The 144179-nt window shown below is 41.5% G+C and overlaps 6 protein-coding genes and 1 long non-coding RNA gene across 15 annotated transcripts in view; 6 read left to right on the top strand and 1 right to left on the bottom strand.

Moving 5' to 3' along the window:
* LOC118221908 (meteorin-like protein) overlaps nucleotides 1-6134 on the top strand; it is an 11963-nt gene extending 5829 nt beyond the window's left edge. Inside the window, 3 exon segments of the mRNA XM_035407337.1 lie at nucleotides 4415-4474; nucleotides 5117-5238; nucleotides 5240-6134. Coding sequence (XP_035263228.1) covers nucleotides 4415-4474; nucleotides 5117-5238; nucleotides 5240-5431 — 374 coding nt within the window. The 3' untranslated portion in view covers nucleotides 5432-6134.
* A 23685-nt stretch (nucleotides 6135-29819) lies between these two features.
* Nucleotides 29820-68734, top strand: LOC118220380. The gene is made up of 8 exons (XM_035404246.1): nucleotides 29820-30452; nucleotides 30742-30809; nucleotides 31134-31268; nucleotides 31546-31621; nucleotides 32355-32481; nucleotides 67525-67616; nucleotides 68050-68203; nucleotides 68552-68734. The coding sequence occupies exons 2-8, from the start codon at nucleotides 30749-30751 to the stop codon at nucleotides 68732-68734; spliced, it is 828 nt and encodes a 275-aa protein (XP_035260137.1). The 5' UTR covers nucleotides 29820-30452; nucleotides 30742-30748.
* Nucleotides 32753-34783, top strand: LOC118221515. The gene is made up of 3 exons (XM_035406642.1): nucleotides 32753-33215; nucleotides 33656-33809; nucleotides 34143-34783. The coding sequence occupies exons 1-3, from the start codon at nucleotides 33082-33084 to the stop codon at nucleotides 34650-34652; spliced, it is 798 nt and encodes a 265-aa protein (XP_035262533.1). The 5' UTR covers nucleotides 32753-33081; the 3' UTR covers nucleotides 34653-34783.
* Nucleotides 45375-47646, top strand: LOC118221516. The gene is made up of 4 exons (XR_004764124.1): nucleotides 45375-45503; nucleotides 46139-46230; nucleotides 46636-46789; nucleotides 47131-47646. It is a non-coding gene; the product is annotated as an uncharacterized LOC118221516 (long non-coding RNA).
* Nucleotides 68735-77511: 8777 nt separating the features above from the next.
* Nucleotides 77512-83103, bottom strand: LOC118219825 (translation initiation factor IF-2-like). Of its 2 annotated transcripts, none has more exons than XM_035403275.1 (2): nucleotides 82807-83103; nucleotides 77512-79151 (listed from the first exon to the last, which is right to left on the bottom strand). In XM_035403275.1, the coding sequence occupies exon 2, from the start codon at nucleotides 79081-79083 to the stop codon at nucleotides 78496-78498; it is 588 nt and encodes a 195-aa protein (XP_035259166.1). In that variant the 5' UTR covers nucleotides 79084-79151; nucleotides 82807-83103; the 3' UTR covers nucleotides 77512-78495. The 2 variants fall into 2 exon arrangements, with proteins under 2 accessions (XP_035259166.1, XP_035259168.1); XM_035403277.1 differs by having other exon boundaries at nucleotides 77512-79006.
* A 6005-nt stretch (nucleotides 83104-89108) lies between these two features.
* On the top strand, nucleotides 89109-100705 carry LOC118221948. Of its 8 annotated transcripts, none has more exons than XM_035407411.1 (9): nucleotides 89109-89294; nucleotides 89540-89568; nucleotides 90047-90152; nucleotides 91342-91482; nucleotides 93249-93330; nucleotides 94597-94853; nucleotides 96224-96526; nucleotides 98158-98303; nucleotides 98736-100705. In XM_035407411.1, exons 3-9 carry the CDS (start codon nucleotides 90092-90094, stop codon nucleotides 99453-99455), a joined length of 1710 nt encoding a protein of 569 aa, XP_035263302.1. In that variant the 5' UTR covers nucleotides 89109-89294; nucleotides 89540-89568; nucleotides 90047-90091; the 3' UTR covers nucleotides 99456-100705. The 8 variants fall into 8 exon arrangements, with proteins under 8 accessions (XP_035263302.1, XP_035263301.1, XP_035263300.1 ...); XM_035407410.1 differs by having other exon boundaries at nucleotides 89455-89568; XM_035407409.1 differs by lacking the exon at nucleotides 89540-89568.
* A 6554-nt stretch (nucleotides 100706-107259) lies between these two features.
* LOC118220379 (deleted in malignant brain tumors 1 protein-like) lies at nucleotides 107260-141742 on the top strand. Its single transcript, XM_035404245.1, has 19 exons — nucleotides 107260-107604; nucleotides 108561-108740; nucleotides 110917-111231; nucleotides 112188-112367; nucleotides 114544-114858; nucleotides 115814-115993; nucleotides 118170-118484; nucleotides 119441-119620; nucleotides 121797-122111; nucleotides 123068-123247; nucleotides 125424-125738; nucleotides 126695-126874; nucleotides 131840-132019; nucleotides 134196-134397; nucleotides 134444-134511; nucleotides 135468-135647; nucleotides 137824-138138; nucleotides 139094-139273; nucleotides 141450-141742. The coding sequence occupies exons 1-19, from the start codon at nucleotides 107277-107279 to the stop codon at nucleotides 141740-141742; spliced, it is 4401 nt and encodes a 1466-aa protein (XP_035260136.1). The 5' UTR covers nucleotides 107260-107276.
* The last annotated feature ends 2437 nt before the right edge of the window (nucleotides 141743-144179 follow it).

The raw sequence follows: 144179 nt of genomic DNA, 5'->3' as shown, positions 1-144179 counted from the left end.
TGCTCCTACCCACTACCACTGCTGTGAAAACGCATAGAAAGTATGGCGAGATATAGTGTGGCTCTGTGAATGTGGACATTATACGTGTTCAGGCTGTGACTGAATCCTGTTGGTGATATCGTCTGTTTGGTTTGAGTTTGCTTTCCGGAATATTCCCGAATATTCCGCATCTGAAAGTCAACAATTGTTCACGGATTTGTGACAAATAAACCCGTTGTCCTTGTTTAATGTGTCAAACTTTTGAAAGGATTTGGCAGGCAGGGACGGATGTGTCATTGGTCACTTTTTTGTTGTTGCTGTGGAACGGCTTGTGATAGCAAGCTTGTGATGGCTTCAGGACGACACTGAACGGCCATCGATTGGTCGATGAACAGGCCCATTGTTGGTTTTTTGGGCTGAATTAAGCCACCGGAGAAGTCATGAAAGTGCACAGAAGAAGCATTGGGCCCAACTCCTGCTCGTCCACTGAACGCATGCAACTCCGGTTATAACCCAATGGATTGTCTTCACTCAGGAAGGTAGCTGGACTCGGTTACTGTAGTATTAGAAGAGATAAAGTGAAATCAAAGTGGGTTTGTATGAATCAACGTGCATACTCTGATAATCCAGCGGTCAGTAAGATCCAGGTGCCTGACTAACAGGGGGGCTTCGCGGTGTGAGTGTGACATGGGGAAGCTTGCGTCACGTCAGTTTCCTTCCCTGGGCTGAAGGGGTGGACGGGCTCTCTTCCAGAGAGGGCACAAAGAGCGATGTCGGATCTTCTGCTGGAATCGGCGTCTGATCTGGTTGCCCTATGTGGGAAACTGGGTCTTCTTGTTCCAGTGCTGTTCTGGTTACAGTATACCCATCATCCCCACTGAATGTGCTGTATCTGTCTTTTGAACCTTGTCTTTCTTTCTCTCTCTCTCTTTCTCCTCATCTCTCATTCTGTCTAGGTCTCTCTCTTTCTATCTTTCTCAATTTATGTCTCTCTCTCATTCTGTTTCTATTTCTCTTTCTGTTTCACTTTCTGTCTCTCTCTTACTCTCACTGTCTCTCTTTCTCTATTTGTCTTTTCTCTATCTCTCATTCTCTTTTTCTATCTCTCTCTCTCTCTCTCTCTCTCATCCCTCTCTGTGTTTCTCTCCATGTTTTTTCTGTAGCTGTTCTGGTTCTGGCAGTTTTTCTGTGGACTGGGAGAGGGTGCATTCCTGCGGTTCTGAGCCGATGTATTAATCTGGATGCAGCCCTGTGCTCCTGACTCAAGCAGGCCCATTTTAGCGTTGACAGACAGACGGTGGTTTCCTGTGGTCCTAATCCGAGCGGGTCTGAGGCATGGCTGTTTCATGGTGCATAAACAGACCGTTACATGCCTGTGGTTCTGGTCCGATGTTTAATGTGGAAGGTGAGACAAAATGGTTCTGCGGTTCCGATCCACATGAGCCTGCTTTAATGTGGACAGAGATACAGTGCTTTTCTGTGGCTCTGATCCAGTGCTTTAATGTGGATGGTGAGACATTACAGTCCTGCTGGTCTGGCCCCACAGGCCTGTTTTAATGGGGATAGAGAGACAGGGAATTCCTGCGGCCGTGCACCGAGCGGGCCTGTTTGTACCCGGACGGAAAGACAGTGCCTTTCCGCGGTTCTGAGCCGAGCGGGCCTGTTTATGCCCGGACGGAAAGACAGTGCATTTCCGCGGTTCTGAGTCGAGCGTGGCTGTTTAGATGTGGCGGGGAGGGCTGCGTTTGATGTATGATGGCGGGCCGGTGGATCTGGCGGTATTTACCCCTCCGTCAGGCAGAGCTGCCCCCAGCTTTCAGCAGCGTCCAGGGTATCAGCTCTCTGGAGATGGGCCCAGGAGTTTCCCCGCTGCAGGCAGGCCCGTGGCTGCCTGACCTCCGACCCATCAACTCTGACCCCACAGCGGAGGCGGGGCACGGCTGCACCAGCTGACCTCTGGTACTCGCTCCTGCTCCTCCCCCACCTGACAGGGAGTTAAAAATAATGTGCCCTCCCCCTCAACTTCAGGGGAGCCAGGCTCCAGACTGTCCAGATAAAGGGCTATTTTTTGACTGGCGCTTTCTGCGGTGTTGCATGCTAGTTAGCACACTGGAGTCTCTTCTCCTACCCGCAGCAAAGTGAGCGTTCCAGGTGAACATAACTGGGGCAACAGCAGGTTGTGTGTTCAGATCCCAGGCCAGGCAATCCCATGGTGGACCAAGCTGACTTCCATTGCCTCAGTAAACATACAGTTATAAAAATCGATGCACCTCAAAAAAAAAAAAAAAACTTAATCCCCTGATTAAAATATCGCTAAACTTTTTTCCTTTTAACATATCTGGTAACCCTCCCCCTGTCTTAGCCACACGTGGGTAACTGCGGTGGCGTTTCCTTAATTCTGTGCTCTAGCTGCTACTCTTACCACCACCCCCCTGCCTCCTCCCTCCCTCTCCTCCATGACCTCCTAAGCAAGGTTAATTGGCAGAGGAATGGTGTTGGGTGTTTCTGATGCATCAGTGAGTGACAGGGCCTCAGGTAAGGACAGAGTCCCTCAGCTGATTGGCCGGCGCCACAGGCAGGGGCCACAGTTCAGCGGAATGTGGCAGATCCAGGAAATTCCGCCACGCGCTGCCTTTCCCCGGACCCCCACCTCAGGGGTAGAGAGCGGCAGCTCCGAACCTCAGCCAGAGAGTGATTTACTGCTGCGACTGCCCCGCCCCCCTCCAAAAAAAACCCATTAAGAACCTGGGCTGAGTGTGGACCAGCAAGGCTGTAGCTGCTCTCTGTGCCATACCATGTGTTAACATTCAGGCGTTTGGCAGACGCCCTTATCCTCAGTAACCGTAAATACACCCTGGTTTAGGCAGTCCGCGGTGACACAGCTGATAGTAGCAGCGTGTTCATAACTCTAAAACATAGTTGAGTGCCATCGTTGGTGTGAGTGGGAGGTTGAGTGTGTTATTGATATAGTGCTTTAACTTGTTAAAGTGTAAGGTCACAGATACAGTATGTGATTAGAATGTGATTAGAGAGTTCCAGAACACTGACTTTGAAAAGCCATTCCAAAAAGCCTCCTCTTCAAAGGGTTAAGTAGCAAATGGGTTTGAGGAAATGGTGTTCAGTTCTGTGCACTCAATTCAGTTCATCTTCATTGGCATGACAGAACAGCATTTGTATTGCCAGAACGTAAGACAATATGTAATACATAATAATATGCAATTTTGTTTATAAGGCAACTGAAGGGCCTATTTACCTATGTAGGTGCACATCTATAGTACATGTGCATGCACTGTCTCTCTTCTTCTCTCTATCCCTGTCTTCTCTTGCTCTACCTCTTGTTCTCTATTTTCAGAGACCCTACACACCTCTCTCTCTCGCTCTCTCTTTCTCTCTCTCACTGCCTATCTGAGTCTCTCTGTACAGTTCTGTGATCTTTGGACTTTAATTTATGCCTGGTGAGTTTGACAGAAATTCTCTTGGCAGTTTAGCAAAAGTTTGTTTGAAAGTGACCCAGTTATGCAGCGGGTACAGGGGGCGGGCTCAAGGGGACAGGGCTCCGGCGCGGGGGGGGGGGGGGTAGCCTGAGTCACTTCACTGCACGCCTGAGCCCCACCCCCCTTCCTCCCTAATTGAGAGGCCAGGTCGTAGGCTGACGCTTCGCTGGTTTTAAAGGAAGCCCCTGGCCTTAGGGCTGCCCTGATGGGGTGCTGGGTCGCTGATTTTAAGGAGAACCTCGCTTCTGATGGGCGGTACTCTGAAAGGAAGCAGGGGGGGATGTGAGTGGATTTTAAAGACCACTGCCTCCCCCCCCCCCCCCCCCCCCCCCGCTCCTCGTTTGTGTGAAACTGCAGACTGTGACGGCTGACTCCTGTTCCACCCTGTAAATAAATAAGAGACCCAGGGTAGGAGAACAAATTCATTTCAGCATAAGAACAAGAAGCACTGCGTCCTCTGCACACCTGCATTTACTGAGTGTGTGTGTGTGTACGTGCCTGTGTGTCTGTGTGTGTGTGCGTGCGTGTGTGTGTGTGCGTGCGTGCGTGCGTGCGTGTGTGTGTGTGTGTGTGTGCGCGTGTGTGTGTGTGTGTGTCTGTGTGTGTGTGTGTGTGTGTGTGCGCGCGTGTGTGTGTCTGTGTGTGTGTGTGCACGTGTGTGTGTGCGTGTGCGTGTGTCTGTGTGTGTGTCAGTTTGAGGGTGAGTGTGTGTGCGTGCATGTGTGCACGTATATGTGTGTGTGTGTGTCAGTATGAGGGTGAGTGTGAGGAGTGCACCTGTGCATGTGCATATGTGAGCATATGTATGCGTGTGTACATGCTGGGGGAAGATTTGTGATCTTTGTAACAGTTACACGGAGGAACATTATGCATGAAACACATCTTTAATCTCTGTCTCTCTCTCTCTCTCCCTCCCTCCCTCCCTCCGTCCCTCTCCACAGCTCCCTGTCAGCCTTGCAATGATGCAGAGGTACTTCTCGCTGTGTGCACCAGTGATTTTGGTAAGGACCTCACCCCCAACCCCAACTGTTTCCTGTCCCATAATCAGACCTGCACTCACAGTCCCAAGTCCCAAGTTCAATAACCATTAGACAACACTACAGCCCATGCAGTGTTTTTCTTGTTCAAAGGCGATGAAGTTCTTGATAATCTCAGTCTTATGAAATAAGGTCGTCTTACTCTTACTGAACCAGAAGCTCAGCGTGAGGCCAAGCTTGTCTTGTGTCTTAATTGATTGATTAATTGTGTGATTGGTTGACTGAAGTATTTGTTTTGCTTCACGGTTGACGGGAACAATGCAACATAATGAGCACGAAGCAGCCCTGTAGCACTTAGCGTGCTATGTAATAAAACAACATGTACATAATCATAGTGATTCAGGGTTGTCGGTTCAGTGAATCTGCACCTGCTCTCCTGATTGGCTGTATCCGCAGTGCTCTGCTAATACAGCCAATAAAGAATCACAAAACAAGGTAGTTGGAGAAGATGTCTGATGTGGATTAGTTTTTACACTAGTTGATGCAACTTGGGGGGGCGGGGGGCGGGGTTAAATCTGTCTTAAATTAGGCTTTTCAATCAGAGCATTGGAATTCTGGGAGATGTGACTAACTCTCTCTGTCTCTCTCTCTCTCTCTCCCTCCCAGCTGGGCGTGGCAGTATCCAGGGGGTGGAGGAGGAGGCGGGGCAGTCGGCGGTTGCCGTAAGGTTGAGCCAGCTGTACAGGCAGAAGAGCAAGGTGTTCAGCTCGGCGGGGGGGGCGGGCCAGGCGATGGGTGGGGCGAGTGAAGACGCCCCTCCAGTGCGGCGTGAGGCCCGGGGAGGGCGAGTTCCTCTTTACCGGGACGGTACATTTCGGGGAGGCATGGCTGGGGTGCGCCCCGCGGTACAAGGACTTCCTGAAGCTGTACCAGGAGGCCGTGGCGCAGGGAACCAATCCCTGTCACATAGACACAGAATGAACCGCTAACCGGGCGGCTAACGCTGGAAACGCCAGGTCCCCGCCGTCCGCCTGCCCAAATCGGGCAGGGGACGGAGAAGGGGCCAGAGCTGTCGGGATGTGCTCCCTTGTCCCATGGACAAAACCCTCCCTCCAAAAACCTTGCTGTCTTAACGCTCTGTTTGACAGAGGCCGAAGCTCTTAAATGTTGCCTAGCAACGCAATCAGCTGGACTGTTTTTTTTTGTGTTTGAATTTCTCTCTCTCTCTCTCTCTGAAGCCAACATCCATTCCAATCTGGAATGTCTTAAGACTACCCTTTTTTTTGGAAGAGGAATGCTGTCTTTGCCACCGATAACTACGTTGACATTGACAACCGTAGCGGTAGCACTCACCCAACCTCCCCCCCCCCCCCCCCCCCCCCCCCCCCACTGTAGCAGCCGCTGGTGTGCGTGTGGAAGAACATTGTAAATGAGAAGTTGCCACTGCTTTGTAAAAAGCTTGATGTACAGTGTGATGTTGTTTCTTATGACAGAAATGGACAGTATGCAGCTAATACTGCTGTTTTGTTTTCATGTTTTATTTTGTTGTTATTGGTGTTGTTGTTTTTTTGTTTGTTTTTTTTTTTTTTAAAGTGCAATTGCAGTCTGTGATTTTTCTTCAGGAGAAGAATTGTGAAGAGATAAAAGTTGTGTTTTTCCAGAGAATAAAGACATCTTCCTGGAATATTTCCTGTTCTGTGTGTGTGTGTGTGTGTGTGTTGTTTGGTTTGAGGAATATGAATGTGTATTAAACTGCCATTCATAAGCAGTCATTCCAGAACCTTGAAAGTGAGGGACTGAGAGCGCGTGTGTACTGTTGCAAGCATGCATGTGAGTATGTGAGTGGGTCCATTTGTTTCTGTCCAAAAGATCTGCCCCCCCCCCCCCCCATCAGGGAAGGAGTGAAGATAAGGAACTGTGGGGACAAGTTGTAAGTGCAATGATGACCCCCCCCCATGGTTTACAGTCACAGGCTTATGACGACTCATTGATCAAAATCACGAACATTCTCTGCTACATGAATAGACAGGTCTGATGGGCTTGATGTACTTAAAATGGCCACCAAGGTCATGCACACATGACTGACTAATGTTGGCGGGATTGTGCCTGCGATGGTGCAAACAAATTGTTCATGGCGGTTCCTTCCGTTTTGGCCATTACAGACTGCTGACTAAAGGGGGACGGGTCCAGTGCCTGATGTGGTCTGAATGTGTTTTTTTGTTTTTCCTTTCATTGCGGGGGGGGGGGGGTTAAAGTTAATTTCCACTGCCCTGGTTGCAGTGATAACTGTGGGTAGACATGCACGGGCACACTCAAAGTGCTTTTTGTTAATGTCAGGGAGTGTGTGCGTGCGTTTGTGTGTGTGTGGTTGGAGGAGGGGGACTGCTTGCGGGTTGGATTAAGGAGAGGGGTGCTGAATGGTGCACCATACTGTACTGTCCAATGTAAATGGACTGCATTTATATAGCGCTTTTATCCAAAGCGCTTTACAATTGATGCCTCTCATTCGCCAGAGCAGTTAGGGCTTAGGGGTTAGGTGTCTTGCTCAAGGACACTTCGACACGCCCAGGGCAGGGTTTGAACCGGCAACCCTCCGGTCTTACCTCCTGAGCTATGTCGCCCCAATGTGAGTACCAATCGCCACCCCCGCTCCCCAAAAAAATTCCAGCACCACCCCTCCTTGCTTCTTGGACCACAGTGGGCCTGCTTTGCTGAATACACAGTGTTCAGTATGTTTTCATGTTGTGCTTAATTTTTTAAAATAAAAAGGTAAAATTCAAGATTTGTTTTCCCCTGTAAAGTTACACGATTGTTTCACGATTAAGAGTACATGGCCTGTTCCCTCCCTGACCAACTGGGGTGCAGTGGGGTGAAGTTGGGGTGCTGGCATCCCGGGGAAGGGGGGAGGGAGAGGAGATCATTCAGAGTCCTGCAAACTTTGCTGAATGACCGTATTCCCAATCCGGAGTCCTGCCCCACAAACTCACTGGGAAATGCAAACAGAGTTGCCGTGGTGACGGAAGACCCCGGCTGCGGTCCCTCTCTTTGACTGGGGTGGTGGCTGCTGGGTTTGGGGGGCCACTGGGATTGGGGGACCGCTGGGTTTTGGGGGCCACTGGGTTTGGGGGGGGGGGGCGTGCTGGGTTTGGGGGGGCTGCTGGGTTTTGGGGGGCCACTGGCTCTGCGTTCACTTCTCTGTCTATCCAAAGTCACCCCTCTGGTGAGAAACACTTGTAACACTTGTTTGGTAGCCACTGCTGACCACTTCCTGGTCCCTTATTTACCCAGGTGTTTCCATTCCTGTGTTCACTACCTATGTAAGGCAGAATGTGTTAAATTGCAGATGATAAAAGTCGGTCGTTGATTTGTTTTATTGCATAAAATTCAAAGCTCCCATTGAAACAGCATGTTAGTGTAGATAAATGATGGGGTTTGTAGGTTTGAATCCAAGGTGGAGGCACTGCCGTCGGACCCTTGCGCAAATTACTGAACCTGAATTGCTTTGGTAAATATCCGGCTGTATAAATGGATTGTATTTGCAAAGAAAATACGCTGTGCAAGTTGCTTTGGATAGGCGTGTCTGCTAAATGCCTAGAGTTTAATGAAATGGGCTCTTTTGCAGTGCAGTCTAGACCATGGTATCTTCTGCTAGATGGCAGTGTAGAAGAGTGCTTTTTGATCGAAGCTGAGGAATGTTGAGCTCAACAATGTTCAACTGTGTGGCACTTCCGTAACACCTAGGATTTTACTTTGTAACACCACTTACATAAGTGGCGCATACGTATTGTGTATTTATAGTGGTTTTATTCGATACATTAATGCTTCGGCATGCTTAGCGCACTTGTAGCTAGCTCAAGCTAGCTCTTGTGCAGGACACATTCCAGCAGAACCGTATTGGTTTAGTGCCACTTTAGCTTGTGACGCACGCTAATGTTGGTTTAGCGTATCTTTTACACTCGAGGAGGCGTGCAGCATGAGAAAAACCACCGCGTTTGCATCTGAATTCAATGGAGTGCTAATCCTTTAGCCTACTTCTCACACCCCTATGAAATGTCGGCGTTTTGAAGTCCTTCAAGGGGTTTATTAGTGTATGGAATCGCTCTACAGCCTGAAGATAACAGCCACTCTCAATGAACGTCCTCTTTCGCGCCTGCACACCATGTGCTATCTTTGCAGTGTATAGGGTAGAGCTGTGGACTCTGGACCTGAGGTATTATGGTTTTTTACTGTGAGACCCAGGCTAAGACTGGGCCTTCAGACACCACCACCAGTCAATGTGATGTGTTTAAGGTCATATGTGAATTAAAACTATAGGAGTGATAGGTCCAGAAATCTCAGTATGGCATGGAATCATTGGACAGAAAGTTTGACGCTTAATCATGATTATAAAAAGTCTTGTCTCCTAAATCTGGATCGGCCAGACTATGAGTCCTCAAGGAGTTCCACTCAAACAAACTGAAATTAATGATGGCGGAGAGAGATGACATCATTATAGTTGGAAGTCTCTCTATTTTACATCTTTGAAGGATTGTTTTTGTGGTTGCAGTAGTGGCTGTATAGCCGAACCTCAGTGGCAGCTCTGTTTCCCATCAGTACTATGCCCTGGTCCTCAGATCCTGTGTGAAGGAAAAGTAAAGATTGGTCTGTTGCTTGTAATGCAGCCCACTTGAGGAATAACTCAGAGCCAAAATGGCAGCATCTCACCACTGGGTCTGCAGAGCTATCATACATTAGGATAATGCATTACTAAGCTCAAATGAGAAAAGATAACTGAGATTTGGTGTGTGCGTGTGTGTGTCTGTGTCTGTGTGTGAGGAAGAGAGAGAGAGTGTGTGTATGTGTGTGCATGTGTGTGTGTGCATGTGTGTGTTGCATGCTTCCCTATTTCCCTACAGCCGGCATTGTTATCATGGTGGAAACAAGCGGAGTTCTGTTCTGATAAAAGATCATTTGAGGAGGGCTGTCCTAATTCAGGGTCCTTTGGTGAGGGCTGTCCTAATTCAGGGTCATTTGGTGATATCTGTCCTCATTCAGGGTCATTTGGTGAGAGCTGACCTAGTTCACTGGGCCTCTGTGCCTTCTTGGTGATGTCACATTTTTGAATTCCTAAATGTTACACTGATGTTCTCTGTTTCTGTATGTTGCCCTGGATACGAGCTTCTGCTAAGTGATTATACTGTAATTTAAGGTAATTCCTGGTGGTTTGGTAGCGGCCTTGTCCTCGGGGTGGGGGGGGTGTTTCAGGAGAGGGTCAGGGACGTGTCGGAGAGGAGGAGGTGTGACAGTCATCCTCCCCAGCCCAGTGGAGCAGCGGACCGGCTCACTGAAAGAGGAGGAATGTGTTGATTTTATGCACCAGTCACCACAGCCCGAGTCCTGATTAATGCAGATAAGTGGGGCTCTGTGCTGACCGCGCCTGCTGATTAGGGGACAAGACCTCTGACCTCCTCACTGTCCCACATCGCCCATGACTGCATTCACCTTCATCATCATCATTATCATCATCAGCATCATTCCTATCATCATTATCATCATCATCATTATCATTATTATCATCATCATCATCATCATTATCATTATAATCATCACCATCATTCCTATCATCATTATCATCATCATCATTATCATTATAATCATCATCATCATCATCATTATCATTATAATCATCATCATCATCATTGTCATCATCTTTGTCATTACCATTATCATCATCATCACCATCATCATTGCCATGAACACCAACCTCCTGCAGTAGTGGTCAATGCTAGCCCTGGCTGCATCTAGACTCAATCCCATTCAGTCAGAATAACTACTGTGATCAGATCTGGGTCATATTCAAGAGCACAGAAACCTTGTGTGGGCATTTTAAAAGAGAAACAGGGCTGAAATAAATGCCCAAGTGGAGGTATGGTGATTGAAAGTGTGACTGTGAGAGGTTTGCTATTGCTTTTCTACTGTGCCCAATCACATACTTCAGCTCATTGCAATATATTATCCCACCACCAGCCAAGCAGAGCCAGTGTTCCCGCCCACAAAGACATGGCCATAACCTTGCAAAGCATAGCAAACTGTTCAGACGGAACTTCCTGTTCAATAAACGGAATGCTGGAAATGTAACGGAGCATTCTGCCTATTGAATAAGCCCCTGTTTTCACAGCTGGCTTGTCCCAGTGCATTCTGGGTACAGCAGCTTGGTTGCCCGTGTCAAAGCGAGTGGGGGTCACTGGCTGCACCTGGAAACCTGCCTATCCCCAGCGGTCCCCCGATCCAGCTCGACTGCTGACCATGCAGAACGAGGTGAGGAAGTGCTGGGGTTCTGGTCGTAGGGTGACTGGCTCCCTGCAGCTCTGCTCTCTGTTTAGTCTTTTAAGGTGCAAGATAAGAAATATATGATTAGAATGTTCTTTACTGAACATTCTAAAACACTGACGTTCCAAACAAACAGCCTCTCCAAGGGGTTAACAGACTTTCGCTGGACAGGGAGGGAGACATCATGTGTTTGATGGGGCAATAATGGGCAAAGAGAAGGAAGGACTGGAGTCCTTCCCATCAACGGGTCTGCTAAGAGCGCAAACGGAGCTCCAGTGAGTTTGCAGGGGCTCTTTTGGTAGTGAATTTGCTTGATTGTTTTCTTGGCTTTGCCCCCCCCCCCCCCCCCCCCCCCCCACCCTTCACTGATTTTGAGAGCAAAATTACTCTTTCATGTCATTGCACAGCAGGAGTGTTTTCAAATTTTCCCAGCAGCTTAACAGTTCATGTATTTTGCATAGCTCTAACCCAGGCTGCTGTTGTGTGAGTAGAGCTGTTTAAAACTGTTTAAACTGTCCCTTACACAGTGTTTTGCGTAAGGGGCTGTTATTTGCTGTAGAGTAGTGCTAAGGAGAGTATTAGGTTGAGAGTGGTGAGGAGGACTCTGTATGTCTCTGTACATCTCATTAAAATGCATGTTACGATTGACTACTTATTTTTTGTTTTTTCCAGTCAGAAGAAGTTGTCAAATCACAGGAAAAAACATCCCAGGATTGACTCCCACAAGATTACTGATGACATCTCCTATAGTTATCATTTAGCCATGAAAATCCAACAGGGGGATAGACACCAAATAAAATTTTTCAGAATCCCCCAAATGAAAGTACTGAAATGGCAGATAAGTTTAACCATTGCTAACATTCCCGATAAAACTATCATGAATAACCAACCCAAAGCTCTTTTTGACTTTACCATTCCTGCAGCCTTCCCTCTGAGCTTCAGGGGGCTTCCAGGAAAACTGAATAAATGTACATGCTGGGAATGTTTTCCCAAAGTTCCCGGGGTTGTTCTGTTTGCTGGGCATGTTGTTATGAGTGGCCCAGAGGGAAGGGGAGAGGGGGGCAGCGGGTTTAGGGCTGAAAATGTGCGGAGAGGTTGAAGTGAAGTCCTAGTGAAAACGTCGAGGCAGGCCAAGCCCGCTTCAGAGAAATAAGCCTGCTTCAGAGAGACCAGCCTGCTTCAGACAGATGAGCCTGCTTCAGAGAGCAAAGGCTGCTTCAGAGAAATGAGCCTGCTTCAGACAGACCAGCCTGCTTCAGAGAGAGGAGCCTACTTCAGACAGACCAGCCTGCTTCAGAGAAATGAGCCTGCTTCAGACAGACAGCCTGCTTCAGAGAAATGAGTCTGCTTCAGAGAGACCAGCCTGCTTCAGAGAGATCAGCCTGCTTCAGAGAGACGAGCCTGCTTCAGAGAGACCAGCCTGCTTCAGAGAAATGAGCCTGCTTCAGAGAGACCAGCCTGCTTCAGAGAAATGAGCCTGCTTCAGAGAGCCAAGTCTGCTTCAGAGAAATGAGCCTGCTTCAGAGAGACCAGCCTGCTTCAGACAGACCAGCCTGCTTCAGAGAGAGGAGCCTGCTGCAGACAGACCAGCCTACTTCAGACAGACCAGCCTGCTTCAGAGAGAGGAGACTGCTTCAGACAGACGAGCCTGACTTTCCCCTTCAGAGAAAGCTCCTAAATCCCTGTGGGCTGCAGGGCTCCCTGGCAAAAGGACAGCAGCCCCAGAATTGAATGCCTGGAAATTTATGGGAGGGCAGCAGCTGACATATCACCCACCACCCCAGGAGTTCAGGAGCCTGTGGGGGGTGAAAGGTGGGGGTGGGGTGGAGAGAAAGTGGCCTGTATGTCAAGTGAGAGAGTGTGTGCGTGTAAATGGTAAATGGTAAATTGGTGTGTGTGTGTGTGATGCAGTGAGGGTGAATCTTCTCTCATTAGAAGGAGAATGATTAAAGATGATGAAGATTAATGACATCTGATCAAAAACGATGGCTTTCTTGTTATACTTCGGGTGGCGATTTATGGCGGGAACAAAAAACCAGCGCACACAGGGGGGCGTGCCCAGCACCTGGGCTGGGAGCCTCGGGTCTGCATGGGTAGCAGTGATGCAGATTATTTGAGCCGAGAAATGTTATAATGTAGGAACTTCAGCCATAAAGGAGGAGGAGTCAGTTTCTCTGGCCGTGCTTCACACCAGGGCCCCATATTAGACAGCACAATGAAATGAGCCTGAAAGCATATTTTTCCCCCGTAAGTGATGACGAATCTGTGACGTCACTCCTCAGAAGTCTTCACAGGACTTCACTCAGCAGAATAAGTCTCCTGTGCTTAATTAAGACAGCAGTACGCTGCATGTGTCCTGTCTTGTGCTTGGAGTCCGGAGGACCGGATCTCACCTGTTTGTTGTGTGTTTGTTTGTTCACCTGTTTGGGATAGGGGGAAAGGGGAGGGGGCAGACGCCAGAAACAGCTGATTTAGGGGAGAGAGAAGAGTTACGTGGCATTACCTGTAGGAAAAGTATAAAAGTGTAGTGGGTTGATGTAATGCTGTAAAAGTCTCTCCCAAATCTTTTCAATTTGTCTTGAAGCTTGAAGCCATATTTTAACACTAGTCCCAAATCTGCTACCTCCCCCCCCTCCCCACCCCTCACCCATGAGCTCGCTCCACTCCATTTGAGATGGACGCGGTGCCGTTTAGCCTCGCGATGAATACGGACGTCTCCTTCACCGTCACCCCGAATTCATTTCCCCTTCGCTCGCCTTTTGTTCTTTTCTTTTTGTGTCTTTTTCCCCTTTCTGTTGGCCGGAGTTAGACGTCGGCGGCCTGGCGCGGCCGCGCTCGCTCCGCTGGCTCTGAGAGGGCGCGAGTCCGTCGGCTCGGCAAACACAGAGGCGGAGGGGTGAAGCGGGACTCAGGGAGAACGGGGGATGGAGGGGGAAAGGGGGGCCCGGCGGCTCTGGCGGCTCCCCACAAAGGGCCCCGTGAGCCGGAGAGTGAGCGCGGCGACGGGGAGTTACCGCCGCCCCCACAAAAAGCCCTCTGTTTGGCACCAACAAGAGGAAGATGTCAGACAAACACTGTGCCAATGGCACTTTCATTTACTCTACACCAACACCCCCTCTCCCCCTCCCGCTCACTCTCCTTCTCCTCGAGCCCCTTCACATTCCCCCACTGCCCCCCTCCCCCCATCCCCCCGTCCCAAAAACAAAAAAAAAGAAACTGCCATGGCATTTAACCAGCTCTATGGCAACCGCTTGACATTGTTGCCAGGGAAACCAGTTTCTCATGATGTAATGGCTGCATTGTCGGGAGTGAAGAGAAGAGGAAATGAGTTTTGTATTTTGGCAATTTTTTTCTTTTTTTTGACCCTGACTGGGTGGCTGAAGTCCGGAGCCTCTGTGTACCTAGATATTACATAACCGCCCTGAGCCCAACATGAAATATACACAAAACTACTCAAGACATTACCTAAAAACAATTATACCATTTCTGTGCAACAACAGAATTGGATGAGTACAAAAACTCTCTCTCTCCTTCTCTCTCTATCTCTCAAATTTTAAGTTAAACTTGAGTTTGAATGCGACTTCATTGCCACGACATCACAGCGTTCACTGTGTCCTTGTAACACGTAGTACACATAGCTGGCAACAATAATAGAACTATGCCCAAACGTAATAAAATGAATATTAGTGCATTAACAAAACTAAAAATGAAAAAGAAAGAATATAAACAGAGAATAAATGAAGAACAGGCTTTCTTCAGTGCAAAAGAAAAATCTTAAGTGGCAAATCAACTCCAACAGAGTCCTAATGTATGGAACAGGGAGCACATGAGCTCTGCTGGATGTGAGCTGAATTTAGACCGTTTCTGGCCCGCTTCGCACCCCTCTCAGTGGGCATTAATCTGTGAGGCAGATAGAGGAGCGTTACAGCTGGCCAGGGACTGCGGAGCGGAGGCAGCGTGGATAAACACCGAGACTGAGGGCCCCTGTGTCTGTGCACGGCCTGTTTGCCGTGAGGCCATCGATCTGCTCGAATGCCTGGCGTGTCTCTGAGAAATCTGAGCCCCAAGGGGGCTCTGTGAGACAGCCTCCACCTCCCTAACTCTTCCTCTCTCTATTTTCAGATTTTACTCCTTATACACCTTCTCTCTCTTTCTCTTTCTCTCTTACTCTCACTCACTCTCTTACTTACTCTCTCACACTCTCTCTCTTACTCGCTCACTCACTCACTCACAGTCTCCCCCCTTGGCCCCTCTCTCAGTTTCTTTCTCTCTTTCTCTCTCTCTTTCTGTGTGTGTGAGTGTGTCTGTGCGTGTATGTGTGTGTGTGTGTCTGTGCGCGTGTGTGTGCATGTGTGCCTGTGATTGTGTGCGTGTACGTGCATGTGAGTATGTGTGGGTCAGTGTGTGTGTGTGTGTGTGTGTGTGCGTGTCTGTGCGCGTGTGTGTGCGTGTGTGCCTGTGATTGTGTGCGTGTACGTGCATGTGAGTATGTGTGGGTCAGTGTGTGTGTGTGTGTGTGTGTGCGTGTGGGTCAGTGTGTGTGTGAGTATGCGTGTGTGTGTGTGCGTGTGGGTCAGTGTGTGTGTGAGTATGTGTGTGTGTGTGTGTGTGTGCGTGTGGGTCAGTGTGTGTCTGTGTGTTTATGTGTGTGGAGTGGCTTCTGTCACTCTGACCCCTTAGCTCTTTGGCAGATACCATTTTCCCTGGCAGCTGCCTATGGTATGCCAGGCATTAACTGTGGGTCCTGTGTGTGCATTATCTGAGTCCTGTGTGTGCATTATCTCTGAGTCCTGTGTGTGCATCATCTCTGGGTCCTGTGTGTGCATTATCTCTGAGTCCTGTGTGTGCATTATCTCTGAGTCCTGTGTGTGCATTATCTCTGGGTCCTGTGTGTGCATTTTCTCTGAGTCCTGTGTGTGCATGATCTGAGTCCTGTGTGTGCATTATCTGAGTCCTGTGTGTGCATTATCTCTGAGTCCTGTGTGTGCATTATCTCTGAGTCCTGTGTGTGCATTATCTCTGAGTCCTGTGTGTGCATTATCTCTGAGTCCTGTGAGTGCATTATCTCTGAGTCCTGTGTGTGCATCATCTCTGGGTCCTGTGTGTGCATTTTCTCTGGGTCCTGTGTGTGCATGATCTGAGTCCTGTTTGTGCATCATCTCTGGATCCTGTGTGTGCATCATCTCTGGGTCCTGTGTGTGCATTTTCTCTGGGTCCTGTGTGTGCATTATCTCTGGGTCCTGTGTGTGCATTATCTCTGAGTCCTGTGTGTGCATTATTTCTGGATCCTGTGTGTGCATCATTTCTGGGTCCTGTGTGTGCATCATCTCTAGGTCCTGTGTGTGCATTATCTCTGGGTCCTGTGTGTGCATTATCTGGGTCCTGTGTGTGCATTATCTCTGGGTCCTGGAACCTGGATCTTCAGGACGGGGAGAACAGTAATGAGAATGGGACAGGGCTCGCTGGTGTTTGCCTCCAGCTCACAGGCCCTAAAGCAAATAGTCTGGGACCCTCCCTGGGAAAGTGCCTTTACCCAAGCTACTCATCGCCATGGCAGCCCCCGCACCTCCAAACGCGTCCACACGTCTGCACTGCTCAAGAACTTCGAACCCCTTCGAACCCCTGATCGTTTTCTTTCTAAGTTACTCTAGGTATGAGTGTCTGATAAATCCACTAAAGTAAGGATGTCTGTATGTGAGTCTGATACAGAGTGTGTTTGTTCTGCCCATAAGTATGGAAGTCTTTTTCTTACCCTGGATGTGGAATTGTGTACTTTCTCCTTGTGAGTGTTGAGTGTGTGTCTACATCTTTGCGAGCGTGTGTTCTTCCTTTGTGCGGGGTGTGTGTGTATGTGAGTGAGTGTGTGTGTATGTGTGTGCACGTGTTTGTGTGAGCGTGCGTGTATGTGTGTGCATATGTGTGCATGTGTGTGTGTGGTGTGTTTGTGTGTGTGTGTGTGTGTGTGTATGTGTGTGTGTGGTGTGTTTGTGTGTGTGTGTGTGTGTGGTGTGTTTGTGTGTGAGTGTGTGTGTGTGCATGTGTATGTGCATGCAAGCTTGCATGTGTGTGTGTGTTCCCCTATGTTAGAGGGGACCGGCGTGTCATTTCCCCCTCAGTCCAGCCTGTTTCACATGAGAGGCAGAGTCAGGCTGGCAGGGCCGCTGTTTGTTTAGGCTAATGAGAGCTGGTGGCTTCACAGTGCTGGGGAGACCCCCATGGCAACCGGCCTGAACTGTGAGCCTCTCAGCACACCGGGGGGGTGGCAGGGGAGGGGGCCGGATCAATGGGTCACCTCGTCTCTCGCGCTTCTGAACTGGGACAAAAATCTGCAGACAAAAGAAAAAAACTGGATGCGGAAGCTTTCTTACCCCTCTCCTCATACCCCCCCCCTCCCAAATAAGAGGGGGCACTGCAGTCATTGTGGAGAGGTCACAGCCATGGGGAAGTGCTGGTCTGGGATGCCATGATGGATCATTTGAGGGGCAGGTAGAAAGCATTTTAAAGGGCCCTCGGTTCATGCACCGGGGCGGGGCGGGGCGGTTAGGGCACAGGGGTTGGTTGGGACTTTGGTGGGGGTGAAGGTTTTTCGGATGTGAGCTGTTTGCTTTAGTGACACAAGCTGAGAGTGATGGATGGTGGTTGCCGAGGCGACCGGGAGAAGAAGCATCCACATCCCTGTTTTTCTCCCTTCTCTTCTTTTTCTTCTGGTTTTTCTTTCACTGTTGTTATCAGTTTTGCGGAAGTGGATGGTGAATAGGAGTATGACCTGGGGGTGCAAAGGTCATGGGTTCAGTTAGTCCCATCAGTCGAGGGGACACAAAAAATCTGTTTTGCGCACACCCACCTTTAAACCACACAAGCGCAACAGACGCTAATTCACACATCACAGCACAGATCTAAAAAATGCCTGCCAACGTGAAAGCAATCATTGAATCGTTGAAGACTAATTCTTGAATAGCAAAAGCTAGCCAGCTGGCGTTCTGGAAGTTTCTTAAGCATTTGCTGGAGAGAGCAGTACAGAGGGTGAAACAGCCTCTACCACGCTTGGAAGATGTGACATCTTCCGTTTCACAAATCCAGAAACTTCTATACGTTACCTGGTTCACAGGAAAACACTTGAAAGCACATGTGGTGCAATCGCTCAGCCATAGCCTCACCCTCATCATGTGAAACACCTCACATACTGTAAATTCACACATCACCTGGACAGCGTTTTTACCACCGAATAATCAGTCCCCTCTTCAGTTTCACCAATTTCTGAAGACCAGATTTTCGTTTGTTCATTTTATTCCCAGTTTAGCTGTGTTTGCAGACTTGTCTCTTAAGATGGTTGATCATTTGTCTAAGCTGGTCTTGTAGGATGGATCATTCAAATTCATAGTCCTGTCTAATTGTTTTACATCGGTAATGCCATAGGGGTTATGGGACATTGGTAATGTGTGTGTGAGTGTGTATGCGTGCATGTATGCGTGCTTGTGTGCGTGTGAGTGTGTGCGTGTGTATGAGTGTGTGTATTCAGGGCTCAGATTTCTTCGGACTCCTCTCCAGCTGACCGCTCAGCTGTCCCGTATGCTTGCTGCCGTGGTGAAAATGAACTCACTTTCCTTGCAGTGAACTCCTGTGTGAACTCTCTCTTCAATTTTCCACTCACCCGCACACATGCACACACACAGAACCATGCACACACACACACACACACAGGGAACTCCTGTGTGAACTCTCTCTTCAATTTTCCACTCACCCGTGCACATGCACACACACAGAACCATGCACACACACACACACACACACAGGGAACTCCTGTGTGAACTCTCTCTTCAGCTTTCCACTCACAGGCCTGAACGAGCTAAGCACAGAATCAGAAAATAGAGAGCGCATTAAAGCCAACACAGGGATGCTTCCAGATCTGTTCCAGTCTAGGTGTGTTTGTGTGCGTGTGTGTGCGCGCACGCACGCGAGCGTGCACATTGATTTTCACTGTGTGAGTGTATGTCTATGCCGGGTTTTAGTTCACTAATACACCGTTTGTTAAATAAATAATAGAACATTGTTTACATTTGTGCAAACAATAATCGTTGACAGAAAAAAAAACTTGTGAATATACACATCAAATTAGTCAAAAACCATCATGTGTGTATGTGTGTAGGGAGGCTGAATGTGTGTGTATGTGCGTTGTGTGACTTCTGTGTGTGTGTGTGTGTGTTTGCGCGCGTGTGTGTTGCGTGAGTTTTAGGTGTGCGCATGTACGTTTGTGTGTGCGTGTGTGTTGCGTGAGTTTGGGGTGTGTGATGACAGGCAGGGAGGGGGGGTACGCCACTGGTGACCCCTGTAACTGGACTCTGCTCCTGAATTAGAGGAGAGACGCAGTTGTTTCTAGTGTTAGGTTTCTGCTGGGTGACCAGTTTACATGTCCGCATGGTGCAGGACGTGTGTGTCTGGGCCTTCTCAGTCTTCTCTCCAAGACAAACTCTTCTGGTAACCTCTCCTAAGTGCACACACACATACACACACTCAAACACACACATGCGCACACACACGCGCGCGCACACGCAAACACGAGCACACACACATACACACACACACACACACAGCTACACACATGCACACATATACACACACGCATCCACACACACTCGCATACAGTTACATACACACATGCACATGCACACGCATACACACATACACACATTCACACACACAGTTACATACACACATGCACACACACACACACACACAGTTATACACACACACGCACACAAACACATACACACATAAAACACACTCTGTCAATTTTTGCGCTAGCAAAGAATCTTACAGGTTAATAATGATCGGGTGGCCTCTGCTACCAGATTTAAGTCAGATTTCAGCATGCCTTATTGTTTTGTAGTCAGTAGCTCACAATTAAATAATTAACTTTAATTTGTATCAAACAAGTAGACCCACCACACAGCTATCTAACCTCCGTCAAACATTCGTTGCATTAAAATATCAAAATGAAACACTGAGGTTTCTGAGGACCATTACTCTGCGTTTTGCTGAGTGTGCTGTTTAACGCCATCCCTGCGTGACGGGGCTCGGGAGTCAGCGAGCTTGTTACTCGCGGATCCGGTTTCACCCACGGCGGCCCCTGGCCGACACCCAGGGGTCACGAGGGCGTCAGCACCTCCACGCCTCACAGCTCTGGGGGGGAGGGAGACCAATCAACTGGACAAACAACGCAAAACACAAACAAACGCCGGAGAGTCCAGCAAGACGGATTGCAATCCCGTTTGTGCTGCTCGCTGCGTAAATAAAGAAGGCAATTGATTAGCCGTAGCCGCTGAGTAAAATCTAAGATTAATGAAGAGGTGCACAGGTCATTGAAATGAACCTAGGCCATTGTTCTGACCGGCTGGTTTATTTGCCATTCTCTACCTCACCCGACAAATCAGGGATCTCTATGGGTGCTGTTCGAACGTGACAGAAGACTCTGAGATGATGACAACAAATTAAATACACTAAATACAACAAATTCCCCATTGAAATATCGCTACAAATTTAAGGAATTACTAATGTATTACAGCCTACAGAATATAAAATCATTCATACAATCCGTGTGTGCATATGTGCATGTGTGTGTATGCCTATGCAGTGAACTTTTGTTGCTGTGAAACACTATCTAGGCTTTCAAGTGAAAACCCCAGCTACATTTGATTGAAAATTACCAAGCTGAATAGGACGTAGCCAGGCTACATCTGGGTAAAACTTTACTGGGGTTAACCTAGTCCGTTTACAACTAAACGTCTCTCAATCCAGATTCTGGCCTTTGCTCATTGTTTGTGTGTGTGTGTGTGTGTGTGTGTGTACGTGCGTGTGTGTGTGTATGTGTGTGTGTGCATGTGTGTGTATGTGTGTGTGTGTGTGTGCGTGTGCGTGTATGTATGCGTGTGTGTGTGTGTATTTGTGTGTCTGAGTGAGTGTATGTGTGTGTCTGTGTGTGTAGGTGTGCATGTGTGTGTGTATGTGTGCGTGTATGTATGTATGCGTGTGTGTGTGTGCATGTATGCGTGTGTGTGTATGTGTGAGTGTATGTATGTATGCGTGTGTGTGTGTGCATGTATGCGTGTGTGTGTATGTGTGAGTGTATGTATTCGTGTGTGTGTAGGTGTGTGTGTATGTATGCGTGTGTGTGTGTGTATGTGCGTGTCTGTGTGTGTATGTGTGTGTGTATGTATGCGTGTGTGTGTGTGTGTGTGTGCGTATGTGTGTGTATGTATGTGTGTGAGTGTGTGTGTGTATGTGTGCGTGTGCGTGTGCGTGTATGTATGCGTGTGTGTGTGCGTGTGCATGTATGCGCGTGTGTGAATGTATGTGTGTGTGTATGTGTGTGTGCGCGCACGTGCCAGCTTCTGTAACAATTTTATCTGTGTTTAGGGGAGGAAAGGCCAGGGGAACCTGGGAGCAGAATGAAGGAAGATAAAGCACAGCTCTGAAGGCCATTTCTGCCAGCCAAACACACAAAGCAGAAACAAAAGAACAAGAACATCTCTATCTCCAAGGACAAATTCTTAGCCTGACTTCATTAAAACCCACATTGGGGCATAAACACACTGCCTCCACAAGCAGCTTGTCCCCAGCAGCTATTCCCCTTCAACTAATTCCAACAATGTTGCTGGAACAGGTGTTTCTCTAAGGTCCATCGACCTCATAATTTGTTCACACATTTGCATGTGCTTCTTATCAGAAATTCAGAAAGTAATTACAACAACAGGTGGGTTTGCTTTCAGAGCATTATTATTGCAGATTGGTAACAAACAGTATTTAGACTTATAATCGTTTTAACTGAATGTAGAACCACACTATTGCATAATTCTGCCACAGGCATTGGAATTAATTTTGAAAATCAATCAATATGACCGAACTGTGTAGATGTTAGATGTTGGAAGGGGGGGGGGGGAAGTTTTTACTTTCCTCTAATGCCCATCCCCCTCCCCCCTCCCCCACACCCTTCACCCATCTCCCCCATCAGCCCTTGGACTCTGTCCACGTACATTTGCCCTCAAATTGACCTGTTGTTGAAGAACCCTTGTCCTAAGAATGGCTTTCGTTTTGCTTTTGTATTCAAAGAGATTGCAGGCTTTAGGGTGGAGACAAACCCCAAGGCAGCAACGTCTCTCAGGGCAAACACGGAGGGAAGGAAGACGAAAGACAGCACATTTAAGTGACAATTGAACATTTTATTGAACCACGATTTAACCAGGTAGGGCTGAGGGAACTCAATTCTCTTTTGTGGGAACGAACTGGGGAATCACTGTGGATAAAGAGAACATGGGCTTGTGCACCTGATGATATAGTTAGCCAGGTAGCCAGATGTACAGAGCCAAGCTTAAGTTATATTTAAGTATATAGACAATAATATTTAAATATTATTATTTAGAGGACACTCATATCCAGAACAGTATAAAACATAATGCATTACTATGTTTGATGAACTTTGGTAAAAATACAATAAAAATAAAACGGTAAAACAAATTTTAAAAAAAGGAAAAAAAGAATACTGTACCATCAGGGTACCCTTCACTGTAATCCATGTGTAGCAACCTGGTGACATCATCAGACACCCATCATCACATACCTGGTGACATCATCAGATACCCATCATCAGATGCCTGGTGACATCATCAGATACCTATCATGTATCCAGTCTGAACCCTGTACCATGGATGACCAAGGAGCACTGCAACTAGCAGGGATGTCTCCACTGACCAGCTCAGGAAAGCCGGTAATTATAAAAATTAAATGCATTTCTTTAAAAAAAAATTTTTTTAATTAAATTTTTAATTTAATTAAACGTGTGAAATCTGGAAACTCAGACTTTGCCCATCTTATTGGTCCTGAGACCAGTACCCAGTGTCTCTTACCAGGGCTGGCCAGCACTGGAGCCGGAGAGCTGTGAGGTCTGCTGGTTCTCTTTTCACCTTAAAATCAGCACCCAGTTTAGACCCAGGATACTAGGTGAGGTGAATCAGCTGTGTCCACTGCAAAAACCAGAAAAAAATCTGGTCAAAAGTATTCTGGTCATAAGTGTACACTTAAAACTTTATTTCTATTGTTAAATAAAACAAAAATATTGCCAATGAGGTGAGACATTTCAAGATTTCCCAAAGGGGTAAGAAAATTTTACATTTAACAAGCCAACAGTAACTAAAAGCAAGCTAAAAATGTTAAGCCTCATTACAAGCTCTTGTTAAGACTGACTATTTTGCAGTGTCATAAATGGCTTACAATAGTTAATTGGGTAACAATGGAAAACAGCAGCCTGTTTATTGAAAGGAGTACCAAAACAATTTTATGAAATGCTTAATACTGACCGGAACAATACTCATTAGGAACAATCAAATTGTATCAAATTGGACAATATAAATGTTAAATGAATATAAAATGTCTAGGCCAGGTTTAAGTAAAAAATGTAATCTTAAACTTCTGTCCTGGACAGCTGCAAAGTCTGCTAGTTATATAGTATGTGTGCTTCAGCACTTCATTTCTTAAAATCTGCGTAATTTCAGGCTTTAATTGGCTGAAGATAAATGTGGCCCTAAGTTGAAGACATAGAAACAAAACAATAACACACACACAATATTCACACCCAGCTAATTTTAAACTTTTTCACATGAAATAATTACTGTGGCACGGTAATTTAGCACTGATTGAAAGATGTGAAAGAAGGAATGTTCGACCAACCAAGTATACAGTAATATGATTGGACTATTCCTCTTATGATGCATATAATCGGCATAACCACACTATGACCCTAACCAAAATCTAACCAAGGATCATTGTTTTGAATATGGTGCACACGTAAACATGATGATTGATTAGTTAAAGAGTGCTGATTGAAAGTAAACCAACCAAAGCCTGCAGACACTGCAGCCCCCTACAACTTGAGATTGAGGTCCCTGGTCTATACGGTGGATATTTGTGTGTGAAACGTGCTGGAGACGACATGAATACTCGTGAGTCATTAATTCAGCATTGCGGACATGGGCATTTTCTTGACTCACAGCCAGCATGAACATGAATCCCATCAAGGGTTGGTAAGGGGGAGAAAACATGCATTGACTGCATTGTGGGAAGGGTATTCTGTCACAGTTCAGTATTCAATGATTGAATCATTCTGTGGGGTAGGCTTAGGGTTGCCAGGTGTCCGGGTTTCAAATTGTTTTCAAAAATGTACAGGTCCTGTTTGTGATCCCGACTGGACAATGTCCAGTGTGAGTAATTGATGGAAGAAATTTAGCAGTAGTTCGTAATTAACTTGTGTGTCCAAGACTCCCCAGTCAGATAAAATGGCCCCCTGGTCTGACATTGGTTCAGTAGGGACCTGTGCCCCCCCACCCCCCTTCCCTCCCCCCCGGGTCTCAACCTCACGTGCCATCACGCCTCCACCAGTGTTATACATTGACACATTCAAAATATGGCAACCCTAGATAGCCTCTTAAGCTAGTCAACAAGGAATACCAGACCACCCCAAGACACATAACATATATGTGTCTTATATCTTAACATATAACATAACTTTAGCTGTTCTATTACATTAGCTTAATAATTGAGAACTTCACAGCAACAGACAAATTCATCCTTTATTGCATTAAGCTACTTCTTTTCTTTATTTGAAATTAAAATTGAAATTGAAATTTTAATGTCCCACAAATCCTGTTTATTGATCAGCCATTAAGGACTAAATAAGGGGACATGGGCAATTACCTCTGCTTACAACCGTATGGGAATGGAATTCAGTGCAATATATTGTACATATGTGGATATTGACGTAATGTAATGAGAGATATACTTGTAGCAATGTATTTTGATGTCTGAATGTGTGTGCTCCATATGCATTCGGCCTGTTCTCCTTGCCCCTGTCCAACCAACACCCCCCTCCCCCCCACCCCCTTAGGTCTTAGGAACACTTCCCGGCCCAGCTGGCCAGTGGTGAAATTTTAGGGGGGATTTGACGGGATTAAAGAGAGGTGGAGTGGGTAGCTCAGGCATCTGGACGGGGAAATGTGATACAGGCTTGGTCTTAAGCAGCAAGGCCGGACCAGGGAGCCAGAGCTTCCACAGGGCCCTGCGTCAGGTTCGGATTAAGAGAGCGGGACGGGTCCCGGATCCAGACCTCGCCAAGGCGACAGAAATTAATTTTACTGTGCATGTATACGTTATTTATCCATGTGAGTCACGCTGAAATAGACACCTGCAACGCCGTACCCATCAAACAGGAAGAGTTTGAATCATTTTACAGATCTCTCAATGCAATTAATTATTTTCATTACGTTACATTAATTTCCCAGACACTTATCCTGAGCGTCTTAAAATCAGAGGACAGAAGTGCATCCACTTCTGCCAACGCAGAACCATAATACAAATAGTAGATTAGTACAGAGCTGATGTCTACATGAACCAGGGGCGTCAAATCTTATCCCAAAAGGGCCAGTGAGGGAGCAGGTTATTCTTTTTAATTCTTTTAAATTCGTTTTTATTTTGGACATCCAATGCTAGCTGCGGAGTAGAGGCGAAGGCTTGAATGATAAACGATATATGGCTCTGCTGTTTCCGCCATATATCAACAATGCTTCAATCCGATGTGGATCTTAATCAGAGCAAACCAAAAAAAACTTTTTTTTCTGGAGAAGCCATCATGCTTTTTAAATGAACTCCACCCAAAAATCGCCAAGATGCAAGTTGACACAATAACAAAATTGCATAACGATCCTTTCGTTATTATAGTTTTTTGTGTAGTGTCTTTAAGACATCATAAATAGCTTACATTACATTGTAGGCATTTGGCAGAGATTCTTATTCAGAACAACTTACACAACATATGCATTTTTACATAGTATCCATTTTATACAGCTATATATACACAGAAGCTAGGTTAAGTATGTTGCTACAAGGCTACCAAGGCTGCAATCTTTAGGGTACAAGACCTAACCATTATACTACACCATCAGTGTTTTCAGTGTAAGGATTTGATTGGACACTCTTGGGCAAAGCTGTGTGAGAGAGGGAGGGGTGGAGTTGAGCACCCCCCAGACTACTTTGCTATGGCAGGAATGTCCAAATGAATTGGGGATGGGGATGGGGATGGGGATGGGGGTGGGTGGGAGAAGGCTGGGTGGGGTTGCAGCATTTGCACTGTCAAATGTCAAATGCGCTGACAGCAAGATTCCCTCTCACCCTGCAACCGCGGCGGTGTAATCTCAAAAATGTGCCGTAGAGCCCCCAATCCCGCAACCCCCCAGCCCTCCTCCACGCCCTTCACCTAAAGAAAACTGGCGTGCTTCTCAGGCCCAAAGAAGGCTGGACGAAACAGGGGAAAGGGGCGCACATTCAGAATACTCTGAATACTTCAGCCACTTCGAAATGGCTGGCAATGTAGCGTAACGGCTACGGAACAGGGATCGCGGCTCCAAGGTTCTAAGTTCCATTCCCAGGGAGAGCACCGCTGTGGAACTATTAAGCAGAGCCATTTAACTTGAGTTAATCCAGTAAATGCACAGCTGTATAAATTTATGATGTTTAGTGGGGGTTTAGGCCAGGACGAACTCTGTGATGCGTGTTGCGACAAATCCTTTGTAAAATGTGCTATATATATATCAAACTTGATTGGTTGATATCCATGGATCGATATTCATAAGTGTAATGATTACTGATTGTATGCAGGGCTCTTGGGTTCTCCTTTCCACTGTTTTTTTGCTTAACAAGAGACAGAATCAGTTATTCCAATTTAAGAGTGACCTCATGACTCAAAAACCCGGTAAGAATAATGTGCAATCCACCTCTGTCTTGTGAGGTTCACAAAATAAGTGACAATATAAGAGGTTTAATTTAACAGCAATGTGCCATTTACACGAGGAAACCAGTTACCCGGAGCATTGAGAAGCACACCGATAGCGCAGCTGGGAGGAAGTACTTCAGTAAAGGTGAAGGAGAAAAGAGAGAGCGAAAGGAATGAGAGAGAGAAAGGGAGGAAGAGAGATTTCCTGCTCAAATGTGAATATTCTCAGACCTGCAGCAGGGTTCAAAGCACTTCAGTCAGCCTGGACACAGGACCGCCACTCTCCCGTTAGAGATTTCTGTTAAAATGTGACGGGACCTTCACAAGCCACCAACACCCCCCCCACCCCACCCCACCCCCACCCCCACGTACACAAGCTCACATTTTACACAAGCAAGATTTTATATTGTTGGAATTGTAATTGTTTTTTTCTATGGAATATTAACAAAATCTGAATGTGCACTTTAAGGTTGATGTGTTGGTTCTTTTTTTTTTTGACCATACATCTGTGTACATGTGTACAAATACAGAACTTTTTTGCTCCTGCATATTTTCAATGCTAACAAAGGTAATAATACACCAATTTCTTTAGTTATTTAGACTAGAACTAAATTTAAATTAATCTTACACTTAAGCATTCATCTCCTTCAGCTTCAAAACATCCTTTTTCTTCTTCAGAATTTTTAAGGTGGAGTACCTACCAAATGTGGGCCACTGCTGCCCCCTGGTGTATGAGAACATACTGTAAGCAGTAGGCTGCATTAAAACTGAAGGCAACAGGTGACCAGACAAAAGGCAGAACCACTCGACAACAATCAATCAAGTTAATTTTTCTATAGAGCCTCAAGGTACCCAAATTTTTTATTTAAAGCCACGACAGTTCACATTCTTGAACATGCATTCAATTTACATAGCTTTTACATTTTACTGGTCTAATTTAGATTAAATACCTTCTTCAAGGGTACAATGGCAGTGCCCCCACCTTGGAATCAAACCTGCAACCTCGGAATCAAACCTGCAACAACACCACTCGTTAGATAGGATAGGTGGGGTCTGGGGTACCCATGATTTCTGTGCTTCTTGCCTCCTGTCATTCCAGTCTTGATGACTGGATTCTTGGAGTCCTTGTTTAGTGTTAACTTGGCTTGTTCTACATTTTAAATGAGACAATACAGCAAAGAGTGTTTAAACCTGAGCAGCTCAAAAGACAAACAATCTCGTGTTTTTCCAAGAGTCACACACGGAAAAGGTAATGGCACAAAAAGGCACTTCATTTGCAGGCTGCAGAACTTTTATATACACTCTTCACACACAGAACTTTGGGCACACTCGACAAATTACAGTCGCACGAGTAATACTGATACAGAATTCTGAAAAGAGTATCAAAAACATAATTAGTTTTTTCAGTCATTTCCATAATTAGTTCACTAGAGGTTGCTCAGCCTTGAACATTCAAAATTCAAACATCAAAACTGATGATTAAAAAGGCTCATAGTTCAAATATATTATTGTGCATTGTTAAATTGTTCAAACACAATGCACAAACTCAAATTTTGTGTGTGTGTGTGTGTGTGTGTGTGTGTGTGTGTCCTTTTGGGAAAAAATAGAAGCTCAAATTGGTGTTGAGTTTCACAATGGCATATTTTCTCATATCAAATTATTTCCCTTCCACAATCCAACATCTACAATACTGCTGATAAAATAATTCTCATATACTTCAAAATTAATTTTGAAGTTATTTAATAAAAACTTTGTTGATATTCACTAGACCATATGTTATACTGAGCTGAGGTGACTGTGAGTATTCCATAAACTTTTGGCCTAAATATTGCAGTTGACAGTCATTTTCTGTGAGAAAACTATTTGGTTTGATACAATTCAACATTAGCTGGCGGCATAATACACTGCAACCAATGCCTAAAATAAGTTCTTCTTTCTTTTTCTTATTAGCTGAAAAGAATAATCTTTAATTTTTGTTTTCATACAGTAACTAGGACAAAAGAAATATACTAATACTGTACATTGTACAGTACTAAAACTGCTTATATATTCCCTATGAATAAAAATGTCACCAACACATCACAACACATTGAACATGTTTTTTAATTCCTTGAAATGAGTAAGAGTAATCACAATGCTTCGCCTATATCTTTACTTTCAACAAAATATGACAAGAAGTGTACCATATCTGAAAAGAAATTAATATTGCGTGGGTCTAACTGGGTCCCTGCTTTCACAAACATCCATAAAAATCTTTCGAATATATTCTCGAAATATGTCGACTTTAATAAGGAAGTAGGCTATGTCAATTTCATTCTGGAAAACCTTAGACTTTATTCTTGAATAGCCAAATTTAAGTTTGTTTGTTTTGTTTTTTTTTAACTTTATTATCTTCGACTTTAATCTCGCTTCTTATTATGATTCTTTTACCCAGGCTATTATTCTGTAACCACTACAGAGCAAAATATAAACTCACCCTGATGAAAAAAAAAAAAGTCTCCTTAATTTTTATGGGCAGGAAACTTTTAATGCATTACGAATATTAGTAAGCTATTTACATAGGCTATTCAATGTAAGACTTACCGAAATCTGCTAAACGTGACTACGCCGTTTCCATCTGTAGAAACTACAAGGAGCAAAAAGCGATTTCCGTTTTGCAAACTCGACTTCGCAGATTTAATATCCTTTAAATAGCAGGTACAAGTAGCCTAATGTGAACCATCGAAGTACGCAGAGCAAGCGAGTCGTTCCGCGATAGCCTATTTGCAGTAAGTGAAACTGCCTGATTACAGATTGCGTTTGAGGTATTGTTTTTTACAATTGGCAGGAAAAGGCGGTGTTGTCACCGCCGCTCGAAAAAAAAGTTTATCTGCAAGCGACTGCGCGGGATATTTAAAGCAAAAAACGTGCAGGAGAAACTAATGTCGAATATTTATTTTTATAAGTAATTTTGAAACTAATGTATCATGAACACACAATCGATTATCAAAAAGATTAATGAATATAACTGTAACGATAAAGAGCTTTATTTATGGACAACGCCAGTTTTCCGGGTAGCTGCGTAGCCTACATGACACGCATGCGTCTTTTTTGGCGGGATTATTTTTCGCGGGAAATAATTGCGATACGGAACAGTGTATCTGATCATGCAGCACTGCATTGCTGCACAGATAACAAGGACGTCCTGCATGTAATTTTCTCCCGCCGGTGCCATAATAATTCATTCCGCGAGGTATGTACAACGAAATAGCTATGTGCAATTCTACTTCTTCATATGAAGTAGCCTATGCGTTTACTTACACTGTAAAAAGTGTCAATTTTACGCTAAAACATACCTGTAACTGGGTTGCCAGAACTTCATCACAATGACGTATCGATATGTTAAGCATACGGTTGCAGTCTGTTGCCTGGAGGTTGCCTAACAAATGTTGACTGTATGGTTCATTGTAAATAACACAATTCCGGTTTACATTTGAGCTGTTTAGAATTAGATTCCTTCGGTAGCCTACTTAACAGTTTTTTTTTCACTGATATTTTCTACGGCGTAGGCCATGTGCTGTAAACCTAGACTGTGTTTATCGTAGATATTTATCTCTTTTATGTACAATGTTTTAGGACTTGTATGAAATATATCAAAAATATTAATGAATATAACTAACGATAAAGAGCTTTATTTATGGACAACGCCAGTTTTCCGGGTAGCTGCGTAGCCTACATGACACGCATGCGTCTTTTTTGGCGGGATTATGTTTCGCGGGAAATAATTTGTGATACGGAACAGTGTATCTGATCGTGCAGCACTGCATTGCTGCACAGAATAACAAGGACGTCCTGCATGTAATTTTCTCCCGCCGGTGCCATAATAATTCATTCCGCGACGTATGTACAACGAAATAGCTATGTGCAATTCTACTTCTTCATATGAAGTAGCCTATGCGTTTAATTTTATATTTTATGCGTATGTTTTAGGACTTGTATGAAATATCAAATCAGTGCAGTTAATGATTTTAATATGTTATATTGGATCTGATAATTTGAAGCGCACATAGTTGGGGATTCGTTTTTTCGAATGCAATATTTGGTAAATGGACTGCATATTTGAATGCTTGAATGTGTTGGGCTGCCCACTACGGTCAGAGTGCATTATTCCTGTTTTCTTTCGTGTCAGAAACGCAATGAGCAAGTGTGACTCAGCTTCCAGCCCAGCAGCTGGGACTGATGGAGTTAGAAGTCCTGGTGAGTTGACTGATTCCTGGTAGTTAACTGTTCTTTGCATGTAAAAGTGCAATCATCTGCGAAATACCTCATTGTAATGTATTTCCTTTCGGATTGGTATTGCATGCATTGTGATTTACTGAACTTTACTGAACTTAGCCAGTTAGCCAGGTCTGGCACTGTCGCTTACCAAAGTCATTTGCGTTTCTATGTACTTGCTCATTGCAAGTTGCTCTGGACAAGAGCATCTGGTACAATTACGACTGATTTCGTGCACACTTTGTGTAAAAATGGGTAGTTGTTTTAGTTTTTAAAAAATGGTGCCTTTTTAAACTGATTTTGCAGAGAAACCTCCTGGTCTCGGTGACCATCTTCCTTGCAACATAGAGAATAAAAACGGAATCACCATTTCACCTACTTACAATCGCTGCTGTTTTGGAGGTTATGTTTCCAACACCATGAACACCACGTTCAACACTGGTAATGGTCTTTTTCTTAATTAATTAATTTATTTATTTATATATATATATATATATATATATATACACACAGTATAATGTGTAGCACGTGTCGTTCTGTTACTTTCTTTAATATTGCGTTGAAAGGTTGCATGATGACATCAGCTTATGAATAGTTCTCTATTTATATATTGGCAATCATTATTTTACAATAATGAAATCATTTCATCCTGGTTTACTAATGGTGTGCTACACTGCCATACACAGCCTTGGCTTAATGACCCAAAATGTGTTTTTAGGTGGACCAGAGCCAGCTTCTCCCTCTACAGGTGTAGGGTTAGGGATGAACAGAGGACAGGCTGCAAAACATTCGTGGTAAGATGTTTTTTTAAATTGGAGTGAAGGCTCAGTGGGGTCTAGGAGGCTAACTGTGGGTTCACAGAGCTCATTTCAATTGTTTATTTGACTTCCGAGGTGTCAAATAACAAATAACCATCCAATTTCTAGCCAATGAAAATACCCAGCTTAATCTCCAAACTTCTTAGAGTAATAAAATAATACTTACTTAAATTTAATTTTATTTTCTCTTAGTTTTTAAAAAAAGAGAACAGTTAATCACCAAAACAATTTTATTTAGGGGGAATTCTCTCCTATGTGACCCCCAGCAGATATCCAATTGTAGCCGATATCAAATCAGAAATGAATATGGTACAGGCTAATTCAGCTAGCTGTGTAATTTTTGTTTGTTTAAAATAGCTTGTTGCCTGATGTTATTTTACTAGCTAGCTAGCAGTACATCCAAGATAGGAATTGATGGGTAATGAACCAACTGAGCTAAAGAATTAATATTAACAAATACATATATTCAAGTCACATTTATTCTATAAAAGGTTGTTGATGTAAGCTGCTGATTTAAGCATGAAAACTACTCTTTCAGAGTGTTACACAGGATTACCGGGGAATATTTGCTGGGCAGGTGGTTGTGTCTTCAGCTGTTCTCAAAGGGAGTGATGTCATCAGTACGGCGTCATGTGCACACTATAGATCATTGCAATCAGCACTGTTGGGTCTTTCTTCAATGTTTCAAAACCATCCGTGGTGACCCTAGCGCGCACACTGGTGTTGGAGATGCTGATGACGGTGACAGCAGCACGAGAAAGCGAAGAAGAGTGGACCCTGATACCCTAGGAGCTAAAGATGTGGCCTCCACAGAACCAGGCCAGGACAGCAGACAGGTGAGGGAATTCACTGCTATTAACATTACAGGCACTTGGCACACACTGATCCAGAGCGATGGACAGTATTAGCCATGCTAAATGTTGCGGTACTGAGATGGCATGCAGTTCCATTCATTATCTGTACGTGTAATGTTAACCTGACAAACAGCAATTTGTATTGTAACAGAAGAAGGTATGACAAGACATCTTACACAGCTATGCCCATAACATTACTTATAACACTATCCAAAAGGAAATCCAGATGTCCTGGAGGACTGCAATATCTGCAGGTTTTGCCGGTTTCTTTCCCACGTATAATCAACCGTTATATAGCTTGATATCATTTTGGTAGGTTTTAACACAATTAAAAAATAAACTGTCATGCTCAGCAAAACAGGTTTTCCAGTGTGGCAGTGGAATGCAATCCCCATCCAGCCTTCCCAACATCTCACAGCCTTCATAGTCGGACATTTTGTAATGGGAAACATGGCTGTGGAGATACAAGTTAAAATGTGGGGCCGTTGTACACACACATGAATTGCTTGATTGACAGACAGCCGATGTACTGATGATTGATTTTGATGTTGTTAAGGTAATGGAAAGTAGCTGAGGGAATGGATGTATTTCAGTGTTTTTAAATTAAAGTTTATGTGCGGACAGGTGGAGCCAGAGGACGGTAACGTGAATCAGAAGTCTCTGAGATTCGGCAGTTTTGAACAGCATGGATCATCTCTGAGTGAACAAAATGAGAAGTAAAGACAGTACACATAATTGGTTATGTTCCTTCTGTACTAATCAAATTTGCGTTTCAAATCAAACTATGACTGGGGCAAAATTCACGATTTCTGCATTTGTTCCATGTGTTTTTTTTATTTTTTTAAAGTGACATTGTCCTGGATTACAGCTGGGCCATTCAATGAGTCGAGTCCCCCTTTCCAAGTCAGTATAAGCACTGGGACAAATGACAATCAGCTGCTTCAAAATTTCACAGGATTACCATATTGCCATATTTATGAATTGAATAATTGCCAAGACAAATGCAGATATTGTGAATTTACCCTCGTAGTCATTGTTTGATTTGAAATACAAATTTGATTTGTGGAAAAATAAGGAAAACAGGAAAAACAACTGTCTCAGTAGTTTTGCAGTAAACTTATATGGTTTAATGTTTTTTAAATTTTATTTTAATTAGGACTCCAGACAATCCAATTCCACCTCCATGTCCATGCATAGAGAAAAGGGCACTGCCCTCCAGCACAATTTCACATTTTAAGCCTGCAAAGGCCTTGAAGTTTGACATCCCAAAAGAAAATCTACAAATCAGCGATGAAATGGAAGATCCGATAGTGAGTAAAACCTTTGGAATTATTTGTAATGATTTAGTACTTTTGTAGCATGTTTGTTTTAAAAACATTTTTAACAGATTGTTGAGTGTTACTGCCAAGTGCATTTTGGCACACAAGTTTAACTGGCACAGTGTAGAATACACAGAATATGGGGTCATTCAGTGCCTCTCTGAAATGAATAGTAAATCCTGATTAACTTTTACAGCTATATCCGACCAGGTTGGGCTCATTTGGGATGGAGTGACAACGATACAATACCCGTTTAAAAAAACTGATAGGTGAGAGACGAGGGAGCTGATAATGTGGCTTATAACATTGTTTTTGTATTGTCAGGTGGGTGTGGCCATGAGAATAGTGGAAGACCGACACAGAGTCCGTGGAACGACAGAGAGAGGAAAGAATGGCGATGTGGTCAGCCCTGGGACCGCAGGGAGTGTGTCAGGGCAGATTCGCGATTGCCGCGGCTTGGTGCCTGAGGTGGACGATGGAGTGGAAAGGGTTGTGGGTGAGGTGATTGCGGCAGATGTAAAAATGGTCTATGTCTGCCCTGCGAAGCATGAGATTGACCGTGTAAACGAAGATCCAGTGAAAGTGAAATGCAATGAATGTGACATCCACTACAAAAAAACAAAAATGACCGTCCTCCTCGAGGGAACCATTATGATTGAACGTGACCATGGAAAGAAGTTCAAACTAAATGACAGAATTCTTAGGTCATTCATAGATTGTGACTCTGTGGGAATAAATTTTATTACTGATCAACTACTTTATTCAAAAACTGTCAGCTTGACAATTAAGAATAACGAGGTACTGCGTGCTGTGAGGGTGGGTGATATGGCCTAAAATTCATATCACAATATGAAGTCCATCCATCCATCCATCATCTACACCCGCTTATCCTGGGCAGGGTCGCGCGGGAGCTGGAGCCTATCCCAGCATGCATTGGGCAAGAGGCAGGAATACACCCTGGACAGGCAGCCAATCTATTGCAGGGCACACACACGCTTATACCTATGGGCAATTTAGCCTACCTGCATGTCTCTGGACTGGGAGGAAACCGGAGTACCTGGAGGAAACCCACACGGACACGGGGAGAGCGTGCAAACTCCACACAGAAAGGCACAGGCCGAGGTTCGAACCCACGACCCTCTTGCTGTGTGGAAACAGTGCTACCCACTGCACCGCCGTGCCATATATCATGATGTAAACTTTAAAAAAATGAAAATTTGAATCATAACTTGGGTTATATAAAACCCTATTGGTGTGGTGGACACCGGACACAATTAACTGGAACAGCTCATTCTTATTTCACAGGGTTCCAGCTGTATTGCAGTAGTTACACCTCAGGTTTTAACCCCAGCTAAGCACGCTGCAGTTGACCCAGTAGTTTTTTGTTTATTTTTTTGGGGCTGTGCTTCTTTGATAAGCACTAAGGGAGCTGAACACATACCAGCCCGGATTGGGGTTGCCAGATTTACAATTTGAAGTGAAATTGTGAACAAAGTCTGATCGGGGAAGCAACGTTGGAACTGGGGGGGGGGGGGGGGGGGGGGGAGTCATTGACACAACGGTTCACAAGAAAGTAACGGGAAATTTCCTCCAGCAATGACTCCACAAACCAGACCTGTAAACATTATTTGAAAATTTGACATTCTAGTTGAAAAAATTGATTTCTGGCAACCCTGCCCCTGATACAATCAGGAAAGTGAGGTCTGTCTGCGATCTTTCTCTTTCCTTTAACTTTTTTCCTTTTTGTTTGTTCCTAGTTTTTTTTTTTTTTTTTTTTTGCCTGGAAAGATCTTTAATTGGTTTTTATGGTGTGTCCGTTACTTCTCCGTTGCTGGTCTACGACTTGGTACAACACTCTTCTAATTCTAATTCTATAGAACTGTATGAACTGTACAGATGTTTAACGTGATCGGACATTAATATATTTCGATGTAAATAAATATTTTTTTACAACAGTGCCTTGGTTTCTGTGTGGCTGATTTTATGTCGAAAGGCTATATGCTATATCTTAATGCTAAAGCTGTTCTTTGGGGATCTTCTTTTAAAGTTGAAAACTATTTTCTATTTTTCCCTGACCATAGCTCTGCAGTTCTAAAGAATTTTATTGGAAGTTAACCAGCTGCCTTGTATTCCCTCAGCAGGCAATACGCACCGAAGTAAAGGTATTTATGCAGGAAAAGGTGCAAATGATAGTGGAGCACATGTAATGGAAAAGGTGCACACCTTCACTGCACAAGAAGCCCCATTATTGCACATTACCCATAACCATTGCATTAGGTTCTTTGCACTTCACACTCCATTACCGTGGGATACCCAATGATGGCAGTTTTCCCAAATGTTGTCAGTGTTCTTAACTAATGTGCTGACTGAGCAGTTCACCTGAGTGTGGAATGAGGCATCATCAGAACATGTTAATATTTTTATATTCATATTTTTTGTGCCACAGAAAATGGTTGTGAAAAATAATCCATGTTTGCATTGTATCAAAAAACACGTCAATGATAATTGCTGCACATGTGGGACTGGTTACATTTTATAGTGCAGATCAGCCAGTCCTACTAAGCGACCACAAGCGCTGTCAAGTGAACGGTTAGACAAGCAATGGGGGAAAAATAACTCATCTTATGGCAACTGCAGGTGTCTGTCGGTATGGTGCTGGAAGCTAGCGTCAGGCAGTTTTATGGGCACAAAAATGTCATTTTCAGGGATGTGAATGCTGGGGGCCGGTGCCGCAGTAGAGCTTTAAGAGCTTTCTAGCAGCGCTACTGGAATAAAGGTGCTTTTGACGTTTGGTAATCCGCGGTAGGTGACCTATCCCAGCAGGTTTTCCACACATGCACTAGCTAAGCTCATCCGTGCTGTGTTAAAATTAGTCCTTAAACACACCACTACTTCGACACAACCCTTATGTCTAAAACAAATGTGAATGCAAATCTACAGAATAACTGTTTAGATGACCTCCCTACATGCAGGATCACCTCTTCAATGAAGGAGTCCTAGTCCTGGGTGGCAGTGTAGTATAATGGGTAAGGGGTTGGTCTTGTAGTCCAACCGGTTTGCAGGTTCAATTCCCTGTGAGGGCGCTGCCGTTGTACCCTTGAGCAAGGTATTTAAACCTTGCATTGCTTCAGTATATATCCAGCTGTATGAATGGATACAATGTAAGTCACTGGATAAGAGCGTCTGCTAAATGCCTGTAATGTAGTTCGACAAATTCTGCTTGTAAGCAAAGGTATCGGCCTTTCAAAAAAATGTTAATAAAATAAAGGAAAGAACACTTGAAATGGGAACCAAAATTAAATATTCTTTTAAAATATATCTGGCACCCAAATAGGGCCTACACTGATCCAATTCCCACCCTATTTTGGAATGTTCCTTCTGCAACCGCGTTCAACCTTAATGTCATGGTTGTCACCTTAATGTAAAAAATAGACAGTTCAAAGAGCCGTACTGTTAAAAATGTGTGATAAGATGCACTGACAAAAAAGCGATGAAAAAAATGGTAAATAAGTAAATGAAACAAGCTATGATATGAAATTACTTTTAATATTATTTCTGTAATTTTTGTGTGGTGGTGACTTTGCTGCCCCCTGCTGGTGATCCTGTGCTTCTCTCTCCCAGTGATTTGGAGTCCTGCTCCAGTGATCAGCTGCTGATGGACTGACTGACTGCCTCCACCTGTCTGTGACCCAGCATACTGTGCTGCAGAAACAGCTGGAAGGAGCTGCAGGAAAAATGGGATAACAAAACAAAATGGAGACACTTCCATTTAATTCAACAGAAAGTGGGAATGAGAAGGTCAATTGGAAGAAACAAAGATAAATAGTGCACAATAAGCAGATTAATGCTCTGACAAGTAATACTGAATATAACAATTACTTACAATTACTGAACAAATATGCAACTGGAGAATGTGAACATGTGTCAGAGGAGAGAAAGAGTGCAACATGCAATCTTTAAATGTTCAGTTTATTTTAGATAAAGAGATAGAGAAAGATTTTTGAAGAATAACAAAGGTGAGGAATGAAGGAAATAAGCTTTATTACAGTTTTTAGTCTGTGCTGTGGAATTTGGAAATGTCGTTTTTGATGAACCTTTTTTATTTGAAAGAAAAAAAATTAAGATAAGATTTAGATGCAGATCCAGTCCTGGACAGTAGGTGGCAGCAAAGCTCCGTGAAATGGTTTCTATCCGCCCATAAAAAAACTTTTAACGAACCTACCAAGACAAAAACTTGGCATTAACTCCTGTTTCCTTCTGTTTTCTCTCCTCTCTTCTTTTCAACTGTTCCTGAGTTTTCCTGTATGTCAACAATACATTGACCAAATCTGTGTGATTCCCAGCCTGGCCACTTGGACACATGGAGCCAGAGATCCTGGGGAGTCAATTTCTCACTAGACTTGAATAATAAGCTGCCTTCTCCCTTTGCGCGTAAAAATCATAATCTTTCTAAGCTGCTGTGGATAAGAACATCTGCTAAATGCTAAATGTAATGCAGTCTCTTCAGGAATGTTGTAGCGCGGTTAATATTTTATGAACATCAGCTGTATGAATCTGTCATTTCAAATATGGTTCTATGTTGGGATAAGCGAGCACACTGAACTTGCCTGGTCTGTTACCAACGTCTGGCACTGGTGCCTGCACAATTTGTGCGGATACAATTATGTTATTTCTTATTATAAGTTGCTCTGGACCAGAGATTCTGAGAAATTGACTGTAATTTGATGCACACTTAGTGCAAAAAAGGATCATTAAAAAAATTTAAAAAAATCTGAGCCGCAAAAGTGAGTCAATTAAAAATGATTTTGCAGGGAAGCCTTCTGGACCTTATCTTAAAGAATGTGAAATCAATCACGTTTTCACCTATTCTGAATCGATGCACTATTAGACGTGATTTTACTGCCACCATGAACCTCACTATCAACGCTGATAAAGGTATCGTGCAACGTTTGTCATTTTGCCGCTTTCTTTAATGTTGTGTTGAAGGGTTAAATTACATGTGATTGAGTATTGCTTTATTTATACATAATCAAGGACAATAGTAAACACTAGTGAAATCACTTCATCCTGGTTTACTTGTAGGTTAATCTGATTAACACAACAAAAACAGCAACAAAGCAGTCTATGCAAATAAAACAAGCGATAGTTGAGTAGGTACAGGTGCAATAACTAAGTTAACTAAGATAAACAGCTTACCTAACCACAACCCTAAGATTACGAAGTCAGTTAGAGAGTACAGGTGGGTAGGGAGGGATGGGGAGAGGTGCGGCCTGAAGAGGAGAGTCTTCAGTCGTCGTTTGAAGGTGGTCAGGGTCTTGGCTGTTCTGACTTCCACGGGAAGGTCATTCCACCATCGTGGAGCGGGAAGTGCAAGTGGGACAATGGAGAGGTGCCAGGCGTCCTGAGGTAGCGGAATGGAGGGGTCTGGCAGGCTTGTAGGGTTTGAAGACCAGACGAGCTGCAGCATTCTGAATGAGTTGCAGGGGTCTGATGGCAGATGCCGGTAGGCCAGCCAGAAGAGAGTTGCAGTAGTCCAGGCGGGATAGCACCATTGCTTGGACCAGGAGCTGGGTTGAGTGGGTGGTGAGAAAGGGGCGGATTCTCCGGATGTTGTACAGGAAGAATCTGCATGCCCCGGGTTATCACTGCGATGTTCTTGGAGAGGGACAGCCTGTTGTCCATCACCACTCTGAGATTCTTGGCACAGGGTGATGATGTCTAACTTAAGTTGGATAGATCTAACTTAATATCTCTAACATTAACAAATGATCCTATTTAAGTCTTATTTAAGAGTCAAATAGACTTTTACACAATATCCAGTTCAAACATTAATTTGGCCAAATAGGAGAGTTCACACAGAGAAAAAAAAACAGTTTCTGTATGAAGGCTCTCTGAACGCTAGAGAGCCTTCTCTTTTATAAGCTTACGCTTCGTAGGCGTGTCTCGCATAAAGTATAATCTTCTCCCCCTCCCTTACATCCTTAGGTTCAGCTAAACAAATCTTTTAAGGGAGAGGTTTCTATCACACTTTCCATGTAGGGCAGGGAACTGGGGCTTCACCTGTTCTCAAAGGGAGTGATGTCACCTGTACAGTGTCACGTGTGAGTTATAGGTCAGTGAGTCAGTAATCAGTGTTTCAAACGCATTCTTAACGGTGACCCTAGGGCACACACTGGTGCTGGCGATGCTGCTGGTGGTGAGGGCAACAGGAGAAAGCACAGAAGAGTGGAGTCTGATACGGTATGTCTCTTTAACTCGTTCTTCTTCTTCTCATTCTTCTTCTCGTTCTTATTTTTCCTGCCGCCTATCCCACTAACAACATGTCTCCCCATTGGACATTTTACCGGCACCCGCCAAATCTTCACCTACAGGACCCAATGAAAAACTTGCATACACACGCAAAATACCCATACCTTTTTACTCTGAAACATTTTCAGTACAAACATTTAGTCCACCTGTGGTTACAGTCTTGGGGACACAGGGTCCGAGGTTCAAGCCCAGCTGGGAATGTGTTTCTTTAACCTGCTTTTACCCTCACTAATAATTGTCTACTACTTCTCAATTATTGCTGTTGCACCATATCTACCCGCCGTTCACCGAACGTATACACTGAATTATGACGTACCGTCTGCACGTTCAGTTATTAACCGGCTGCAATATTGCAAAGCCATACGGGAGCTCTTCTGTGCTTACTGGCCTGTGTTCTTTAAAACCACGGACAGGTTTGCTAATGATATTTCACGCATTGCATAGCTATGTCATGGTGCTGCACTAACAAAGTCACAGACTGGTAAACCTCCGGTTGAAGGATTGAATCCCGCCTCGCCCTCAGGCAGATAATTTCCTCTTTTACACTAACGTTTTCTTACGCTTATATTTGCTTTACCAAAACTCACTCACGGCCACCCATATGCATTTCATGACGGAAAATGTATTCCTTTTATTCAAAAGTTACACCAGTTCACAGCTGTGCAATTTCTACTAACTACATTTCTTCACTTGGCTACTGTACAAAACCTTCTTATCAGCAAACGCCACGTTTCTACATTCATGTTACCTCGCCCTGTTCTCTATCTAGCCACATACAAACAATTACTACGTATGTACGTTCTGAAACCCCCCATTAAAACATTACATTTAAAAATATGATTCACTCATAATTATAACTACTAGTACTGAACATGAAAAAACACACCAGTGCAATAGATTTCACCCGTTACTTAACCGTCCACTTTGACAACTGGCCCTTTATAGCGACTGTTATATATACCGTTCGATAACGAATATAAGCTCGCTCATGGTCACTCCATTTACTCCGCACTATAGTCCGTGATCATGTCAACCTTCACCTACATACCCATTCTGCTAAAAACATATTGTTTCAACTACACAATTTCATAATTTCATCCTAATTAGTCTCACACTGTTGTTATTTTCTCATATGCAAAGCCTGCTGGGACATACGCGTCTGCTCCTATTCTCCATTATCATGTTTTCCGGTTCTAGTTTAGCAAAACAGCAAAGAGGATTCCTACCTGCAAATAAGCCTATCAAAATGCCTTATAAACCTTACAAACACTAAAGTGCATCTCAATGAAACAACAGACAACGGAGCAGGACAGAAGGCTACACAAGTTGCGACCTAGGGAGTTATAATTCTACGGGCTTGCTGATTCTTTTGTCAGTCAAGGCTCGTTGGATGGACGTCAAATCCGTGAGTACATACACTAGCCATATTTCATATGCGTTTCTGATACGTTTTACACATAGCCATAATCCACAACCGTTTCTTACAGGGTCACTTCGCATTTCTCACTCTCATAATAAAACGCTTTGCAAAAAGAAATATCTCATTTAAAAAAAACACGTTTTCAACGTACAAAAATGCCAAGTTACTCAAAAGTATTGATATCAAACACATTTAAATTCAGGTACAAAACTGCTGGTGAATAACTAGAGGAAGCACATTCCTCCAGAAAACATATGTTCATACTTGCTTGTCAAATTATTTTTACTAAATGTACAAGTTCTTCTATATTTGCTACTTATAATAAATACTGCATGTAAAATATATATTGTACATACATATATAGAGAACTTCTTTATCCCCATGGGGACATTTCCCTCGCAGCATGTTACATTCACATTTACGAACACACACTTATACCAAGAAACATACTATCATTCACGCAACAGAAAGGCTGGGCAGCGAAATACATAGGCTACATATCAATACAAATTGGACATATACACGCCTATTCAATAAATCTTGACTGTGAGAGAACCATCCACACATATGTTTGGCCTATCCATGTACTGCATGCTTATACACACAGGGACAAGTTACTTGAAAGAATTGAAGAAATATTGGGTAGCACTGCGTTGAAATACATCTTATGTCATTTCGGTGAGGCAAGATAGCCTATATTGTTTGTAGTACCGTAACTTGGCGTCATTTTGATATCAATACTTTTGAGTAACTTGGCATTTTTGTACGTTGAAAACGTGTTTTTTATTAGATTTATTTATACCGGTCAAAACAAGGTGAGTCGATGGTACCTTAGTGGCAACAATGCAACCCATAAACAGACTCAAGAGTTCAAAATACGAAGTCAGAGGTTTTAATAATTCAAAAATACAGCCAGCCTAAAAAAACACAGGGAGTTCAGCAAGTTTGCACTGATAAAATTTCATTAAAACAGTTTCTCTACTGTCATAAGTAGGTGGTCTCGTAACCTAAACGTTGCAGGATTGATTCCCGGATGGGACATTGCCGTTGTACCCTTAAATAAGGTACATCGCCTGCATTGCTCCAGAATATATACAACTGTATTAATGTATTCAATGTAAATGCTATGCTGTGTGAGTCGCTCTGTCGGCTAAATGCCCGTCATGTAAATGTAATAAATTCCACTTAAACGGTTCTCATTGTTTCAGTGTGTTTTTAATTTACTAAACATTCTCGTATAAGAATCGTAGAATCGTTATACGGACGGGGGGTTTTCGCATTCTCAAAATGATCTTATGCGAAACTTGTGACAATCCGAAATCTTGAAAATTCTCGAATAAGGCTTTCACATAATCAAAATGATGCCAAAAAACTCCAGTCATTACGCTGGAGCGCTATCCACATGCTCAATGCCAGGCGGACATGCTGGCGCATTAATCGGAAAGTATATCAACGTAATTCTAGCTAAAAGGCGGTGCCCCTAGTGGCGCAGCCCGTAGAGCGCTATCCATATGCTTAATTCCAACCGCGATGTTGAAGGTTCGAATCCACAGAAGGTCGCAGGTTTGCCTCGGCGGATACATCGGTACATGTGAGAAGCTGTGACAAAAAAAAAAAAAACCTTTCGGTTAATCAATTCCTCAATTCAGTGCGGGACGAGGGGGGAAAGAAGAAGAAAAAAAAAAGTGGAGTCTGACCTTGGTACCGGAGGAGCTGACGACGACGACGACAAGAGCTCTGACACTACGAGAGCAGAACACTGACAAGAACTCTGACGCTATGACTGCAAAGCGCTCTGACACTGCGAGAGCAGAACACTGACAAGAACTCTGACGCTATGACTGCAAAGCTCGCAGTGTCAGAGCGCTTTGCAGTCATAGCGTCAGAGTTCTTGTCAGTGTTCTGCGCTCTGACACTGCGAGAGCAGAACACTGACAAGAACTCTGACGCTATGACTGCAAAGCGCTCTGACACTGCGAGAGCAGAACACTGACGCTCTGACTACAAGAGCTCTGACAAGAACTCTGACGCTATGACTGCAAGCGCTCTGACACTGCGAGAGCAGAACACTGACAAGAGCTGTGACGCTGACGAGAGCAGAACACTGACAAGAACTCTGACGCTCTGACTACAAGAGCTCCATAATACTAATCCAATTTGCGAAAAATTAAATTTATACGTAGTGGAGCCAACTGAGGATATGGCTTTTCTGACTGCATACCCTGTAGAAATTAGTTCGTTGAACTAGTAGTAAGTAGTAAGAACTAGTAGAAATAGTAAACACTAAATCTTCTCCAAAATTGTCTACCCCCATTCTACCTCACCCATCTACATTTTTAGAGATGTAATATCTTTAAATAATGTGTTCATGGCCGCCAGTGATTAAAATAAACAAGCCCAAAACCGGCCAGACCCACGGTGCAACTTGAATTCTGACTGATATAGCCAGGGCAATATTTACACTGGAGACTTGATACCGCCGCATAGCTTCCAAGTCCCAGGTCAGTTGTGAATGGTTGAAATGGATTTTGAAAAGAGACACTTCATGCTACAAGCATGATAACGGGAATGACTGTGCTGTGAAGTTTAGGTAGCAAACAAGGCTGAATCATTTTGACGGAATATTCATAGAAACTATACGGTCAGATCGCGTAACGTTTCAGATAATATGTAACGTTAAAAGATTTAATTCAGTGTTCTACTGGGAGTTTCGCTGTGTGTTTCGCAAACAAACACACAAAAACCCACCTCGTATACAGACATTGTACTGTATCATGTACTGGAAACACGTTTTATATCGTCTATACTATGTAACCGAGGTGTACATTTTTGTATACCTGTCAAAACAAGGTGAGTCGATGGTACCTCAGTGGCAACGATGCAACCCAGAAACAGAAAATACGAAGTCAGAGGTTTTAATAATTCAAAAATACAGCCAGCCTAAAAAACACAGGGAGTTCAGCAAGTTTGCACTGATAAAATTTTATTAAAACAGTTTCTCTACTGTCGTAAGGAGGTGGTCTCCTAACCTGAACGTTGCAGGATTGATTCCCGGATGGGACATTGCCGTTGTACCCTTAAATAAGGTACATCGCCTGCATTGCTCCAGAATATATACAACTATATTAATGTTTTCAATGTAAATGCTATGCTGTGTGAGTCGCTCTGTCTGCTAAATGCCCGTCATGTAAATGTAATAAATTCCACTTAAACGGTTCTCATTGTTTCAGTGTGTTTTTAATTTACTAAACATTCTCGTATAAGAATAGTAGAATCGTTATACGGACATGGGGTTTTTGCATTCTCAAAATGATCTTTTACGAAACTTGTGACGATACGGTTCGGCTCCGCCCCGCCTCCGCGAAGCATTTCAGGGCGTATATATAATAAAGTGTTATCATCTACCGCCACTGATACAAAGGAAGGAACAAAACAATGAAGGCTCAATCAATTGCCGGCCCAGCCAACAGACTCTGTTGAGTCTTATAGTGATGGGAAAAGGAATCACTGTATCACCTGTTTTCTATCAGTGCACTTTCGCAATAGATTCTACCATTAACATCACTGTTAATGGCAGAATGTGGAGCCTCTCTGAAGAGCCTGCTCGTTTAATCATAGTATCACCTGTTTTCAATCAGTGCACTTTTGCAACAGATTCTACCATTAACATCACTGTTAATGGTAGAATGTGGAGCCTCTCTGAAGAGCCTCCTCATTTAATCATAGTATCACCTGTTTTCAATCAGTGCACTTTTGCAACAGGTTCTACCATTAACATCACTGTTAATGGTACTGTATAGGAATACTCACATGTACTCATCGGTGCTGGAGAAGCTGATGGTGCTGAGGGCAACACGAGAAAGCACAGAAGAGTGGAGTCTGATACGGAAGAAGATGAGCAGCAGCACAACAATCACAATGTGGCCTCCACAGAACCAGAACAGGACAGCAGACAGGTGAGAGAATTCACTGCTATTAACATTACAGGCACTTGGCACACACTGATCCAGAGTGATGGACAGTAGTGGAGATCATCAGTATTAGCCATGCTAAATGTTGGGGTACCAAGAAGGCACGCAGTTCCATTAATTATCTGTACGTGTAATGTTAACCTGACAAACAGCAATTTGTATTGTAACAGAAGAAGGTATGACAAGACATCTTACACAGCTATGCCCATAACATTACTTATAACACTATCCAAAAGGAAATCCAGATGTCCTGGACGTATAATCTCCCACGTATAATCAACCGTTATATAGCCTGATATCATTTTGGTAGGTTTTGACACAATTAAAAAATAAATTGTGTCATGCTCAGCAAAACAGGTTTTCCAGTGTGGCAGTGGAATGCAATCCCCATCCAGCCTTCCCAACATCTCACAGCCTTCATAGTCGGACATTTTGTAATGGGAAACATGGCTGTGGAGATACAAGTTAAAACGTGGGACCGTTGTACACACACATGAATTGCTTGATTGACAGACAGCCGATGTACTGATGATTGATTTTGATGTTGTTAAGGTAATGGAAAGTAGCTGAGGGAATGGATGTATTTCAGTGTTTATAAATTAAAGTTTATGTACGGAGAGGTGGAGCCAGAGGACGGTAACGTGAATCAGAAGTCTGTGAGATTCGGCAGTTTTGAACAGCATGGATCATCTCTGAGTGAACAAAATGAGAAGTAAGGACAGTACACATAATAATTGGTTATGTTCCTTCTGTACTAATCAAATTTGCGTTTCAAATCAAACTATGACTGGGGCAAAATTCACGATTTCTCCATTTGTTCCATGTGTTTTTTTTTTTTTTAAAGTGACATTCTCCTGGATTACAGCTGGGCCATTCAATGAGTCGAGTCCCCCTGTCCAAGTCAGTATAAGTACTGGGACAAATGACAATCAGCTGCTTCAAAATTTCACAGGATTACCATATTGCCATATTTATAAATTGAATAATTACCAAGACAAATGCAGAAATTGTGAATTTAGCCTCGTGGAAAAATAAGGAAAACAGGAAAAACAACTGTCTCAGTAGTTTTGCAGTAAACTTATATGGTTTAATGTTTTTTAAATTTTATTTTAATTAGGACTCCAGACAATCCTATTCCGCCTCCATGTCCATGCATAGAGAAAAGGGCACTGCCCTCCAGCACAATTTCACATTTTAAGCCTGCAAAGGCCTTGAAGTTTGACATCCCAAAAGAAAATCTACAAATCAGCGATGAAATGGAAGATCCGATAGTGAGTTAAACCTTTGGAATTATTTGTAATGATTTAGTACTTTTGTAGCATGTTTGTTTTAAAAACATTTTTAACAGATTGTTGAGTGTTACTGCCAAGTGCATTTTGGCACAAGTTTAACTGGCACAGCGTAGAATACACTTAACATGGGGTCATTCAGTGCCACAATGATGAATAGTAAATCCTGATGAACTTTTACAGCGATATCCGAGCAGGTTGGGCAGCTGCTTTAGCTCATTTGGGATGGAGTGACAACGATACAATACCCGTTTAAAAAAACTGATAGGTGAGAGATGAGGGAGCTGATAATGTGGCTTATAACATTGTTTTTGTATTGCCAGGTGGGTGTGGCCATGAGAATAGTGGAAGACCGACACAGAGTCCGTGGAACGACAGAGAGGAAAGAATGGCGATGTGGTCAGCCCTGGGACCGCAGGGAGTGGGTCAGGGCAGATTCGCGATTGCCGCGGCTTGGTGCCTGAGGTGGATGATCGAGTGGAAAGGGTTGTGGGTGAGGTGATTGCGGCAGATGTAAAAATGGTCTATGTCTGCCCTGCGAAGCATGAGATTGACCGTGTAAACGAAGATCCAGTGAAAGTGAAATGCAATGAATATGACATCCACTACAAAAAAACAAAAATGACCGTCCTCCTCGAGGGAACCATTATGATTGAACGTGACCATGGAAAGAGGTTCAAACTAAATGACAGAATTCTTAGGTCATTCATAGAATGTGACCCTGTAGGAATAAATTCTATTACCGATCAACTACTTAATTCAAAATCTGTCAGCTTGACAATTAAGAATAACGAGGTACTGCATTCTGTGAGGGTGGGTGATATGGCCTAAAATTCATATCTTCAATATGAAGTCCATCCATCCATCCATTATCTACACCCGCTTATCCTGGGCAGGGTTACACGGGAGCTGGAGCCTATCCCAGCGTGCATTGGGCAAGAGGCAGGAATACACCCTGGACAGGCAGCCAATCTATTGCAGGGCACACACACGCTTATACCTATGGGAAATTTAGCCTACCTGCATGTCTGTGGACTGTGGGAGCAAACCGGAGTACCTGGAGGAAACCCACGCGGACACGGGGAGAGCGTGCAAACTCCACACAGAAAGGCACAGGCTGAGGTTCAAACCCACGACCCTCTTGCTGTGTGGAAACAGTGCTACCCACTGCACCGCCGTGCCATATATCATGATGTAAACTTTAAAAAAATGAAAATTTGAATCATAACTTTGGTTATATAAAACTAGAAAAGTTAAGACATGGCTCGATACACAAAATTTTTTTATTGTGCAATTTTTTCATTCCTGCACCAAAGCTAACATACAAAGGTTTTTTTTCTGAAATAAAATGTATAAAGTGATTGGTATAAAATATATTTTCTCAGAAGGTAAAACATTTCAGACGGGTCATTTTTCAATTTATTTTTCGGTTCTGATTTTTCTGTCTAAACCCTATTGGTGTGGTGGACACTGGACACAATTAACTGGAACAGCTCATTCTTATTTCACAGGGTTCCAGCTGTATTGCAGTAGTTACACCTCAGGTTTTAACCCCAGCTAAGCACGCTGCAGTTGACCCAGTAGTTTTTTGTTTATTTCTTTGGGGCTTCTGGCTGGCTGTTCTTCTTTGATAAGCACTAAGGGAGCTGAACACATACCAGCCCGGATTGGGGTTGCCAGATTTACAATTAGAAGTGAAATTGCGAACAAAGTGGGATCGGGGAAGCGACGTTGGAACTGGGGGGGAGTCATTGACACAACAGTTAACACAAGAAAGTAACGGAAAATTTCCTCCAGCAATGACGCCACAAACCGGACCTGTAAAAATTATTTGAAAATTTGACATTCTAGTTGAAAAAACAGATTTCTGGCAACCCTACCCCTGATACAATCAGGAAAGTGAGGTCTGTCTGCCATCTTTCTCTTTCCTTTAACTTTTTTCCTTTTTGTTTGTTCCTAGTTTTTTTTTTTTTGCCTGGAAAGATCTTTAATTGGTTTTTATGGTGTGTCCGTTACTTCTCCGTTGCTGGTCTACGAGTTGGTACAACACTCTTCTAATTCTGATTCTATAGAACTGTATGAACTGTACTGATGTTTAACGTGATCGGACATGAATATATTTTGATGTAAATAAATATTTTTTTACAACAGTGCCGTGGTTTCTGTGTGGCTGATTTTATGTCGAAAGGCTATATGTTATATCTTAATGCTATAACTGTTCTTTGGGGATCTTCTTTTAAAGTTGAAAACTATTTTCTATTTTGACAGTAGCTCTGCAGTTCTAAAGAATTTTATTGGAAGTTAACCAGCTGCCTTATATTCCCTCAGCAGGCAATACGCACCGAAGTAAAGGTATTTATGCAGGAAAAGGTGCAAATGATAGTGGAGCACATGTAATGGAAAAGGTGCACACCTTCACTGCACAAGAAGCCCCATTATTGCACATTACCCATAACCATTGCATGAGGTTCTTTGCACTTCACACTCCATTACTGTAGGATACCCAATGATGGCAGTTTTCCCAAATGTTGTCAGTGTTCTTAACTAATGTGCTGACTGAGCAGTTCACCTGAGTGTGGATGAGGCATTATCAGAACATGTTAATATTTTTATATTCATATTTTTTGTGCCACAGAAAATGGTTGTGAAAAATAATCCATGTTTGCATTGTATCAAAAAACACGTCAATGATAATTGCTGCACATGTGGGACTGGTTACATTTTATAGTGCAGATCAGCCAGTCCTACTAAGCGACCACAAGCGCTGTCAAGTGAACGGTTAGACAAGCAATGGGGGAAAAATAACTCATCTTATGGCAACTGCAGGTGTCTGTCGGTATGATGCTGGAAGCTAGCGTCAGGCAGTTTTATGGGCACAAAAATGTCATTTTCAGGGATGTGAATGCTGGGGGCCGGTGCCCCAGTAGAGCTTTAAGAGCTTTCTAGCAGCGCTGCTGGAATAAAGGTGCTTTTGACATTTGGTAATCCGCGGTAAGTGACCTATCCCAGCAGGTTTTCCACACATGCACTAGCTAAGCTCATCCGTGCTGTGTTAAAATTAGTCCTTAAACACACCACTACTTTGACACAACCCTTATGTCTAAAACAAATGTGAATGCAAATCTACAGAATAACTGTTTAGATGACCTCCCTACATGCAGGATCACCTCTTCAATGAAGGAGTCCTAGTCCTGGGTGGCAGTGTAGTATAATAGGGAAGCGGTTGGTCTTGTAATCTAACAGTCGCAGGTTCAATTCCCCGTTAGGACACTGCCGTTGTACCCTTGAGCAAGGTAGTTAAACCTTGCACTGCTTCAGTATATATCCAGCTGTATAAATGGATACAATGTAAGTCACTCTGGATAAGAGCGTCTGCTAAATGCCTGTAATGTAGTTCGACGAATTCTGCTTGTAAGCAAAGAACTCGGCTTTTCAAAAAAATGTTAATAAAATAAAGGAAAGAACGCTTGAAATGGGAACCAAAATTAAATATTCTTTTAAAATATATCTGGCACCCAAAAAGGGCCTACACTGATCCAATTCTCACCCAATTTTGGAATGTTCCTTCTGCAACCGCGTTCAACCTTAATGCACGATAGAATAGAGAGGGGAGGGAACAGGGGCGGGGATGGGATGGCGTGGGCAATGTGAAGTAGGCTATGCGTTTACCTGTCTGTTGTAGCCTGTTTAACGCATGTGTTTATCTCTTTAGTGCGCAATGTTTTAGGACTTGTATGAAACATCTAAACGAATGATTTTAATATGTTCCATGGGTCTCATATGTAAACACACACTATGGGATTTGCGTCTTAGAAGTGGCACAATATTTGAATGCAAAGGTCATCCTGCAATCGGGCTTCCCACTGCTGTCCGAGAAATCCCACGGTGCACATTTCTTGAGTATGCAGCTGCATTAAATATGTCAGAGGGTGAGATTAAGACTGTTTCTACACCTAGTTCGTATGCTAAAGTCCGAACCAGAGTCCGAACCAATTCCTTATACGAAGCTTGTGACTGTACGAAATCCTTATACGAAACTTCTGACTGCCCGAAATCCTTATATGAAAATTGCGACTATCAGAAAGCCTTATACGAAGTATGTCACTCCGAGTGCTGTGAAATGAGTCCCTTGCTTGGAATGTATCAAGGGTTCTGGTAGTCACAGGTTTCGTATAAGGACTTTGCATAGTCAAAATTCTCATAAAAGGCAGAGAATAGTCAGAATTCTCGTATATGTCCGCGCCAAGTCAAAATGCTCGTGTAAATCTTTCGTATAGGGCCCCGCCGAGTTAAAATTCTCGGATAAGACCAGCCAAAACTCTCGTATATGGCTGCGCCTCGTCAAAACTCTCGTAGGCTACAGTGGGCTCCAGAATGATTGGCATCCTTAATAAAAATGAAGAAAAAAGGCTGCATAAAATAAATGACAGATAATAATCTATATGTTATGTTCAAACATATGGGAAAACTATATACCTTTATTTAAATACATTTACTCTCATGCTTCAATGTTATTTTTATTAAGTTATCTAATTTTTTCTGAAAACCATAGGTGCCATATTTATTGGCACCCCTAACAATTATTGTAAGTAAAATCAAACAAAATGAAATTGGCAATACAATTGTACTTAGTTTAGTTAATCTCAGTCTAAAGGAACTGTAGTGTCATTCCATCACTTCCAGTTTCACTAGAGAATAAAAATGAGGTAACAAGCATACAAAATCCCTTTGTCATCCATCAGCATGGGAAAAGCCAAATAACTGTCAATTCAGGAGAGACCGACGGTAATTTACCGTCACTTAAGACACTTTTAAGTCTGGTAATGGGTACAAAAAGACATAAACGGCTAAACATACCACTTTGCACTGTAAGGGCAATAATAAAAAGTTGTAAAACATGTGGTATGGTTGCAAACTTGTCACGAATAGGAAGCAAGTGCATGGTGTCCCCACAGACGGTGAGGAAGATGGTGAGATGGGCCATTAATAACCCAAGGATCACTGTTTAAAAATTTCAGAGATTGGTTTATTTCTTGCGGTCAACAAGTCTAAAAAGAGACATAAAATGGCACCTCCATACCAACTAACTCTTTGGAAGGGTGGCACGAAGACAGCCCTTCCTGAGCACAATAAACAAAACCAAGAATCTGGAGCTTGCCAAACCCCATTGGAATTATGACTGGAAGAGAGTGCCATTGTCATACCTTCTGAAAGGTATACCTTTAAAAAGGGTGGTCTGAGGAATTCGTAAGGTGTCCCTTAGCGATGCGCTCCGCTCATCCTGTCACAGTTTTAGCCTTGTTAAGCCAACATTTTGCTTTTCAAATCGACAGTTGTACTACAGTGCACATCTAGTAGCACTGCATGCGAAAATGACATAGTTTAATATTAACTTTACAAAAATTAATTATCCAATCAACGTTTCTGTGCATAGCACGTCATGAGAATGTTGTCGTTTTACCTGTCTATTCCCATCATTGTGGTAATTAAGTAGGCTATAGGGCCTATCCATAATACTAATCCAATTTCTGAAGAAAAAAATTAAAATTAATTTATATGTAGTGGAGCTAACTGAGGATATGACCTTTCTGAAAGCATACCCTGTAGAAATTACTTTGTGTGTGAGTCAATGATCATACTGACTTGGGACAAACCGCCGGTTTATTAAGAATGTAAAACCCGTGTGAGCAAAGCCGACGTTGAGTGAGTATACTTCCTTGACCGAACTAAAGCACGTTGATCTGCCTAACCATAAACACACATACAGGTACGGTGGCTCATAATAAACAAACAGGACAAATGATCTACATCCCTTCCATGTAAAACAAAATAGCACTGGGTAAATATCTACATTACAGAACATTTCTTTCTTACCATGTTGTTTTACGATTTTCAGTAAACAACCCAATAATGATATTCTTGGTTAAACTTAAGACTATCCAACAGCAAATCAAGGTGGATGAACACATCACTTTTACAGGTAGGCCTATTCATAAGGCATACCTGGTATAGAATTAATCATGATCAATTTACACAGACGCGCTTTTGCCTTTCATCTACGATCATTTTTGCACTGCAGAGAAAAGTCCGCGGGAATCGGTGGATATGCTGCTACAGTTGCCTATATATTGTGTGACAAAAGCAAATTAACATTAGACCTTTGTTTCTAAAAGAACAAAATGATTCACCCATATGTTGCCTATATCCATTTTCCTTGGCTTCCAAGAAGTCGTCCCAGACTATGGCTTATATGTCCCGATTTGTTCCGTGGCGGAGTACTCTTCTATAATACGATTAGCCAACAAGAGTAAAATACCGAAATAAACTTACATTAAAAAAAAAAAAAAATCCTTAAATTTTAAGGATAAAAAAAATTACATAGGCACTTTGCTTTTGATGCTATTAATGGGGACATATTGCAGATATTAGTACTAATATATTTTATGTAACACTCACTCTAAGTAGCAAAAGGTGGCTAAGCCTGTTCTCTCTATAGAAACGATAAAGAACGAGGCTTCTGCTGCGAAAATTGCGACCCGAAATTCTGGTGAGATTCAGAAGCTGAACCGCAGACGGACAGTCAATCGTGGTTCGTCTGTTCCAAAACTTTGCACACAGAAAATCTTTGGAACTTAGTCGACACCGCGACTTAAATCCATTGGCTTGAGACTGTAGGAGAGGTGCACCCACAACGCCGGGTTGGAACAGTGAGAAGACCGAACTTTCGACTTAATTCCTGGAATATCCGAACAGTAGCCTACAGAGGTGAGGCATGCGACCGACCAAACCCGAAATCTTAACATTTAGAGATGCCGAGCAATCGACGCATTTTGTACACCTGCGAGAAGAGAAACCTCCTGGTCACAGAGTGCGCTGGAGCGCTATCCACATGCTCAATGTCAGCCGCGACGTCTACGGTTAGAATCCACATGCTCAATGCCAGCCGGGTGTGATGAGGCGGACATGCTGGCGCAGCCGCTCCGCTGTACGGGTTCGCAGGAAGGTGTGCAGCGCCAGCTCCTCCTGCTCCGCTGCGCCGAACTGCGGATAGCCCCGGCGTGCGTGGAGCCACACGTCTGCCGCTACCGTTCCCCCAGCTTTCTTCCTCATAGCAGCAGCGGTTCGCCCAGCTTGCGTCAGTGGAGCGTCGTTGCCAGTAGCGCCGTTCAAGCGCCGCCGTTAATGACTGGATTCTCAAAATTATCTTATACGAAACTTGTGACAATCCGAAATTTTCAAAATTCTCGAATAAGGCTTTCACATAATCAAAATGATGTCATTTAAAGGTAGTACCCTTAAATAAGGTACTTCGCCTGCATAGCTCCAGAATATATACAACTGTATTAATGTATTCAATGTAAATGCTATGCTGTGTGAGTCGCTCTGTCTGCTAAATGCCTGTTATGTAAACTTAATAAATTCCACTCAAACGGTTCTCATTGTTTCAGTGTGTTTTTAATTTACTAAACATTCTCGTATAAGAATAGTAGAATCTTTATACGGACGGGGGGCCTGACGGTCGGAGGTCCGACGGTCGGTTTTCGCAATTATCTTATACGAAACTTGTGACAATCCGAGATCTTCAAAATTCTCTCAAAAGGCTTTCACATAAACAAAACGATAATCGGTAAATATATCACCGTCATTCTAGCTTCTTCGAAGGCGAGGCCCTGGTGGCGCAGCCCGTAGAGCGCTACCCACATGCTCAATGCCTGTCAACACGAGGTCTGCGGTTCGAATCCGACCATCGAACGGTTCTTTCGCTCATATCTCAGTTCTTCCTGTCTCTTTACATTGCCCTATCCAATGCAGCTGAAAGGAAAAAATATATATATTTAGAAAGAAATTCTCGGTTAAGGGGGTGCGGTAGGGGTGGGGTGAGGCAAAAAGGGGGTAGACAATTATGGATGAGATGTTCAGGGGGTGCGGTAGAATGGGGGGTGCGGTAGGGCTGAGGGGGTAGACAATTATGGAGGGGTGAAGGGGTAGACAATTATGGAGGGGGGGTGCGGTAGGGGTGAGGGGGTATTAATGCAAATAATGCATTAATGTACTCAATGTAAATATTATGCCCGGTTGGGGCTCCCCGAAAAATAATGTATTAATGTACTCAATGTAAATGCTCTGCCGGGGACGGGTGGCCGTCCCCGGCATAGCATTTACATTGAGTACATTAATACAGTTGTGTATATTCAATGTAAATGATATTACATTACATTACATTAATGTATTCAATGTAAATACTATGCCCGGTTGGGGTTCCCCGAAAAATAATGCATTAATGTACTCAATGTAAATACTATGCCCGGTTGGGGCTCCCCGAAAAATAATGTATTAATGTACTCAATGTAAATGCTCTGCCGGGGACGGGTGGCCGTCCCCGGCATAGCATTTACATTGAGTACATTAATACAGTTGTGTATATTCAATGTAAATGATATTACATTACATTACATTAATGTATTCAATGTAAATACTATGCCCGGTTGGGGTTCCCCGAAAAATAATGCATTAATGTACTCAATGTAAATACTATGCCCGGTTGGGGCTCCCAGAAAAATAATGTATTAATGTACTCAATGTAAATGCTCTGCCGGGGTCGGGTGGCCGTCCCCGGCATAGCATTTACATTGAGTACATTAATAAAGTTGTGTATATTCAATGTAAATGATATTACATTACATTACATTAATGTATTCAACGTAAATACTATGCCCGGTTGGGGCTCCCCGAAAAATAATGTATTAATGTACTCAATGTAAATGCTCTGCCGGGGACGGGTGGCCGTCCCCGGCATAGCATTTACATTGAGTACATTAATACAGTTGTGTATATTCAATGTAAATGATATTACATTACATTACATTACATTAATGTATTCAATGTAAATACTATGCCCGGTTGGGGTTCCCCGAAAAATAATGCATTAATGTACTCAATGTAAATACTATGCCCGGTTGGGGCTCCCCGAAAAATAATGTATTAATGTACTCAATGTAAATGCTCTGCGGGGACGGGTGGCCGTCCCCGGCATACCATTTACATTGAGTACATTAATACAGTTGTGTATATTCAATGTAAATGATATTACATTACATTACATTAATGTATTCAATGTAAATACTATGCCCGGTTAGGGTTCCCCGAAAAATAATGCATTAATGTACTCAATGTAAATACTATGCCCGGTTGGGGCTCCCCGAAAAATAATGTATTAATGTACTCAATGTAAATGCTCTGCCGGGGACGGGTGGCCGTCCCCGGCATAGCATTTAAATTGAGTACATTAATACCGTTGTGTATATTCAATGTAAATGATATTACATTACATTACATTAATGTATTCAATGTAAATACTATGCCCGGTTGGGGCTCCCCGAAAAATAATGTATTAATGTACTCAATGTAAATGCTCTGCCGGGACGGGTGGCCGTCCCCGGCATAGCATTTACATTGAGTACATTAATACAGTTGTGTATATTCAATGTAAATGATATTACATTACATTACATTAATGTATTCAATGTAAATACTATGCCCGGTTGGGGTTCCCCGAAAAATAATGCATTAATGTACTCAATGTAAATACTATGCCCGGTTGGGGCTCCCCGAAAAATAATGTATTAATGTACTCAATGTAAATGCTCTGCCGGGGACGGGTGGCCGTCCCCGGCATAGCATTTACATTGAGTACATTAATACAGTTGTGTATATTCAATGTAAATGATATTACATTACATTACATTAATGTATTCAATGTAAATACTATGCCCGGTTGGGGCTCCCCGAAAAATAATGTATTAATGTACTCAATGTAAATGCTCTGCCGGGGACGGGTGGCCGTCCCCGGCATAGCATTTACATTGAGTACATTAATACAGTTGTGTATATTCAATGTAAATGATATTGCATTACATTACATTAATGTATTCAATGTAAATACTATGCCCGGTTGGGGTTCCCCGAAAAATAATGCATTAATGTACTCAATGTAAATACTATGCCCGGTTGGGGCTCCCCGAAAAATAATGTATTAATGTACTCAATGTAAATGCTCTGCCGGGGACGGGTGGCCGTCCCCGGCATAGCATTTACATTGAGTACATTAATACAGTTGTGTATATTCAATGTAAATGATATTACATTACATTACATTAATGTATTCAATGTAAATACTATGCCCGGTTGGGGCTCCCCGAAAAATAATGTATTAATGTACTCAATGTAAATGCTCTGCCGGGGACGGGTGGCCGTCCCCGGCATAGCATTTACATTGAGTACATTAATACAGTTGTATATATTCAATGTAAATGATATTACATTACATTACATTAATGTATTCAATGTAAATACTATGCCCGGTTGGGGTTCCCCGAAAAATAATGCATTAATGTACTCAATGTAAATACTATGCCCGGTTGGGGCTCCCCGAAAAATAATGTATTAATGTACTCAATGTAAATGCTCTGCCGGGGACGGGTGGCCGTCCCCGGCATAGCATTTACATTGAGTACATTAATACAGTTGTGTATATTCAATGTAAATGATATTACATTACATTACATTAATGTATTCAATGTAAATACTATGCCCGGTTGGGGTTCCCCGAAAAATAATGCATTAATGTACTCAATGTAAATACTATGCCCGGTTTGGGCTCCCCGACCGGGCATAGCATTTACATTAAATAGATTAATACAGTTGTATATTTTCCGGTCCTTACCGTCCCGTCCTGGGCCGGGGAAGGGGAGCAGGACGTGCGGGGATCCCCGTCTGGGGCCGGGCCTGGCTGGGCCGGGCCGGGGATCCCCGACTGGAATATATACATCTGTATTAATGTATTCAATGTAAATGCTATGCCGGGGACGGGTGGCCGTCCCCGGCATAGCATTTACATTGAGTACATTAATACAGTTGTGTATATTCAATGTAAATGATATTACATTACATTACATTAATGTATTCAACGTAAATACTATGCCCGGTTGGGGCTCCCCGAAAAATAATGTATTAATGTACTCAATGTAAATGCTCTGCCGGGGACGGGTGGCCGTCCCGGCATAGCATTTACATTGAGTACATTAATGCAGTTGTGTATATTCAATGTAAATGATATTACATTACATTACATTACATTAATGTATTCAATGTAAATACTATGCCCGGTTGGGGTTCCCCGAAAAATAATGCATTAATGTACTCAATGTAAATACTATGCCCGGTTGGGGCTCCCCGAAAAATAATGTATTAATGTACTCAATGTAAATGCTCTGCCGGGGACGGGTGGCCGTCCCCGGCATACCATTTACATTGAGTACATTAATACAGTTGTGTATATTCAATGTAAATGATATTACATTACATTACATTAATGTATTCAATGTAAATACTATGCCCGGTTAGGGTTCCCCGAAAAATAATGTATTAATGTACTCAATGTAAATGCTCTGCCGGGGACGGGTGGCCGTCCCCGGCATAGCATTTAAATTGAGTACATTAATACCGTTGTGTATATTCAATGTAAATGATATTACATTACATTACATTAATGTATTCAATGTAAATACTATGCCCGGTTGGGGTTCCCCGAAAAATAATGCATTAATGTACTCAATGTAAATACTATGCCCGGTTGGGGCTCCCCGAAAAATAATGTATTAATGTACTCAATGTAAATGCTCTGCCGGGGACGGGTGGCCGTCCCCGGCATAGCATTTACATTGAGTACATTAATACAGTTGTGTATATTCAATGTAAATGATATTACATTACATTACATTAATGTATTCAATGTAAATACTATGCCCGGTTGGGGCTCCCCGAAAAATAATGTATTAATGTACTCAATGTAAATGCTCTGCCGGGGACGGGTGGCCGTCCCCGGCATAGCATTTACATTGAGTACATTAATACAGTTGTGTATATTCAATGTAAATGATATTGCATTACATTACATTAATGTATTCAATGTAAATACTATGCCCGGTTGGGGTTCCCCGAAAAATAATGCATTAATGTACTCAATGTAAATACTATGCCCGGTTGGGGCTCCCCGAAAAATAATGTATTAATGTACTCAATGTAAATGCTCTGCCGGGGACGGGTGGCCGTCCCCGGCATAGCATTTACATTGAGTACATTAATACAGTTGTGTATATTCAATGTAAATGATATTACATTACATTACATTAATGTATTCAATGTAAATACTATGCCCGGTTGGGGCTCCCCGAAAAATAATGTATTAATGTACTCAATGTAAATGATCTGCCGGGGACGGGTGGCCGTCCCCGGCATAGCATTTACATTGAGTACATTAATACAGTTGTGTATATTCAATGTAAATGATATTACATTACATTACATTACATTAATGTATTCAATGTAAATACTATGCCCGGTTGGGGTTCCCCGAAAAATAATGCATTAATGTGCTCAATGTAAATACTATGCCCGGTTGGGGCTCCCCGAAAAATAATGTATTAATGTACTCAATGTAAATGCTCTGCCGTTGACGGGTGGCCGTCCCCGGCATACCATTTACATTGAGTACATTAATACAGTTGTGTATATTCAATGTAAATGATATTACATTACATTACATTAATGTATTCAATGTAAATACTATGCCCGGTTAGGGTTCCCCGAAAAATAATGCATTAATGTACTCAATGTAAATACTATGCCCGGTTGGGGCTCCCCGAAAAATAATGTATTAATGTACTCAATGTAAATGCTCTGCCGGGGACGGGTGGCCGTCCCCGGCATAGCATTTAAATTGAGTACATTAATACCGTTGTGTATATTCAATGTAAATGATATTACATTACATTACATTAATGTATTCAATGTAAATACTATGCCCGGTTGGGGCTCCCCGAAAAATGATGTATTAATGTACTCAATGTAAATGCTCTGCCGGGGACGGGTGGCCGTCCCCGGCATAGCATTTACATTGAGTACATTAATACAGTTCTGTATATTCAATGTAAATGATATTACATTACATTACATTAATGTATTCAATGTAAATACTATGCCCGGTTGGGGTTCCCCGAAAAATAATGCATTAATGTACTCAATGTAAATACTATGCCCGGTTGGGGCTCCCCGAAAAATAATGTATTAATGTACTCAATGTAAATGCTCTGCCGGGGACGGGTGGCCGTCCCCGGCATAGCATTTACATTGAGTACATTAATACAGTTGTGTATATTCAATGTAAATGATATTGCATTACATTACATTAATGTATTCAATGTAAATACTATGCCCGGTTGGGGCTCCCCGAAAAATAATGTATTAATGTACTCAATGTAAATGCTCTGCCGGGGACGGGTGGCCGTCCCCGGCATAGCATTTACATTGAGTACATTAATACAGTTGTGTATATTCAATGTAAATGATATTGCATTACATTACATTAATGTATTCAATGTAAATACTATGCCCGGTTGGGGTTCCCCGAAAAATAATGCATTAATGTACTCAATGTAAATACTATGCCCGGTTGGGGCTCCCCGAAAAATAATGTATTAATGTACTCAATGTAAATGCTCTGGCCGGGGACGGGTGGCCGTCCCCGGCATAGCATTTACATTGAGTACATTAATACAGTTGTGTATATTCAATGTAAATGATATTACATTACATTACATTAATGTATTCAATGTAAATACTATGCCGGTTGGGGCTCCCCGAAAAATAATGTATTAATGTACTCAATGTAAATGCTCTGCCGGGGACGGGTGGCCGTCCCCGGCATAGCATTTACATTGAGTACATTAATACAGTTGTGTATATTCAATGTAAATGATATAACATTACATTACATTAATGTATTCAATGTAAATACTATGCCCGTTTGGGGTTCCCCGAAAAATAATGCATTAATGTACTCAATGTAAATACTATGCCCGGTTGGGGCTCCCCGAAAAATAATGTATTAATGTACTCAATGTAAATGCTCTGCCGGGGACGGGTGGCCGTCCCCGGCATAGCATTTACATTGAGTACATTAATACAGTTGTGTATATTCAATGTAATTGATATTACATTACATTACATCTATGTATTCAATGTAAATACTATGCCCGGTTGGGGTTCCCCGAAAAATAATGCATTAATGTACTCAATGTAAATACTATGCCCGGTTGGGGCTCCCCGAAAAATAATGTATTAATGTACTCAATGTAAATGCTCTGCCGGGGACGGGTGGCCGTCCCCGGCATAGCATTTACATTGAGTACATTAATACAGTTGTGTATATTCAATGTAAATGATATTACATTACATTACATTAATGTATTCAATGTAAATACTATGCCCGGTTGGGGCTCCCCGAAAAATAATGTATTAATGTACTCAATGTAAATGCTCTGCCGGGGACGGGTGGCCGTCCCCGGCATAGCATTTACATTGAGTACATTAATACAGTTGTGTATATTCAATGTAAATGATATTACATTACATTACATTAATGTATTCAATGTAAATACTATGCCCGGTTGGGGCTCCCCGAAAAATAATGTATTAATGTACTCAATGTAAATGCTCTGCCGGGGACGGGTGGCCGTCCCCGGCATAGCATTTACATTGAGTACATTAATACAGTTGTGTATATTCAATGTAAATGATATTACATTACATTACATTAATGTATTCAATGTAAATACTATCCCCGGTTGGGGTTCCCCGAAAAATAATGCATTAATGTACTCAATGTAAATACTATGCCCGGTTGGGGCTCCCCGAAAAATAATGTATTAATGTACTCAATGTAAATGCTCTGCCGGGGACGGGTGGCCGTCCCCGGCATAGCATTTACATTGAGTACATTAATACAGTTGTGTATATTCAATGTAAATGATATAACATTACATTACATTAATGTATTCAATGTAAATACTATGCCCGGTTGGGGTTCCCCGAAAAATAATGCATTAATGTACTCAATGTAAATACTATGCCCGGTTGGGGCTCCCCGAAAAATAATGTATTAATGTACTCAATGTAAATGCTCTGCCGGGGACGGGTGGCCGTCCCCGGCATAGCATTTACATTGAGTACATTAATACAGTTGTGTATATTCAATGTAAATGATATTACATTACATTACATTAATGTATTCAATGTAAATACTATGCCCGGTTGGGGTTCCCCGAAAAATAATGCATTAATGTACTCAATGTAAATACTATGCCCGGTTGGGGCTCCCCGAAAAATAATGTATTAATGTACTCAATGTAAATGCTCTGCCGGGGACGGGTGGCCGTCCCCGGCAGAGCATTTACATTGAGTACATTAATACAGTTGTGTATATTCAATGTAAATGATATTACATTACATTACATTAATGTATTCAATGTAAATACTATGCCCGGTTGGGGCTCCCCGAAAAATAATGTATTAATGTACTCAATGTAAATGCTCTGCCGGGGACGGGTGGCCGTCCCCGGCATAGCATTTACATTGAGTACATTAATACAGTTGTGTATATTCAATGTAAATGATATTACATTACATTACATTAATGTATTCAATGTAAATACTATGCCCGGTTGGGGTTCCCCGAAAAATAATGCATTAATGTACTCAATGTAAATACTATGCCCGGTTGGGGCTCCCCGAAAAATAATGTATTAATGTACTCAATGTAAATGCTCTGCCGGGGACGGGTGGCCGTCCCCGGCATAGCATTTACATTGAGTACATTAATACAGTTGTGTATATTCAATGTAAATGATATTACATTACATTACATCTATGTATTCAATGTAAATACTATGCCCGGTTGGGGTTCCCCGAAAAATAATGCATTAATGTACTCAATGTAAATACTATGCCCGGTTGGGGCTCCCCGAAAAATAATGTATTAATGTACTCAATGTAAATGCTCTGCCGGGGACGGGTGGCCGTCCCCGGCATAGCATTTACATTGAGTACATTAATACAGTTGTGTATATTCAATGTAAATGATATTACATTACATTACATTAATGTATTCAATGTAAATACTATGCCCGGTTGGGGCTCCCCGAAAAATAATGTATTAATGTACTCAATGTAAATGCTCTGCCGGGGACGGGTGGCCGTCCCCGGCATAGCATTTACATTGAGTACATTAATACAGTTGTGTATATTCAATGTAAATGATATTACATTACATTACATTAATGTATTCAATGTAAATACTATGCCCGGTTGGGGCTCCCCGAAAAATAATGTATTAATGTACTCAATGTAAATGCTCTGCCGGGGACGGGTGGCCGTCCCCGGCATAGCATTTACATTGAGTACATTAATACAGTTGTGTATATTCAATGTAAATGATATTACATTACATTACATTAATGTATTCAATGTAAATACTATGCCCGGTTGGGGTTCCCCGAAAAATAATGCATTAATGTACTCAATGTAAATACTATGCCCGGTTGGGGCTCCCCGAAAAATAATGTATTAATGTACTCAATGTAAATGCTCTGCCGGGGACGGGTGGCCGTCCCCGGCATAGCATTTACATTGAGTACATTAATACAGTTGTGTATATTCAATGTAAATGATATAACATTACATTACATTAATGTATTCAATGTAAATACTATGCCCGGTTGGGGTTCCCCGAAAAATAATGCATTAATGTACTCAATGTAAATACTATGCCCGGTTGGGGCTCCCCGAAAAATAATGTATTAATGTACTCAATGTAAATGCTCTGCCGGGGACGGGTGGCCGTCCCCGGCATAGCATTTACATTGAGTACATTAATACAGTTGTGTATATTCAATGTAAATGATATTACATTACATTACATTAATGTATTCAATGTAAATACTATGCCCGGTTGGGGTTCCCCGAAAAATAATGCATTAATGTACTCAATGTAAATACTATGCCCGGTTTTGGCTCCCCGACCGGGCATAGCATTTACATTAAATACATTAATACAGTTGTATATTTTCCGGTCCTTACCGTCCCGTCCTGGGCCGGGGAAGGGGAGCGGGACGTGCGGGGATCCCCGTCTGGGGCCGGGCCTGGCCGGGCCGGGCCGGGGATCCCCGACTGGAATATATACATCTGTATTAATGTATTCAATGTAAATGCTATGCCCGTCGGGGAGCCTCGACCGGGATATATGTATTTAATGTATTCAATATATTAATGTATTCAATGTAAATGCTATGCCGGGGGCGGCCACCCGTCCCCGGCAGAGCATTTACATTGAGTACATTAATACAGTTGTGTATATTCAATGTAAATGATATTACATTACATTACATTAATGTATTCAATGTAAATACTATGCCCGGTTGGGGCTCCCCGAAAAATAATGTATTAATGTACTCAATGTAAATGCTCTGCCGGGGACGGGTGGCCGTCCCCGGCATAGCATTTACATTGAGTACATTAATACAGTTGTGTATATTCAATGTAAATGATATTACATTACATTACATTAATGTATTCAATGTAAATTCTATGCCCGGTTGGGGCTCCCCGAAAAATAATGTATTAATGTACTCAATGTAAATGCTCTGCCGGGGACGGGTGGCCGTCCCCGGCATAGCATTTACATTGAGTACATTAATACAGTTGTGTATATTCAATGTCAATGATATTACATTACATTACATTAATGTATTCAATGTAAATTCTATGCCTGGTTGGGGCTCCCCGAAAAATAATGTATTAATGTACTCAATGTAAATGCTCTGCCGGGGACGGGTGGCCGTCCCCGGCAAAGCATTTACATTGAGTACATTAATACAGTTGTGTATATTCAATGTAAATGATATTACATTACATTACATTAATGTATTCAATGTATATACTATGCCCGGTTGGGGCTCCCCGAAAAATAATGTATTTATGTACTCAATGTAAATGCTCTGCCCGGTTGGGGCTCCCCGAAAAATAATGTATTAATTTACTCAATGTAAATGCTCTCCCGGGGACGGCCACCCGTCCCCGGCAGAGCATTTACATTGAGTACATTAATACAGTTGTGTATATTCAATGTAAATGATATTACATTACATTACATTAATGTATTCAATGTAAATACTATGCCCGGTTGGGCTTCCCCGAAAAATGATGCATTAATGCACTCAATGTAAATACTATGCCCGGTTGGGGCTCCCCTACCGGGCATAGCATTTACATTAAATACATTAATACAGTTGTATTTTTTCCGGTCCTTACCGTCCCGTCCCGGGCCGGGGATGGGGAGCGGGACGTGCGGGGATCCCCGTCTGGGCCCGGGTCTGGCCGGGCCGGGCCGGGCCGGGGATCCCCGACTGGAATATATACATCTGTATTAATGTATTCAATGTAAATGCTATGCCCGTCGGGGAGCCTCGACCGGTATATATGTATTTAATGTATTCAATATATTAATGTATTCAATGTAAATGCTATGCCGGGGACGGCCACCCGTCCCCGGCAGAGCATTTACATTGAGTACATTAATACAGTTGTGTATATTCAATGTAAATGATATTACATTACATTACATTTATGTATTCAATGTATATACTATGCCCGGTTGGGGCTCCCCGAAAAATAATGTATTAATGTATTCAATGTAAATGCTATGCCCGGGACGGTAATGCCTGAGAAATGCCTAAATGTAAATGGAATATGTTGTGGTTGTGCTGTCACATATGTTGTGCTGTGTGTTTCGCAAACAAACACACAAAAATCCGCCTCGTATACAGACATTGTACTGTAAATGTACTGGAAACACGTTTTATATTATACTATGTATAGTATATACTATGTAACCGAGGTGTAAATTTATTTATACCGGTCAAAACAAGGTGAGTCGATGGTACCTCAGTGGCAACAATGCAACCCAGAAACAGACTCAAGAGTTCAAAATACGAAGTCAGAGGTTTTAATAATTCAAAAATACAGCCAGCTTAAAAAAACACAGGGATTTCAGCAAGTTTGCACTGATATAATTTCATTAAAACAGTTTCTACTCTCATAACGAGGTGGTCTCGTAACCTAAACGTGGCAGGATTGATTCCCGGATGGGACATTGCCGTTGTACCCTTAAATGAGGTACATCGCCTGCATTGCTCCAGAATATATACAACTGTATTAATGTATTCAATGTAAATGCTATGCTGTTTGAGTCGCTCTGTATGCTAAATGCCCGTCGTGTAAATGTAATAAATTCCACTTAACGGTTCTCATTGTTTCAGTGTGTTTTTAATTTACTAAACATTCTCGTATAAGAATAGTAGAACGTAATTCTAGCTAAATGGCCGTAGAGCGCTATCCATATGCTCAATTCGCGATGTTGAAGGTTCGAAGGTTGAAGGTATTTGGGCATATACATCGGGCAGGTACAGGTTCGATGTCTAGTGCGTTATAGTGCGGGCTAGTCTAGCGCATCATCGACTCTCTGAAATGCTTCGCGGGGCATGGCGGGGCGGAGAGCATCATCTAGACTAGTAAACTAGACCAGTGCGTCATCGGGCAGGTACTGCGGCAGTTTACTAGTCTAGATGATACGCTCTGCTCCGCCCCGCCTCCGCGAAGCATTTCAGAGCGTATATATGAAGTGTGATCATGCATGAGCACCCATCTACCGCCACTGATACAAAGGAAGGAACAAAACAATGAAGGGTGAATCAATTGCCGGCCCAGCCAACAGACTCTCTGAAGACTCTCTGAAGAGTCTCATAGTGACGGGAAAAGGAATCACTGTATCACCTGTTTTCAATCAGTGCACTTTTGCAACAGATTCTACCATTAACATCACTGTTAATGGTAGAATGTGGAGCCTCTCTGAAGAGCCTCCTCGTTTAATCATAGTATCACCTGTTTTCAATCAGTGCACTTTTGCAACAGATTCTACCATTAACATCACTGTTAATGGTATTGTATAGGAATACTCACATGTACTCATCGGTGCTGGAGAAGCTGATGGTGCTGAGGGCAACACGAGAAAGCACAGAAGAGTGGAGTCTGATACGGAAGAAGATGAGCAGCAGCACAACAATCACAATGTGGCCTCCACAGAACCAGGCCAGGACAGCAGACAGGTGAGGGAATTCACTGCTATTAACATTACAGGCACTTGGCACACACTGATCCAGAGCGATGGACAGTAGTGGAGATCATCAGTATTAGCCATGCTAAATGTTGCGGTACTGAGATGGCACGCATTTCCATTCATTATCTGTACGTGTAATGTTAACCTGACAAACAGCATTTTGTATTGTAACAGAAGAAGGTATGACAAGACATCTTACACAGCTATGCCTATAACATTACTTATAACATTATCCAAAAGGAAATCCAGATGTCCTGGAGGACGGCAATATCTGCAGGTTTTGCCGGTTTCTTTCCCATGTATAATCAACCGTTATATAGCTTGATATCATTTTGGTAGGTTTTAACACAATTAAAAAATAAACTGTGTCATGCTCAGCAAAACAGGTTTTCCAGTGTGGCAGTGGAATGCAATCCCCATCCAGCCTTCCCAACATCTCACAGCCTTCATAGTCGGACATTTTGTAATGGGAAACATGGCTGTGGAGATACAAGTTAAAATGTGGGACCGTTGTACACACACATGAATTGCTTGATTGACAGACAGCCGATGTACTGATGATTGATTTTGATGTTGTTAAGGTAATGGAAAGTAGCTGAGGGAATGGATGTATTTCGGTGTTTTTAAATTAAAGTTTATGTGCGGACAGGTGGCACCAGAGGACGGTAACATGAATCAGAAGTCCGTGAGATTCGGCAGTTTTGAACAGCATGGATCATCTCTGAGTGAACAAAATGAGAAGTAAGGACAGTACACATACTTGGTTATGTTCCTTCTGTACTAATCAAATTTGCGTTTCAAATCAAACTATGACTGGGGCAAAATTCACGATTTCTGAATTTGTTCCGTGTGTTTTCTTTATTTTTTAAAGTGACATTGTCCTGGATTACAGCTGGGCCATTCAATGAGTCGAGTCCCCATTTTCAAGTCAGTATAAGTACTGGGACAAATGACAATCAGCTGCTTCAAAATTTCACAGGATTACCATATATTTATAAATTGAATAATTACCAAGACAAATGCAGAAATTGTGAATTTACCCTCGTAGTCATTGTTTGATTTGAAATACAAATTTGATTCGTGGAAAAATAAGGAAAACAGGAAAAACAACTGTCTCAGTAGTTTTGCAGTAAACTTATGTGGTTTAATGTTTTTTAAATTTTATTTTAATTAGGACTCCAGACAATCCTATTCCGCCTCAATGTCCATGCATAGAGAAAAGGGCACTGCCCTCCAGCACAATTTCACATTTTAAGCCTGCAAAGGCCTTGAAGTTTGACATCCCAAAAGAAAATCTACGAATCAGCGATGAAATGGAAGATCCGATAGTGAGTAAAACCTTTGGAATTATTTGTAATGATTCAGTACTTTTGTAGCATGTTTGTTTGAAAAACATTTTTAACAGATTGTTGAGTGTTACTGCCAAGTGCATTTTGGCACACAAGTTTAACTGGCACAGCGTAGAATACACTTAATGTGGAGTCATTCAGTGCCACTCGGAAATGATGAATAGTAAATCCTGATGAACTTTTACAGCGATATCCGAGCAGGTTGGGCAGCTGCTTTAGCTCATTTGGGATGGAGTGACAACGATACAATACCCGTTTAAAATAACTGATAGGTGAGAGACGAGGGAGCTGATAATGTGGCGTATAACATTGTTTTTGTATTGTCAGGTGGGTGTGGCCATGAGAATAGTGGAAGACCGACACAGAGTCCGTGGAACGACAGAGAGAGGAAAGAATGGCGATGTGGTCAGCCCTGGGACTGCAGGGAGTGTGTCAGGGCAGATTCGCGATTGCCGCGGCTTGGTGCCTGAGGTGGATGATGGAGTGGAAAGGGTTGTGGGTGAGGTGTGAGGTAATTGTGGCAGATGTAAAAATGGTTTGTGTCTGCCCTGAGAAGCATGAGATTCACCGTGTAAACGAAGATCCAGTGAAAGTGAAATGCAATGAATGTGACATCCACTACAAAAAAACAAAAATGACCGTCCTCCTGGAGGGAACCATTATGATTGAACGTGACCATGGAAAGAGGTTCAAACTAAATGACGGAATTCTTAGGTCATTCATAGATTGTGACTCTGTAGGAATAAATTCTATTACCGATCAACTACTTTATTCAAAAACTGTCAGCTTGACAGTTAAGAATAACGAGGTACTGCATGCTGTGAGGGTGGGTGATATGGCCTAAAATTCATATCACAATATGAAGTCCATCCATCCATCCATTATCTACACCCGCTTATCCTGGGCAGGGTCACGCGGGAGCTGGAGCCTATCCCAGCGTGCATTGGGCGAAAGGCAGGAATACACCCTGGACAGGCAGCCAATCTATTGCTGGGCACACACACCATTCACTCACACGCTTATACCTATGGGAAATTTAGAGTCTCCAATTAGCCTACCTGCATGTCTCTGGACTGTGGGAGGAAACCGGAGTACCTGGAGGAAACCCACGCGGACACGGGGAGAGCGTGCAAACTCCACACAGAAAGGCACAGGCCGAACATTTCAGAACAAGGTAAAGCATTTCAGACGGGTCATTTTTCAATTTATTTTTCGGTTCAGATTTTTCTGTCTAAACCCTATTGGTGTGGTGGACACCGGACACAATTAACTGGAACAGCTCATTCTTATTTCACAGGGTTCCAGCTGTATTGCAGTAGTTACACCTCAGGTTTTAACCCCAGCTAAGCACGCTGCAGTTGACCCAGTAGTTTTTTGTTTATTTCTTTGGGGCTTCTGGCTGGCTGTTCTTCTTTGATAAGCACTAAGGGAGCTGAACACATACCAGCCCGGATTGGGGTTGCCAGATTTACAATTAGAAGTGAAATTGCGAACAAAGTGGGATCGGGGAAGCGACGTTGGAACTGGGGGGGGGGGAGTCATTGACACAACAGTTAACACAAGAAAGTAACGGAAAATTTCCTCCAGCAATGACGCCACAAACCGGACCTGTAAAAATTATTTGAAAATTTGACATTCTAGTTGGAAAAAAAAGATTTCTGGCAACCCTACCCCTGATACAATCAGGAAAGTGAGGTCTGTCTGCCATCTTTCTCTTTCCTTTAACTTTTTTCCTTTTTGTTTGTTCCTAGTTTTTTTTTTTTTTTTTTTTTTTTTTTTTTTTTTTTTGCCTGGAAAGATCTTTAATTGGTTTTTATGGTGTGTCCGTTACTTCTCCGTTGCTGGTCTACGAGTTGGTACAACACTCTTCTAATTCTGATTCTATAGAACTGTATGAACTGTACTGATGTTTAACGTGATCGGACATTAATATATTTTGATGTAAATAAATATTTTTGATTCTGATTCTATAGAACTGTATGAACTGTACAGATGTTTAACGTGATCGGACATTAATATATTTCGATGTAAATAAATATTTTTTTACAACAGTGCCTTGGTTTCTGTGTGGCTGATTTTATGTCGAAGGGCTATATGCTATATCTTAATGCTAAAGCTGTTCTTTGGGGATCTTCTTTTAAAGTTGAAAACTATTTTCTATTTTTCCCTGACCATAGCTCTGCAGTTCTAAAGAATTTTATTAGAAGTTAACCAACTGCCTTATATTCCCTCAGCAGGCAATACGCACCGAAGTAAAGGTATTTATGCAGGAAAAGGTGCAAATGATAGTGGAGCACATGTAATGGAAAAGGTGCACACCTTCACTGCACAAGAAGCTCCATTATTGCACATTACCCATAACCATTGCATTAGGTTCTTTGCACTTCACACTCCATTACTGTGGGATACCCAATGATTGCAGTTTTCCCAAATGTTGTCAGTGTTCTTAACTAATGTGCTGACTGAGCAGTTCACCTGAGTGTGGAATGAGGCATCATCAGAACATGTTAATATTTTTATATTCATATTTTTTTGCCACAGAAAATGGTTGTGAAAAATAATCCATGTTTGCATTGTATCAAAAAACATGTCAATGATAATTGCTGCACATGTGGGACTGGTTACATTTTATAGTGCAGATCAGCCAGTCCTACTAAGCGACCACAAGCGCTGTCAAGTGAACGGTTAGACAAGCAATGGGGGAAAAATAACTCATCTTATGGCAACTGCAGGTGTCTGTCGGTATGGTGCTGGAAGCTAGTGTCAGGCAGTTTTATGGGCACAAAAATGTCATTTTCAGGGATGTGAATGCTGGGGGCCGGTGCCCCAGTAGAGCTTTAAGAGCTTTCTAGCAGCGCTGCTGGAATAAAGGTGCTTTTGACGTTTGGTAATCCGCGGTAAGTGACCTATCCCAGCAGGTTTTCCACACATGCACTAGCTAAGCTCATCCGTGCTGTGTTAAAATTAGTCCTTAAACACAGTACTTTGACACAACCCTTATGTCTAAAACAAATGTGAATGCAAATCTACAGAATAACTGTTTAGATGACCTCCCTACATGCAGGATCACCTCTTCAATGAAGGAGTCCTAGTCCTGGGTGGCAGTGTAGTATAATGGGTAAGGGGTTGGTCTTGTAGTCCAACCGGTTTGCAGGTTCAATTCCCCGTTAGGACACTGCCGTTATACCCTTGAGCAAGGTAGTTAAACCTTGCATTGCTTCAGTATATATCCAGCTGTATAAATGGATACAATGTAAGTCACTTTGGATAAGAGCGTCTGCTAAATGCCTGTAATGTAGTTGGACGAATTCTGCTTGTAAGCAAAGGCCTCAGCCTTTCAAAAAAATGTTAATAAAATAAAGGAAAGAACGCTTGAAATGGGAACCAAAATTAAATATTCTTTTTAAATATATCTGGCACCCAAAAAGGGCCTACACTGATCCAATTCCCATCCTATTTTGGAATGTTCCTTCTGCAACCGCGTTCAACCTTAATGTCACGGTTGTCACCTTAATGTAAAAAATAGACAGTTCAAAGAGCCATACTGTTCAAAATGTGTGATAAGATGCACTGACAAAAAAGCGATGAAAAAAATGGTAAATAAGTAAATTAAACAAGCTATGATATGAAATTACTTTTAATATTATTTCTGTAATATTTTGTGGTGGTGACTTTGCTGCCCCCTGCTGGTAATCCTGTGCTTCTCTCGCCCAGTGATTTGGAGTCCTGCTCCAGTGATCAGCTGCTGATGGACTGACTGACTGCCTCCACCTGTCTGTGACCCAACATACTGTGCTGCAGAAACAGCTGGAAGGAGCTGCAGGAAAAATGGGATAACAAAACAAAATGGAGACACTTAATTTCAATTCAACAGAACGCGGGAATGAGAAGGTCAATTGGAAGAAACAAAAATAAATAGTGCACAATAAGCAGATTAACACTCTGACAGGTCATACTGAATATAACAATTACTTACAATTACTGAACAAATATAAAACTGGAGACTGAACATGTGTCAGGAGAGAAAGAGTGCAATATGCAATCTTTAAATGTTCGGTTTATTTTAGATAAAGAGAAAGGATTTATAAAGAATAACAAAGGTGTGGAATGAAGGAAATAAGCTTTATTACAGTTTTTAATCTGTGCTGTGGAATTTGGTAATGTCATTTTTGATAAACTTTTTTTTGCTCATTTGAAAGAAAGAAAATTAAGATAAGATTTAAATGCAGATTCACTCCCGGACAGTAGGTGGGAGCAAAGCTCCGTGAAATGGTTTCTATCCGCCCAGAAAAAACAATTTTAACGAACCTACCAAGAAAAAAACTGGTCCTGCGTGGAGACTTTTTACATACAGAGTAGGCTGTAAACGAATTAATACTGATATTCATATTTCTTCAGGGTTCCTGATTGCCTGCTTTAGCCAACATCCATAAAAATATTTCCCCTTAAACGATAAATATTTTTACTGTCAAAATGTTTAAAGTGACGTTATTCTCGTTATTTCATTAGAGTCATTAGGGAACGAATAAAAACTGTCAACAGGCGATCACTGGTCGCGAAACCTCGTCGCGCACACAGAAACGCAACTGTCGGAAATTAATTCTCTGATCGGAGAAAGGTGGAGTCATAACCGAAGCACGATAGAATAGAGAGGGGAGGGAACCGGGGCGGGGATGGGATGGCATGGGTAATGTGAAGTAGGCTATGCGTTTACCTGTCTGTTGTAGCCTGTTTAACGCATGCGTTTATCTCTTTAGTGCGCAATGTTTTAGGACTTGTATGAAACATCAAAACGAATGATTTAAATATGTTCCATGGGTCTCATATGTACACACACACTAGGGGATTTGCGTCTTTGAAGTGGCACAATATTTGAATGCAAAGGTCATCCTGCAATCGGGCTTCCCACTGCTGCCCGAGAAATCCCACGGTGCACATTTCTTGAGTATGCAGCTGCATTAAATATGTCAGAGGGTGAGATTAAGACTGTTTCTACACCTAGTTCGTATGCTAAAGTCCGAACCAGAGTCCGAACCAATTCCTTATACGAAGCTTGCGACTGTACGAAATCCTTATACTAAACGTCCGACTGCCCGAAATCCTTATATGAAAATTGCGACTATCAGAAAGCCTTATACGAAGTATGTCACTCCGAGTGCTGTGAAATGAGTCCCTTGCTTGGAATGTATCAAGGGTTCTGGTAGTCACAGGTTTCGTATAAGGACTTCGCATAGTCAAAATTCTCATATAAGGCAGAGAATAGTCAGAATTCTCGTATATGTCCGCGCCAAGTCAAAATGCTCGTGTAAGGCTGAGTATAGCCAAGATTTCCGTATAGGGCCCCGCCGAGTTAAAATTCTCGGATAAGACCAGTCAAAACTCTCGTATATGGCCGCGCCTCGTCAAAACTCTCGTAGGCTACAGTGGGCTCCAGAATTATTGGCATCCTTAATAAAAATTAAGAAAAAAGGCTGCATAAAATAAATGACAGATAATAATCTATGTTATGTTCAAACATATGGGAAAACTATATACCTTTATTTAAATACATTTACTCTCATGCTTCAATGTTATTTTGATTAAGTTCAAACAAATAAGATCAAACAAAATGAAATTGGCAATACAATTGTACTTAGTTTAGTTCATCTCAGTCTAAAGGAATTATATAGTGTCGTTCCATCACTTCCAGTTTCACTAGAGAATAAAAATGAGGTAACAAGCATACAAAATCCCTTTGTCATCCATCAGCATGGGAAAAACCAAATTACTGTCAATTCAGGAGAGACCGATGGTAATTTACCGTCACTAAAGACACTTTTAATCTGGTAATGGGTACAAAAAGACATAAACGGTTAAACATACTACTTTGCACTGTAAGGGCAATAATAAAAAGGTGTAAAACATATGGTATGGTTGCAAACTTGTCAGGAATAGGAAGCAAGTGCATGGTGTCCCCACGGACGGTGAGGAAGATGGTGAGATAGGCCATTAATAACCCAAGGATCACTGTTTAAGAATTGCAGAGATTGGTTTGTTTCTTTCGGTCAACAAGTCTAAAAAGAGACATAAAATGGCACCTCCATACCAACTAACTCTTTGGAAGGGTGGCACGAAGACAGCCCTTCCTGAGCACAATAAACAAAACCAAGAATCTGGAGCTTGCCAAACCCCATTGGAATTATGACTGGAAGAGAGTGCCATTGTCATACCTTCTGAAAGGTATACCTTTAAAGAGGGTGGTCTGAGGAATTCGTAAGGTGTCCCTTAGCGATGCGCTCCGCTCATCCTGTCAGTTTTAGCCTTGTTAAGCCAACATTTTGCTTTTCAAATCGACAGTTGCACTACAGTGCACATCTAGTAGCACTGCATGCGAAAATGACATAGTTTAATATTAACTTTACAAAAATTAATTATCCAATCAACGTTTCTGTGCATAGCACGTCATGAGAATGTTGTCGTTTTACCTGTCTATTCCCATCATTGTGGTAATTAAGTAGGCTATAGGGCCTATCCATAATACTAATCCAATTTCTGAAGAAAAAAATAAAAATTAATTTATACGTAGTGGAGCTAACTGAGGATATGACCTTTCTGAAAGCATACCCTGTAGAAATTACTTTGTTTGTGTGTGAGTCAATGACCATACTGACTTGGGACAAACCTCCGGTTTATTAAGAATGTAAAACCCGTGTGAGCAAAGTCGACGTTGAGTGAGTATACTTCCTTGACCGAACTAAAGCACGTTGATCTGCCTAACCATAAACACACATACAGGTACGGTGGCTCATAATAAACAAACAGGACAAATGATCTACATCCCTTCCATGTAAAACAAAATAGCACTGGGTAAATATCTACATTACAGAACATTTCTTTCTTACCATGTTGTTTTACGATTTTCAGTAAACAACCCAATAATGATATTCTTGGTTAAACTTAAGACTATCCAACAGCAAATCAAGGTGGATGAACACATCACTTTTACAGGTAGGCCTATTCATAAGGCATACCTGGTATAGAATTAATCATGATCAATTTACACAGACGCGCTTTTGCCTTTCATCTACGATCATTTTTGCACTGCAGAGAAAAGTCCGCGGGAATCGGTGGATATGCTGCTACAGTTGCCTATATATTGTGTGACAAAAGCAAATTAACATTAGACCTTTGTTTCTAAAAGAACAAAATGATTCACCCATATGTTGCCTATATCCATTTTCCTTGGCTTCCAAGAAGTCGTCCCAGACTATGGCTTATATGTCCCGATTTGTTCCGTGGCGGAGTACTCTTCTATAATACGATTAGCCAACAAGAGTAAAATACCGAAATAAACTTACATTAAAAAAAAAAAAAAATCCTTAAATTTTAAGGATAAAAAAAATTACATAGGCACTTTGCTTTTGATGCTATTAATGGGGACATATTGCAGATATTAGTACTAATATATTTTATGTAACACTCACTCTAAGTAGCAAAAGGTGGCTAAGCCTGTTCTCTCTATAGAAACGATAAAGAACGAGGCTTCTGCTGCGAAAATTGCGACCCGAAATTCTGGTGAGATTCAGAAGCTGAACCGCAGACGGACAGTCAATCGTGGTTCGTCTGTTCCAAAACTTTGCACACAGAAAATCTTTGGAACTTAGTCGACACCGCGACTTAAATCCATTGGCTTGAGACTGTAGGAGAGGTGCACCCACAACGCCGGGTTGGAACAGTGAGAAGACCGAACTTTCGACTTAATTCCTGGAATATCCGAACAGTAGCCTACAGAGGTGAGGCATGCGACCGACCAAACCCGAAATCTTAACATTTAGAGATGCCGAGCAATCGACGCATTTTGTACACCTGCGAGAAGAGAAACCTCCTGGTCACAGAGTGCGCTGGAGCGCTATCCACATGCTCAATGTCAGCCGCGACGTCTGCGGTTAGAATCCACATGCTCAATGCCAGCCGGGTGTGATGAGGCGGACATGCTGGCGCAGCCGCTCCGCTGTACGGGTTCGCAGGAAGGTGTGCAGCGCCAGCTCCTCCTGCTCCGCTGCGCCGAACTGCGGATAGCCCCGGCGTGCGTGGAGCCACACGTCTGCCGCTACCGTTCCCCCAGCTTTCTTCCTCATCGCAGCGGCGGTTCGCCCAGCTTGCGTCAGTGGAGCGTCGTTGCCAGTAGCGCCGTTCAAGCGCCGCCGTTAATGACTGGATTCTCAAAATTATCTTATACGAAACTTGTGACAATCCGAAATTTTCAAAATTCTCGAATAAGGCTTTCACATAATCAAAATGATGTCATTTAAAGGTAGTACCCTTAAGTAAGGTACTTCGCCTGCATTGCTCCAGAATATATACAACTGTATTAATGTATTCAATGTAAATGCTATGCTGTGTGAATCGCTCTGTCTGCTAAATGCCTGTTATGTAAACTTAATAAATTCCACTCAAACGGTTCTCATTGTTTCAGTGTGTTTTTAATTTACTAAACATTCTCGTATAAGAATAGTAGAATCTTTATACGGACGGGGGGCCTGACGGTCGGAGGTCCGACGGTCGGTTTTCGCAATTATCTTACACGAAACTTGTGACAATCCGAGATCTTCAAAATTCTCTCAAAAGGCTTTCACATAAACAAAACGATAATCGGTAAATATATCACCGTCATTCTAGCTTCTTCGAAGGCGAGGCCCTGGTGGCGCAGCCCGTTGAGCGCTACCCACATGCTCAATGCCTGTCAACACGAGGTCTGCGGTTCGAATCCGACCATCGAACTGTTCCTTCGCTCATATCTTAGTTATTTCTGTCTATTTACATTGCCCTATCCAATGCAGCTGAAAAGGAAAAAATATATATATTTAGAAAGAAATTCTCGGTTCAGGGGGTGCGGTAGGGGTGGGGTGAGGCAGAAAGGGGGTAGACAACTATGGATGAGATGTTCAAGGGGTGTGGTAGAATGGGGGGTGCGGTAGGGGTGAGGGGGTAGACAATTATGGAGGGGGGGTGCGGTAGGGGTGAGGGGGTAGACAATTATGGAGGAGATGTTCAAGGGGTGTGGTAGAATGGGGGGTGCGGTAGGGGTGAGGGGGTAGACAATTATGGAGGGGGGGTGCGGTAGGGGTGAGGGGGTAGACAATTATGGAGGAGATGTTCAGGGGGTGCGGTAGAATGGGGGGTTTGGGGAGTTTGGGGGGTTCGGGGGTAGGGTAGGGTAGGGTAGGGCAGGGGTGAGGCAGAATGGGGGTAGACAGTTTTGGAGATGTAGTGTTTACAGACGATGAGTTCAACTTTTATAATATTAACGATAGGGGATTTCGTGTTTACAGACCTGTGGGGTTGGGGATAGCAATTGTAATGGTCCCTGCTGACAATGAGTTCAAATATTATACTATTAACGATTAATTTCTGCAAATCTCTGCAAACAAAACAATGAAAATGTGTGACTCAATTACCAGCCCAGCCAACAGAATCTCTGAAGTCAGATATCCTGAGGAGCCTCCAGAACTTTGCGGTCGTATTTTAAACATAGAGACGCACGGAGGAATCACTGTTTCACCCGCTTTCATTCAGTGCAGTTTTCCAAGCGATTCTAACACCACACTTGTCACTGTAAATGTCCTTACAAGTCCACAAGTAGGAATGAACATCGATGGACAGATTGCATGCAAATGCTCACGTGTACACATCAATGCTGGAGAAGCTGATGGTGGAGACAGCAACATGAGAAAGCAACAAAAAGCGGAGTCTGACCATTGTCTTTTAAAAATGGTGACGCACAAAGGAATCACTGTATCACCCGTTTTCATTCAGTGCACTTTTCCAAGCGATTCTAATACCACACTTGTCACTGTAAATGTCCTTACAAGTCCACAAGTAGGAATGAACATCGATGGACAGATTGCATGCAAATGCTCATGTGTACACATCAATGCTGGAGAAGCTGATGGTGGTGACAGCAACATAAGAAAGCAACAAAAAGCAGAGTCTGACCATTGTCTTTTAAACATAGTGACGCACAAAGGAATCACTGTATCACCCGTTTTCAATCAGTGCACTTTTGCAACAGATTCTACCACCATACATGTCACTGTAAATGTTCCTACAAGTCCACAAGTAGGAAAGAACATCGATGGACAGATTGCATGCAAATGCTCACGTGTACACATCGGTACTGGAGAAGCTGATGGTGGAGACAGCAGCATGAGAAAGCAACAAAAAGTGGAGTCTGACCATTGTCTTTTAAACATAGTGACGCAAAAAGGAATCACTGTATCACCCGTTTTCAATCAGTGCACTTTTGCAACAGATTCTACCACCATACATGTCACTGTAAATGTTCCTACAAGTCCACAAGCAGCAAAAAGTGGAGTCTGGTACCACAGCTTGCCAACCGTGAAGTAGACTCCACAGAACCAGACCAGGTGATGCCAGAGAAAGAGAGCATGGATAGGAAGACTGCAAGATTTGCCAGTTTGCAGCAGCAAGGATTGCTGCCGCGTAGCTGGGCTGTAGCTGCTTGGCGGCGGGCTCTTTGGGCCGTCGTCCTGTGCCTGCCGGGCTGGAGAGGCAGATGGTGGGCCCTGACACGTCGACACTGGCACCCGAGTCAGAAGGTCCAGGCCAAGGGTTCCCGCCGGCTGGGGGGCTCGAGGTTTGGGCGCCGGGGCTGGACAGTCGCGTGCCTGGTGGCCCGGTTCGTCGCGGCGGTAGCAGCGGCCCTCCCGTCCCTTTGGTCGCCGCTCGCGAGGAGATGGCCGAGCCAAACGGACCTCCTCCTCCTCCTCGCAGTCGGCCGCCCTGACCGAAGGACGAAAAGCTTCCTGTGGAGTGGGCTGCTCCACCAGGATGTTCTCTGTTCGCTCCGCCTCCAGCATAAACTGGTCCTCATGTGTATTTTGCTAATTGTTTTCCACTGTTCAGTGCCGTGGGGTACCTTGGAGTTCTATAGAAAAATAAACGTGATTGATTGTTGTTGAGGTGTCCTGACTTTTGGTTGGTAACCTTTACTGGCTATAGCTTTAATGTAGCCTAATGATTGCAATATATTCTCTTACAACAAGGAGCAGCCTAGCCATAAACACACAAACAGGTATGGTTGCTCATAATGAACATACGTAGCCAAATGATCTACATCCTCTTCTTTTAGCTCAAACCTCCTATGTAAAACAAAAAAGCACTGGGTAAATATCAACATTACAGAACATTTATTTCTTATGTTGTTTTATGATTATCAGTAAACAACCCAAATTAAATTAAGATTGATATAAATGTTTCTTTAAGGTTACAGAGTTCCTGTATTTGCCGACATACCTAAAAAAGACTTTAGGCGTCTTTTTTAAAGATTTATTCTCGTTACTTTTGAGTAAGAAATATTTCGGCTTAACTGAGAATTTTTTTTACTACTGTCTAAATGTCTAGAGTGACTTTATTCTCGTTTTTTCAGGAGACATTTTTTTTTTCCGTGGCGCAGTACTCTTCTATAATACGACTAGCCAACAAGAGCCAAATACCGAAATAAACTTACCATGGTTTAAAAAATCCTTAATTTTTAAGGATTAAAAAAAAATTTAATTGGCAATTTGCTCCTAATGCTATTAAGTGGGACATATTGCAGATATTAGTACTAATATATTTTATGTAACACTCACTCTAAGTAGCAAAACGTGGCTGAGCCTGTTCTCCCTATAGAAACGATAAAAAAACGAGGCATTTGCTGCGAAAATTGCGACCCGAAATTCTGGTGAGATTCAGAAGCTGAACCGCAGACGGACAGTCAACCGTGGTTCGTCTGTTCCAAAACTTTGCACACAGAACATCTTTGGAACTTAGTCGACACCGCGACTTAAATCCATTAGCTTGAGACTGGAGGAGAGGTGTACCCCCAACGCCGGGTTGGAACAGTGAGATGAGCGAACTTTCGACTTCATTCCTGGAATATCCGAACAGTACAGAGGCGAGGCATGAGACCGACCAAAACCGAAATTTTAACATCGGTGTAAAAACGGTCGGTGTTCGCATTCTCAAAATGATCTTATACAAACTTGCGACAATCCGAAATCTTCAAAATTCTCGAATAAGGCTTTCACATAATCAAAATGATGTCAAATAAACTCCAGTTATTACGCTGGAGCGCTATCCACATGCTCAATGTTGGGTGGTGGCGCATTAATCGTAAAGTATATCATCGTAATTCTAGCGACCAAAATAGCGCGGCCCCTAGTGGCGCAGCCCGTAGAGCGCTATCCTCAAAGATTTTGCTCAATTCCAGCCAATCGACGGTTCGAATCCACAGGAGGGCAGAAATGGCTGTGACGTTGGGCAGGACCGGGCGACATCTGCGTCGGCCCGGGCGCACCGCGACATCTGCAGGACGCGACGTCCACGCATGTCGGGCACATCAGGGCAGGACCGGACCGGGCGGGACATCTGCGGCTCGTCGAGCAGGAACGGGCGCGCCGTGACATCTGTGGCAGGACGCCACATCAGGGGACGTCGGGCAGGACCGGGCGACATCTGCGGTACGTCGGATCGGGCGCACCGCGACATCTGCAGGACGCGACATCCACAGGAGGGCAGAAATGGCTGTGACGTTGGGCAGGACCGGGCGACATCTGCGGTACGTCGGCCCGGGCGCACCGCGACATCTGCAGGACGCGACGTCCACGCGATGTCGGGCACATCAGGGCAGGACCGGACCGGACCGGACCGGACCGGGCGGGACGCGACGTCGGGCAGGATCGGGCGCGCCGCGACGTCGGGCAGGACCGGGCGCGACATCTGCGGCACGTCGAGCAGGAACGGGCGCGCCGTGACATCTGTCACCTGCCACATCAGGCGACGTCGGGCAGGACCGGGCGACATCTGCGGTACGTCGGACCGGGCGCACCGCGACATCTGCAGGACGCGACATCCACGCGATGTCGGGCACATCAGGGCAGGACCGGGCGCGACATCTGCGGTACGTCGAGCAGGACCGGCCGCGCCGCGACGTCGGGCAGGACGCGACGTCGCGGCAGGACCGGGCGCGACATCTGCGGCACGTCGAGCAGGAACGGGCGCGCCGTGACATCTGTGGCAGGACGCCACATCAGGCGACGTCGGGCAGGACCGGGCGACATCTGCGGTACGTCGGACCGGGCGCACCGCGACATCTGCAGGACGCGACATCCACGCGATGTCGGGCACATCAGGGCAGGACCGGGTGCGACATCTGCGGTACGTCGAGCAGGACCGGGCAGGACGCGACGTCGGGCAGGACCGGGCGCGACATCTGCGGCACGTCGAGCAGGAACGGGCGCGCCGCGACATCTGCGGCAGGACGCCACATCAGGCGACATCGGGCAGGACCGGGCGACATCTGCGGTACGTCGAACCGGGCGCACCGCGACATCTGCAGGACGCGACGTCCACGCGATGTCGGGCACATCAGGGCAGGACCGGGCGCGACATCTGCGGTATGTCGAGCAGGACCGGCCGCGCCGCGACGTCGGGCAGGACGCCCACGTCAGGCAGGACGCGACGTCAGGCAGGACCGGGCGCGCCGCGACGTCGGGCAGGACGCCACGTCGGGCAGGACGCCCACGTCAGGCAGGACTGGGCGCGACATCTGCGGCACGTCGAGCAGGAACGGGCGCGCCGCGACATCTGCGACAGGACCGCACATCAGGCGATGTGCGGTAGGGGTGAGGGGGTAAACAATTATGGAGGAGATGTTCAGGGGGTGCGGCGCCGCCGTTAATAAAAGCATCTATCCAAATGCTCAATGTCAGCCGCGACGTCTGCGGGACGAATCCGCAGGAGGAGCAGGAGAAGCGGCGGCGGCAGCAGTTCCAGCGCCGCCGTTAATAAAAAGAAAAGGGAAAAACCGCCGCCGTCGTAGCCGTCACCGCCGTCGTCGCCGCCGTCGTAGCCGTCGTCGTTCGAGCGCCGCCGTTAATAAAAGCATCTATCCAAATGCTCAATGTCAGCCGCGACGTCTGTGGTAAGAATCCGCAGGAGGAGCAGGAGAAGCGGCGGCGGCAGCAGTTACAACGCCGCCGTTAATAAAAAAGAAAAAGGAAGGAAAAAACCGCCGCCGTCGTAGCCGTCGTAGCCGTCGTCGTTCGAGCGCCGCCGTTAATAAAAGCATCTATCCAAATGCTCAATGTCAGCCGCGACGTCTGCGGGACTATGTATGAATAGACTAGCCCGAGCAGTGGCGATCGGGCGATCGTCCGCGAAGCATATATATCATGCATGAGCACCATCTACCGCCACTGATACGAAGCCAACAATGAAGGGTGAATCAGCTGCCGGCCCAGCCAACAGACTCTCTGAAGACTCTCTGAAGAGTATCATAGTGACGGAGGCCTGCTGGGCTGGAGAGGCAGTCTCTGTGCCGAGGGAGATGGGCCCTGACACGTCGACTGTATCACCTGTTTTCTATCAGTGCACTTTCGCAATAGATTCTACCATTAACATAACTGTTAATGGCAGAATGTGCCTCTCTGAAGAGCCTCCTCGTTTAATCATAGTATCACCTGTTTTCAATCAGTGCACTTTTGCAACAGGTTGTACCATTAACATCACTGTTAATGGCACTGTATAGAAATACTCACAGTGCGCTGGAGCGCTATCCACATGCCCAATGTCAGCCGCGACGTCTGCGGTTAGAATCCACATGCTCAATGCCAGCCCACGGGTGTGATGAGGCGGACATGCTGGCGCAGCCGCTCCGCTGTTAGGGTTCGCAGGAAGGTGTGCAGCGCCAGCTCCTCCTCCTCCGCTGCGCCGAACTGCGGGTAGCCCCTGCGTGCGTGGAGCCACACGTCTGCAGCTACCATTCCCCCAGCTTTCTTCCTCATAGCAGCGGCGGTTCGCCCAGCTTGCATCAGTGGAGCGTCGTTGCCAGTAGCGCCGTTATTATTTTATACGAAACTTGTGACAATCCGAAATTTTCAAAATTCTCGAATAAGGCTTTCACATTATCAAAATGATGTCATTTAAGGGTAGGACCCTTAAATAAGGTACTTCGCCTGCATTGCTCCAGAATATATAGAACTGTATTAATGTATTCAATGTAAATGCTATGCTGAGTGAGTCGCTCTGTCTGCTAAATGCCTGTTATGTAAACTTAATAAATTCCACTCACACGGTTCTCATTGTTTCAGTGTGTTTTAATGTACTAAACATTCTCGTATAAGAATAGTAGAATCTTTATACGGACGGGGGGGGGGGTGGGGGGGGGGGCTGACGGTCGGAGAAAATTATCTTATACGAAACTATACAATCGAGATCTTCAAAATTCTCTCAAAAGGCTTTCACATAAACAAAACGACAATCGATAAATATATCAACGTCAATCTAGCTCCTTCGAAGTCGAGGACCTGGTGGCGCAGCCCGTAGAGCGTTACCCCCATGCTCAATGCCTGTCAGCACGAGATTTTCAGTTCGAATCCGACCATCGAACTATTCCGTCGGTCATATCTCAGTTCTTCCTGTCTCTTAACATTGCTGTGTAAATATATTTAGAAAAAAAAAAAATATTTAAAAAGAAATTCTCGATTCGGGGGGTGAGGTAGAATGGGGGTGCGGTAGGGTTGGTCTGAGGCAGAATGGGGGTAGACAATTATGGAGGAGATGTTTGGGGGGTGCGTTAGGGGTGAGAGGCAGGATGAGGGTAGACAATTTTGGAGGAGATGTTTGGGGGTGTGGTAGAATGGGGGGTTCGGGGGGTGCAGTAGGGGTGGGGTGAGGCAGAATGGGGGTAGACAATTTTGGAGGAGATGTAGTGTTTACGGACGATGAGTTCAAATATTATAATATTAAGGATAGGGGATTTCGTGTTTACAGACCTGTGGGGTTGGGGATAGCAATTGTAATGGTCCCTGCTGACAATGAGTTCAAATATTATACTATTAACGATTAATTTCTGCAAATCTCTGCAAACAAAACAATGAAAATGTGTGACTCAATTACCAGCCCAGCCAACAGAATCTCTGAAGTCAGATATCCTGAGGAGCGTCCAGAACTTTGCGATCGTCTTTTAAACATAGAGACGCACGGAGGAATCACTGTTTCACCCGCTTTCATTCAGTGCACTTTTCCAAGTGATTCTAACACCACACTTGTCACTTTAAATGTCCTTACAAGTCCACAAGTAGGAATGAACATCGATGGACAGATTGCATGCAAATGCTCACATGTACACATTGGTACAAGCTGATGGTGGAGACAGCAACATGAGAAAGCAACAAAAAGTGGAGCCTGACCATTGTCTTTTAAACATAGTGACGCACCAAGGAATCACTGTATCACCCATTTTCAATCAGTGCACTTTTGCAACAGATTCTACCACCATACATGTCACTGTAAATGTTCCTACAAGTCCACAAGCAGCAAAAAGTGGAGTCTGGTACCACAGCTTGCCAACTGTGAAGTAGACTCCACAGAACCAGACCAGGTGATGCCAGAGAAAGACAGCATGGATAGGAAGTCTGCAAGATTTGCCAGCTCGGCTGTAGCTGCTTGGCGGCGGGCTCTTCGGGCCGTCGTCCTGTGCCTGCCGGGCTGGAGAGGCAGTCTCTGCGCCGAGGGAGATGGTGGGCCCTGACACGTCGACACTGGCACCCGGGTCAGAAGGTCCAGGCCAAGGGTTCCCGCCGGCTGGGGGGCTCGAGGTTTGGGCGCCGGGGTTGGACAGTCGCGTGCCTGGTGGCAGTAGCAGCGGCCCTCCCGTCCCTTTGGTTGCCGCCCGCGAGGAGATGGCCGTGCCCAACGGACCTCCTCCTCCTCCTCACAGTCGGCCACCCTGACCAAAGGACGAGAAGGTTCCTGTGGAGTGGGCTGCTCCACCAGGATGTTCTCTGTTCGCTCCGCCTCCAGCATAAACTGGTCCTTATGTGTATTTTGCTAATTGTTTTCCACTGTTCAGTGCCGTGGGGTACCTTGGAGTTCTATAGAAAAATAAACGTGATTGATTGTTGTTGAGGTGTCCTGACTTTTGGTTGGTAACCTTTACTGGCTATAGCTTTAATGTAGCCTAATGATTGCAATATATTCTCTTACAACAAGGAGCAGCAGAAGGCCATATTAGGTATTTAGTCCACCAAGACACTCATCGGTCCTATCCATCCATTATCTAACCTACTTATTCCTGGTCAGGGTCACAGGTGCATATCGGTGAACATCAGTACTAAAACTAGTAAAAACCACGGTTACAGGGATGTTAATATTTAAGACTCCACCATGTGCATACAAGCAATATCGATGTCGTTTCACCTGTCTATTCCCATCACGATGGTAATTAAGTATAGGGCCTGTCCATAATACTAATCCAATTTGCAAAAAATTAAATTTATACGTAGTGGAGCCAACTGAGTATATGGCTTTTCTGACTGCATACCCTGTAGAAATTAGTTCGTTTGTGTGTGAGTCAATGATCACACTGACTTCGAACAAACCGCCAGTTTATTATGGAGATAAAACCCATGTGAACAAAGCTGACGTTGAGAGTCTACTTGCATGACCGACCTACAGGGAACTAGAGCACGTTGATTGGCCTAGCCATGAACACACATACAGGTATGGTAGCTCATAATGAACAAACATAGCCAAATGATCTATATCCTCTTCCTTTAGCTCACACCTATGTAAAACCAATAATGATATTCTTGGTTAAATTTAAGACTATCCAACAGCAAATCAAGGTGGATGAACATATCACTTTTACAGGTAGGCCTATTCATAAGGCATACCTGGTATAGAATTAATCATGATCAATTTACACAGACGCGCTTTTGCCTTTCATCTACGATCATCTTTGCACTGCAGAGAAAAGTCAGCGGGAGTCGGTGGATATGCTCCTACAGTTGCCTATATATTGTGTGACAAAAATAAATTAACATTAGACCTTTGTTTCTAAAAGAACAAAATAATTCACCCATATGTAGGCTATATCCTTTTCCCTTGGCTTCCGAGACTATGTCCCAGACTATGGCTTATATATCCCGATTTGTTCCGTGGTGGAGTACTCTTCTATAATACTACTAGCCAACACGAGCCAAATACCGAAATAAACTTACCGTGGTTTTACAAAAATCTTTAATTTTTAAGGATAAAAAAAAATTACATAGGCACAGAGTCGGTGGAATACCAGAGTGGAAAAAATGTGCATGAAGGTGGCTTTGTAACTGCAGGCAGTGGGTCAGGGCAGATTGATAATCGCAGCAGCTTGGTGGCTGCACCAGAAGCTCAGGCAGAGACAGTTGTAGGTGAGGTGATTGGGGCAAATGTGAAGAGGCTGCATGTCTGTCCTGAGAGACATATGATTGAACGTGTAAACAATGATGGAGTCAAGGTGAAATGCAGAAAATGTGACATGCACGACAAAAAAACCAAAATGGACGTGTTTCTTGAGGGAAACATCACAATGGAATGTGGTACTGAGAAGAAGTCGTTTAAACTAAACGAGGGAATCTTGAGGTCGTTAACAGTTCATACATGGTCCATTACCTTGAAAATATACATTTTCTTGATATCCACATGCTTGTACTGATATGCAAGGTCAGTTTTGTCAGTTATAGCATGTAAGTCCACATCCTGTGCATTTGCAGTAGGCCTTTAACAAACGTGTGCTTGTTTGCCATGCTTTCTTATGGGCAGGATTGGATCTCCTGGCTGGCACGCACACAGTTAGAGCTGTATAATTCTCCAAACTGGTAATTCAATATACATTTTAACCAACAGGTTATGGCCTGAAACATACCCTACGCAAGTATGCGAGCGCAAATGACAACGCCAGGCCGATGCACTGCAAATGCATGGCGCGGTTGCACTCTCAATGCGCGCTGTCATGTTCTTGTGGAGGTTATAAACCCACGTCCTCCAGGGGGCAATCCAGGACAGTGGCAAAAGACTGAGAAGGAAAAGGCACAAATCAAAGAAGATGGCTTCATCTTGTTATCTGCTATAATGCCCCTCGCTGCAACGCTTGACACTGCAGCTCGTGTTTTGCGATGCATTAAGAATTTCAGGTGACGTTTTAATTCACGTACATACGTAAGGTATGTTTGACATTGGTTCATTAACGCAGTCTTGACTGCTAGTACTTTTCTACCAGTATACTGGGCTTGTCTGTTAATTAGCATAGTAGCTTAACTAATCACATATCTCCATTATTTTCACAAAATTACAAAAAGTGGACTGACTACAGTATAGAGCATTATGATTATGTATAGGGGCTATTAAGTCAACCCCCATTAATGCAATACTAATAGAAGCAGGAGAGACACCGCTGGAGTTAAGGAGAGAGAAACTTTCACTTGCATATTGGGTTGGGTTAAAAGGAAGTGGGGAGGAAAACCCTGCGAAGAAGACGCTGCAGGATTGTTGGGAATATGTTGGGAAATATTCAAAGGATATGGGTTTAGATGGACTAGGGAAGAAAGAGCGAGGGCATATGGAATGGAGGCCTTAGAGTTCACCAGGTTCACCCCAGTTAGTAACGTGCCCCCTTGGCTTTTTCCAGAGATAAAGCTAGACATGAGTATTATGAAAAATAAAAGAGAATGGGGAGAAAATGAAGTGGGAGTTAAAACAGAATTATATCAGAGGAATAGTTATCACAGTTATCTCAAAATATATACAGATGGTTCTAAGAACAAACAGGAGTGTGTGGGAATTGGTGTATATATCCCTGAGTTCAAAATATCTATCTCCAAAAGACTGTCCGATCAGTTATCAGTATATACAGCAGAGATAGTGGCAGCCATTATTGGGTTACAATCAATCAATTTATTTATTTGTATAGCGCTTTGTCACAAAGCAGCTTTACAGAGAACCGGCCCCCAAAGAGTAAGCCTAGGGCAACAGTGACAAGGAAAAACTCCCTGACTGATAGCAGGAAGAAACCTTGAGCAGAACTGGACTCAGAGGGGGAACCCATCTGCCGCGGGCAGGCACCGGTTTGTTATGGAAAGTCAATAGTGGCAGGATGCGGGGGTGCCCAGCTGGTCTAGCTGGTCTAGGGCTGGAGCTCCGGGTCGAGGGGGGGGGTGCTCAGCAAACTTGGGCTAGAGCTCCGGGCAGGTGCCCAGAGCCGAGGATGAGTTGAAGAGGTCAGACCAGATAGGGTGGTGATATGCACAGACTCAACAGCTGTCATGAAAAGCATTCAGTCAATAAAATCTTTCATAGAAGACTTACTCATTAAACTTTACCTTAGTTTGCTAAGACTTCACAGAGGTGGTGTAGATGTGCAGTTCTGTTGGGTACCAGCACATGAGGGGTTGAAAGGGAATGAGCGTGCAGACGAACGAGCAAAAAGGGCCTTACAAAAGGAAATAACCGTGCCAGTACCACTTGGCAGAAGAGAAGGAAAAGCAGTGATTAAGAAGAAAGGAATGGAGATATGGCAGAAAAGGTGGGAGGAAGACTGGAAAAGAAGGGGGTATCACAAAATACAAAAGTTGGTCACAGCAAAGTACTATAAAGGAAGGATCAGAAGGGAAGAAATCATCATAACAAGAATCAGATTGGATCACACAGCATTAAATGGCACTTTGTGCTGGGGGAAAGTAAGAGTGACAAGTGTGTGAACTGTGGAGTTACAGAAAACTTAGAACATTATTTTAATGCATTGTAACATGTATGAAGCGGAAAGAGAAAGGTTGCATGAAAAAGTCAGAGAGGCGGGAGGGGAATGGGATCTGGTTGGGATTCTTGGAACATAAAGAGAGGGAGAGGGGGTAAGAGTTGCCAGGAAGGCACTCTTTACCTTTTTTAAAAAACACAAGGTTGGTGTGTAGAATGTAAGTAATAGGGTGAAATGATATGATGTTAAACACTCTTATACAGTAGGTGGCGGTATGCACCTTTAAGTTGGTATGAATTCGCCAGTTTAACCGAGAGAAGAAGAAGAAGGTAAGGTGCTGTTGTCGTCGCCGGTCGAAAAAAAAAACTCGTCTTATCTGCAACTGACTGCGCGGGATATTTGAATAACCTGCGTACCTTTTAATGGAATGTATAAAATGTTTGTCGGATGAAACAAGGATCGGCTGCATATATTTCGGCGGCGGGTGCATCCAGTAATCATTCATTCCGCGAGGTATGTATGCGTTCATTTACGTTCAAAATGGCAATTTTTATCGTTAAGTACTGGCAACTGGGTTGGAAGAACTTTACCATATTTATCTAAACTTCTCTTATCTACAAGTGACTGCGCGCGATATTTGAATAACGCGCGTATTTCTTTCACGGGAATGTAGCCTATAAAATGTTTGTCGGGTGGCGCTGCGGGCTGTATTTTAGCCCAGAAAACGGGGATCATTGCGTACTTTTTTCCGGCCGCAGGTGCATCCAATAATAATTCATTCCGCGAGGTATGTATGCGTTAATTCACCCTGTAAAAGTTGTACATTTTTAGGTTAAATACTGGCAACTGAGTTGCCGGAACTTTACCATATAAATAACAGTAACAACGTGTTTAGCATACGATAGCAGAATGTTGGCTATAGGTTAGCACGAGTTAAATGTATGTTTAACTGTAAATAATACAATTCCTATTTACATATCAGCTGTTTACAATTTCTTACCTTCACAATTTTACAGTAAAAATGTAGGCATATTTTCTACAGGCCTGTGCTGTTGACTTTGTTTTTCTCAGATGTTTATCTCTTTTGTGAACAGTGTTTTTGGACACAGAGTTGGGGATTTGCGTTTTTGAGGTGACGGTAGGCTATTTGAATGCAAAGGCAATCCAGCAACACGGCTGCCCACTGCTGTCAGAGAAAACCCACAGTGCACGTTTTCTTGGGCATTAATTCATTTCCCTTGTTTTCTCTCCGCCCTGTTTTCCAGTTTATTTATTTATTTTTTTAAAGTTTCTGTTATGTCAGCAATACCATGAGCAAGTGTGACTCAGATTCCAGCCCAACCAACGGAACACATGGAGTCAGAGATCCTGGTGAGTTGATTGATTCCTCATGTAAGGGTTTAGATTTTGGTCGCAGGGAACTGTAAAACTTCAAAAACCTGTGATGTGGATGTTTGTGTGAATACGGGTTTGTATGTTTGTGCATTGACTGGGGTGTGCTGAAATAATGGGCAGCAAGCCTCTGAACCCTGAGAGCAAGATTATCTACTGCTGCCAGGCATTCATCTAACTGCTCTCTGGCATTAAGAACCTCTACGCTAGCAGGTAAAGGTGCTACTCATCTGGGAATTTTACACACAATGTTTCTGTGCCGTGAAGACGTGCCTTTACCCAGAAAAATATTTATGCCCGGACACCAAAACTAACAGAAAAACTCGCCTTTTTTCTTCTTTTGCATAGCTAGATAAACTAAAGCCACTTTAAACACTTAAAACTTTTTGTTTTGTGTTGTGATCTCGTATAGCCCTTCTCTTTATACATCCATGGCGTAGCTGCAAGACGGAGGTTTGGGCAAGATTCCAGCCCCGTTTAATAGCTGCCTCGTAATTATTCACGCCCCAGCGGCGTGGAGTGACTTTAAACGGTGCGGTGTTCTCACTGAGTATACTGACAACAGTTTGTGGACATGTTCGCCGGTGGTTCTCAATCCTGAAGTTCTTTCTTCTTACTGAATATACTGCCAGCTTTATATGGTCTTTCCAGCTGCCTGTCACCTGCCTGTGTTATTTGACACAGCTGTGTGGGCAATAAAATGGTTAAAGTCCAGAGTGAAGAGAAAAAGGGGCAAATTGGTTTAATAGTCAAAATTGCACCTTGCTCTCTCCCCGGATGTAATGGAAGAGCGTTACTTGTGTTCTTTCCATGTAAAAGTGCAATCACCTGCTAAATACCAAAATTTAATGTAGTTCCTTTAGGATTGGTATTGCACGCATTGTGATTTAAAAAAAATAGATGTTAGCTGTTTGACTATGTAAATGTAGTCTATTATGGTTCTGTTATGGCATAAGAGAACTTTACTTAGCTGGTTTGTTAGCAAGGTATGGCGCTGTTGCTTACTAAACTGGGGTGATACAATGACAAAGAACATGTGTAAGTCACTCTGGACAAGAGCTTCTGGTATATTAATGACTAATTTCATGAAAACTGTAAAAATTGATAGTTTTTCTTTCTGTAAAGTCTGAGCCATAAATCTGAGTCTCTTTTTAAACTGATTTTGCAGAGAAGCCTCCTGGACCTGGACATCATCTTTCTTCCAACATAGAGAATAAGAAAGGAATCACCGTTTCACCAATTTTCCATGAGTGCAATTTTGGACATGATGTTTCTAACACCATAAACATCACTGCTAACATTGTTAATGGTATAGTGGTATATATAATTTATACATTGTATAATTTATATATAGTATATACATACTGTAGTGTGTTTGGGACAGATTTTTCTTGATTTGACACTGTACTCCACAATTTTTGATTTGTAATCAAACAATTAATTTGTGGTTACATTTCACATTCTCAGCTTTTATTTTAAAGGTATTTATACATTTTGGTTTCACCATGTAGATATGACTGTACATTTTATAAATAGTTTCCCCCATTTCATGAGAATAACTGACTACAAAGGCTAGAATAAAAACTAGATACTGAAAGCTCTCTTGTACCTGCACTAAAGAAGCAATTGAACATACCTTACTAATCAGAACCACATGGGATGCCATTTGTCCCAAACATTATAATACCCTGAAGTGAGGGGACTAATCAAAGGAAGTGCTCTTATTTCTACACGGTGAATACAAAACATAAAATATACCCGTGAATAAGAGTTGTGAGTGCATTCTAACCCCATAAGAATTGTTTGATTACAAATCAAAAATTGTAGAGCCAAAAGAAGAAGAAAAAAATTGTCCCAAATATTATGGAGCTCACTGTATAATGTGTAACATTTGTCATTTTGTCCCTTTCTTTTATTGTGTTTGAAGTGTTGGATGAGGACATTAGGGCTGTCAATATTGGAATGCTATTTGAATTGTAAACAAAAAAAATTACTTTCGAGAAAATTAGTATAGGAATGTGAAAGGGAAAAAATACAGCGCATCTGTATTTTGGCTGTCTTCCTTTCAAGTTGGCTTTTGTTAAAACAAAAATAAATATCGTATTTTAGCGCCTCCTCTGTTTAAAACGTAAGGCGCTGGGCCGGGTCGTTGCTATGTTGTCTTACGCACACTTCATTTCACACTTCACACTTTCACTTCATTCTTGGTCCGATTAGGTCGCGTCTTTTCCTCCGCTGAGAATATAGTGAATTAAGTGAATAAAAAGGAGATTGGCCCTGGCCTTTTCGCAAGTGGACTGTCTGGTGTTTGGCAAATAATATATAAAGTTAAAGCTATGCTAATCTTAGGTCCCTATCCAAAATGTACAAGAAAGTATACCTTTAACTTTTGATAGCATAGTACTTTATTAGAAAATTATCCACCAGAATGAAAAAAAAGTTTTGGTAATATTTTTCGAAATTGTGTGCCTTAATGCTGTTTTTTTAAAAAGCATTAAAAAAACGTTCTTTTGCGACTTGTCTGCGTTGATGTTTATGTTCAAATAAAATATACCTTTGGCAGTTACCTTTCTCGTTGTATTGGGTTGCCATCTTGTGGACATAACGCGCAATTAACACAGCCGGAAAGTTAGAACTTGTGATATATATTAGAACTTAAGTGTTTGTTTGTTTATTTATTTATTTATTTATTATATTCGAACGTAATTTTTGACCAGTGTTGACAGTCCTAAAGGACATCAGCTTATGAGTAGTGCTTTATTTATACATTGCCAAGGACAATATTTTAATAATAATGAATAAAATCACTTCATCCTGGTTTACTAATGGCATGTTACACTGCTGTATCCTTTCCGACCAGAACACCGCCCCCCCGGCCCCGGCCGCAGCCGTCCTAAGATATAGTGTGGATGGAGGACCCTGGTTCAATATCATTTACTTTTTCTTTTAGTTGGTGCAAGAATGGACTGATATGAAACACTAGTCTTTGTGCACACAGACTTAAAGCTTATCACATGGGGTGGATTTATGTGATGGGCAACCATGGCTTAATGACCCACAATAATGTGTTTTTAGGTGTAATAGAGCCAGCTTCTCCCTATACATGTCCCCAAGTAGGGATGAACAGAGGAGGACAGAGAGCAACAAAACGCTCTTGGTAAGATGTTTTTTATTTTTATTTTGAGTGCAGTGCGGTCTGGGGCGGAGGGGGGGGGGGGCGTGGGGGGCGTGGGTGCATGCAAACCAAGTCATGTTCTGTAGTAAAGCTCTGAAGTAAAACTACATGTAAATTCCTTAAATTAGCTTCTTCTTTTTTTTTTTTAGATAAATAATTGAAACTCACAACTCTTTATATCCTAATTCATTCAAAAGTTTCACAATGTGTATGCAACTTGCTATTTTAACATTATGTTTTCCCATCAGACCTGGGTCAAATACATATTTGTTTTGGATTCAAATACTTTTCTACGCTTTACTGATCTTGCCTGGTGTATTGGAACCACTGAAATACTCTTAAAAAGTGCAAACCCTACTTCTGGTCATACTGGCAGTCTCAATTATACCAGGCAAGATCAATAAAGTACAGAGAAGTATTTGAATCCAAAACAAATACGTATTTGACCCAAGTCTGATTCCCATAAATTGTATTGTTGCATAGAAAACAAATAGCATGCTGTATATGTGATTGTGATCATCTGTCTCCAGAATTACTTGTTTAAATTCAGAAGTATTTTTCTGTTAAACTGGTATCTTTAACAAACTACATTATTTGATGCTCAAATAATGGTTCACTTAGATTTCATTTCTTTACTAATTTAAATAACTTTAAATATGAATTGCACACATTTGTATTGCATTACATCAACATGTACTCATTGTTTTTAGGGACAGCATTATCATTTACAAGACAAATTATCAATTAAATTTACTATTGCTCAAAAGCTTTCTTCATTATTTTGTTGATTGTCAAACAATTACTTGGACACGTTTTAGATTTGAGAATTTCCCTAATCAACATGACGGGCCCAATTTTATTCTTTCATTGTTCATGAAGCATTTTACGCAGTGTCAACTAGATTTTTTCCAGGCATGCAGTGAAAAATCCACACAAGGCCATATTGCAGTGCACACTTAGGTAGACTTAACTAACTAAACTATGGGTCATTTAACTTCATTTTAAACCTACACATTCAGAGAGCTAAAAGATCAAAGGAGAAAATTAAAAATGACATTTTAAACGTTGAGCCCCCAAAAACTCTTGTATGTTTTTGTACAGCTTGAACAACACAATACTGAACACCTTGCATTTCTGCCATTTTCTTTAACAATAAAAAAACAGCTATGCTTGTTGATATAGTGATTTGAATTTAATCCTTAGATTTCTGCGAACTAATTTCATGCTCCAATGTTTTATATTTTGCAGTGCACCATGCACCGATATGACAACTGCACCTCAGAAAAGGGAGAAAGAAAACACGGATGACACCATTGCTGGATATATTCACCGAGTGTCGCGAATCATGACCTCTGCAAAACGCCATAGATACTTCACTGCAACTTTTCAAAGTCGTGAGGGCTTCCACCGCACTGTCATTTTTGATGTAGATAGATATGCCCGCTTCCAGCACGCGTCTACAAACCAAACACCTGTGGAACTTGAGCACATCACCAAAGAACACAGTAAGTTTATTTTACATAATATCCTAGGACCGATATGACCATTTGCCTACTTTTTGTGCTCTGCAGAATGCTACTTTTTTTCTTTTGCAGCATGATTTAAATGCCACCTACAAGATACTGAAGTTCGTTCAGGACTACTCACGTATTTAGATAAAAAATTTAATGAATATGTCAGTACAGTTTTTTTGGTTTTGCTCTGAATGGATCTGCTTCAATGCACGCTCCAGAGTGCACTGCCTTATGTAACCGGGAGCGCGATGCATCTCCCCTACTAAACAGGAGGAATACCAGAAACCCCCCCCCCCCCCCCCCCCCCCCCCCCCCCCCCCCCAGTACCTAGAAGCAGATCCAAACAACAGGTGGTGCTGGGGTTGTGGAGGGTGAGCGCAGTTCTGTGCAGTAGCTGTGGAGGGTGAGCGCAGTTCTGTGCAGTAGCTGTGGAGGGTGAGCGCAGTTCTGTGCAGTAGCTGTGGAGGGTGAGCGCAGCTCTGTGCAGTAGCTGTGCAGGGTGAGCGCAGTTCTGTACAGTAGCAAGTGAAGCAGCGCAGGCAATAAGCAGCACTGCAGAGATCTGACTGTTGGTTTAAAAAGGCGCTCGCTCCACTGGTTGTGTGCGCATGTGATTGGTTGTTTACGGAAAAATAGTAGGCAAGTAAGCTGATTCAGACGTGGCCCAGAACTTTAATAACATGCCACCTTTATGTCTCTGTGTATGTAGTGCCTCCTGCTAACTAACGTACTGCACTTCAACACTCTTTAATGGTAATTTAATGACCAGTTCCCATCATTTGAGGTATAAAAATGTTAATTACTTAACATGCGGCTTCATAAAGTTTCAGTGGGGTGCTGGTAAAAAGAACTGCATGCTAAAAAGTAAGTACGAACTCATAGCCCAACTTATAACAAGTGTAGTATGCACTAAGTACAATGCAATTGAGGTATTACTATATTGTGTTATTTATCTTCCTTCAGTGTAACCCCCTACTTGTTCTGGTTATTTTTTTATTGCAAATAATTTGTTAATAATACCATTGAAAGATTGCACATGAGTAACATTCTCTGCACCAGCAAACCTTTTACTGTGCTGTGTATTCCTTTCATTTGCCATGTCATTATAATAATGCAATATATGTAATATCAATTACTATCACACTAATATTGTACATTGATGTTTTGTTTAAACAAATACTGTTTTCTTTCTGCTGTATAATTGTATGTTCAGTATGTTTCTACAAATGCAAATACAAATTCAATGTTTTGTAACTTCTTCAAAGAAATGGTGATTTATTTCTGCATCTGGATGTAATTAATAAGCCTCAGCAATTCAAATGTACTTGTATTGTATCTTGACAATGCCATTCACTTTTCAGGCTTCAACGATCCTTCAAGTTTTAAGATTATATGCAATCGTGAAACTATACTGACAGATACCAGCATTGACTTCCCTGTGAAAAGGGAGAAAGAAAACACGGATGACACCATTGCTGGATATATTCACAGAGTGTCGCGAATCATGACCTCTGCAAAATGCCATAGATACTTCACTGCAACTTTTCAAAGTAGAGAGGGCTTCCACCGCACTGTCATTTTTGATGTAGATAGATATGCCCTCTTCCAGCACGCGTCTACAAACCAAACACCTGTGGAACTTGAGTGCATCACCAAAGAACACAGTAAGTTTATTTTACATAATATCCTAGGACCGATATGACCATTTGCCTACTTTTTGTGCTCTGCAGAATTCTACTTTTTTTTTTTGCAGCATGATTTAAATGCCACCTACAAGATACTGAAGTTCGTTCAGGACTACTCACGTATTTAGATAAAAAATTAAATGAATGTCAGTACAGTTTTTTTGGTTTTGGTCTAAATGGATCTGCTTCAATGCACGCACCCCCCCCCCCCAGTACCTGGAAGCAGGTCCAAACAACAGGTGGTGCTGGGGTTGTGGAGGGTGAGCGCAGCTCTGTGCAGTAGCTGTGGAGGGTGAGCACAGTTCTGTGCAGTAGCTGTGGAGGGTGAGCGCAGCTCTGTGCAGTAGCTGTGGAGGGTGAGCGCAGTTCTGTGCAGTAGCTGTGGAGGGTGAGCGCAGTTCTGTGCAGTAGCTGTGGAGGGTGAGCGCAGCTCTGTGCAGTAGCTGTGGAGGGTGAGCGCAGTTCTGTGCAGTAGCTGTGGAGGGTGAGCGCAGTTCTGTGCAGTAGCTGTGGAGGGTGAGCGCAGCTCTGTGCAGTAGCTGTGGAGGGTGAGTGCAGTTCTGTGCAGTAGCTGTGGAGGGTGAGCGCAGTTCTGTGCAGTAGCTGTGGAGGGTGAGCGCAGTTCTGTGCAGTAGCTGTGGAGGGTGAGCGCAGTTCTGTGCAGTAGCTGTGGAGGGTGAGCGCAGTTCTGTGCAGTAGCTGTGGAGGGTGAGCGCAGTTCTGTGCAGTAGCTGTGGAGGGTGAGCGCAGCTCTGCAGTAGCAAGTGAAGCAGTGCAGGCAATAAGCAGCACTGCAGAGATCCAACTGTTGGTTTAAAAAGGTGCTCGCTCCACTGGTTGTGTGCGCATGTGATTGGTTGATTACGGAAACAATAGTAGGCAAGTAAGCTGATTCAGATGTGGCCCAGAACTTTAATAACATGCCACCTTTATGTCTCTGTGTATGTAGCGCCTCCTGCTAACTAACGTACTGCACTTCAACACTCTTTAATGGTAATTTAATGACTAGTTCCAATCATTTAAGGTATAAAAATGTTAATTACTTAACATGCGGCTTCAGAAAGTTTCAGTGGGGTGCTGGTAAAAAGAACTGCATGCTAAAAAGTAAGTACGAACTCATAGCCCAACTTATAACAAGTGTAGTATGCACTAAGTACAATGCAATTGAGATATTACTATATTGTGTTATTCATCTTCCTTCAGTGTAACCCCCTACTTGTTCTGGTTATTTTTTTATTGCAAATAATTTGTTAATAATACCATTGACCATTAAAAGATTGCACATGAGTAACATTCTCTGCACCAGCAAACCTTTTATATGCTATGTATTCCTTTCATTTGCCATGTCATTATGATGATGCAATATATGTAATATCAATTACTCTCACACTAATATTGTACATTGATGTTTTGTTTAAACAAATACTGTTTTTTTTTCTGCTATATAATTGTATGTTCAATATGTTTCTGTACAAATGCAAATACAAATTCAATGTTTTGTAACTTCTTCAAATAAATGGTGATTTATTTCTGCATCTGGATGTAATTAATAAGCCTCAGCAATTCAGATGTACTTGTATTGTATCTTGACAATGCCATTCACTTTTCAGGCTTCAACGATCCTTCAAGTTTTAAGATTATATGCAATCGTGAAACTATACTGACAAATACCAGCGTTGACTTCCCTGTGAAAACTGTTGATGACTTCTCCAAATTCACTATTGACAAAATCAAGACCATGCCTTCAAAACAGCCAGTAAGTACATAGCTCATTTGAAAACGAACTGGAAAATACTATATAACAGATCGGACAGTCACCACAATGCACAGTCCTGTATTGTTAAAACTTCAACACTTTAAATTACCATCTGTATACTCATACACATATCTACACCCATTGACTTGACAGTTCATACCAAAACACTTAATGTGTTTACTAAATCACCTTGTACTTCCATATTTCAAAATTACTGACATGTAATCCAACACATTGCTACAAAACAATCACAGCACGTTTGCCTCTTAAACTTCATATTTAAATATCAGACTACATCTGCTGAGTACTGTAACAACTTGACATACAGCTGCTGTAATTTTCTCCAGTTTCCAAAATCCAAAAAGAAGGATATAAAAATGTAATGTGGCAAGTTTCACTTAGTCTTAAAGAGTGCACTTATTTTCCCTCCAGATTCCCTCAATTGATGCCCATGTTTCTGCTCTCCAACCAGCAACATCTCAGGTGACCAAGTGGGGAGGAGACCATGAAGCAAAAGAGTGCTGGATCTCAGACAGCACAAGCAGCATACAACTGACCTTATGGAACAAAGCCATCACCGCTGTAGAGCTACAGAAATCCTACAGATTTTCTAATTTAACAACAAGACAGTTCTTGGGAGAAACATTTTTAACAATAACACCTAGCACTAAGATCACCCCCATCGATACCTTAAAAAACATCCATCCCATGCCCACTGAAGGAATCTGCAATGAAAATGTCTTGGCTATTGAAGCAGAAGTTACTGCTGTCTCTATCACTCAAAGGCACATATGTGATCTGTGCCACAAAAACCAGGCCACATTTGACACCAAATCTCTGAAAAACAAGTGCACAGAATGTAAAATGCATCAGTATACCTGCAATTTCAATACCTCTACGACTGGAGTAATCAATTGCAAAGCGGCCACAGGCACTCACAAGCTCAGTTTGTACACGACTGCAATGAATACCTACCTCCAAAACAACAACCTACAACACCTTGTAAATGATACAGGCGAGTTAGAAAACCATTTCTTGGATCGGCGCAACTTCACCTTCACAGTTGCACAGAACGTCATCACACACATGCAAGCTGCATCACTTAGTGAAACTCCAAAACCATACACACACACACCACCACTTCATATGTAGATGATTCTTCACAAAATAATCATGTCCAGTGACATGGAACAAGACAAAACAGAACAGGCTCTCACTGCCATTTTTTTTGTCCCATTAAGTTTCTTAAACATTTTGATATTTGCATTTTTAACCCCATGCTGGGGTGTTTGTTCCCTGCTGAGGGCAGTGTTTTCTGGGGTGGCTGTGGTGTACTAAGTAGTGCCGAGTTGCACTGGGGCAATTCTGGCCGCACGTGGTTGTCCTGTGCCTTGTTGGGTGGTTTTTGGTATCTACTTTTTTTCCCCTCCAATGCTGTGTACTCACAAGCCATGTGTGTAAACTGCAGGATTTTTGTAGCTCAACGGCAGTGATGGTGTCTTGCCACTGAAGGAGAAATTGCCGTCCTCCTTGAGGGAAACATTACAATGGAATGTGACTGTAAAGAGGTTTAAACTATATGACAGAATATTGAGGTCATTGGTAAACTGTGATTCTGTAGCAAAAGATTATATTATCAATCAACTACTTCTCTTAAAAACTCACCTTGAGTCGTAAGATTTACAACGTACTGTTTGCTGTAAGGGTAGGCGATTTGGATTAATATTCATATCACAATATGAATTAATAAAAATATCACTATATAATTTAATTTTTTCAGTAATAACTATATATATTTTTTCAATTATTCAGTAATACCTATAAAACCAGAAAGGTTAAGACATGACGCAACTAAACTCAGCATGTTTATTGTGCAGTTTTTTTGCACCAAAGCTAACAAGGATTCTTTCTTTTAAAAAAAGAATTTTCTTTGGGGTTTTTTCCCCCTTCTCTTTAGGTTCCTTTAGCCCAGTTTTACATTTTTTTTTTTAATTTCTTTTTTTTTTACTTGCCAGGAAAGACCTTTAAATGGCTTTTGGAGTGTCCGTTACTTTTGTTAACGGTCAATACTGGTACAATGCTGATGATACTGTAAAACTGAATATACATAATTATGTTCATTTTAATGCATTCTAATTTAGTTTATTTTTCTATACTTAATATTCCCCCTTTTTAAACTTCCCTTATTCTTAAGCTTTTTGGTGTGGTTGTTGTGTATTCTTTAATTGGATCTATATAAGCCAACCCAAGACATATCTGCAAGCTTACTTGGCCAATGAATAACATTCTTAATTATTCAGAGTATCAAAATCGTCTGATTCTGATTCTATGAAACCTTTCTGATGTTTAAAGTGATTGGGCATTAAATACATTTTGATGTAAATAAATATTTTTACTACAGAGCCTGGGTTCTGTCTAAATTTCTTATGTCTAAGGGCTATATGCTACACTCTAATGCTAAAGATGTTCTTTGGGGATCTTGTGTTAAAAGTTGAAAACTATTTTTCCCTGAAAATAGCTCTGCAGTTCTAGAGAAATTTGTTGGAAGTTAAACGGCTTCTTTACAATCTCTCAATAGGCGATATGCACAGAAGTAAAGGTATTTATGCAGGAAAAGGTGCAAATAGTACTCAGTGGAGCACATGTAATGGAAAAGGTGCACACCTTCACTGCACATTACGCATTACAGCTGCATGAGGTTCTTTGCACTTTACACACAAATGTAGGATGCCTAATGATTACAATTTTCCCCAAAAGTTATTAGGTCTGAACTAATGTGCTGACTGAGCAGTTCACCTGACACATGAAGGTGTTTTTGAAGCTTGTAAATCTGCAGTACGGGACTATTGCTGGCCATGTACTAGCTAAGGCCAACCCTACTTGGTTAAAAAGAGCTGACAAGAGTCCTTAAACACACCACTACCATGACACAACCCTTATGTTTAAAACAAATGTGAATGCAAATCTACACCGTGGCCTTTTAAAAAAAAATAGTAAATAAAATAAAGGAAAGAAAGCTTGAACTGGGAATCAAATTATATATTCTTTTAAAATAAATGTGGCACCCGGCATGAGCTGACACGTATCCAGTTCCCGCCCTTTTTTGGAATGTTCCATCTGCAATCGCGTTCTTGTGTGAACCTTACTGCCAATACACTTCTGAAACACGTATTGTCACCAGCTACTTTTCACACCGCAGAATGCAATCAGGCTCTCGCAGAGTACAGCCGGAGGAAGACCTTTAATATACGGGAAGGAATGTTGCCTCAACAATCCTACTGAAGGAATGTTGCCTCAACAATCCTACCGCAAAATGAGAAACAAGATTTATTCCTGTAAAGGAAACCAAGTCTCATTCGTAGTTTTTGAATTTATTTATCAATATGGGTCTTAAAAGTCAGGTTTCCATCAGATATTTATAGTGTGAGACTCTCAATATGGGCACCATTGAGTGTGCATATCTGTAGCTCAGTAAAATCTTTCTTTTTAGAGCTGGTAAATAATATGTATTTAGTTTTGTCTGAATTTAATACTAGTTTGAGATCTGAGAGGGCCTTCTGCAAGGCATTGAAGCCGAGCTGCAGATTTTCAACAGCTTGGGATACAGTAGAAGCACAGTAAAGTGATGTGTCATCATGCATAAAGATGTAGATTGCAACTCTTTACATGAGAAACAACATTATTTATAAAAATTGTAAATAATACAGGACCTAAAATGTAACCTTGAGAGACACCATTAATTATATTGAGAAACTTGGAACAAGTTATACATTAGCAGCTATACATTGAGACCTGTCAGATAGTAGTTTTCAAACCATTTACAGGCAGTTAGATCCAATCCAATAGAGGATAGCCTATGCAACAATGTGGATTGATCGAGGGTATCAATGCTTCAGACAGGTCCACAAAAAGAAGAGCACAATGTGGTCTATTATCTAGAAAGGTCACAATGTCACTTATCACAAGAGTTGTAGAAGAAATAGTACTACGATCAGCTCTGGTGATTGCTCAGAATGGAGTACATAGTGAGAAAGGCTTTAAGCTGCTTGTTGATGAGAGATTCTAGAACCATAGCCAAGCAGGACAGTTTAGAAATAGGGCACTGATTATTAAGGTCTCTAGGATCACCACCCTTATGGAGTGGTAGCACATGCGCAGCTTTCCATACTTTAGGGATAACACCTGAGAGAATAGTGAGATTAAAAATATGAGCCAGGGGCACTGCAATCAGAGGAGCAGCAAACCTAATAAAATATAGTTGATCTTCTCCAGTGGACTTATTCGTATCAATAGCCAGGAGAGCACTAAGCACCTCACACAAAATGGAGAAAAAGAAAAATGGGCAACTCTGTTCCTGGTAACTCCAAAATTAGGAGCAGTATTTGGAGAATCATGGGTTCCTTCGGATGTAGGCTCAGATAAATCTGAAATGTCAACATTAATTCTGGATTCTCTCTCAAAAATATGGCTCACTGCAACAAAATGCTGGCATCAGCTATTTCACTCTGATCCATAACTGAACTAGAGTGTAGCCTGATTTGATTAGGCAGTGAGTTATGACCTTTGCACTTAGTTGAGTTAACTTTTTTAACTTTTCTGGATGAGCATGAGAGCCAACAAGAAAATAATATTTTAATTTTGCATTCCTTACAGAGGTAGCGTGCTTATTTCTTAACTGTCTGAAGGCCAGCCAGTCTGACGAGCTACTGGTGCATCTGGCTTGAGCCCAAGCTTCATTTCTCAACTGAATCAAGTCAATGAGCTCAGATGTAAACCAGGGAGGTTTTGAACTCTAAATCCTCTCATGGGTGCATGCTTGTTTGTCAGGGAGATAAACACAGATGAGAAATGGTCAAGTGTAATCTCAGGATCAGATCAGGGATACTAGAGATACATGACAAATTGGCATGGTACAGATCATACAAGAACCCTTGTTTCTCAAAGTTTCAGAAGTTCCTCTTTTCGATAAAATGGGGTTTTGATTTAGGCAGTCTAGTGTCTCTGATGCACACTATTGGACAATGATCACTCAAATCCAGTGGAAAACCTCAACTGGACAAATATTTATGTGGTCTCTGTTCTTTGTTGACAGGGTTGTGTTTGTTGTGTGTATTATTGTTTTTTTTTAATGGTTGCAGTCATGTTTCATTAGTTTGTCATGCCCACCTGTGTTTTGGTTTACTTCATTTCCTAGTTCACAGTTTACTGCTGCTTGGTCTCGTGTGATGTTAATGCCCTGCAAATTGCCAGTTACTTGTGTGTTGGGTTTCTGAGTTTGGTTACTCTAAGTGATTCCCCTGTTTGCTGTTTTTTTTTTTTGGTTTTTTTTTTTGTTCCTGTGCTCAGTCTCTAACATCTCCACCTCCTTGTGGATCTTTTCCCCTGAGACTGTCACAACTGCGAGGATGATTTTGCTGCCTGTACAGATTCTGATCATAAAAATTGCAGTCCTTGTTATTCAAATTTATGTGGCCATTCGGAGTGACAGTGATGAAATTCTAGAGCCAAATATTTGACCGGCCATACTGGCCGATGCCCACGCCTTCCTGTTGTGCATTACAGCACAATTGCAAGCTGCAAACAAGAAGCAGATGACAACCAACATTATTTTATGATGAGCAAAATATTTTTACTCACTAGCTTGATTAAGCAGAGAGAAACCATAAGTCTAGAGTGCTACTGAATCTTTATAGCTTTGCTTTTGAGTTTGGATTGACACTATGAAAATAAAAAATACAAGGGTGCTGATAACTGAGTAAGCTATTTTATGCATGACATTTACACTTAATTTATCATGAAGCTGATACTGGGTAAGTTAGTTTTAAAATATTATTGGGTGATACCAACATGACAGTGATATGACAGTATTTTAACACATTCTTATAGGTCATAATGGCCATATCACTAGGGTTGCCACATCTTCTCCAGACAAAAACCAGACGCATTTTTGAAACGGGTACAATTTTATTTTATTTGACAGTTTTTTGTCATTTTGCAGCAAATCTACAAACTCACCAGAGAGAGAAGGCTGAATATGATTGGCTCTGATTACAGACAGCCAATAGAATTGTATAAATTGGCAATTTTTTATGTGAAGAGCCATTTGGAAGCAACAAGGAATGACAGAGATTAAGTCAAAATGTATGGTTAAGCAGGGGGTGTAGGTTCTTTAGAGATTTCGTTATCGTTTCCAGTAAATAACTGAACTTTTCTGAAAGTATAAAATGTATATTCAAAGGAGTCACCATGGGTGTGTGTGGCCGCAAAGGTGAATTTTGGACCGCAATACCTATCAAAGTTACAATGCCAAATAAATCAAGAAGTAAGTCGATCTAGCAACATAAACAAAGTTTGGAATTCCCACCCCATCACCAGGAAGCACACAATGTCCTATTTCGAAACCAGATCCACATCCTTCATAAATAAATGTAAACTGAATATTTGGAATTTACTTTTTTTTTTTTAAATTCATGCAGCCTTCTTTGCTAATCCTCATGTCTTCAAGGCTGTGAATACTTTTTGTACTGCACACAACTGGAACCATCGTATGGTTGTTCTTACTGCATATTACTGTAAATGAAATATTTTCTAATCCAAGGTAAAAAAAAATAAATAAAAAAAATTGGTTGAATTCTGACAGCCATCTAGTTGTCACATGTATTTCTTACCTCATGACCAAGAAGCAAACGCCTAGTAAAACTGTTGTGTGAATGTGCTACTTGGAAACCGGTTCCACTACCTTCATAAATGATTCATAAACTGAATATTTTGAAATGTTGCATGATAGCACAGCATTTCCAAGAAGAGGCTGAGTTTACTTCTATTATTAGAATATATTGATGCTGTTCCTCCAACTCCAACTGATATAAACCACTGTGACCAGAAAAGACTGACACAACACCTTTGAGATTGCTTGCTAAGTGCATTATAGTTATTATTCATTTCTTTAGTGTAAATAATTGCAAAAACACAAATTAAGTCAAACAAAAATTATTTTAAAACCATAAAATTATATAATTATTAACAAGCTTTGTCGTTGATGCCTTTGATTAGGTTTTGCATGGTCACTGGAGACTCAAGAAGTCGGAAGAATGACGATCTCAGGAGCAGCACTGTTACTCCTATGGATATCGGCCTTCTCAATTGGTGATGCAGGTAAAGCATGGAGTTTCTCTGCTTTCATTCGTGCTTCACTGCCCTGTATTACTGTACAACATGGTGTCTTACAGATGTGTATGTGTACTACAGTGTAAAACTCTGTAACTGTTAAAGGAATCTTCCTACAATCTCATTTCATTTTCTCAGAGTTTTATAACTGGGAATGAAAGGAATAGTTTTATAGCCTGCTCTAAAACAATGTTAATATACATTTATTTACAGAATAAATTATTTTTTCCAAGAGTCATAACTGTAAATGTTTCTGAAAGAAAATAACAGAAGCTCAAACACAGTGGTTTTTTCACAGTGGAAGTTTTTTCTCACCAAAAAGATTATTCTTTTTTGAAAGGATACCAGATGCCTGTGGCCACAGCCACAATGCTGGACAAATAAAGGTTCAAATTTGATGACAATATCACCAGAAATTCAGCATTATTTTTTAAGGCTATTTGGAGACTTGAAAAGGACACTTGGTGTAAAATGTTAGTGGTGTAAAATGTTATATATTGTATACCATATGCTAGTGGAAGAAGTGTTGCTGAAATTAGCTTGCTTTCACCTGCCTGTCACCCTCACCCTCCGTCCTCTCATTCCCTCTACCCCCTCCCTCTCCACTTCCCTCTCCTTGCTCTCCCCTTGTCATCTCTGGCAGCAGCAGGTCTAGAAAACTGTAGAAAATAACTACATAAGCTGTCTAGCTTACCAATCCATTGATTGAGGTCCACTGAAATTTTCGTCAAAATTACCCCATGCCCATCAACATGTCAAACACGTCCTGCAATATCACGTCATTTCACATACCAAATTTATTGCTTAAAATCCGGCCTTCTTCTTAATTATAAGCATACTGAATAACAATAAATGTATTTTGAGAATGTGTTTAGGTGCTCACCATTATAAAACAGGATCAAGTCTTTCATTGAACATGCATCCTCTGCTGTGAAGTCAAAGCTCAGACGATTTCTTCCAAGGCTTCCGAATTTAAAGCTTTCTGTTTAGACTTAGACATTGCAAAATAAATGTCAATACATTTTTGTAAATAACAATCTTTTTATGCAAAAAACCCTCAAGAACCTTTCTTGCCAGGGCATAATGTTTTCAGCATTCGTACTGAAAAAGTTATGGTTTGTTTACGCAGGAGAAACAATATGTCTCCTTTCGTGCAAGCCTAACAAACCATATACTGTTATACACTTATAGAATCTCACTGGTTAAAATGCTTCTCAGTCGTGATTATAATAGCTCACCACTGGCTGGCTGTATAGTTGGCAGAACTTATACTGTCCAGGTCGAGTCATTGCTGGCACACTGTGGGTCCCATTGGCTATACTGAGGGACTGTTTAGCCAGTACTTGTCAGAAAAGCTTGTAGGTGGGCTCATCTTGTTTAAGAGAATCTATACAAACCAGAAATATTAACATTCTAATGTACACAATACTTTTGGTGTGTATGTCATGACGAAACGGATGACAATGACATTTCCTCAGGAGAATTGCAAACAGTGTGAACAATGGACAGTCTTTCGATGTTTCTCTAAGTTTGCACGTTTTAGGACAAAAAATGACAGTGGATTTTGTTCACTGGATCCTTTCTGTGATAAAGACACCGACTTAACCGAAATTAATGTTGTCATTTCAAAAATACATAGAAGCTGCACCCCCCCAAGCTTGTTTTGCCAATCCACATTACAAAATAAGGAACCATGAAAGTGAATGTTTGCCGTGCAAACCTGCACCTCAATGGCACGTTCAGTGAATTCAATGAATTGTGTGACATTCGTAGGAAAGAAAACACAAAACTCATTGGTCTGTTCATATGATTGTTGTAGCCAGTGACCAGATCAGACTGGTGAATGGAGATGACCCATGCTCTGGCAGAGTGGAGATCTACCATGATGGTCAGTGGGGAACGGTGTGTGATGACATCTGGGACCTAGACAACGCTGAGGTGGTGTGTAGACAGGTGGGCTGTGGCAGAGCTGTGGCTGCTCAAAGCTCTGCCCACTTTGGAGAGGGCAGCGGGCCCATCTGGTTGGATGATGTGAGGTGTTCAGGAAGTGAATCTGCCCTGACACAGTGCCAGCACCTTGGGTTTGGGTCACACAACTGTGGTCACAATGAAGATGCTGGCGTGGTTTGCTCAGGTAGGAAATCTTCAGTTTGTTTTTTAATTGCCTCAAATGGACTGTTACAAAGATGAACATGAGAACATATGCAATGTTCAGTTTAAGTGCAATTCACATGTCTGTGTTAATGTTCGTAATCATTAATAACTGTGAGCCAGTTTTATAATCAATGTTGAGTGATATCTTTGGCGGGAGGCAGTATTTATAATCCACTTTTGATTTTAGTGCTGGGTAATGTTTGTGACATGCTCTAGAAGTCCACTGAATGTGGGTGGGTATGTGTTACTGTCATTGTGAACAAAATGCAAACAGTGTGAACAATGGACAGTCTTTCGATGTTTCTCTAAGTTTGCACGTTTTAGGACAAAAAATGACAGTGGATTTTGTTCACTGGATCCTTTCTGTCATGAAGACACCGACTTAACCGAAATTCATGTTGTCATTTCAAAAATGCATAGAAGATGCACCCCCCCAAGCTTGTTTTGCCAACCCACATTACAAAATAAGGAACCATTGTTGTTAAAACATTGGCATCATAAAATAGCATATACAGATATAATTGTGAGTTTTAGCACTTTCAAGTGGTATAATGTGTGACCAGATTGATTAATAATTTCACTGTAAAAAAAAAAAAATACTGAATGGGCAGGTAAGCATTAAGAAAAAAGAACTAAGGTTCTAAAATAACTATAACCGATAATGAAAAAGTAGATCTCTCGATTGTGACAGCAAGCATCTCAGGGTTGTGTGGTCTTGCTATTGATGAGTGAAAAGATAGCTATTTCATAAAAACAAGCAATGTTATAGACCAAAAAACTAAAGAAATAGTGGGAAGAGAATGCAAGCTAGCTGGCAAGCTATATCTAAGCAAAAGATGTTAAAAAATTTTTTACGATGTTGCTACGAACTTCAAGACGTCGAGGCCTTGACACTGATTTTTAACTACCACATTATTGCTTTGTGTTCTGTTGTAGGGAGTAGTTCCATAAATGCAAGTTTGGTGAATACAACACCAGCCCTAATACCTGGTATCAACGTCAGTTCAGAAGCATCAAGCTCAACAAGTTCCAGCGGCAGTATCACAACATCATTTCCCGGATCCAACCTTACCAGTGCTGCCAACAATGTCACATTTCCAGTGACCTCTTTGACCAGTAAGTCTGTATTATGTCTTTAGTAAATTGAATCCCAAGCTGGCCTCTCTGTTCCACCAAAAAAGAAAGAAATAAAGATGTCCAAATTGGAAATATGTTTGTAAAATTGTTTAAAGCTGCGTGAAACAATATTGGAAACATTGGGTAGCATTGCTTTGGTATACAGCTTGTTTAATGTGCGCGAGCTAAAATAGCCAGTATTGTTTCTTGTAACTGGGTATAATTTGGACATCAATACTTTTAAAGGTAGGCCTAGATTTTGCCAGTTTGAATGAATGACTTATAAACAGTGCTTTGTATGTGTGAGTAACTTGTAATTTTTGTATGTTGAAAACTTGTTTTTCATCAGATACACATATATAGCCACAAACACTACATTTTCTGTATTTGAGTAGTTCCGAAAAAGTGGTAGCATGAAGCAATTCCCCCTCTATCACACCAGTTCCATAATAAGAGAATTTCCGTACTTCCGATGCTAAAATGTGCATGTACATTTTTGATGACTTAGGCCATGAAGGGGTCTATATTGTGTATTATAGCATGGCTGGCATGCAGTTTATAATATCAGTGGGCACCTTTAACAAGAAATTGTACCATTGGCAATACGTACGTTATTAAGAAAACACAGGTGATATAGTTGTCTATGGATGATTTCAAAACACACTAACAAAATTTACGGTGTGTCTTTTGAGCCAAAAACTGCACCGTTTCACCCATTTATCACTTATGTAAATGACAACATACAGATGAATATACCCTATGCAAAAGTGATGATACTTAACTAGACTCTTTCTAGGATTTTGTCATCTTATAGAAGTGGAGTGACTGAGAAGTTAGCAAGGTGTAGGCTAACATTAATATTACTAGTTTAGTTTGCGTAACTTGGTAGTCTATGTGAGCGTGTACCATAATGTTGCTATTGTAAAATTCAAGAGAAGTTACGTTAGTATGCTTAAATGAGTAACCAAGCATATAGCTAGCTAATGTTAATTAATAGTTAATATTATAGCTTATCTCCTAACTTTATGTTCTGTATGTCTTATTGCTTAATTATAAAACAGATAGTTCTGGTCCTAGATGCTGATTGGTCAATACAGTGTTCCAGCCATGCTATAATACATAATACAGTAACAGCTATGAGGTGACACAATAATAAGACTATTTTGGTTACACTGACCTATAAAATGCTATTCCAAAAGCAAAATTAGACATGTTATACATTGTTAGAAAGCTTATACTTTCACCTACTGAATAAATGAATTGTTAATCAAGCCAGACTGTACTGAAGATGGTGACACCACCGTAAACAACACGTGTGGTATTACGCACAGCTATTTTTGGAACCTCTGAACCTCTTTAGCAACCGAGTCGGACTCTGCTGCTGCCGCCATAAAAACTGTAAAACTGTAGCGTTGACTGGAGCCGACCAATGACTGGAGCCGAAAACGACTAATGTTATGTAGCAATTACGTAGTGATATTGAAGAAAAACCTTTGTTACAATGAATTGAAGCGTTTTAGAAATCAAAAAGGTAAATTTATGAAAATTAAAAAAAGAAGTGTCGCTTTAAAATATTTAAGTCGATGCATTTTCAGCATCGACGTCATCGATTATGTCGACTAATTGCGGCAGCCCTACAATACAGTAACGGCTATGAAGCGACACACCCGTTCGCGTTATCACAGTGCACCTTTAGGAAGAGACTGGCCAGTGGCATAATGTTATTAGACCAACAACTTTGGATAAGCTACATTTAAGAGAACCCACAATAGAAAAATACGGTGCAAAAAAGCAGGCCAATAATATGAACAGTTTTAACATTGCTTTTAATAAGAAACAAGAAACAGAGTGCTGTACGCCACATTGTGGGATGGCAGGTGTGCTGTCCGGCAAGTTACAGCTTGGCGGGGCATGCCCCATACCTATACAGCACTGCGGCAGTTTTCAGGGTTACCTACAGAAATAACCCCAATGACCACAAACTCGCAACCCTTAAGAAATAGCCAATATTATTTATTCTACCTTGGCCTCATTTTCTACTGATTACCATCAGAAAGTGAATGTTTGCCGTGCAAACCTGCACCTCAATGGCACGTTCAGTGAATTCAATGAATTGTGTGACATTCGTAGGAAAGAAAACACAAAACTCATTGGTCTGTTCATATGATTGTTGTAGCCAGTGACCAGATCAGACTGGTGAATGGAGATGACCCATGCTCTGGCAGAGTGGAGATCTACCATGATGGTCAGTGGGGAACGGTGTGTGATGACATCTGGGACCTAGACAACGCTGAGGTGGTGTGTAGACAGGTGGGCTGTGGCAGAGCTGTGGCTGCTCAAAGCTCTGCCCACTTTGGAGAGGGCAGCGGGCCCATCTGGTTGGATGATGTGAGGTGTTCAGGAAGTGAATCTGCCCTGACACAGTGCCAGCACCCTGGGTTTGGGTCACACAACTGTGGTCACAATGAAGATGCTGGCGTGGTTTGCTCAGGTAGGAAATCTTCAGTTTGTTTTTTAATTGCCTCAAATGGACTGTTACAAAGATGAACATGAGAACATATGCAGTGTTCAGTTTAAGTGCAATTCACATGTCTGTGTTAATGTTCGTAATCATTAATAACTGTGAGCCAGTTTTATAATCAATGTTGAGTGATATCTTTGGCGGGAGGCAGTATTTATAATCCACTTTTGATTTTAGTGCTGGGTAATGTTTGTGACATGCTCTAGAAGTCCACTGAATGTGGGTGGGTATGTGTTACTGTCATTGTGAACAAAATGCAAACAGTGTGAACAATGGACAGTCTTTCGATGTTTCTCTAAGTTTGCACGTTTTAGGACAAAAAATGACAGTGGATTTTGTTCACTGGATCCTTTCTGTCATGAAGACACCGACTTAACCGAAATTCATGTTGTCATTTCAAAAATGCATAGAAGATGCACCCCCCCAAGCTTGTTTTGCCAACCCACATTACAAAATAAGGAACCATTGTTGTTAAAACATTGGAATCATAAAATAGCATATACAGATATAATTGTGAGTTTTAGCACTTTCAAGTGGTATAATGTGTGACCAGATTGATTAATAATTTCACTGTAAAAAAAAAAAAATACTGAATGGGCAGGTAAGCATTAAGAAAAAAGAACTAAGGTTCTAAAATAACTATAACCGATAATGAAAAAGTAGATCTCTCGATTGTGACAGCAAGCATCTCAGGGTTGTGTGGTCTTGCTATTGATGAGTGAAAAGATAGCTATTTCATAAAAACAAGCAATGTTATAGACCAAAAAACTAAAGAAATAGTGGGAAGAGAATGCAAGCTAGCTGGCAAGCTATATCTAAGCAAAAGATGTTAAAAAATTTTTTACGATGTTGCTACGAACTTCAAGACGTCGAGGCCTTGACACTGATTTTTAACTACCACATTATTGCTTTGTGTTCTGTTGTAGGGAGTAGTTCCATAAATGCAAGTTTGGTGAATACAACACCAGCCCTAATACCTGGTATCAACGTCAGTTCAGAAGCATCAAGCTCAACAAGTTCCAGCGGCAGTATCACAACATCATTTCCCGGATCCAACCTTACCAGTGCTGCCAACAATGTCACATTTCCAGTGACCTCTTTGACCAGTAAGTCTGTATTATGTCTTTAGTAAATTGAATCCCAAGCTGGCCTCTCTGTTCCACCAAAAAAGAAAGAAATAAAGATGTCCAAATTGGAAATATGTTTGTAAAATTGTTTAAAGCTGCGTGAAACAATATTGGAAACATTGGGTAGCATTGCTTTGGTATACAGCTTGTTTAATGTGCGCGAGCTAAAATAGCCAGTATTGTTTCTTGTAACTGGGTATAATTTGGACATCAATACTTTTAAAGGTAGGCCTAGATTTTGCCAGTTTGAATGAATGACTTATAAACAGTGCTTTGTATGTGTGAGTAACTTGTAATTTTTGTATGTTGAAAACTTGTTTTTCATCAGATACACATATATAGCCACAAACACTACATTTTCTGTATTTGAGTAGTTCCGAAAAAGTGGTAGCATGAAGCAATTCCCCCTCTATCACACCAGTTCCATAATAAGAGAATTTCCGTACTTCCGATGCTAAAATGTGCATGTACATTTTTGATGACTTAGGCCATGAAGGGGTCTATATTGTGTATTATAGCATGGCTGGCATGCAGTTTATAATATCAGTGGGCACCTTTAACAAGAAATTGTACCATTGGCAATACGTACGTTATTAAGAAAACACAGGTGATATAGTTGTCTATGGATGATTTCAAAACACACTAACAAAATTTACGGTGTGTCTTTTGAGCCAAAAACTGCACCGTTTCACCCATTTATCACTTATGTAAATGACAACATACAGATGAATATACCCTATGCAAAAGTGATGATACTTAACTAGACTCTTTCTAGGATTTTGTCATCTTATAGAAGTGGAGTGACTGAGAAGTTAGCAAGGTGTAGGCTAACATTAATATTACTAGTTTAGTTTGCGTAACTTGGTAGTCTATGTGAGCGTGTACCATAATGTTGCTATTGTAAAATTCAAGAGAAGTTACGTTAGTATGCTTAAATGAGTAACCAAGCATATAGCTAGCTAATGTTAATTAATAGTTAATATTATAGCTTATCTCCTAACTTTATGTTCTGTATGTCTTATTGCTTAATTATAAAACAGATAGTTCTGGTCCTAGATGCTGATTGGTCAATACAGTGTTCCAGCCATGCTATAATACATAATACAGTAACAGCTATGAGGTGACACAATAATAAGACTATTTTGGTTACACTGACCTATAAAATGCTATTCCAAAAGCAAAATTAGACATGTTATACATTGTTAGAAAGCTTATACTTTCACCTACTGAATAAATGAATTGTTAATCAAGCCAGACTGTACTGAAGATGGTGACACCACCGTAAACAACACGTGTGGTATTACGCACAGCTATTTTTGGAACCTCTGAACCTCTTTAGCAACCGAGTCGGACTCTGCTGCTGCCGCCATAAAAACTGTAAAACTGTAGCGTTGACTGGAGCCGACCAATGACTGGAGCCGAAAACGACTAATGTTATGTAGCAATTACGTAGTGATATTGAAGAAAAACCTTTGTTACAATGAATTGAAGCGTTTTAGAAATCAAAAAGGTAAATTTATGAAAATAAAAAAAAGAAGTGTCGCTTTAAAATATTTAAGTCGATGCATTTTCAGCATCGACGTCATCGATTATGTCGACTAATTGCGGCAGCCCTACAATACAGTAACGGCTATGAAGCGACACACCCGTTCGCGTTATCACAGTGCACCTTTAGGAAGAGACTGGCCAGTGGCATAATGTTATTAGACCAACAACTTTGGATAAGCTACATTTAAGAGAACCCACAATAGAAAAATACGGTGCAAAAAAGCAGGCCAATAATATGAACAGTTTTAACATTGCTTTTAATAAGAAACAAGAAACAGAGTGCTGTACGCCACATTGTGGGATGGCAGGTGTGCTGTCCGGCAAGTTACAGCTTGGCGGGGCATGCCCCATACCTATACAGCACTGCGGCAGTTTTCAGGGTTACCTACAGAAATAACCCCAATGACCACAAACTCGCAACCCTTAAGAAATAGCCAATATTATTTATTCTACCTTGGCCTCATTTTCTACTGATTACCATCAGAAAGTGAATGTTTGCCGTGCAAACCTGCACCTCAATGGCACGTTCAGTGAATTCAATGAATTGTGTGACATTCGTAGGAAAGAAAACACAAAACTCATTGGTCTGTTCATATGATTGTTGTAGCCAGTGACCAGATCAGACTGGTGAATGGAGATGACCCATGCTCTGGCAGAGTGGAGATCTACCATGATGGTCAGTGGGGAACGGTGTGTGATGACATCTGGGACCTAGACAACGCTGAGGTGGTGTGTAGACAGGTGGGCTGTGGCAGAGCTGTGGCTGCTCAAAGCTCTGCCCACTTTGGAGAGGGCAGCGGGCCCATCTGGTTGGATGATGTGAGGTGTTCAGGAAGTGAATCTGCCCTGACACAGTGCCAGCACCCTGGGTTTGGGTCACACAACTGTGGTCACAATGAAGATGCTGGCGTGGTTTGCTCAGGTAGGAAATCTTCAGTTTGTTTTTTAATTGCCTCAAATGGACTGTTACAAAGATGAACATGAGAACATATGCAGTGTTCAGTTTAAGTGCAATTCACATGTCTGTGTTAATGTTCGTAATCATTAATAACTGTGAGCCAGTTTTATAATCAATGTTGAGTGATATCTTTGGCGGGAGGCAGTATTTATAATCCACTTTTGATTTTAGTGCTGGGTAATGTTTGTGACATGCTCTAGAAGTCCACTGAATGTGGGTGGGTATGTGTTACTGTCATTGTGAACAAAATGCAAACAGTGTGAACAATGGACAGTCTTTCGATGTTTCTCTAAGTTTGCACGTTTTAGGACAAAAAATGACAGTGGATTTTGTTCACTGGATCCTTTCTGTCATGAAGACACCGACTTAACCGAAATTCATGTTGTCATTTCAAAAATGCATAGAAGATGCACCCCCCCAAGCTTGTTTTGCCAACCCACATTACAAAATAAGGAACCATTGTTGTTAAAACATTGGCATCATAAAATAGCATATACAGATATAATTGTGAGTTTTAGCACTTTCAAGTGGTATAATGTGTGACCAGATTGATTAATAATTTCACTGTAAAAAAAAAAAATACTGAATGGGCAGGTAAGCATTAAGAAAAAAGAACTAAGGTTCTAAAATAACTATAACCGATAATGAAAAAGTAGATCTCTCGATTGTGACAGCAAGCATCTCAGGGTTGTGTGGTCTTGCTATTGATGAGTGAAAAGATAGCTATTTCATAAAAACAAGCAATGTTATAGACCAAAAAACTAAAGAAATAGTGGGAAGAGAATGCAAGCTATCTGGCAAGCTATATCTAAGCAAAAGATGTTAAAAAATTTTTTACGATGTTGCTACGAACTTCAAGACGTCGAGGCCTTGACACTGATTTTTAACTACCACATTATTGCTTTGTGTTCTGTTGTAGGGAGTAGTTCCATAAATGCAAGTTTGGTGAATACAACACCAGCCCTAATACCTGGTATCAACGTCAGTTCAGAAGCATCAAGCTCAACAAGTTCCAGCGGCAGTATCACAACATCATTTCCCGGATCCAACCTTACCAGTGCTGCCAACAATGTCACATTTCCAGTGACCTCTTTGACCAGTAAGTCTGTATTATGTCTTTAGTAAATTGAATCCCAAGCTGGCCTCTCTGTTCCACCAAAAAAGAAAGAAATAAAGATGTCCAAATTGGAAATATGTTTGTAAAATTGTTTAAAGCTGCGTGAAACAATATTGGAAACATTGGGTAGCATTGCTTTGGTATACAGCTTGTTTAATGTGCGCGAGCTAAAATAGCCAGTATTGTTTCTTGTAACTGGGTATAATTTGGACATCAATACTTTTAAAGGTAGGCCTAGATTTTGCCAGTTTGAATGAATGACTTATAAACAGTGCTTTGTATGTGTGAGTAACTTGTAATTTTTGTATGTTGAAAACTTGTTTTTCATCAGATACACATATATAGCCACAAACACTACATTTTCTGTATTTGAGTAGTTCCGAAAAAGTGGTAGCATGAAGCAATTCCCCCTCTATCACACCAGTTCCATAATAAGAGAATTTCCGTACTTCCGATGCTAAAATGTGCATGTACATTTTTGATGACTTAGGCCATGAAGGGGTCTATATTGTGTATTATAGCATGGCTGGCATGCAGTTTATAATATCAGTGGGCACCTTTAACGAGAAATTGTACCATTGGCAATACGTACGTTATTAAGAAAACACAGGTGATATAGTTGTCTATGGATGATTTCAAAACACACTAACAAAATTTACGGTGTGTCTTTTGAGCCAAAAACTGCACCGTTTCACCCATTTATCACTTATGTAAATGACAACATACAGATGAATATACCCTATGCAAAAGTGATGATACTTAACTAGACTCTTTCTAGGATTTTGTCATCTTATAGAAGTGGAGTGACTGAGAAGTTAGCAAGGTGTAGGCTAACATTAATATTACTAGTTTAGTTTGCGTAACTTGGTAGTCTATGTGAGCGTGTACCATAATGTTGCTATTGTAAAATTCAAGAGAAGTTACGTTAGTATGCTTAAATGAGTAACCAAGCATATAGCTAGCTAATGTTAATTAATAGTTAATATTATAGCTTATCTCCTAACTTTATGTTCTGTATGTCTTATTGCTTAATTATAAAACAGATAGTTCTGGTCCTAGATGCTGATTGGTCAATACAGTGTTCCAGCCATGCTATAATACATAATACAGTAACAGCTATGAGGTGACACAATAATAAGACTATTTTGGTTACACTGACCTATAAAATGCTATTCCAAAAGCAAAATTAGACATGTTATACATTGTTAGAAAGCTTATACTTTCACCTACTGAATAAATGAATTGTTAATCAAGCCAGACTGTACTGAAGATGGTGACACCACCGTAAACAACACGTGTGGTATTACGCACAGCTATTTTTGGAACCTCTGAACCTCTTTAGCAACCGAGTCGGACTCTGCTGCTGCCGCCATAAAAACTGTAAAACTGTAGCGTTGACTGGAGCCGACCAATGACTGGAGCCGAAAACGACTAATGTTATGTAGCAATTACGTAGTGATATTGAAGAAAAACCTTTGTTACAATGAATTGAAGCGTTTTAGAAATCAAAAAGGTAAATTTATGAAAATAAAAAAAAGAAGTGTCGCTTTAAAATATTTAAGTCGATGCATTTTCAGCATCGACGTCATCGATTATGTCGACTAATTGCGGCAGCCCTACAATACAGTAACGGCTATGAAGCGACACACCCGTTCGCGTTATCACAGTGCACCTTTAGGAAGAGACTGGCCAGTGGCATAATGTTATTAGACCAACAACTTTGGATAAGCTACATTTAAGAGAACCCACAATAGAAAAATACGGTGCAAAAAAGCAGGCCAATAATATGAACAGTTTTAACATTGCTTTTAATAAGAAACAAGAAACAGAGTGCTGTACGCCACATTGTGGGATGGCAGGTGTGCTGTCCGGCAAGTTACAGCTTGGCGGGGCATGCCCCATACCTATACAGCACTGCGGCAGTTTTCAGGGTTACCTACAGAAATAACCCCAATGACCACAAACTCGCAACCCTTAAGAAATAGCCAATATTATTTATTCTACCTTGGCCTCATTTTCTACTGATTACCATCAGAAAGTGAATGTTTGCCGTGCAAACCTGCACCTCAATGGCACGTTCAGTGAATTCAATGAATTGTGTGACATTCGTAGGAAAGAAAACACAAAACTCATTGGTCTGTTCATATGATTGTTGTAGCCAGTGACCAGATCAGACTGGTGAATGGAGATGACCCATGCTCTGGCAGAGTGGAGATCTACCATGATGGTCAGTGGGGAACGGTGTGTGATGACATCTGGGACCTAGACAACGCTGAGGTGGTGTGTAGACAGGTGGGCTGTGGCAGAGCTGTGGCTGCTCAAAGCTCTGCCCACTTTGGAGAGGGCAGCGGGCCCATCTGGTTGGATGATGTGAGGTGTTCAGGAAGTGAATCTGCCCTGACACAGTGCCAGCACCCTGGGTTTGGGTCACACAACTGTGGTCACAATGAAGATGCTGGCGTGGTTTGCTCAGGTAGGAAATCTTCAGTTTGTTTTTTAATTGCCTCAAATGGACTGTTACAAAGATGAACATGAGAACATATGCAGTGTTCAGTTTAAGTGCAATTCACATGTCTGTGTTAATGTTCGTAATCATTAATAACTGTGAGCCAGTTTTATAATCAATGTTGAGTGATATCTTTGGCGGGAGGCAGTATTTATAATCCACTTTTGATTTTAGTGCTGGGTAATGTTTGTGACATGCTCTAGAAGTCCACTGAATGTGGGTGGGTATGTGTTACTGTCATTGTGAACAAAATGCAAACAGTGTGAACAATGGACAGTCTTTCGATGTTTCTCTAAGTTTGCACGTTTTAGGACAAAAAATGACAGTGGATTTTGTTCACTGGATCCTTTCTGTCATGAAGACACCGACTTAACCGAAATTCATGTTGTCATTTCAAAAATGCATAGAAGATGCACCCCCCCAAGCTTGTTTTGCCAACCCACATTACAAAATAAGGAACCATTGTTGTTAAAACATTGGCATCATAAAATAGCATATACAGATATAATTGTGAGTTTTAGCACTTTCAAGTGGTATAATGTGTGACCAGATTGATTAATAATTTCACTGTAAAAAAAAAAAAATACTGAATGGGCAGGTAAGCATTAAGAAAAAAGAACTAAGGTTCTAAAATAACTATAACCGATAATGAAAAAGTAGATCTCTCGATTGTGACAGCAAGCATCTCAGGGTTGTGTGGTCTTGCTATTGATGAGTGAAAAGATAGCTATTTCATAAAAACAAGCAATGTTATAGACCAAAAAACTAAAGAAATAGTGGGAAGAGAATGCAAGCTAGCTGGCAAGCTATATCTAAGCAAAAGATGTTAAAAAATTTTTTACGATGTTGCTACGAACTTCAAGACGTCGAGGCCTTGACACTGATTTTTAACTACCACATTATTGCTTTGTGTTCTGTTGTAGGGAGTAGTTCCATAAATGCAAGTTTGGTGAATACAACACCAGCCCTAATACCTGGTATCAACGTCAGTTCAGAAGCATCAAGCTCAACAAGTTCCAGCGGCAGTATCACAACATCATTTCCCGGATCCAACCTTACCAGTGCTGCCAACAATGTCACATTTCCAGTGACCTCTTTGACCAGTAAGTCTGTATTATGTCTTTAGTAAATTGAATCCCAAGCTGGCCTCTCTGTTCCACCAAAAAAGAAAGAAATAAAGATGTCCAAATTGGAAATATGTTTGTAAAATTGTTTAAAGCTGCGTGAAACAATATTGGAAACATTGGGTAGCATTGCTTTGGTATACAGCTTGTTTAATGTGCGCGAGCTAAAATAGCCAGTATTGTTTCTTGTAACTGGGTATAATTTGGACATCAATACTTTTAAAGGTAGGCCTAGATTTTGCCAGTTTGAATGAATGACTTATAAACAGTGCTTTGTATGTGTGAGTAACTTGTAATTTTTGTATGTTGAAAACTTGTTTTTCATCAGATACACATATATAGCCACAAACACTACATTTTCTGTATTTGAGTAGTTCCGAAAAAGTGGTAGCATGAAGCAATTCCCCCTCTATCACACCAGTTCCATAATAAGAGAATTTCCGTACTTCCGATGCTAAAATGTGCATGTACATTTTTGATGACTTAGGCCATGAAGGGGTCTATATTGTGTATTATAGCATGGCTGGCATGCAGTTTATAATATCAGTGGGCACCTTTAACAAGAAATTGTACCATTGGCAATACGTACGTTATTAAGAAAACACAGGTGATATAGTTGTCTATGGATGATTTCAAAACACACTAACAAAATTTACGGTGTGTCTTTTGAGCCAAAAACTGCACCGTTTCACCCATTTATCACTTATGTAAATGACAACATACAGATGAATATACCCTATGCAAAAGTGATGATACTTAACTAGACTCTTTCTAGGATTTTGTCATCTTATAGAAGTGGAGTGACTGAGAAGTTAGCAAGGTGTAGGCTAACATTAATATTACTAGTTTAGTTTGCGTAACTTGGTAGTCTATGTGAGCGTGTACCATAATGTTGCTATTGTAAAATTCAAGAGAAGTTACGTTAGTATGCTTAAATGAGTAACCAAGCATATAGCTAGCTAATGTTAATTAATAGTTAATATTATAGCTTATCTCCTAACTTTATGTTCTGTATGTCTTATTGCTTAATTATAAAACAGATAGTTCTGGTCCTAGATGCTGATTGGTCAATACAGTGTTCCAGCCATGCTATAATACATAATACAGTAACAGCTATGAGGTGACACAATAATAAGACTATTTTGGTTACACTGACCTATAAAATGCTATTCCAAAAGCAAAATTAGACATGTTATACATTGTTAGAAAGCTTATACTTTCACCTACTGAATAAATGAATTGTTAATCAAGCCAGACTGTACTGAAGATGGTGACACCACCGTAAACAACACGTGTGGTATTACGCACAGCTATTTTTGGAACCTCTGAACCTCTTTAGCAACCGAGTCGGACTCTGCTGCTGCCGCCATAAAAACTGTAAAACTGTAGCGTTGACTGGAGCCGACCAATGACTGGAGCCGAAAACGACTAATGTTATGTAGCAATTACGTAGTGATATTGAAGAAAAACCTTTGTTACAATGAATTGAAGCGTTTTAGAAATCAAAAAGGTAAATTTATGAAAATAAAAAAAAGAAGTGTCGCTTTAAAATATTTAAGTCGATGCATTTTCAGCATCGACGTCATCGATTATGTCGACTAATTGCGGCAGCCCTACAATACAGTAACGGCTATGAAGCGACACACCCGTTCGCGTTATCACAGTGCACCTTTAGGAAGAGACTGGCCAGTGGCATAATGTTATTAGACCAACAACTTTGGATAAGCTACATTTAAGAGAACCCACAATAGAAAAATACGGTGCAAAAAAGCAGGCCAATAATATGAACAGTTTTAACATTGCTTTTAATAAGAAACAAGAAACAGAGTGCTGTACGCCACATTGTGGGATGGCAGGTGTGCTGTCCGGCAAGTTACAGCTTGGCGGGGCATGCCCCATACCTATACAGCACTGCGGCAGTTTTCAGGGTTACCTACAGAAATAACCCCAATGACCACAAACTCGCAACCCTTAAGAAATAGCCAATATTATTTATTCTACCTTGGCCTCATTTTCTACTGATTACCATCAGAAAGTGAATGTTTGCCGTGCAAACCTGCACCTCAATGGCACGTTCAGTGAATTCAATGAATTGTGTGACATTCGTAGGAAAGAAAACACAAAACTCATTGGTCTGTTCATATGATTGTTGTAGCCAGTGACCAGATCAGACTGGTGAATGGAGATGACCCATGCTCTGGCAGAGTGGAGATCTACCATGATGGTCAGTGGGGAACGGTGTGTGATGACATCTGGGACCTAGACAACGCTGAGGTGGTGTGTAGACAGGTGGGCTGTGGCAGAGCTGTGGCTGCTCAAAGCTCTGCCCACTTTGGAGAGGGCAGCGGGCCCATCTGGTTGGATGATGTGAGGTGTTCAGGAAGTGAATCTGCCCTGACACAGTGCCAGCACCCTGGGTTTGGGTCACACAACTGTGGTCACAATGAAGATGCTGGCGTGGTTTGCTCAGGTAGGAAATCTTCAGTTTGTTTTTTAATTGCCTCAAATGGACTGTTACAAAGATGAACATGAGAACATATGCAGTGTTCAGTTTAAGTGCAATTCACATGTCTGTGTTAATGTTCGTAATCATTAATAACTGTGAGCCAGTTTTATAATCAATGTTGAGTGATATCTTTGGCGGGAGGCAGTATTTATAATCCACTTTTGATTTTAGTGCTGGGTAATGTTTGTGACATGCTCTAGAAGTCCACTGAATGTGGGTGGGTATGTGTTACTGTCATTGTGAACAAAATGCAAACAGTGTGAACAATGGACAGTCTTTCGATGTTTCTCTAAGTTTGCACGTTTTAGGACAAAAAATGACAGTGGATTTTGTTCACTGGATCCTTTCTGTCATGAAGACACCGACTTAACCGAAATTCATGTTGTCATTTCAAAAATGCATAGAAGATGCACCCCCCCAAGCTTGTTTTGCCAACCCACATTACAAAATAAGGAACCATTGTTGTTAAAACATTGGCATCATAAAATAGCATATACAGATATAATTGTGAGTTTTAGCACTTTCAAGTGGTATAATGTGTGACCAGATTGATTAATAATTTCACTGTAAAAAAAAAAAAATACTGAATGGGCAGGTAAGCATTAAGAAAAAAGAACTAAGGTTCTAAAATAACTATAACCGATAATGAAAAAGTAGATCTCTCGATTGTGACAGCAAGCATCTCAGGGTTGTGTGGTCTTGCTATTGATGAGTGAAAAGATAGCTATTTCATAAAAACAAGCAATGTTATAGACCAAAAAACTAAAGAAATAGTGGGAAGAGAATGCAAGCTAGCTGGCAAGCTATATCTAAGCAAAAGATGTTAAAAATTTTTTTACGATGTTGCTACGAACTTCAAGACGTCGAGGCCTTGACACTGATTTTTAACTACCACATTATTGCTTTGTGTTCTGTTGTAGGGAGTAGTTCCATAAATGCAAGTTTGGTGAATACAACACCAGCCCTAATACCTGGTATCAACGTCAGTTCAGAAGCATCAAGCTCAACAAGTTCCAGCGGCAGTATCACAACATCATTTCCCGGATCCAACCTTACCAGTGCTGCCAACAATGTCACATTTCCAGTGACCTCTTTGACCAGTAAGTCTGTATTATGTCTTTAGTAAATTGAATCCCAAGCTGGCCTCTCTGTTCCACCAAAAAAGAAAGAAATAAAGATGTCCAAATTGGAAATATGTTTGTAAAATTGTTTAAAGCTGCGTGAAACAATATTGGAAACATTGGGTAGCATTGCTTTGGTATACAGCTTGTTTAATGTGCGCGAGCTAAAATAGCCAGTATTGTTTCTTGTAACTGGGTATAATTTGGACATCAATACTTTTAAAGGTAGGCCTAGATTTTGCCAGTTTGAATGAATGACTTATAAACAGTGCTTTGTATGTGTGAGTAACTTGTAATTTTTGTATGTTGAAAACTTGTTTTTCATCAGATACACATATATAGCCACAAACACTACATTTTCTGTATTTGAGTAGTTCCGAAAAAGTGGTAGCATGAAGCAATTCCCCCTCTATCACACCAGTTCCATAATAAGAGAATTTCCGTACTTCCGATGCTAAAATGTGCATGTACATTTTTGATGACTTAGGCCATGAAGGGGTCTATATTGTGTATTATAGCATGGCTGGCATGCAGTTTATAATATCAGTGGGCACCTTTAACAAGAAATTGTACCATTGGCAATACGTACGTTATTAAGAAAACACAGGTGATATAGTTGTCTATGGATGATTTCAAAACACACTAACAAAATTTACGGTGTGTCTTTTGAGCCAAAAACTGCACCGTTTCACCCATTTATCACTTATGTAAATGACAACATACAGATGAATATACCCTATGCAAAAGTGATGATACTTAACTAGACTCTTTCTAGGATTTTGTCATCTTATAGAAGTGGAGTGACTGAGAAGTTAGCAAGGTGTAGGCTAACATTAATATTACTAGTTTAGTTTGCGTAACTTGGTAGTCTATGTGAGCGTGTACCATAATGTTGCTATTGTAAAATTCAAGAGAAGTTACGTTAGTATGCTTAAATGAGTAACCAAGCATATAGCTAGCTAATGTTAATTAATAGTTAATATTATAGCTTATCTCCTAACTTTATGTTCTGTATGTCTTATTGCTTAATTATAAAACAGATAGTTCTGGTCCTAGATGCTGATTGGTCAATACAGTGTTCCAGCCATGCTATAATACATAATACAGTAACAGCTATGAGGTGACACAATAATAAGACTATTTTGGTTACACTGACCTATAAAATGCTATTCCAAAAGCAAAATTAGACATGTTATACATTGTTAGAAAGCTTATACTTTCACCTACTGAATAAATGAATTGTTAATCAAGCCAGACTGTACTGAAGATGGTGACACCACCGTAAACAACACGTGTGGTATTACGCACAGCTATTTTTGGAACCTCTGAACCTCTTTAGCAACCGAGTCGGACTCTGCTGCTGCCGCCATAAAAACTGTAAAACTGTAGCGTTGACTGGAGCCGACCAATGACTGGAGCCGAAAACGACTAATGTTATGTAGCAATTACGTAGTGATATTGAAGAAAAACCTTTGTTACAATGAATTGAAGCGTTTTAGAAATCAAAAAGGTAAATTTATGAAAATTAAAAAAAGAAGTGTCGCTTTAAAATATTTAAGTCGATGCATTTTCAGCATCGACGTCATCGATTATGTCGACTAATTGCGGCAGCCCTACAATACAGTAACGGCTATGAAGCGACACACCCGTTCGCGTTATCACAGTGCACCTTTAGGAAGAGACTGGCCAGTGGCATAATGTTATTAGACCAACAACTTTGGATAAGCTACATTTAAGAGAACCCACAATAGAAAAATACGGTGCAAAAAAGCAGGCCAATAATATGAACAGTTTTAACATTGCTTTTAATAAGAAACAAGAAACAGAGTGCTGTACGCCACATTGTGGGATGGCAGGTGTGCTGTCCGGCAAGTTACAGCTTGGCGGGGCATGCCCCATACCTATACAGCACTGCGGCAGTTTTCAGGGTTACCTACAGAAATAACCCCAATGACCACAAACTCGCAACCCTTAAGAAATAGCCAATATTATTTATTCTACCTTGGCCTCATTTTCTACTGATTACCATCAGAAAGTGAATGTTTGCCGTGCAAACCTGCACCTCAATGGCACGTTCAGTGAATTCAATGAATTGTGTGACATTCGTAGGAAAGAAAACACAAAACTCATTGGTCTGTTCATATGATTGTTGTAGCCAGTGACCAGATCAGACTGGTGAATGGAGATGACCCATGCTCTGGCAGAGTGGAGATCTACCATGATGGTCAGTGGGGAACGGTGTGTGATGACATCTGGGACCTAGACAACGCTGAGGTGGTGTGTAGACAGGTGGGCTGTGGCAGAGCTGTGGCTGCTCAAAGCTCTGCCCACTTTGGAGAGGGCAGCGGGCCCATCTGGTTGGATGATGTGAGGTGTTCAGGAAGTGAATCTGCCCTGACACAGTGCCAGCACCCTGGGTTTGGGTCACACAACTGTGGTCACAATGAAGATGCTGGCGTGGTTTGCTCAGGTAGGAAATCTTCAGTTTGTTTTTTAATTGCCTCAAATGGACTGTTACAAAGATGAACATGAGAACATATGCAGTGTTCAGTTTAAGTGCAATTCACATGTCTGTGTTAATGTTCGTAATCATTAATAACTGTGAGCCAGTTTTATAATCAATGTTGAGTGATATCTTTGGCGGGAGGCAGTATTTATAATCCACTTTTGATTTTAGTGCTGGGTAATGTTTGTGACATGCTCTAGAAGTCCACTGAATGTGGGTGGGTATGTGTTACTGTCATTGTGAACAAAATGCAAACAGTGTGAACAATGGACAGTCTTTCGATGTTTCTCTAAGTTTGCACGTTTTAGGACAAAAAATGACAGTGGATTTTGTTCACTGGATCCTTTCTGTCATGAAGACACCGACTTAACCGAAATTCATGTTGTCATTTCAAAAATGCATAGAAGATGCACCCCCCCAAGCTTGTTTTGCCAACCCACATTACAAAATAAGGAACCATTGTTGTTAAAACATTGGCATCATAAAATAGCATATACAGATATAATTGTGAGTTTTAGCACTTTCAAGTGGTATAATGTGTGACCAGATTGATTAATAATTTCACTGTAAAAAAAAAAAAATACTGAATGGGCAGGTAAGCATTAAGAAAAAAGAACTAAGGTTCTAAAATAACTATAACCGATAATGAAAAAGTAGATCTCTCGATTGTGACAGCAAGCATCTCAGGGTTGTGTGGTCTTGCTATTGATGAGTGAAAAGATAGCTATTTCATAAAAACAAGCAATGTTATAGACCAAAAAACTAAAGAAATAGTGGGAAGAGAATGCAAGCTAGCTGGCAAGCTATATCTAAGCAAAAGATGTTAAAAAAATTTTTACGATGTTGCTACGAACTTCAAGACGTCGAGGCCTTGACACTGATTTTTAACTACCACATTATTGCTTTGTGTTCTGTTGTAGGGAGTAGTTCCATAAATGCAAGTTTGGTGAATACAACACCAGCCCTAATACCTGGTATCAACGTCAGTTCAGAAGCATCAAGCTCAACAAGTTCCAGCGGCAGTATCACAACATCATTTCCCGGATCCAACCTTACCAGTGCTGCCAACAATGTCACATTTCCAGTGACCTCTTTGACCAGTAAGTCTGTATTATGTCTTTAGTAAATTGAATCCCAAGCTGGCCTCTCTGTTCCACCAAAAAAGAAAGAAATAAAGATGTCCAAATTGGAAATATGTTTGTAAAATTGTTTAAAGCTGCGTGAAACAATATTGGAAACATTGGGTAGCATTGCTTTGGTATACAGCTTGTTTAATGTGCGCGAGCTAAAATAGCCAGTATTGTTTCTTGTAACTGGGTATAATTTGGACATCAATACTTTTAAAGGTAGGCCTAGATTTTGCCAGTTTGAATGAATGACTTATAAACAGTGCTTTGTATGTGTGAGTAACTTGTAATTTTTGTATGTTGAAAACTTGTTTTTCATCAGATACACATATATAGCCACAAACACTACATTTTCTGTATTTGAGTAGTTCCGAAAAAGTGGTAGCATGAAGCAATTCCCCCTCTATCACACCAGTTCCATAATAAGAGAATTTCCGTACTTCCGATGCTAAAATGTGCATGTACATTTTTGATGACTTAGGCCATGAAGGGGTCTATATTGTGTATTATAGCATGGCTGGCATGCAGTTTATAATATCAGTGGGCACCTTTAACAAGAAATTGTACCATTGGCAATACGTACGTTATTAAGAAAACACAGGTGATATAGTTGTCTATGGATGATTTCAAAACACACTAACAAAATTTACGGTGTGTCTTTTGAGCCAAAAACTGCACCGTTTCACCCATTTATCACTTATGTAAATGACAACATACAGATGAATATACCCTATGCAAAAGTGATGATACTTAACTAGACTCTTTCTAGGATTTTGTCATCTTATAGAAGTGGAGTGACTGAGAAGTTAGCAAGGTGTAGGCTAACATTAATATTACTAGTTTAGTTTGCGTAACTTGGTAGTCTATGTGAGCGTGTACCATAATGTTGCTATTGTAAAATTCAAGAGAAGTTACGTTAGTATGCTTAAATGAGTAACCAAGCATATAGCTAGCTAATGTTAATTAATAGTTAATATTATAGCTTATCTCCTAACTTTATGTTCTGTATGTCTTATTGCTTAATTATAAAACAGATAGTTCTGGTCCTAGATGCTGATTGGTCAATACAGTGTTCCAGCCATGCTATAATACATAATACAGTAACAGCTATGAGGTGACACAATAATAAGACTATTTTGGTTACACTGACCTATAAAATGCTATTCCAAAAGCAAAATTAGACATGTTATACATTGTTAGAAAGCTTATACTTTCACCTACTGAATAAATGAATTGTTAATCAAGCCAGACTGTACTGAAGATGGTGACACCACCGTAAACAACACGTGTGGTATTACGCACAGCTATTTTTGGAACCTCTGAACCTCTTTAGCAACCGAGTCGGACTCTGCTGCTGCCGCCATAAAAACTGTAAAACTGTAGCGTTGACTGGAGCCGACCAATGACTGGAGCCGAAAACGACTAATGTTATGTAGCAATTACGTAGTGATATTGAAGAAAAACCTTTGTTACAATGAATTGAAGCGTTTTAGAAATCAAAAAGGTAAATTTATGAAAATAAAAAAAAGAAGTGTCGCTTTAAAATATTTAAGTCGATGCATTTTCAGCATCGACGTCATCGATTATGTCGACTAATTGCGGCAGCCCTACAATACAGTAACGGCTATGAAGCGACACACCCGTTCGCGTTATCACAGTGCACCTTTAGGAAGAGACTGGCCAGTGGCATAATGTTATTAGACCAACAACTTTGGATAAGCTACATTTAAGAGAACCCACAATAGAAAAATACGGTGCAAAAAAGCAGGCCAATAATATGAACAGTTTTAACATTGCTTTTAATAAGAAACAAGAAACAGAGTGCTGTACGCCACATTGTGGGATGGCAGGTGTGCTGTCCGGCAAGTTACAGCTTGGCGGGGCATGCCCCATACCTATACAGCACTGCGGCAGTTTTCAGGGTTACCTACAGAAATAACCCCAATGACCACAAACTCGCAACCCTTAAGAAATAGCCAATATTATTTATTCTACCTTGGCCTCATTTTCTACTGATTACCATCAGAAAGTGAATGTTTGCCGTGCAAACCTGCACCTCAATGGCACGTTCAGTGAATTCAATGAATTGTGTGACATTCGTAGGAAAGAAAACACAAAACTCATTGGTCTGTTCATATGATTGTTGTAGCCAGTGACCAGATCAGACTGGTGAATGGAGATGACCCATGCTCTGGCAGAGTGGAGATCTACCATGATGGTCAGTGGGGAACGGTGTGTGATGACATCTGGACCTAGACAACGCTGAGGTGGTGTGTAGACAGGTGGGCTGTGGCAGAGCTGGGCTGCTCAAAGCCTTGGAAGTGAATCTGCCCTGACACAGTGCCAGCACCCTGGGTTTGGGTCACACAACTGTGGTTCACAATGAAGATGCTGGCGTGGTTTGCTCAGTAGGAAATCTTCAGTTTGTTTTTTAATTGCCCTCAATTTTTTTAGGTATGGCCAATTAGTATATATTCCAAATATGTATTTTATACGTTTAACATTTAAATTGAACAATTTTATTGATGTTTAAAAGCTACATTTACATTTACATTCATGTTTAACATTTGCATTTACATTTACAGTCAATCTTTATTTTTATGTATAATTATCCTTTTTTAATCATACATTAATGAAAAATGTTACTCTTGAAAAAGCGATTACAATGTTTTGCGCCAATTTCTCTCTAAATGTTTAAAAGAAACATTTCAAAATTGTAGTACTTTTTTTCAGTTTGCCTTGGAAAATGGCACGTTCAGTGAATTCAGTGAATTGTGTGACATTCGTAGGAAAGAAAACACAAAACTCACTGGTCTGTTCATATGATTGTTGTAGCCAGTGACCAGATCAGACTGGTGAATGGAGATGACCCATGCTCTGGCAGAGTGGAGATCTACCATGATGGCCAGTGGGGAACAGTGTGTGATGAATTCTGGGACATGAACAACGCTGAGGTGGTGTGTAGACAGGTGGGCTGTGGCAGAGCTGTGGCTGCTCAAAGCAGTGCCCAATTTGGCCAGGGCAGTGGGCCCATCTGGTTGGATGATGTGAGATGCTCTGGAAACGAATCTGCCCTGACACAGTGCCAGCACCCTGGGTTTGGGTCACACAACTGTAGTCAGCATGAAGATGCTCATGTGGTTTGCTCAGGTAGGAAATCTTCTATGCTTTCATAATGGCCTTAAATTGACTGTTACAAAGATGTACAAGAGAAAATATCTATTCCTTTTTGGAAAGAAAATTTCAAAGAACAGTACTCATTTTCAGTTGATGTAACAGCACAGAATTCTTGGCAGAATTTTTAATTGTTTGCATACCTGATACTGAGTGTCTGTCAAACCAAGATTTACATGTAGATGTATGAAACAGAGCACATGACTGTATTATCAAATGATTTATCCATCAGGTCCATCTTGTTTTATGATAAACCTGAATCTTTACTCATTTTAAATGTAGCTTGAACTCACCTTCTCTGGGCAAGATGATTAGAGCTGATATTTTTAAGCCTGTTATTACATCTCTCCCCTTTTCAGATAAATAATAAATTACAGGGAAAAAAAACCTTTACTTGAGAAAAATATAAGAAGCACGTTCAGTGAATTCAATGAATTGTGTGACATTCGTAGGAAAAACACAAAACTCATTGGTCTGTTCATATGATTGTTGTAGCCAGTGACCAGATCAGACTGGTGAATGGAGATGACCATGCTCTGGCAGAGTGGAGATCTACCATGATGGTCAGTGGGGAACGGTGTGTGATGACATCTGGGACCTAGACAACGCTGAGGTGGTGTGTAGACAGTGGGCTGTGGCAGAGCTGTGGCTGCTCAAAGCTCTGCCCACTTTGGAGAGGGCAGCGGGCCCATCTGGTTGGATGATGTGAGGTGTTCAGGAAGTGAATCTGCCCTGACACAGTGCCAGCACCCTGGGTTTGGGTCACACAACTGTGGTCACAATGAAGATGCTGGCGTGGTTTGCTCAGGTAGGAAATCTTCAGTTTGTTTTTTAATTGCCTCAAATGGACTGTTACAAAGATGAACATGAGAACATATGCAGTGTTCAGTTTAAGTGCAATTCACATGTCTGTGTTAATGTTCGTAATCATTAATAACTGTGAGCCAGTTTTATAATCAATGTTGAGTGATATCTTTGGCGGGAGGCAGTATTTATAATCCACTTTTGATTTTAGTGCTGGGTAATGTTTGTGACATGCTCTAGAAGTCCACTGAATGTGGGTGGGTATGTGTTACTGTCATTGTGAACAAAATGCAAACAGTGTGAACAATGGACAGTCTTTCGATGTTTCTCTAAGTTTGCACGTTTTAGGACAAAAAATGACAGTGGATTTTGTTCACTGGATCCTTTCTGTCATGAAGACACCGACTTAACCGAAATTCATGTTGTCATTTCAAAAATGCATAGAAGATGCACCCCCCCAAGCTTGTTTTGCCAACCCACATTACAAAATAAGGAACCATTGTTGTTAAAACATTGGCATCATAAAATAGCATATACAGATATAATTGTGAGTTTTAGCACTTTCAAGTGGTATAATGTGTGACCAGATTGATTAATAATTTCACTGTAAAAAAAAAAAAATACTGAATGGGCAGGTAAGCATTAAGAAAAAAGAACTAAGGTTCTAAAATAACTATAACCGATAATGAAAAAGTAGATCTCTCGATTGTGACAGCAAGCATCTCAGGGTTGTGTGGTCTTGCTATTGATGAGTGAAAAGATAGCTATTTCATAAAAACAAGCAATGTTATAGACCAAAAAACTAAAGAAATAGTGGGAAGAGAATGCAAGCTAGCTGGCAAGCTATATCTAAGCAAAAGATGTTAAAAAATTTTTTACGATGTTGCTACGAACTTCAAGACGTCGAGGCCTTGACACTGATTTTTAACTACCACATTATTGCTTTGTGTTCTGTTGTAGGGAGTAGTTCCATAAATGCAAGTTTGGTGAATACAACACCAGCCCTAATACCTGGTATCAACGTCAGTTCAGAAGCATCAAGCTCAACAAGTTCCAGCGGCAGTATCACAACATCATTTCCCGGATCCAACCTTACCAGTGCTGCCAACAATGTCACATTTCCAGTGACCTCTTTGACCAGTAAGTCTGTATTATGTCTTTAGTAAATTGAATCCCAAGCTGGCCTCTCTGTTCCACCAAAAAAGAAAGAAATAAAGATGTCCAAATTGGAAATATGTTTGTAAAATTGTTTAAAGCTGCGTGAAACAATATTGGAAACATTGGGTAGCATTGCTTTGGTATACAGCTTGTTTAATGTGCGCGAGCTAAAATAGCCAGTATTGTTTCTTGTAACTGGGTATAATTTGGACATCAATACTTTTAAAGGTAGGCCTAGATTTTGCCAGTTTGAATGAATGACTTATAAACAGTGCTTTGTATGTGTGAGTAACTTGTAATTTTTGTATGTTGAAAACTTGTTTTTCATCAGATACACATATATAGCCACAAACACTACATTTTCTGTATTTGAGTAGTTCCGAAAAAGTGGTAGCATGAAGCAATTCCCCCTCTATCACACCAGTTCCATAATAAGAGAATTTCCGTACTTCCGATGCTAAAATGTGCATGTACATTTTTGATGACTTAGGCCATGAAGGGGTCTATATTGTGTATTATAGCATGGCTGGCATGCAGTTTATAATATCAGTGGGCACCTTTAACAAGAAATTGTACCATTGGCAATACGTACGTTATTAAGAAAACACAGGTGATATAGTTGTCTATGGATGATTTCAAAACACACTAACAAAATTTACGGTGTGTCTTTTGAGCCAAAAACTGCACCGTTTCACCCATTTATCACTTATGTAAATGACAACATACAGATGAATATACCCTATGCAAAAGTGATGATACTTAACTAGACTCTTTCTAGGATTTTGTCATCTTATAGAAGTGGAGTGACTGAGAAGTTAGCAAGGTGTAGGCTAACATTAATATTACTAGTTTAGTTTGCGTAACTTGGTAGTCTATGTGAGCGTGTACCATAATGTTGCTATTGTAAAATTCAAGAGAAGTTACGTTAGTATGCTTAAATGAGTAACCAAGCATATAGCTAGCTAATGTTAATTAATAGTTAATATTATAGCTTATCTCCTAACTTTATGTTCTGTATGTCTTATTGCTTAATTATAAAACAGATAGTTCTGGTCCTAGATGCTGATTGGTCAATACAGTGTTCCAGCCATGCTATAATACATAATACAGTAACAGCTATGAGGTGACACAATAATAAGACTATTTTGGTTACACTGACCTATAAAATGCTATTCCAAAAGCAAAATTAGACATGTTATACATTGTTAGAAAGCTTATACTTTCACCTACTGAATAAATGAATTGTTAATCAAGCCAGACTGTACTGAAGATGGTGACACCACCGTAAACAACACGTGTGGTATTACGCACAGCTATTTTTGGAACCTCTGAACCTCTTTAGCAACCGAGTCGGACTCTGCTGCTGCCGCCATAAAAACTGTAAAACTGTAGCGTTGACTGGAGCCGACCAATGACTGGAGCCGAAAACGACTAATGTTATGTAGCAATTACGTAGTGATATTGAAGAAAAACCTTTGTTACAATGAATTGAAGCGTTTTAGAAATCAAAAAGGTAAATTTATGAAAATAAAAAAAAGAAGTGTCGCTTTAAAATATTTAAGTCGATGCATTTTCAGCATCGACGTCATCGATTATGTCGACTAATTGCGGCAGCCCTACAATACAGTAACGGCTATGAAGCGACACACCCGTTCGCGTTATCACAGTGCACCTTTAGGAAGAGACTGGCCAGTGGCATAATGTTATTAGACCAACAACTTTGGATAAGCTACATTTAAGAGAACCCACAATAGAAAAATACGGTGCAAAAAAGCAGGCCAATAATATGAACAGTTTTAACATTGCTTTTAATAAGAAACAAGAAACAGAGTGCTGTACGCCACATTGTGGGATGGCAGGTGTGCTGTCCGGCAAGTTACAGCTTGGCGGGGCATGCCCCATACCTATACAGCACTGCGGCAGTTTTCAGGGTTACCTACAGAAATAACCCCAATGACCACAAACTCGCAACCCTTAAGAAATAGCCAATATTATTTATTCTACCTTGGCCTCATTTTCTACTGATTACCATCAGAAAGTGAATGTTTGCCGTGCAAACCTGCACCTCAATGGCACGTTCAGTGAATTCAATGAATTGTGTGACATTCGTAGGAAAGAAAACACAAAACTCATTGGTCTGTTCATATGATTGTTGTAGCCAGTGACCAGATCAGACTGGTGAATGGAGATGACCCATGCTCTGGCAGAGTGGAGATCTACCATGATGGTCAGTGGGGAACGGTGTGTGATGACATCTGGGACCTAGACAACGCTGAGGTGGTGTGTAGACAGGTGGGCTGTGGCAGAGCTGTGGCTGCTCAAAGCTCTGCCCACTTTGGAGAGGGCAGCGGGCCCATCTGGTTGGATGATGTGAGGTGTTCAGGAAGTGAATCTGCCCTGACACAGTGCCAGCACCCTTGGGTTTGGGTCACACAACTGTGGTCACAATGAAGATGCTGGCGTGGTTTGCTCAGGTAGGAAATCTTCAGTTTGTTTTTTAATTGCCTCAAATGGACTGTTACAAAGATGAACATGAGAACATATGCAGTGTTCAGTTTAAGTGCAATTCACATGTCTGTGTTAATGTTCGTAATCATTAATAACTGTGAGCCAGTTTTATAATCAATGTTGAGTGATATCTTTGGCGGGAGGCAGTATTTATAATCCACTTTTGATTTTAGTGCTGGGTAATGTTTGTGACATGCTCTAGAAGTCCACTGAATGTGGGTGGGTATGTGTTACTGTCATTGTGAACAAAATGCAAACAGTGTGAACAATGGACAGTCTTTCGATGTTTCTCTAAGTTTGCACGTTTTAGGACAAAAAATGACAGTGGATTTTGTTCACTGGATCCTTTCTGTCATGAAGACACCGACTTAACCGAAATTCATGTTGTCATTTCAAAAATGCATAGAAGATGCACCCCCCCAAGCTTGTTTTGCCAACCCACATTACAAAATAAGGAACCATTGTTGTTAAAACATTGGCATCATAAAATAGCATATACAGATATAATTGTGAGTTTTAGCACTTTCAAGTGGTATAATGTGTGACCAGATTGATTAATAATTTCACTGTAAAAAAAAAAAAATACTGAATGGGCAGGTAAGCATTAAGAAAAAAGAACTAAGGTTCTAAAATAACTATAACCGATAATGAAAAAGTAGATCTCTCGATTGTGACAGCAAGCATCTCAGGGTTGTGTGGTCTTGCTATTGATGAGTGAAAAGATAGCTATTTCATAAAAACAAGCAATGTTATAGACCAAAAAACTAAAGAAATAGTGGGAAGAGAATGCAAGCTAGCTGGCAAGCTATATCTAAGCAAAAGATGTTAAAAAATTTTTTACGATGTTGCTACGAACTTCAAGACGTCGAGGCCTTGACACTGATTTTTAACTACCACATTATTGCTTTGTGTTCTGTTGTAGGGAGTAGTTCCATAAATGCAAGTTTGGTGAATACAACACCAGCCCTAATACCTGGTATCAACGTCAGTTCAGAAGCATCAAGCTCAACAAGTTCCAGCGGCAGTATCACAACATCATTTCCCGGATCCAACCTTACCAGTGCTGCCAACAATGTCACATTTCCAGTGACCTCTTTGACCAGTAAGTCTGTATTATGTCTTTAGTAAATTGAATCCCAAGCTGGCCTCTCTGTTCCACCAAAAAAGAAAGAAATAAAGATGTCCAAATTGGAAATATGTTTGTAAAATTGTTTAAAGCTGCGTGAAACAATATTGGAAACATTGGGTAGCATTGCTTTGGTATACAGCTTGTTTAATGTGCGCGAGCTAAAATAGCCAGTATTGTTTCTTGTAACTGGGTATAATTTGGACATCAATACTTTTAAAGGTAGGCCTAGATTTTGCCAGTTTGAATGAATGACTTATAAACAGTGCTTTGTATGTGTGAGTAACTTGTAATTTTTGTATGTTGAAAACTTGTTTTTCATCAGATACACATATATAGCCACAAACACTACATTTTCTGTATTTGAGTAGTTCCGAAAAAGTGGTAGCATGAAGCAATTCCCCCTCTATCACACCAGTTCCATAATAAGAGAATTTCCGTACTTCCGATGCTAAAATGTGCATGTACATTTTTGATGACTTAGGCCATGAAGGGGTCTATATTGTGTATTATAGCATGGCTGGCATGCAGTTTATAATATCAGTGGGCACCTTTAACAAGAAATTGTACCATTGGCAATACGTACGTTATTAAGAAAACACAGGTGATATAGTTGTCTATGGATGATTTCAAAACACACTAACAAAATTTACGGTGTGTCTTTTGAGCCAAAAACTGCACCGTTTCACCCATTTATCACTTATGTAAATGACAACATACAGATGAATATACCCTATGCAAAAGTGATGATACTTAACTAGACTCTTTCTAGGATTTTGTCATCTTATAGAAGTGGAGTGACTGAGAAGTTAGCAAGGTGTAGGCTAACATTAATATTACTAGTTTAGTTTGCGTAACTTGGTAGTCTATGTGAGCGTGTACCATAATGTTGCTATTGTAAAATTCAAGAGAAGTTACGTTAGTATGCTTAAATGAGTAACCAAGCATATAGCTAGCTAATGTTAATTAATAGTTAATATTATAGCTTATCTCCTAACTTTATGTTCTGTATGTCTTATTGCTTAATTATAAAACAGATAGTTCTGGTCCTAGATGCTGATTGGTCAATACAGTGTTCCAGCCATGCTATAATACATAATACAGTAACAGCTATGAGGTGACACAATAATAAGACTATTTTGGTTACACTGACCTATAAAATGCTATTCCAAAAGCAAAATTAGACATGTTATACATTGTTAGAAAGCTTATACTTTCACCTACTGAATAAATGAATTGTTAATCAAGCCAGACTGTACTGAAGATGGTGACACCACCGTAAACAACACGTGTGGTATTACGCACAGCTATTTTTGGAACCTCTGAACCTCTTTAGCAACCGAGTCGGACTCTGCTGCTGCCGCCATAAAAACTGTAAAACTGTAGCGTTGACTGGAGCCGACCAATGACTGGAGCCGAAAACGACTAATGTTATGTAGCAATTACGTAGTGATATTGAAGAAAAACCTTTGTTACAATGAATTGAAGCGTTTTAGAAATCAAAAAGGTAAATTTATGAAAATAAAAAAAAGAAGTGTCGCTTTAAAATATTTAAGTCGATGCATTTTCAGCATCGACGTCATCGATTATGTCGACTAATTGCGGCAGCCCTACAATACAGTAACGGCTATGAAGCGACACACCCGTTCGCGTTATCACAGTGCACCTTTAGGAAGAGACTGGCCAGTGGCATAATGTTATTAGACCAACAACTTTGGATAAGCTACATTTAAGAGAACCCACAATAGAAAAATACGGTGCAAAAAAGCAGGCCAATAATATGAACAGTTTTAACATTGCTTTTAATAAGAAACAAGAAACAGAGTGCTGTACGCCACATTGTGGGATGGCAGGTGTGCTGTCCGGCAAGTTACAGCTTGGCGGGGCATGCCCCATACCTATACAGCACTGCGGCAGTTTTCAGGGTTACCTACAGAAATAACCCCAATGACCACAAACTCGCAACCCTTAAGAAATAGCCAATATTATTTATTCTACCTTGGCCTCATTTTCTACTGATTACCATCAGAAAGTGAATGTTTGCCGTGCAAACCTGCACCTCAATGGCACGTTCAGTGAATTCAATGAATTGTGTGACATTCGTAGGAAAGAAAACACAAAACTCATTGGTCTGTTCATATGATTGTTGTAGCCAGTGACCAGATCAGACTGGTGAATGGAGATGACCCATGCTCTGGCAGAGTGGAGATCTACCATGATGGTCAGTGGGGAACGGTGTGTGATGACATCTGGGACCTAGACAACGCTGAGGTGGTGTGTAGACAGGTGGGCTGTGGCAGAGCTGTGGCTGCTCAAAGCTCTGCCCACTTTGGAGAGGGCAGCGGGCCCATCTGGTTGGATGATGTGAGGTGTTCAGGAAGTGAATCTGCCCTGACACAGTGCCAGCACCCTGGGTTTGGGTCACACAACTGTGGTCACAATGAAGATGCTGGCGTGGTTTGCTCAGGTAGGAAATCTTCAGTTTGTTTTTTAATTGCCTCAAATGGACTGTTACAAAGATGAACATGAGAACATATGCAGTGTTCAGTTTAAGTGCAATTCACATGTCTGTGTTAATGTTCGTAATCATTAATAACTGTGAGCCAGTTTTATAATCAATGTTGAGTGATATCTTTGGCGGGAGGCAGTATTTATAATCCACTTTTGATTTTAGTGCTGGGTAATGTTTGTGACATGCTCTAGAAGTCCACTGAATGTGGGTGGGTATGTGTTACTGTCATTGTGAACAAAATGCAAACAGTGTGAACAATGGACAGTCTTTCGATGTTTCTCTAAGTTTGCACGTTTTAGGACAAAAAATGACAGTGGATTTTGTTCACTGGATCCTTTCTGTCATGAAGACACCGACTTAACCGAAATTCATGTTGTCATTTCAAAAATGCATAGAAGATGCACCCCCCCAAGCTTGTTTTGCCAACCCACATTACAAAATAAGGAACCATTGTTGTTAAAACATTGGCATCATAAAATAGCATATACAGATATAATTGTGAGTTTTAGCACTTTCAAGTGGTATAATGTGTGACCAGATTGATTAATAATTTCACTGTAAAAAAAAAAAATACTGAATGGGCAGGTAAGCATTAAGAAAAAAGAACTAAGGTTCTAAAATAACTATAACCGATAATGAAAAAGTAGATCTCTCGATTGTGACAGCAAGCATCTCAGGGTTGTGTGGTCTTGCTATTGATGAGTGAAAAGATAGCTATTTCATAAAAACAAGCAATGTTATAGACCAAAAAACTAAAGAAATAGTGGGAAGAGAATGCAAGCTAGCTGGCAAGCTATATCTAAGCAAAAGATGTTAAAAAATTTTTTACGATGTTGCTACGAACTTCAAGACGTCGAGGCCTTGACACTGATTTTTAACTACCACATTATTGCTTTGTGTTCTGTTGTAGGGAGTAGTTCCATAAATGCAAGTTTGGTGAATACAACACCAGCCCTAATACCTGGTATCAACGTCAGTTCAGAAGCATCAAGCTCAACAAGTTCCAGCGGCAGTATCACAACATCATTTCCCGGATCCAACCTTACCAGTGCTGCCAACAATGTCACATTTCCAGTGACCTCTTTGACCAGTAAGTCTGTATTATGTCTTTAGTAAATTGAATCCCAAGATGGCCTCTCTGTTCCACCAAAAAAGAAAGAAATAAAGATGTCCAAATTGGAAATATGTTTGTAAAATTGTTTAAAGCTGCGTGAAACAATATTGGAAACATTGGGTAGCATTGCTTTGGTATACAGCTTGTTTAATGTGCGCGAGCTAAAATAGCCAGTATTGTTTCTTGTAACTGGGTATAATTTGGACATCAATACTTTTAAAGGTAGGCCTAGATTTTGCCAGTTTGAATGAATGACTTATAAACAGTGCTTTGTATGTGTGAGTAACTTGTAATTTTTGTATGTTGAAAACTTGTTTTTCATCAGATACACATATATAGCCACAAACACTACATTTTCTGTATTTGAGTAGTTCCGAAAAAGTGGTAGCATGAAGCAATTCCCCCTCTATCACACCAGTTCCATAATAAGAGAATTTCCGTACTTCCGATGCTAAAATGTGCATGTACATTTTTGATGACTTAGGCCATGAAGGGGTCTATATTGTGTATTATAGCATGGCTGGCATGCAGTTTATAATATCAGTGGGCACCTTTAACAAGAAATTGTACCATTGGCAATACGTACGTTATTAAGAAAACACAGGTGATATAGTTGTCTATGGATGATTTCAAAACACACTAACAAAATTTACGGTGTGTCTTTTGAGCCAAAAACTGCACCGTTTCACCCATTTATCACTTATGTAAATGACAACATACAGATGAATATACCCTATGCAAAAGTGATGATACTTAACTAGACTCTTTCTAGGATTTTGTCATCTTATAGAAGTGGAGTGACTGAGAAGTTAGCAAGGTGTAGGCTAACATTAATATTACTAGTTTAGTTTGCGTAACTTGGTAGTCTATGTGAGCGTGTACCATAATGTTGCTATTGTAAAATTCAAGAGAAGTTACGTTAGTATGCTTAAATGAGTAACCAAGCATATAGCTAGCTAATGTTAATTAATAGTTAATATTATAGCTTATCTCCTAACTTTATGTTCTGTATGTCTTATTGCTTAATTATAAAACAGATAGTTCTGGTCCTAGATGCTGATTGGTCAATACAGTGTTCCAGCCATGCTATAATACATAATACAGTAACAGCTATGAGGTGACACAATAATAAGACTATTTTGGTTACACTGACCTATAAAATGCTATTCCAAAAGCAAAATTAGACATGTTATACATTGTTAGAAAGCTTATACTTTCACCTACTGAATAAATGAATTGTTAATCAAGCCAGACTGTACTGAAGATGGTGACACCACCGTAAACAACACGTGTGGTATTACGCACAGCTATTTTTGGAACCTCTGAACCTCTTTAGCAACCGAGTCGGACTCTGCTGCTGCCGCCATAAAAACTGTAAAACTGTAGCGTTGACTGGAGCCGACCAATGACTGGAGCCGAAAACGACTAATGTTATGTAGCAATTACGTAGTGATATTGAAGAAAAACCTTTGTTACAATGAATTGAAGCGTTTTAGAAATCAAAAAGGTAAATTTATGAAAATAAAAAAAAGAAGTGTCGCTTTAAAATATTTAAGTCGATGCATTTTCAGCATCGACGTCATCGATTATGTCGACTAATTGCGGCAGCCCTACAATACAGTAACGGCTATGAAGCGACACACCCGTTCGCGTTATCACAGTGCACCTTTAGGAAGAGACTGGCCAGTGGCATAATGTTATTAGACCAACAACTTTGGATAAGCTACATTTAAGAGAACCCACAATAGAAAAATACGGTGCAAAAAAGCAGGCCAATAATATGAACAGTTTTAACATTGCTTTTAATAAGAAACAAGAAACAGAGTGCTGTACGCCACATTGTGGGATGGCAGGTGTGCTGTCCGGCAAGTTACAGCTTGGCGGGGCATGCCCCATACCTATACAGCACTGCGGCAGTTTTCAGGGTTACCTACAGAAATAACCCCAATGACCACAAACTCGCAACCCTTAAGAAATAGCCAATATTATTTATTCTACCTTGGCCTCATTTTCTACTGATTACCATCAGAAAGTGAATGATTGCCGTGCAAACCTGCACCTCAATGGCACGTTCAGTGAATTCAATGAATTGTGTGACATTCGTAGGAAAGAAAACACAAAACTCATTGGTCTGTTCATATGATTGTTGTAGCCAGTGACCAGATCAGACTGGTGAATGGAGATGACCCATGCTCTGGCAGAGTGGAGATCTACCATGATGGTCAGTGGGGAACGGTGTGTGATGACATCTGGGACCTAGACAACGCTGAGGTGGTGTGTAGACAGGTGGGCTGTGGCAGAGCTGTGGCTGCTCAAAGCTCTGCCCACTTTGGAGAGGGCAGCGGGCCCATCTGGTTGGATGATGTGAGGTGTTCAGGAAGTGAATCTGCCCTGACACAGTGCCAGCACCCTTGGGTTTGGGTCACACAACTGTGGTCACAATGAAGATGCTGGCGTGGTTTGCTCAGGTAGGAAATCTTCAGTTTGTTTTTTAATTGCCTCAAATGGACTGTTACAAAGATGAACATGAGAACATATGCAGTGTTCAGTTTAAGTGCAATTCACATGTCTGTGTTAATGTTCGTAATCATTAATAACTGTGAGCCAGTTTTATAATCAATGTTGAGTGATATCTTTGGCGGGAGGCAGTATTTATAATCCACTTTTGATTTTAGTGCTGGGTAATGTTTGTGACATGCTCTAGAAGTCCACTGAATGTGGGTGGGTATGTGTTACTGTCATTGTGAACAAAATGCAAACAGTGTGAACAATGGACAGTCTTTCGATGTTTCTCTAAGTTTGCACGTTTTAGGACAAGAAATGACAGTGGATTTTGTTCACTGGATCCTTTCTGTCATGAAGACACCGACTTAACCGAAATTCATGTTGTCTTTTCAAAAATGCATAGAAGATGCACCCCCCCAAGCTTGTTTTGCCAACCCACATTACAAAATAAGGAACCATTGTTGTTAAAACATTGGCATCATAAAATAGCATATACAGATATAATTGTGAGTTTTAGCACTTTCAAGTGGTATAATGTGTGACCAGATTGATTAATAATTTCACTGTAAAAAAAAAAAAATACTGAATGGGCAGGTAAGCATTAAGAAAAAAGAACTAAGGTTCTAAAATAACTATAACCGATAATGAAAAAGTAGATCTCTCGATTGTGACAGCAAGCATCTCAGGGTTGTGTGGTCTTGCTATTGATGAGTGAAAAGATAGCTATTTCATAAAAACAAGCAATGTTATAGACCAAAAAACTAAAGAAATAGTGGGAAGAGAATGCAAGCTAGCTGGCAAGCTATATCTAAGCAAAAGATGTTAAAAAAATTTTTACGATGTTGCTACGAACTTCAAGACGTCGAGGCCTTGACACTGATTTTTAACTACCACATTATTGCTTTGTGTTCTGTTGTAGGGAGTAGTTCCATAAATGCAAGTTTGGTGAATACAACACCAGCCCTAATACCTGGTATCAACGTCAGTTCAGAAGCATCAAGCTCAACAAGTTCCAGCGGCAGTATCACAACATCATTTCCCGGATCCAACCTTACCAGTGCTGCCAACAATGTCACATTTCCAGTGACCTCTTTGACCAGTAAGTCTGTATTATGTCTTTAGTAAATTGAATCCCAAGCTGGCCTCTCTGTTCCACCAAAAAAGAAAGAAATAAAGATGTCCAAATTGGAAATATGTTTGTAAAATTGTTTAAAGCTGCGTGAAACAATATTGGAAACATTGGGTAGCATTGCTTTGGTATACAGCTTGTTTAATGTGCGCGAGCTAAAATAGCCAGTATTGTTTCTTGTAACTGGGTATAATTTGGACATCAATACTTTTAAAGGTAGGCCTAGATTTTGCCAGTTTGAATGAATGACTTATAAACAGTGCTTTGTATGTGTGAGTAACTTGTAATTTTTGTATGTTGAAAACTTGTTTTTCATCAGATACACATATATAGCCACAAACACTACATTTTCTGTATTTGAGTAGTTCCGAAAAAGTGGTAGCATGAAGCAATTCCCCCTCTATCACACCAGTTCCATAATAAGAGAATTTCCGTACTTCCGATGCTAAAATGTGCATGTACATTTTTGATGACTTAGGCCATGAAGGGGTCTATATTGTGTATTATAGCATGGCTGGCATGCAGTTTATAATATCAGTGGGCACCTTTAACAAGAAATTGTACCATTGGCAATACGTACGTTATTAAGAAAACACAGGTGATATAGTTGTCTATGGATGATTTCAAAACACACTAACAAAATTTACGGTGTGTCTTTTGAGCCAAAAACTGCACCGTTTCACCCATTTATCACTTATGTAAATGACAACATACAGATGAATATACCCTATGCAAAAGTGATGATACTTAACTAGACTCTTTCTAGGATTTTGTCATCTTATAGAAGTGGAGTGACTGAGAAGTTAGCAAGGTGTAGGCTAACATTAATATTACTAGTTTAGTTTGCGTAACTTGGTAGTCTATGTGAGCGTGTACCATAATGTTGCTATTGTAAAATTCAAGAGAAGTTACGTTAGTATGCTTAAATGAGTAACCAAGCATATAGCTAGCTAATGTTAATTAATAGTTAATATTATAGCTTATCTCCTAACTTTATGTTCTGTATGTCTTATTGCTTAATTATAAAACAGATAGTTCTGGTCCTAGATGCTGATTGGTCAATACAGTGTTCCAGCCATGCTATAATACATAATACAGTAACAGCTATGAGGTGACACAATAATAAGACTATTTTGGTTACACTGACCTATAAAATGCTATTCCAAAAGCAAAATTAGACATGTTATACATTGTTAGAAAGCTTATACTTTCACCTACTGAATAAATGAATTGTTAATCAAGCCAGAC

This window comes from Anguilla anguilla, chromosome 2 (genome assembly GCF_013347855.1).
Source record: "Anguilla anguilla isolate fAngAng1 chromosome 2, fAngAng1.pri, whole genome shotgun sequence".
NCBI lineage: Eukaryota > Metazoa > Chordata > Actinopteri > Anguilliformes > Anguillidae > Anguilla > Anguilla anguilla.
This window is presented reverse-complemented; position numbering and strand designations above follow the sequence as displayed.

Bases quoted from the DNA above. Each gene is read 5' to 3' on its own strand.
- LOC118220380 (XM_035404246.1), top strand. From the start codon at position 30,749: ATGAGCAAGTGTGACTCAGCTTCCAGCCCAGCAGCTGGGACTGATGGA. The intron at 31,269-31,545 runs GTAATGGTCTTT...ATGTGTTTTTAG, and splicing joins GAACACCACGTTCAACACTG to GTGGACCAGAGCCAGCTTCT. The intron at 31,622-32,354 runs GTAAGATGTTTT...TGGTGACCCTAG, and splicing joins CAGGCTGCAAAACATTCGTG to CGCGCACACTGGTGTTGGAG.
- LOC118221515 (XM_035406642.1), top strand. From the start codon at position 33,082: ATGTATTTCAGTGTTTTTAAATTAAAGTTTATGTGCGGACAGGTGGAG. The intron at 33,216-33,655 runs GTAAAGACAGTA...TATTTTAATTAG, and splicing joins CTGAGTGAACAAAATGAGAA to GACTCCAGACAATCCAATTC. The intron at 33,810-34,142 runs GTGAGTAAAACC...TTGTATTGTCAG, and splicing joins ATGAAATGGAAGATCCGATA to GTGGGTGTGGCCATGAGAAT.
- LOC118219825 (XM_035403275.1), bottom strand. From the start codon at position 79,083: ATGCTGGAGGCGGAGCGAACAGAGAACATCCTGGTGGAGCAGCCCACT.
- LOC118221948 (XM_035407409.1), top strand. From the start codon at position 90,092: ATGAGCAAGTGTGACTCAGATTCCAGCCCAACCAACGGAACACATGGA. The intron at 90,153-91,341 runs GTGAGTTGATTG...CTGATTTTGCAG, and splicing joins ACATGGAGTCAGAGATCCTG to AGAAGCCTCCTGGACCTGGA. The intron at 91,483-93,248 runs GTATAGTGGTAT...ATGTGTTTTTAG, and splicing joins CACTGCTAACATTGTTAATG to GTGTAATAGAGCCAGCTTCT.
- LOC118220379 (XM_035404245.1), top strand. From the start codon at position 107,277: ATGATTGTTGTAGCCAGTGACCAGATCAGACTGGTGAATGGAGATGAC. The intron at 114,859-115,813 runs GTAGGAAATCTT...GTTCTGTTGTAG, and splicing joins TGCTGGCGTGGTTTGCTCAG to GGAGTAGTTCCATAAATGCA. The intron at 122,112-123,067 runs GTAGGAAATCTT...GTTCTGTTGTAG, and splicing joins TGCTGGCGTGGTTTGCTCAG to GGAGTAGTTCCATAAATGCA.